At 38.9% G+C, this 144,179-nt stretch overlaps 5 protein-coding genes across 7 annotated transcripts; 1 reads left to right on the top strand and 4 right to left on the bottom strand.

Moving 5' to 3' along the window:
- Positions 1–5,418: 5,418 nt before the first annotated feature.
- LOC306862786 (uncharacterized protein) lies at positions 5,419–18,706 on the bottom strand. Its single transcript, XM_079405778.1, has 9 exons — positions 18,270–18,706; positions 9,261–9,593; positions 8,543–8,863; positions 8,228–8,350; positions 7,662–7,688; positions 6,969–7,160; positions 6,575–6,877; positions 6,357–6,467; positions 5,419–5,905 (listed from the first exon to the last, which is right to left on the bottom strand). Exons 1-9 carry the CDS (start codon positions 18,313–18,315, stop codon positions 5,805–5,807), a joined length of 1,557 nt encoding a protein of 518 aa, XP_079261904.1. The 5' UTR covers positions 18,316–18,706; the 3' UTR covers positions 5,419–5,804.
- Positions 18,707–42,418: 23,712 nt separating this feature from the next.
- On the top strand, positions 42,419–90,224 carry LOC306863330 (uncharacterized protein). Of its 3 annotated transcripts, none has more exons than XM_079406591.1 (17): positions 42,419–43,098; positions 45,886–46,236; positions 46,343–46,696; positions 50,129–50,257; positions 69,194–69,280; positions 69,382–69,474; positions 69,658–69,732; positions 70,043–70,156; positions 73,787–73,921; positions 83,299–83,382; positions 83,698–83,796; positions 83,945–84,028; positions 85,831–85,926; positions 86,183–86,281; positions 87,180–87,208; positions 87,741–87,797; positions 89,328–90,224. In XM_079406591.1, the coding sequence occupies exons 1-17, from the start codon at positions 43,047–43,049 to the stop codon at positions 89,508–89,510; spliced, it is 2,121 nt and encodes a 706-aa protein (XP_079262717.1). In that variant the 5' UTR covers positions 42,419–43,046; the 3' UTR covers positions 89,511–90,224. The 3 variants fall into 3 exon arrangements, with proteins under 3 accessions (XP_079262717.1, XP_079262718.1, XP_079262719.1); XM_079406592.1 differs by having other exon boundaries at positions 87,741–87,801; positions 89,338–90,216; XM_079406593.1 differs by lacking the exon at positions 50,129–50,257.
- Positions 90,225–98,366: 8,142 nt separating this feature from the next.
- LOC306869161 (uncharacterized protein) lies at positions 98,367–102,053 on the bottom strand. Its single transcript, XM_079415790.1, has 9 exons — positions 102,009–102,053; positions 101,822–101,887; positions 100,944–101,580; positions 100,076–100,207; positions 99,868–99,999; positions 99,750–99,780; positions 99,290–99,634; positions 99,099–99,152; positions 98,367–98,965 (listed from the first exon to the last, which is right to left on the bottom strand). The coding sequence occupies exons 4-7, from the start codon at positions 100,196–100,198 to the stop codon at positions 99,576–99,578; spliced, it is 345 nt and encodes a 114-aa protein (XP_079271916.1). The 5' UTR covers positions 100,199–100,207; positions 100,944–101,580; positions 101,822–101,887; positions 102,009–102,053; the 3' UTR covers positions 98,367–98,965; positions 99,099–99,152; positions 99,290–99,575.
- A 13,777-nt stretch (positions 102,054–115,830) lies between these two features.
- Positions 115,831–119,196, bottom strand: LOC306861788 (uncharacterized protein). The gene is made up of 7 exons (XM_079404268.1): positions 119,071–119,196; positions 118,619–118,753; positions 118,506–118,536; positions 118,366–118,398; positions 118,092–118,127; positions 116,645–116,732; positions 115,831–116,449 (listed from the first exon to the last, which is right to left on the bottom strand). Exons 1-7 carry the CDS (start codon positions 119,191–119,193, stop codon positions 116,437–116,439), a joined length of 459 nt encoding a protein of 152 aa, XP_079260394.1. The 5' UTR covers positions 119,194–119,196; the 3' UTR covers positions 115,831–116,436.
- An 18,324-nt stretch (positions 119,197–137,520) lies between these two features.
- Positions 137,521–142,582, bottom strand: LOC306866462 (uncharacterized protein). The gene is made up of 4 exons (XM_079411690.1): positions 142,529–142,582; positions 142,374–142,401; positions 138,484–139,143; positions 137,521–138,358 (listed from the first exon to the last, which is right to left on the bottom strand). The coding sequence occupies exons 2-4, from the start codon at positions 142,399–142,401 to the stop codon at positions 138,210–138,212; spliced, it is 837 nt and encodes a 278-aa protein (XP_079267816.1). The 5' UTR covers positions 142,529–142,582; the 3' UTR covers positions 137,521–138,209.
- Positions 142,583–144,179: the final 1,597 nt, after the last annotated feature.

Raw genomic sequence — 144,179 nt, 5'->3', positions numbered from 1 at the left:
ATTTCATCTTTAAACTTTAATGGTTTAATAAAATGCGAGTGCTGTATGTTCAAAATCAAAATGAGAGACATGAGAGTGGAGTGGTTTAGACTTGATCTGAAAGAGGATCATGAAGACAAATACAGATCAGATTCAGTCCTACAGAGGGAGAACAAAACTGAATCATCAAGATCTACAGAGAGGAGATGCATCACTCAAACTCTCATCAGTCCGAGTCTCTGATGAAGGACTTTATAAGTGTTTTATTCTGTCCAAACCCAGGTCTGATAACACCACTGTTGATGTAAGGATTGAACGTGAGTAAACCAATGATAGCATTTCACTTTGCATTTATGTTGCTATATTATTATGTTTTATTGGTTTCTCTTGTCAATAAACAAGTTTATAGGAAGATAAAATATGTTCACTCCATGAATGTTCTTCATCTTCATCTCTAGCTGTTGTAGGGCGTCCTCCGGTGATCACTGTAGATGGGTTTGATCATTCAGGAGGGCTTCATCTACAGTGTGAATCTGAAGGTTGGTATCCTGAACCTGATCTTGAGTGGCTGAACAGTGAAGGAGTCAGTTTGAGTTCAGAAACTACAGAGAAACATAGAAACACAGACGGATTCAGTGTGAAACACACCATAACTGTACATGAGAGAGACAGCAAGATTCACTGCAGATTCAAACTGAAGCATCACATGCTGGAGAAACTGATGATCACCACAAGTAACTACTGACACTTGTTTCTGTAATTGTGTGTCATGTTCTCATGGTATTTTTGATGCAGTGTACATTTTACTCATTCACAGCTGAACATAACATATACTTTAATCAACTTACAGCTGTACTGTAAATCAACTGTACTTACGCAATGTGCTTAATTACTGATTTCATTTGTTGCTGTGCTCAGTAGTTTTGCGTTTCTAGATCTGAGCAGCACTTCTTCTTTAACACAGTTACATCTGTACACCACCTCTCATTGATGTAAAAGCACGTCCCGCTGCCGCATGATTTCCCCGTTGATTCTGTGTCCCGATCTGCTCTGATCAGCTGGTAATTAGGCAGATGAATCGCGCTGTCCAGTATGTCGCCATTCAGCCAGGTTTCCGTGAAACACAGAGCAGCAGAGTTAGAAAAGTCCATGTTTGTCCGGGAAAGCAGAAGGAGTTTGTCCGTTTTGTTGGGTAGAGAGCGGAGATTCGCCAGATGGATGCTAGGCAACGCCATTCGAAATCCACGCTGACGAAGTTTCACGAGCGCGCCGGCTCTCTTTCCCCGTCTGTGCCTCCTGAAGCGTTTGGCCAGAGCTACGGCTCCGCCAACTACAATGTCCAGCAAAACGTCAAAAACCGGTAGAAGATTTTGTGGTGTGTTCTGCCGAATGTTCAGCAGATCATCCCTGGTAAAGCTGACCTTATTTGAAAAACAAAAAACAGGAAAAACAAACAAAAACAATACGAACACTGAGGAGCAACGCACAATAGCTGCCATCAGCGGCACCATTTTATTTATATGAGATCTTTACCTGCTTTAAGTAAAGTGAAGTTAGACCACTTATTAATACTAAGACCACTTTACAAAACGTTACTGTCATTTTACAGTAAAATGTATTTAATGATGTCCTTTTACAGTAAAAGTTAGATGTACTAAATTGTTGTGCAGATTTTAAACAATGGCAAGATATGAGACTTATAATACATCACTACGGGAAATATAATCCACTGTAACTTAAGTGGATGTTACAGATGTTTAAGAGTGTGTTATAAATCATCATACTCTTAAAATCTATAACCACAAATAAGTATTATACATTAAAACGGTTCTTATGATTATTTATGAGATGATACAACATATAATAAGGTTTTTTATAGTGCATTATTCATTAATTAAAATCCCTTAAGAATAGCATTATAATGTATTATAAATACAGGCTTGATAGAAAGTGTTACCATAAATTCTAAGTACAGGTTTAGAGCTGTAATTACAACCACACAAATTCTTTGGAACTGTGCTTTTGGGAAACACCAAATCGTTGAACTGTTGGTAACGAAACGTACAACCATAGTTGACTAATGATGCTTTTGGGAAACAAACCTCTGAACTTTAGTGCCACCAATACAGAATAAAGGCATTAAGTGTACAATACTGTTTCGTTTGTTAACATTAGTTAACTACATTGGCTGACATAGACTAATACTTCTTTCAGTAGGTGTACATTGGAAGGCAAGTTATTGAAATAGTTTTTGTAATTGTAGTATGGACAAGGAAGAGCTGGACAGACATGGAAGAGAAAGAAGTGGGTCTTTGGCATGCTGGCCATAAAGGGACAAAGAAGATGGCCCGTTTTGCGGCTTGTAGAGTGGCGCTCCAGAAATCACCTGCTTCCCATAATTAGACGACATGTTCGCCAAGGGTCATCCATTTTAAGTGATGAGTGGAGATCCTACAGAGCTTTATCGATTCTTGGTTACTTTCACTACTCAGTAAACCACAGTAGATACTTTGTTGATCCAAACCATGGAGGACACACAAAATATTGAGAAATATTTTGTATGTGCCTGGTTAACATACAAAACCCAAATTTGGCGACTTATAGGACAGAGAAGCTTCTTAAAGAACATTTGTGTTTTATTGAGTGGACTTACTGGCTGGGATACAAGAACAAAGATGGTCCTCTAGGTCGTCTTCTGAAAGACATTAAAAGGCATTACAGAGATGAAATATGCTAGAATCCAAAAAAAAAAAATATTTTTCCCCACAGTTCAGGCATAACATGGTTTGATGTTTACGTGAAGCTGTTACAATAAAGACGAATGGGACCAGACACTTAATAAATAATTGTAAAGTGAATAAATGTTTATAAAAGTTGTTTGTTCCATGCCTAATGTTTGTCATGATAAAATAATAATATATATATATATATATATCATGTGCAACCAAACACTAAAGTAATTTCACGCTTTTGAGGTTTTTGGTGAAATTTTAAATAGTGTACTTTTAAATAATTCCTTCAGAAGGATGTAGTAACACTTGAGTAATTAATAGTGGGTTACCATGATTCTTATAGTAGTTATTAATGAAAAGGTAATTTTAGAATCTTATAACCATTCTCAAGATACACACACACATACACGCCATGGCCTAGTTGTTAGATTCGGTCTTGTAACCCAAAGGCTGCAGGTTTGAGTCTCGCTACCAGCAGGGATTGTTGGTGGGAGGGAGTGAATGACCAACGCTCTGTTCCACCCTCAATACCACGACTGAGGTGAGACCCTTGAGCAGGAAACTGACCCACCAACTGGTACACTCATATTATGTATGTGTATATATGCATATTTGCAGTATACGTTAAATTAATAAAATCATTGTATATGGAATTTGGATGACTGATGAATCGCACTGTCTTCGCATGATACACGTGTTTGCATATTATACGCATTTTGTCGTGCATATGATATGTGCACATTGCGTTTCATATGCATGCAAAATATATAGCGCGTCAATAGTAATAGCACATCGGGTACAAGTCTGCTATTAGGCTACGGATAATATAAACAGTCTTGCAAATTTGTTTATAGTAGGAGTTAAAATGTTAATGTACTGCTAGTCATTTGTCCTGCATTACTTATTGTTTAGTTTTGCATGAATAATGAAACTTTCTCATTAGTTCTCAGGGAAGAACGAAAAAAATTGTAGATATTTATTAGTTAATAGTAAACTACTAGTGTCATCTGTGTGCTATTACTTACTAATTTGTTAGAGTTTCTTGTTAGTTAACAGTAGTTACTAGATTGATAATATTGTGTTACTCATTTGTTCTTGTGTAGTTATTGATTAATGACGAAACAGTATTCTAAAGTGTTACCGAACATTTCACATGTCTCCAATGTATGGTCATTAGGAGAAAATAGACAGGCACTTTCCAATGCCATATCCTTTGGCTTCTGTTTGTATCTGAATTGTGCTTCACATTTAGGTTCTGACATTAAGGCAACTGTGGTAGCAATACTATTTCTGCCACTACTGCATTTGCCAGATGCTCTTTGTTGTTTTGGGTTTACGTTGGTTTCTGTTAAGTTCTGATTTTTTTTATCTTGAATTTTACAGACAATTGCTCTCCACTGATCTCTTAATTTGAAGGGAAGTATAGATACGATTATTTTTAGATTTGATGGCATTTCCAGCTCATTCAAAAAGTCAACATCTTGCATGGTATTATAACAGCTTCACCAAAAAAAAAAAAAAAGAGGCATACGAGCGCAAAGCAGAACCATCCTCAGCCTTGTCAATGTACGCTGCTGATATCTTAATGCTATTACCAAAGTTCTTATTCGGATCCATGTGCAGAAAACTATTGACAAGATTTCTGGGTTGCCCCCTTGTGTACTGCTGCAGGTAGTAAAGTCTATCATCCAGATTTTTTGTTTTGAAATCAAACTCCCGAACCTTGACATGATCTATGCTAGCCGTCTACAGAAGCGAGCTAGCAACATCATCAAGGACCCAACTCATCCAGGACACAGACTTTTTGTACCCCTCCCATCAGGGAAAAGATATAGGACAATCAGAACCCGCACAAACAGACTAAAGAACAGCTTTTTCCCCAGAGCTGTAGCCTGTGCCACCCCCCCAATATACAAATAGTTAACCCTTCCTCTCTTCTCCCTTCCTCATGTTTGCTGTTAATGCACAAAGACACTTATTGGACATTAATGTTTGCACTAAATTACCACATTGTAAATAGTGTTATATTTTATTATCTAGACACTCTATGGGACATTCATGTCTGCACTCAACTACTATACTGTAAATACTGTTACATTTCTATCCTTAAATTTATCTCGTCTATGTATTATACTAAGTGCCTTTTTATTTTATACATTAATTTTATACTTCTACTACATTTATTATGTTTTGTGTGCTGCTTTCTTGTTTTATTGCTGCTGGCCTCTGTGAGCTACCAAACAAATTTTGTTGTATAACTACAATGACAATAAATAAAGTCTCTCTCTTACTTTCTATGCCTCTTTCAGCCCTACTGTGCGCAATATATCCTTTCTCCCCTCGGCCTGTCTGCAGGTCTCAAGTTCAGCTCTAGGACGAGAGGGAGATTCACCCACCAGATGCAACAGTTCAGCCAATAGCTGTGAACTTGTTCAAAATATGACATCAAATTGAGGCAATCAGCATCCTCAAATCTAATCAGAGAAGTCTGATTATTTTATCACTCCTAATGAGCGGCTGTAAAAGACTAGTTTGTAGGAGCACAATCATCATGCTGACATTCTCCACCGTTCTCAGTAAATCTCTTTCTCACTCAGAATCTCTGTACTGCAAGAGAAGATTATCTCCGCTGAAGCAGAACGTGTTACCACGTTTCAGGATGCCACAGCTTTAAATGAAAGAAAATGTTTTTTTGTTTTTTTTATTTAAAAAAAAAAATAACTCTTTCACCTGGAGAAAACAAAAGATAACAGAGCTTGGACTGGACAGACTTCATTTACAGCAGCAGTCAGTTTACTACACCATAGCTAATAAAGCCCATTAGAATTAGCAATATTGTCTGCAAAAACTGTAAAACACCACCTGTCAGATGGCTGTGCAACAATTGTATTCAGTCCCACATTACTGACGGTGTGATTTTCAGTCACTGGTTAAACACACGAACCTGCTTTTAATAAATATGTCAGTAAACACTAGTGCAGTAGCTACAAATATAAAATGTCTGTTTACTCACTGCACAGCTCAACAGCACCTGGATAATGTTGGGTGGAAGTTAGGGTTTCATAAAAGAAAAATGGAAACAAGATTAAACTATCAAACGCTTGTGCCACTGTACGTCCGAAACAATGGTATCTTCTCTGAGTTTTCTCTCAGACAGGATCCCACAGCATCTTCTCTGTTTGTCTCTCCGTTATCTGTAAGAAAACAGAATAATTTAAAGGAGAGAAAAAGACTGTAATGACTGCTGATGTTACGACTACACAGTTAGTCTGCAACACACTGATTAAAGAGAGTAAAAATCTGGGATTTCTGCCTGTTTTAAGTCAAATATCAGTACTGTTTTTTACATGTATAGACTGTTTAAATGTTTTATTTGTAACGACTGAAGATTGATTTCATTTAGTGGAAAGTTGTGTGCATGTTACAGTTTACATGTTTAAGAGGCTGATTTATCAACTTGAAGATGATGTTTGCCAGTCATTTGACTTTCTCATCTCAGTACTCTTTAATTTAAATAAAGAAATCATTCTGAAAAATACAGTGTATTGTGCTCTCCTATAGTGAAAAACAAACATCTGCTTGCCCTAGCTGCAGTCTGTCTCTGAATGTCATTAACATCATTAATGTGATACCCTGAGCTCTTACTGCTGACTTGGCTGATTTCAGCAATGCCGGTGTCGTTATCTCCATCCTCTGGTTCAGTAACATCAGTGTTCAGAGTGACGGAGTCTCCCGCTCTCACGTTTACTGTGTCCACTTCATGTCACGGCACCACATGCAACAGAAAATATAGAAAAATATGATTGTGCAGGTGAACATCTCAGTTTAAAATTTTGAAAATAAAAGACTCAAGCTACACTCACAGCACACAGTAAACTTCTGATATAAGACTTTATTTCTGCTGCTGATTTGAAGGTGATAAACTCCAGAGTCTGTGGTTTTGGTGTTTGTGATGGTGAGAGATCCAGTTTGATCATCCATCTGCATCCTGTCTCTGAATCTACCATCATCAGCATCATTTAAAACCTGATTGGTGTCTCCATGTCTTTTAGCTATAATGGTATCTTCAGATCCAAAGCTCCAGAGAATCTGATCGCCCCTCTGTAATTCACTAACACCAGTGTCTAGAGTGATGTCTTCTCCCTCTGAGAATTGAAGTGAGTCCACTGCATGAGCACCCAAAACATGAGGAAAAGTGAAGATGAGAGCAAGGCTAGCATCACTATTAATGCTGTTTACATTGACAGATCTTCTCACCATGGAGAAGATGTATGGTGATTCTCTCGTCATCTTCAGGTAAGACGTCTCTGTTCCTTAAAGGAATCTGAGCGGTGAGAGAGCCTTGAGGTCCAAACCTCCAGAGTATTTGATCATATTGCTGTGGTTTGGAAATAGCAGTGTGCTGAGTGACAGAATCTATCTCTGTCACTTCTTTTATTTTCATTTCATCTGTTCACATCACCCAGAAATACAAAATCAGAAATTAAATACATAACGGTCAGTAAACAGTCACAAATTTAGGTTAACTTGCTTAATAAATCAAATGTGGATAATAATTGTAGTTATAACAACTTAAAATGTGTTGAGAACTTAAATATCTAAAACTAAATTAAAGTTAACTAAACTTATTTTTAAGTCAAGCACAAACACTTCTTTAAAGTTGAAACACATTATTACTAATGCTGATGTTGAATTTTAAATCACACACACACACACACACACACACACATACAATAAAAACGATATACAATCAAGAACTCCACAGATGTTAATCTGAAAATTAGTAGTTTAATAGCTCATAAAAGAACAATATCAAAATATATTTGTTCTCTGTTTGTGTGTTTTACATGGAAATTAAAATAAATGAAAGTGTAACCCAAAGGGGACAAACAGAAAGTTAATTTTGTTAATTTATGTAAACACTGTTTAAGGAAAGGTGATTACACTTGCCTTTTGAGTACATTTGAGTCTGGACATCTATTAGGAAACAAAAAGAGAACAGTGTTAAAAATATCACAATGAATTAACTTGGCGTTTAGAGATTTATCTTTTATTTGTTTGAGAATATTGTAATTTCTTTATTTTAATTTTCCCCCGTTATGTATTCCAGTCATTGAGTTAAAATCTTGAATTCAAACAGGATAACACATTCAGATAAACCTTATATGCTGTATGAGTGGTTGCAGGCAAATTTAGTCTTTGGGTTTAACTGGTCCCTACGGTGTCTGTACCCAACTGATTGAAGCGTTACAATTAACTACAACTTTTGCCTCAAACTCCTGATTTGCTCCTTATTAAAAGTTATTAAGGTAGTTGTTGCGATTAGGTATGAGATAGATTAAGGGATCTAAAATATGGTCATGCGGAATAAGACATTAATATGGGATTTGTAAGTACTAATAAACAGCCAATATGCTAGTAATATGCATGCTAATAAGCTACTACTTAATAGTGAGATTATTTCCTTTTAATCACTCAAGTAGATCAAATACGAGACTTGATTCTGTGATACTTACGCTTTAGTCTTGAGTACTTGTGGCGATAGTAACACACACCAATGATTATCACTGCAGCTGCACCGAGCGGCACACAAATACACAGTGCTACAACTCCTGAAGACAGACCTGGTTCAGGAACAGCTAGAGGAGACGGTCACCCATGTTAGTCTAGTTTAACATTGTTATGCAAAACATGACAACAGTTTCAAGTTATTTCCCACAAAAAAAAAATCATGAATACAAATATCATAAACATTAAAATCTCTTCACACCTTCTATAATAACATTATTATAGAATTGGGAAAAAAAAATGTATAACGTAAATGTACTCACCGACAAAAACATTGTATCTCTTGTAGGAGGTCTCTTTAGTGTTGGTGATCTGTAGTTGATAAACTCCTGTGTCTGTGGTTTTGCTGTTTGTGATGATCAGAGATCCAGTCTGATCATCCAGCTGTAGTCTGTCTCTCAATATCCCATCTTCACTATACGAGATCTTATGGAGTGCTATGTTGATTTCAGCTATGAAAGTGTCTGGCCTCAAAGGTCCAAACATCCACACAATCACATCATGTTTCTGAAGTTCATCAACACCAGTCTGTAGAGTGACAGATTCTCCCTCTTTCTTGTTTGTTATACCAGCAAAAAACACATCTGTAGAGCAAACAGTAACCGTTTTTCAGATTTCACTGCTTGATCAGGTTTAATGAAAGTCCGTCTTATTATGAGTGTGTGTATATGTGTGTGTATATATATATATATATATATATATATATATACACATACACATACATACATACATATTAATGAAACTGAGACTGTTGATTGAAATGGAATAAAATATAAATAAAGAACCATTCAAATATTAATTTTTGCTAATTCACATTAATATTGTCATATTAATCATAAAACTGTGAACATTTTTCCTTTAGTTAAGAAAATCACACATGTATGCAGTTTTAAGTTGTATGCAGTGAAGAAGTTGCTGCATCTGTAACTTGAGTTGTATGTGTACACTGAGCTCTGAGCTAATTAGATGTGAGCCGCTCACCGTGGATGGTCAGACTGAATGTCCTGTACGAGGTCTCGCTGCTGATGATCTTCAGCTGATAATCTCCAGAGTGTTTGGTCCTGATGTCACTGATGCTCAGAGATCCTGTCTGATTGTCCAGCTGCAGCCTGTCTCCGAATCTCCCATCATCAACATCATAAAGTGAAATCAGCTGACTTTTTCCATTGAGTTTAGCGATAATAGACCCCTGAGCTCCATACATCCACATCATCAGATCAACCTTGTGTGTTTCAGTAACATTAGCGTGTAAAGTAACAGAATCTCCCTCCAACGCGGACACATCCTTTTTTTCAGCTGTCTTACCAAACACACCTGTAAACAAGAACAGTTCCTCAAACATTCATCCCCAAAAAGGCTGATGTCAGTAAGCAGATCCAACATTTATTCTTTAACTGCAACTGTGCAAATTATTACAGGCCAAATACATATTTAGGGACAGTTGCAAATTCTTGGTACATGGAGACGGTTTAGAATAGAGGACGCCCTAAAAATGTCAAAGAGCTCTATAACCATCCTGAAAGTCTGCATGCACAGTCTCTTATAGAACATCTGCAATAAATAACCTTTCTACAAAGGAACACAATTACCTTTTTTTTTTAGCCTGACAGGTTGAAAACTAAAGCCTACGCTTGCAAGCAGAAGTGGAATATTTCCTGAATTTATAATTGCATCTTTCTTCCACTATACTTCCTAACAACTAATACTTAGTGAGTTTATGCTTAAAATAAGTACCAATGCAACAAGAAAATTAAAAGATACAATCTCTGAAAGCAAGTCAAATACCTTATAAATATTTACATTGCAAAGATTTAACCTCATAAGACAGAGAAACGTTTTAGGAAAAAAAATATTTTTTCCATGTCTTTACGTTGTTTAAAGCATTAAAAATAAATGTAAAAAAAAAAAAAAAAAAGATATAAGTTATGCTATGTAAAATACATTAATGAACATGCATTGGCAAAAACAATTGATTTTTGAAATCACAGATACATTTTTAGTTTAAGGTTCCTTTTTTTTTTTTTTTTACCAGACTTTGTATAAAGATGATTCTCAACTATGTTATAAAAGAATTATTCAATATACCATTTTCTTTCTGCAAAATGTGTGTAAAATGGTCATAGATGCATTGCATATAATGAGAAAACCCGTTTATGTAACTAAATCTAATTTGCATATTAATGTGTTTTTGGGGAAACATCTCCAGGATGCTACTCTCCATCTGACTAGTAAGCCAATTCTCAAATAACTGCTGTGATGACTTTTGTTCTACCCACTTAAAAGATAGAAGTACTTGCGTTGTCCCATCTATACAGACTGTGTCTGTTCCCCGAATAGCGAGGTCAAAATATAAATTTAATGCAGCATCTAGAAAAAATCTGATCGTAATTAAACCAGAAAAACGCAAAATAAATTAACAAAAACTATTTTTAAAGCTTGGGCTCCTAAACATTAGATCACTCGCACCCAAAGCAGTTATTGTAAATGAAATGATCACAGATAATAATTTTGATGTACTCTGCCTGACTGAAACCTGGCTTAAACCAAATGAATATTTTGGTCTAAATGAGTCTACTCCACCAAGCTACTGTTATAAACATGAGCCCCGTCAGACTGGCCGTGGCGGCGGTGTTGCAACAATATATAGTGATATTCTCAATGTTACTCAGAAAACAGGATACAGGAGGTTTAACTCATTCAAAATACTTCTGCTTAATGTTACACTGTTAGATATGCAAAAAAAATCTCTCTTATCTCTTGCTCTGGCTACTGTGTATAGACCGCCAGGGCCATATACAGATTTTCTCTCAGATCTATTGGTTAATGTTGATAAAGTGCTAATTGTCAGAGATTTTAACATTCACGTTGATAATACAAATGATGCGTTAGGACTTGCGTTTACTGACCTAATAAACTCTTTTGGAGTCAAGCAAAACGTCACCACTCATCGTTTTAATCATATGCTAGATTTAATTATATCGCATGGAATTGATCTTACCGATATACAGGTGCTGGTCATAAAATTAGAATATCATGAAAAAGTTGATTTCAGTAATACCATTCAAAAAGTGAAACTTGTATATTAGATTCATTCATTACACACAGACTGATATATTTCAAATGTTTATTTCCTTTCATTTTGATGATTATAACTGACAACTAATGAAAGTCCCAAATTCAGTATCTCAGAAAATTAGAATATTGTGAAAATGTTCAATTTTGAAGGCACCTGGTGCCACACTCTAATCAGCTAATTAACTCAAAACACCTGCAAAAGCCTTTAAATGGTCTCTCAGTCTAGTTCTGTAGGCTACACAATCATAGGGAAGACTGCTGACTTGACAGTTGTCCAAAAGACGACCATTGACACCTTGCACAAGGAGGGCAAGACACAAAAGGTCATTGCTAAAGAGGCTGGCTGTTCACAGAGCTCTGTGTCCAAGCACATTAATAGAGGCGAAGGGAAGGACAAGATGTGGTAGAAAAAAGTGTACAAGCAATAGGGATAACCGCACCCTGGAGAGGATTGTGTAACAAAACCCATTCAAAAATGTGGGGGAGATTCACAAAGAGTGGACTGCAGCTGGAGTCAGTGCTTCAAGAACCACCACGCACAGACGTATGCAAGACATGGGTTTCAGCTGTCGCATTCCTTGTGTCAAGCCACTCTTGAACAAGAGACAGCATCAGAAGCGTCTTAACTGGACTGCTGCTGAGTGGTCCAAAGTTATGTTCTCTGATGAAAGTAAATTTTGCATTTCCTTTGGAAATCAAGGTCCCAGAGTCTGGAGGAAGAGAGGAGAGGCACATAATCCACGTTGCTTGAGGTCCAGTGTAAAGTTTCCACAGTCATTGATGGTTTGGGGTGCCATGTCATCTGCTGGTGTTGGTCCATTGTGTTTTCTGAGGTCCAAGGTCAACGCAGCCATCTACCAGGAAGTTTTAGAGCACTTCATGCTTCCTGCTGCTGACCAACTTTATGGAGATGCAGATTTCATTTTCCAACAGCACTTGGCACCTGCACACACTGCCAAAGCTACCAGTACCTGGTTTAAGGACCATGGTATCCCTGTTCTTGATTGGCCAGCAAACTCGCCTGACCTTAACCCCATAGAAAACCTATGGGGTATTGTGAAGAGGAATACGCCAGACCCAACAATTCAGAAGAGCTGAAGGCCACTGTCTGAGCAACATGGGCTCTCATAACACCTGAGCAGTGCCACAGACTGATCGACTCCATGCCACGCCGCATTGCTGCAGTAATCCAGGCCAAAGGAGCCCCAACTAAATATTGAGTGCTGTACATGCTCATACTCAAACCTTGCGCGTTCGTTCATATTCTACATTTGCTTAACTGTCGATATAGTTTGCATAATCATCAGTAAAGTGTATTCTGAGATATGAAGTCGTGGCCTAATGGTTAGAGAGTCGGACTTGTAATCCGAAGGTTGCGGGTTCGAGTCTCCGGCCGGCAGGAATTGTAGGTGGGGGGAGTGAATGTACAGCGCTCTCTCCACCCTCAATACCACGACTGAGGTGCCCTTGAGCAAGACACCGAACCCCCAACTGCTCCCCGGGTGCTGCAGCATAAAATGGCTGCCCACTGCTCCGGGTGTATGTTCACGGTGTGTGTGTGTTCACTGCTGTGTGTGTGTGTTCACTGCTATGTGTGTTCACTGCACGTTGGATGGGTTAAATGCAGAGCACGAATTCCGAGTATGGGTCACCATACTTGGCTGAATGTCACTTATTTCACTGAGGCGCATTATGCATTGTTGGGGAATCCTGGAGTGTGACGTATGAGGGGAACCCCAGTATTACAGCACAGTGTCACACAGGCCATGATACAAAGTTGCAGAAACTAAGCAACCGAAAGCAGATGTAATAGTTCTGTACTTCAGCGTTGGGTAAAAGAGCATTATAATCTCCTTTGTGGTAGAGAAAGCTGCAGGAAACAGCAAAGATGTTGAATTAAACATACACACAATCAGCGTTTCCACGGTTATACTGGCTCCGATAATCAAAACTTATACTTAGCGTTTGCTCCATTTCTGCAAATCAGTTTTTGTGAATGATTGACTTGATCCACATATGGCCTTCATCAACAGCCGCGTGCGCCACCTGCGCCACCTGCTGGTGAGCGGCTGACATCAGCTGGAGATCATGCATCGGTGCTCTACTGCTATTCCTGCGGTTCCCGGATGTGCACCGCTGAATTTTCTGCTGAATTTTAACCACTTAATTTGTGGCAGCGAATTTGGAAAGTGAAATAAAATGACTGAAATTTGCCTGTCGAATATTATACATCGTATTTTTAAACAGACTGAATATTCTGGAAGTCAATTCTGTAAGGTGAATATGAATTATTGAATTTTTAATTATGAAAATGTGTGTGAAATATTTTGAATTGAAATATTCACAGCTTAAATAAACAAGTATGTTAAATTTCAGGACCTAAAAATGCAAGCTCTGGAAATACAAGGCATTAAAATGCAAGCACTGTTAATTGCAATGCATCTTTTTTTTCGATATGTGGAATTCGGCATGCTTTCCCATGCTGGGAAAGCCGATTAGTCACCAGAAGAGACGGACTACAGCTGCGTAAGTGTTTTGAATAACTTGGTTGCAGTTCTGTTGTTTAAATAATTTACTTGCTACTAGGAAGGAATAGTTTGTTTCCTACCTATTTCTACTCTGCATTTTCGTTGTTTTCTCTGTTAATTGCACTTACTGGAAATTAGAATAATTTGCGCCTCAGCTGAGAACGAGCCTTTGTGATTGTGCAAAGTGTTAGTTTCGTCTTGAGCTATTTAGCAGTCCTTTAACCTTATTGGCTGGGCTGATCAGAAGCCGGCAACAGCGACTGTGAAAGTATTTAAACTGCTCGTCGCTGCTCTAAGGTTGGGAAAGCCAATTAGTCACCAGAAGAGACGGACTACAGCTGCGTAAGTGTTTTGAATAACTTGGTTGCAGTTCTGTTGTTTAAATAATTTACTTGCTACTAGGAAGGAATAGTTCGTTTCCTACCTATTTCTACTCTGCATTTTCGTTGTTTTCTCTGTTAATTGCACTTACTGGAAATTAGAATAATTTGCGCCTCAGCTGAGAACGAGCCTTTGTGATTGTGCAAAGTGTTAGTTTCGTCTTGAGCTATTTAGCAGTCCTTTAACCTTATTGGCTGGGCTGATCAGAAGCCGGCAACAGCTGTTTTCACTCTAGTTTCTTAGACTGTATTTATTTGATGTCAGAGCGGAAGCGTTCAGCCTCCTTGTGTGAAGACCAACGAGTGTAAAGACAGACGACTTTTTCCTGCGCGACTTTGACCGAGCAACGACACCGAGCGCACACTTAAGTATCCTTTATATCTGTCCTCACGCTTTCCTATCCACTATCATGCGTTTCCAAACCATTCCGGTTCTCTCTCTACCTCGCTCTAAAAATACATGCAGAAGGTCACGTAACCCTGCCAACCTGCGCACTATCTCTACATCTTCCACTGCACCTCTTTCTTTCTCTGTAGGTCTTTGGAATTGCCAGTCAGCTGTCAACAAAGCCGACTTCATTTCTGCATTTTCCTTGCATTCCACACTCAGCATCCTGGGCTTGACTGAGACCTGGATCCGTCCAGAAGACACGGCAACCCCAGCTGCTCTCTCTCACAATTTCTCTTTCTCTCACACCCCTAGGCAAGTTGGCCGGGGTGGGGGCACTGGCTTGCTCATTTCTAACAATTGGAAATACTCTACCCACTCTCCCCTAGGCAATCTCAACTCATTTGAATCGCATGCTGTTACTGTGACAGCTCCTATAAGACTCCAGATTGTGGTAATCTATCGTCCGCCGGGCCAAATACCACCAACCTTCCTAGACGAGCTGGACGGACTGCTGTCGTCTTTCATGGAGGATGGCACTCCACTCTTAGTCTTCTGCGATTTCAACATTCACCTAGACAGGCCTTATGCTACAGACTTCCAGTCACTCCTAGCTTCATTTGATCTCAAACGCCTCACCACTACTAGCACGCACAAATCTGGTAACCAACTCGACTTAATTTATACACGCAATTGTTCTACAGATAACATTCTGGTACAACCACTCCATATCTCTGACCATTCCTTCATTACATTTACGTTACATTTTGCTACTCAGGTGCCACCATCTCCCTTACCGGTTACTTTCAGACGCAACCTACGCTCCCTTTCCCCCTCCCTTCTTTCCTCTGTAGTATCCTCCTCTCTTCCCTCGCCTACCCATTTCTCTTCTCTGGATCTAAATGCAGCCACTGACACTTTATGCTCTACCTTAACCTCTTGTCTAGACGACATCTGTCCTCTCTCCTCTAGGCCAGCACGGGCTGCTCCTTCTAACCCCTGGTTATCCGATGTTCTTCGAGAGAATCAGACCAAACTCAGAGCGGCAGAGAGAAAATGGCGCAAATCAAATGATCCGTCGGACCTGGTTTGATAACCGCTGATGACTTTGCCTCTTTTTTCACAGACAAAACTAGAACAATCAGCAACCAGTTCTCAACTCCGCAGGACCTCTGATCAACCACATCCACCGCTCTAGCTCCCATCTTCTCCTTCTGTCCCCTCACCGAGGCAGAAGTATCCAAACTTCTCCTCTCCAGCCATCCTACAACATGTCCTCTCGACCCGATCCCCTCACATCTTCTCCAAACAATCTCTCCCACACTCTTACCGGCACTCACACACATTATCAACACATCTCTCCTCACAGGCATCTTCCCCACAGCATTCAAGCAGGCTCGGGTAACCCCACTGATCAAAAAACCTACATTAAATGCTTCTCTTTTAGATAACTACAGACCTGTCTCTCTCCTTCCATTCATAGGGAAAACACTCGAACGAGCTGTCTTCAACCAGCTCTCGCGGTTTCTTTCACAGTACAACAAGCTGGATGCTAAACAGTCAGGTTTCAGGAGTGGCCATTCAACAGAGACTGCGCTACTCTCAGTCACTGAAGCCCTGCGAACTGCAAAGGCTGATTCCAAATCGTCAGTCCTCATTCTGCTGGATCTCTCTGCTGCTTTTGACACTGTCAATCATCAGATTCTCCTGTCTACACTCTCATCACTGGGCATCACTGGAATTCCACTTCGCTGGTTTGAATCCTATCTCATCGGTAGATCCTTCAGGGTGACCTGGGGAGGGGAGGTATCCAAACCACATCAACTGGTCACTGGAGTTCCTCAGGGATCGGTTCTTGGACCCCTCCTCTTCTCCACGTACACTACATCGCTGGGTCCCATCATACATGCACATGGCTTCTCCTATCACTGCTACGCCGATGACACACAGCTCTATCTCTCTTTTCAACAGATGACCCAACGGTAGCTGCACGGATCTCAGGCTGCCTGGCGGACATCTCGGCATGGATGAAAGAACATCACCTACAGCTCAACCTGGCAAAGACGGAACTTCTGGTCTTCCCTGCCACTCCGACTCTACGGCATGACTTCACGATTCAGTTTGGCTCATCAATGATTACCCCATCAACTTCGGTCAGAAATCTTGGTGTAATCTTTGATGACCAGCTGACCTTCAAAGAGCACATTGCAAAGACTGCTCGTTCCTGCAGGTTTGCACTACACAACATCAGAAAGATCAGGCCCTTTCTGACAGAGCATGCTGCGCAACTTCTTGTCCAGGCCCTGGTTGTTTCTAGACTGGACTACTGCAATGCTCTTCTGGCTGGTCTGCCATCAAACGCAATCAAACCTCTACAAATGATTCAGAATGCAGCGGCACGACTGATCTTCAACGAGCCCAAAAGAGCGCATGTTACACCTCTCTTCATCTCCTTGCACTGGCTACCAGTGGCAGCTCGCATCCAGTTCAAGTCACTGATGTTTGCGTACAGATCTACCACAGGCTCTGCACCCTCCTACTTCCACTCACTATTATGAACCTACATCCCCTCCAGAAGTTTGAGATCTGCTAGTGAGCGACGCCTTGTGGTACCATCACAGAGAGGCTCAAAATCACTCTCCAGAACATTCTCGTTCACCATTCCTGGCTGGTGGAATAATCTTCCCACCCCTATCCGGAACGCCGGATCCCTGGCAACCTTCAAGCAACAACTGAAAACTCATCTCTTTCGGCAGTACTTGACTTCATCCTAAAATCAAAAAAAAAAAAAAACTTTCCCTCTATCTTTCTCTCCACCTACTAGCTTGTACTTATTTGAACAATGACTGAGACTTGGTGTTACGAGCACTTCCTCTGTCTGACTGCCTCTTCAAGATGAATCGCTTTTTGTATTCCCCAATTGTAAGTCGCTTTGGATAAAAGCGTCTGCCAAATGACTAAATGTAAATGTATTTTTTCAAAAACTATTGTCATTATTCTGCTTCCATATGTTGATTACTTGTTGTCAAAACACCATTCAGATTTGCATTTAGTTAGCAATAGGATGAAGGAAAAAAGAGCACTAGCAAGGGGAACATAGCATTAGCACTAGTCAGTCTTGATAGTTTTTTGGGGGTTTTTTTGGTCAGATTTTGTTTTTATCAACAGCTAGTAAATGTGTTCATTAAACTTTAAGCATTACTACTTGCTATAGCGATATGACAATATAAATGTTCGGCGATGATATAAAGCCATAAAGTATGTATGTTGTGTATTTTCAAAATACAAAATACTGTATTTTTATTTAAATACATTTTCTCACTCAGTATTTTTATTTTAAATACATTTTGATGTATTTGTGCCCATCTCTGGCTACATGTAACCTATTTTTCTGCTCTAACTCCACCCCCTCAAGTTTCAATATATTTGAAATCAGTGCACAGACTGAACCAAAATGCATATTGAGTGAACACATTGCGTCTAAAAGCTGTTGAAATAAAAAAAGAAAGAAAAAAATAATAGTCCGAATGTGAAACCATCCGTCAGCGTTCATTAATTTGGTTTGCAGCTTCACAGAATGGGCAGCCTGTGAAATTGTTTAAGATTAAGTGCCACTCACCGTCCAAAAACACCAGGAACACCGAGAGTAAAAGAGTGGTCTTCATTTCGATGCAGAGGACTGTGAAACCTGCTTTAACATGATCTTACAACCCGGAAGAATCTGCTCAGTTGCTGAATGTTTCTCGTTCCTGAGCCGAACAATAGAGCTGTTCACACCCGTCACGACAGCAGTCATGCACGCTTATAGAGCGGGGTTAAGTTGGTTTTGTTTTCGATATTCGTGACACATTCAGCGATAAACGGCAATAACTCCAAATCGACTTGCCATAAAAAAATCTAAACGGTGTGACCACCAAAACGGCAAAGCTGATCATGTTTCACAGCCTTCTTTTTCATAATTTTCGGTCGATGTAATAAGCACTGCCCCGCACAAGCCGTCGCAATGTACATTAAGCCGGGAGAGCTCACTCTCCGCGGAGCTTTCAGTAAGGGACCGAAGGGAAAGTGCAAGTTTTCTTCGTTTTTTGCTATAGCTCAGTGGGCGGTGTTTTTGTAATAGCTTTTTAGTTAAAGGGCATAGAGACATGAGACCAGTGTCCATCAATAGAGGGGGGCAGTGGACATTTTTCACAACCTTTCTTCTTACCCCTACTGGCTGATTAGAGAATTGCATGTCCAAAATTAACATTCTTTTTGTAATAACTTTCGTCAGCAGGAAGATAGAGACATGAGACCAGTGTCCATCAATAGAGGGGGCAGTGGACATATTTCACAGTCTTCCATTTTACCCCTACTGGTAGAAAAGGGAATTGCATGTCCAAAATTAACATTATTTTTGTAATAACTTTCATCAGCAGGAAGATAGAGACATGAGACCAGTGTCCATCAATAGAGGGGGGCAGTGGACATCTTTCACAGCCTTCCATTTTACCCCTACTGGTAGAAAAGGGAATTGCATGTCCAAAATTGACCTTTTTGTAATAACTTTCGTCAATCATATGCTTGTTTACTCATGGGAACAAAAAAAATTCCCAACCAAGTCAAAGTTGTAATACCGGTGTGGACATTTGGACCCCATGACTTAGGGAATACCAGTATAATACATAACACACACACACACACACAAAATGATTGTAATAATAATAATAATAATAATACAATAAATAAAAACATGAGTTGACTTGACCCGAGGGCACTTGAATAAAAATTATTTAAAAAGAAAACTTAAGGTAGGCCCTATTGTCAAAAACTGCCTCCCTCCAAATCATGTCATTTTTAACCCTGCCACACGTTAACCTTGTTGAATTACAGGATTTATTTTTTTTTTTCTGGTAAAGATTTAAGACCCTTCATGCTTGTAAGCAAATTTACCACAGAATATGGCAGCACAGCCCAGTACTCCACACTTCTTTAAAATATTGTAATACATTTCCTGTTAAGCTGCTTTGAAATAATATGTATTGTCAAAAGAGCTATGAAAATAGATGTGAATTAATCCACACAGAGCCGGGAGTGGTAACGTTTCTATTTAGAACCTAAGCATCCCAAGAAACACTTTTATGTTGAAATCGTTCTTTGTGTAACTGTCAAAACACCTCATTACTGATTTTCTTGCGCTCAGCAATCCAACTACACAGAGTGTCAACACACTCCCAACAGGTAAATGATTTTAAATTTAAGAATGAAATAATTTAAAAATTATATTTTTAGTTTTTTGATCACATTTACAGTTGGGCAAAAAAGTATTTAGTCAGCCACCAATTGTGCAAGTTCTGCCACTTAAAAAGATGAGAGAGGCCTGTAATTTTCATCATAGGTACACTTCAACTATGAGAGACAGAATGGGGGAAAAGAATCTATGAAATCACATTGTATGATTTTTAATGAATTAATTGGTAAATTCCTCGGTAAAATAAGTATTTGGTCACCTACAAACAAGCAAGATTTCTGGCTCTCACAGACCTGTAACTTCTTCTTTAAGAGGCTCCTCTGTCCTCCACTCGTTACCTGTATTAATGGCACCTGTTTGAACTCGTTATCAGTATAAAAGACACCTGTCCACAACCTCAAACAGTCACACTCCAAACTCCACTACGGCCAAGACCAAAGAGCTGTCGAAGGACACCAGAAACAAAATTGTAGACCTGCACCAGGCTGGGAAGACTGAATCTGCAATAGGCAATCAGCTTGGTGTGAAGAAATCAACTGTGGGAGCAATTATTAGAAAATGGAAGACATACAAGACCACTGATAACCTCCCTCGATATGGGGCTCCACGCAAGATCTCACCCCGTGGGGTCAAAATGATCACAAGAACGGTGAGCAAGAACTGCTTGTACATGTCCGGGCCCATCTGAAGTTTGCTAGAGAGCATTTGGATGACCCAGAAGAGGATTGGGAGAATGTCATATGGTCAGATGAAACCAAAATATAACTTTTTGGTAAAAACTCAACTCGTCGTGTTTGGAGGAGAAAGAATGCTGAGTTGCATCCAAAGAACACCATACCTACTGTGAAGCATGGGGGTGGAAACATCATGCTTTGGGGCTGTTTTTCTGCAAAGGGACCAGGACGACTGATCCGTGTAAAGGAAAGAATGAATGGGGCCATGTATCGTGAGATTTTGAGTGAAACCTCCTTCCATCAGCAAGGGCCTTGAAGATGAAACGTGGCTGGGTCTTTCAGCATGACAATGATCCCAAACACACCGCCTGGGCAACGAAGGAGTGGCTTCGTAAGAAGCATTTCAAGGTCCTGGAGTGGACTAGTTTATTGTTGTTGTACATATTTATACATGGTGTAGGAACAATTCTTTCAACACACACACACAATTTCCAGACCGCTTGACGCCTCCTGGACGGCCCTCCCTTAAAGCTCCTGAGACCAGAAAAACATATATTTTGGGTTTTTGAGAGCCCTTGTCATTGGGAGAAACTCCACAGAAAAACCCGCCCTAACTGCTCTCCATTAAGTTTGCAGTAATTCATGAAAAATGTCTGGAAGAAGAAGGTTTTACAGCCGACTCGGAGCTAAGACGAGCTCCAGAGCTCCCCAAGAAGTGACATTATGACCTCGCGTTTCGCCCAAGAAAGGAATGTGTAGCGCATGGCTCGGTTTCTAGCTCTTACAATTTCAGATTTTTGGAACGACTCACAGAAGCAATTATTAGCAAAGATGATAGTAAGAATTAATAAAATGAATGAACCACTCAAAGTATTGGTATGCAGCTAGTTTATGAAAAGGTAAGTGTATTTTTTTCTTTGTTTGATGTTTTGCATATGTTGTATTTTCTTTTCGAAAATTGGCAGAAATGAAATAAAATAAAAACAAATGGATACCAGTAACACACAGTATTTGAAATGGATGATAAACACAGAAACAGTTCCCACACACAATTCCCAATGTCAGTTTCTGAAATTTGACCTCAGTGTCTGAATTTCAAGTTCTCAATCTCAAATGTCCCAAAAAAATATTAATGTTCATCAAAAATGAACTAATGAGCTCAGTCCATGAAGAAGGAAAAAACTTGAATTCTTGACTTCAGGAAAATCCAGGTAAATTGGAAAAAATATGCAATGTGTGTAGTTTTGTCCTACCCACTCAGAACTTTGTTTCTCACAACACTTTTTACAGGTTTCCAGGGACGAAATGATGGGATGGCTCGCCAGTCCAACCAGGGATAGGAAATCCACAGCAGGACAGAAATCTCGGAATCGGAATGGAACGGAACGGAATCTCAGCAGCAATCCAGGAACTCTCAACAGAGAATTAAATCAAAGGAAAGAAAAAATATACCAAAACAAAAAAACCCAGCCTTGAAAAACAAAGCCAAACACAATTATTAGCATCTCATTCAAATAAACCTTTTTAAACAATCAATATGACTCTCTTCAATCATTTAAATACATATACATGCTAATCACCATGTGCTCGATTAACACATTAATCTATATACAGAGATAGCAAGCTAGCACCGCATGGCACACACTTCCCAACAGAGAAAAAAAACACAATCTCAACAAATAATACATCTCTGCATTATTTAACGTAAGTACATACAATCACATAGTATATTATAAAACATTTTCACATTTTTTTCATATTATTACCCACTTTACCAATGCGTTGTTCACATTACTATTACAAAACAATATTCTCATTAGTCAAACACACTTCTCATAAAGAAAATAGTACTCACCAAGGAGAAATATGGATCAAGGAACAAAAGAAAAACTATTTTCCAAAGGAAAGATTTGAAAATTTCTCCTATCTGTTCAGTTCACAGCGCGCTCAGTTTTCACGAGGCACTTCTCACACGCGAGCTCTCTAAGAACTAATAACTCACAAATCTACTGTGCTTGTTAATAATTTATTGATAAATTATCACTGCTCATTCTTTACTCACTCAATTGATTTAATATCACTCGTGTCGTTCACAATCTCTCTCATCTAGTCTCAGCTTGATACCGATCTTTTTCTGGAAGCTTCTCAACTGAGGGCGGAGCTAACCTTTCACCTCACCAATCAAATTAATTCAGAAACGTTTTTATATTCTTTGAATTATTTATAATAAAATAAATACAATTTATGTCTTATTCTTCACTTACTATTAGTTTCATAACGATATGAATAAACTAATACCAATTAATTAATACTAGTGATCCAAACTAATGTACTGGGTTACACTCTCCCCTCCTGAATGTATGCAGGTCCCTCTGCATGCTCAAGGTTAAAGGGTTTTAATAGGGGAGTAATTTCTAAGGGCCTTCCAAATTGGTAGTAATCGCAGTACTCAGACTTGACAGCAGGGATTGGATAACTAAACTAAGGGGGTTACCCAGTTGCGGGTACTGAAGTCTTTTGGGGGGTTCACATTGTCTCCTTGAACGTCTAAGACCTCCACCAGTTTCAGTTAATTCACCCTGGTTATGTAGAGAGTCACAAGGAGTGGCACTTTCTGTTTGAGGGGAAAGGATACTTCCTTCTCGGTGTACATTTCCAGATGATTGTTCACCATCAGCATCCAATTTCTCACAATTCCTCATCGGTTCATTTTCATTTCCAGATCTATCAACCGAACTTTCATCAAGAATTTCAACTTCAGGCAGATCTGATGGGTTCCCTTCTACCAATTCCTCTGAAGTAGGATGATCAGCCTTCTGAACATTGGAGAATTCCATATCAGGTAAGTTTCCATTTTCAGCAGGTTCTTTCGGGCTAGGACATTCTTTATCCTTTTCCATCACAGGTTCAGCACCAGGTAAGTGGACGGTCCTTCTACTTCCAGTGGAAGAAACAGGTTTTGGGTTTGACAGAACTCGGGTTTCAATCTCGAAGGACCTTTCAGGAGCATAATGGTCAACTGGATCATAGTCTGACTCTGAACACTCGCTCACACTCTCAAACTCCTCAGGTTCCTCAGCACATCTGGCTCTGGTTCTGGGTTTACGAATCACTTTTCTTTCAACAGACTCATCAGATATCCACAGGAATCCACAGGGCAACAGCAGATCCCTGTGCAGAGTCCTCAGAGGTCCATTCTTTCTTTCTGGAGTCACCGTGTAAACAGGTAAATCTCCTGCCTTCTTGATTACAATGTAAACGTCAGGCTCCCACTTGTCTGCTAACTTGTGTTTTCCTCTCAGGCGTATGTGTTTCACCAATACACGATCACCAACTTCAAGGGTGGAGGCAACAACATGTTTGTCATACCTCTTCTTGTTTCGCTCCGCTACCTTTGAAGCATTTCCCGTTGCAACCTTGTAGCTTTCTTCAAGTCGCTTCTTGAGATCTTGTACATACTTGGAATGGGATCCAGACTTATTATTGACAGGTAACCCAAATGCCAGGTCGACCGGTAGTCGTGGTTGTCTCCCAAACATTAGTTCGTATGGAGAGAATCCAGTCACATCACTCTTAGTGCAATTGTATGCGTGCACAAGTGGTGTGACATAATCTTTCCATCTTGATTTTTCCTTGTTGTTCAGGGTTCCCAACATCTGCAGCAGCGTTCGATTGAAGCGTTCAACTGGATTGCCTCTCGGATGGTATGGAGTGGTTCTGGTCTTGGATATTCCAGCACATTTGCACAGTTCTTTAATGGTGCGAGACTCAAAGTCAGTACCTTGGTCACTATGGAGTTTTTCTGGGAATCCGTAGTGCACCAGAAAATTGTCCCATAGACATTTGGCTACTGTCTGAGCTTTCTGATTCCGTGTCGGTACAGCAACAGCGTACTTGGTGAAATGGTCTGTTATTACCAGTATATCCTTGGTGTTACTTTGGTCAGGCTCTAATGACAGGAAATCCATACAAACTAGCTCTAGCGGTCTGCTAGTTCTAATGTTCACCAATGGAGCGGCTTTCTCTGGTAGGGTCTTTCGTCGAACACAACGTTCGCAGGTTTTGACCTTCTTTTCCACTGCTGAGGCCATTTTAGGCCAGAAGAATCTTGATCGAACAAGGTCGAGAGTCCGTTCGATGCCCATGTGACCCATTTCATCATGGAGCTCCCTTAAGACTGCAGAACGAAGATAAACAGGTAATGCCAGCTGGTATGACGAGTTTCCTTCCTTTTGGCTTCTCCTGAATAGCACACCATTTTTCAGTTCCAGCCGATTCCATTCTTTGAACCATAGAATTAATTCAGGTGGAATGGTCTTGAAACAGGGCTTGTCATTTAACTCCAGCTGTCGGATAACTACTCCAATTTCTGGATCCATTCTCTGTCTTTCCCGCAGGTCCTCCTCAGACAACTGGGGAATCTCCGTGAAATTATAAGTATCCTCTTGTTGGAAGGCTTGTGGTAAAGCTTCCACATCAATAGCAAGGGATTCCACCAAGGTCACTGGAAGATGTGAAGAACCAGGGTTACCACACAACTGACCGAGATGGTGACGTTCACAGATAGCTTCAACGGCTTCTGCAGAAACAACCATTGAAGGGTCTTCTGTCAGATGATGGTGAGTGAACTGTTTAATTCTCTCCATCTCTTTTTGTGTCTCCAGGTCATCTAGAACTTCCTCTTGTGGCCTTCTAGATAGTCCATCCGCATCTTGATTTCTACTCCCAGCTCGGTATTGTATCTTGAAAGTGAATGTTGACAAACTTGACAGCCACCTATAGCTGGTGGCGTCTAGTTTTGCGGAGGACAGGATGTAGGTCAACGGATTACTGTCAGTTATCACAGTGAAATCAGTCCCGTACAAATAATCGTTGAATTTGGTGGTCACGGCCCATTTCAATGCCAGAAATTCTAACTTGTGGGCGGGGTAATTTGCTTCACTCCTGGTAAGTCCTCGGCTTGCAAAGGCGATGACTCTCATCTGTCCGTCTTGCTCTTGGTATAATGCTGCACCAAGCCCGGTGGTACTGGCATCTGTGTGCAACACATATGGGAGTTTGGGGTTAGCAAATCCTAATACTGGAGCAGAAGTGAGTTTCACAATGACAGTATCAAATGCCCTTTGACTTTCTGGCGTCCATCTTTCACCAAACTGTTCCTTCGAACTGAAATACTGTTTTGCTTCGTTTGTCTTTTTCTTGCGAACTTTCTGTAATGGAGGATACCCAGCAGTGAGATCATTAAGAGGCTTCACTATTTTCGAATAATCTTGCACAAACCTTCGGTAATAACCAGAGAATCCGAGAAAAGCTCTGAGCTCCTTAAGCGTTTTCGGCCTTGGCCAGGTTTTGAGGGCTTCCACTTTCGCTGGATCAGTTTCAACTCCACTCTGCGAAACTATATGGCCTAAGTACTTGACAGAGGTTTGGCAGAACTTGCACTTCTCAGGTGAAAGCTTTAGCTTGAACTCACGCAACCTTTTGAGCACTTCTTTCAGACGAGCTTCATGTTCTTCCAGAGTTCTTGAGAAGACTATCAGATCGTCAATGAACACAAGCACTTCCTTCCGATTGAGATCTCCCATACAACGTTCCATCAACCGTTGAAACGTGCTAGGTGCGTTCGTGATTCCTTGTGGCATCCTATTAAATTCCCAGAAACCTAATGGGCATACGAAAGCGGTCTTCTGCTTATCAGACTCTTCCATTTCAATTTGATAGTAGCCCGACTTTAGGTCGAGGACTGAAAACCATCTTGATCCGGTCAAGACTGAAAAGGCTTCTTCCAAGTTAGGAAGGGCGTATGCGTCTTTGATTGTCTGGGAGTTTAATTTCCTGAAATCAATGCACAATCGCACAGAATTGTTCTTCTTTCGCACCACAACTATAGGAGATGAGAATGGAGACTCTGACTCTCTGATAACTCCAGCTTCAAGAAGCTCTTGGAGATGCTGCCTGACTGCATCCACGTCTTGAGGGTGAATTGGTCTGGCTCTGTGCTTGAATGGTGTCTCATCACTAAGCTTTATCCGATGCTTCACTTGGTCAGTGTGTCCGTAGTCCAGATCGTGTAATGCAAAGACATCAGGCATCGAATTCAACAGTGATGTTATTCTCGCTTTCCACTCTGGCGTTAATGGAGACTCTCCAAAGTCAATTGGAATCTTTGACAGAGGTGGCTCTGTCTTCTCACTTCCAGTATCCACTTTAGAAGAATCTTTTTCCATCACTCGCTGGACTGCATGGATTTCAGCTATCACAGCCTTTGATGGAATTACTAGATCAGTTTGGGTGTCATTCTTCACTACTACTGGCAACTGAGCAAAGCGATGCCTTGAAGGTAGGCTGTGCAGACAACTTGCCACCATAAGACCACCGGGTAAGGAAACTGTGGTGGGCGGCTCCACTACGACCCATTTTTCAAAAAGAGGACTTCTCACTTGGACTAGTCCATCCAGAACTACAGTGCACCCTGCCGGTACAACTTCTTGTTGATTCCCTTTCAACTTCACACATCCCACAGTTCCACTGGAAGCGTGCAATTTCCTCTTCTGCAGCACATTTATCACAGCTTGATAGCCATAATAAAGTGACTTGATAACACCCGTGCCCCTTTGAGTGCAATCGGCATACAACACATCAAGCGAGTTGGTACCAATTAGAATCTGTGGTATGTTTGCCAGGTCTGGGACTATCAGAGCTAGCGTCGGGACCTCGGCTTGCACCCCCAGGAAACTTTCGGGAAACTTTAAGTTGAGCTCGACATAACCCAAATAGGGTACGGCTTGTCCGTTGGCTCCTTCTACTTCAAGGAGATGCTCCAAGGATTTCATGGGGTGCTTGCACAGGTATTTATCATAGTAGGACTTGGGAATGGTTGTCACCTGCGATCCAGTGTCTAGAAGGCAGTTCACTTCTCTTTCTTCAATTTGGATTCTGGCGGTGCACCTGGTCCCTACTAATCCAGTAGGTAATTCACAATGTGGAGATTCATGAGCATGCTGGTGCAACAGATATTCATTCTTATTAGGGCATTGTTCTCTTCTTCCCGTCTCTGTCCGCCCCGCAACTGAGACGGATTTCAGTTTAAATGGTTAGTGTTGGAGACGTTCTGCAGATCCCATCTGGCCTGTCGCTCTCTTAACTCACGGCGCTTCTCTTCAACCTTGCGAGGGTTTGGTTCATTTTCACAGTTAACAGCAAGATGTCTATCCTCTCCACAATGGAAGCAATAGCCAGGACGGGGTCTGCTGTGCGATTGCCAGGTGGGTCTTGAATTTCTATCCATCTCAGGTCCCATCGGTGTGGGTCGGTACTTTTCAGGAAAAGTGCTCAAAACCGGAGACTCTTGATATTCCCTCTGCGCTCTTGGGACAAGATGAGCTTGAAGTTCAGCTATCTGCTGCCTCAATTCAGAGAATTCCTCAACAGTAGGACTGATCTTTCCTTTACGAACTGGCTCTGGTTTCATCGCGGAGATCTGGGCTTGGAGTTTTGCAACCTCCTTCTTCAGGGTTTCGACTTCAGACTTTTCAGCTTTACTTTTGGACTTGGTTGACTTCGGCTTTTCACTTGACTGGCCTGACACCTCGTAAGTGGAATCTTCAGATGCATCACTGTAGCACACAACCTGTTGATGGGTCGCTGTTCGTAATTTAATTGGAACAGTAGAATGTCTGGTTATTCCGAGATGCTTCCTCATCCTTTCTTCTTTTAAAGTCTGTTTGTCCTCTGCAGTACGAATGAGAACTACCAGCTCAGCGAATGAAGGGGATGTGACTCTCTTTCCTTCCAGCTGCAACTCAGTGATTAGGCTGTTGTCCCAGCAACCTCTGCAAAATTGCTTGAGAAGGCAACGGTTCCGTTCAGCTTCAGCAACACCACCTCGTCTAATTGCCACACTCAGCATTACATGAAGACGGTGAAGGTAGGTGGAGGATTTTTCCCCTTGATTTTGCAAGGTGCTAATGAACTTCGCAAACAATTCATCTCCATCTTCCACTGAGCCATATACTGACTCCAACAGTTCCAAACACTCTAGTGGCAGGGCATACGGACCGATGTGTTTGACAACATCCGAGGCTGGAGGCAGTAGGCTGTCGAGAATCTTCCCAGTCTTGTGTAGATCAGAGAGAGACTTGTCATTCAGTAGGAAATCCACACTCGCACGCCAGGTGTCGAAGTCTGGTTCATGGCTTGGGCGAGGGATTCTTCCTGAAAAGGATTTCAGTCGGAAAGTAGCATGCGAAGAGGACAAGGATTCACTGGTCTTTACTACATGCTCCATCACTACTCGTTGGATTCCTGGTGGACTCAAAGCACTAACAGGTAGGTTCAAGGAAATGGTCTCTGCGACACTGGCGTCAGAACTCTGTATGTTATGAGGGGACTGTGCCAGGGTGCTCCCCTTGGCTGGGTTTTCAGGTCCTTGGGTTGGAACACTCAATAATGGAAAGATCTCTGGTGAGGGTATTGCAGCTGTTTCTGCTTGTCCCTGTTGCGCATTAACAGATAGTCGACATTCCGGATTCAAATTTGTGGGGGTACTCACTCGCACACAACTGTCATCTGCAGGCTGTTCACTTTCTGGAAACATCAACGCAGATATCTTCTGCAGCTCGCACTGGAGCACTTCCTGCACAGTTCTTCCACTGCCTCTGGCGATGGCCTTCAATTCTTCCAGGTACTCTTCAGTGATGTTTCCACCCGTTTCAGAAGTGTATACACTACTCAGGCTGCGTACCTGGAACACAACATTAGCATCTAGTGTGCTTCTGATAGTCAAAGGCAGTGAGGCTTCTAAATTGTGCATGGCAGACTCGTGTGAGAATTCCACAATAGCACTGTGGTGATACTCTGACTTGGGATCGTCAATGATTACGTTGCGTTTGATGGACCCATATTTTAGCAAGCAGTCTTCTATTTCTAAATCTGGGTCAGAAAGTGTTAAGCCACTTACAATGACTGCTTTCTGGACGTTAATATTCTCACGTTTCACTATTTCCATATCTGCCTGTTTAACTGATTTCCTATAGAGCAAGGGAACGTATTTTTCTTACTTTTCACTTAAGCTCTTTGTCTATTTGTGATTATCAAGTTTTAACTTTTACACTTTGCTGCAATTTTGCTCCTGGCTGGCTCTCGCCAAGTTTTACATGTAGCGCATGGCTCGGTTTCTAGCTCTTACAATTTCAGATTTTTGGAACGACTCACAGAAGCAATTATTAGCAAAGATGATAGTAAGAATTAATAAAATGAATGAACCACTCAAAGTATTGGTATGCAGCTAGTTTATGAAAAGGTAAGTGTATTTTTTTCTTTGTTTGATGTTTTGCATATGTTGTATTTTCTTTTCGAAAATTGGCAGAAATGAAATAAAATAAAAACAAATGGATAACAGTAACACACAGTATTTGAAATGGATGATAAACACAGAAACAGTTCCCACACACAATTCCCAATGTCAGTTTCTGAAATTTGACTTCAGTGTCTGAATTTCAAGTTCTCAATCTCAAATGTCCCAAAAAAATATTAATGTTCATCAAAAATGAACTAATGAGCTCAGTCCATGAAGAAGGAAAAAACTTGAATTCTTGACTTCAGGAAAATCCAGGTAAATTGGAAAAAATATGCAATGTGTGTAGTTTTGTCCTACCCACTCAGAACTTTGTTTCTCACAACACTTTTTACAGGTTTCCAGGGACGAAATGATGGGATGGCTCGCCAGTCCAACCAGGGATAGGAAATCCACAGCAGGACAGAAATCTCGGAATCGGAATGGAACGGAACGGAATCTCAGCAGCAATCCAGGAACTCTCAACAGAGAATTAAATCAAAGGAAAGAAAAAATATACCAAAACAAAAAAACCCGGCCTTGAAAAACAAAGCCAAACACAATTATTAGCATCTCATTCAAATAAACCTTTTTAAACAATCAATATGACTCTCTTCAATCATTTAAATACATATACATGCTAATCACCATGTGCTCGATTAACACATTAATCTATATACAGAGATAGCAAGCTAGCACCGCATGGCACACACTTCCCAACAGAGAAAAAAAACACAATCTCAACAAATAATACATCTCTGCATTATTTAACGTAAGTACATACAATCACATAGTATATTATAAAACATTTTCACATTTTTTTCATATTATTACCCACTTTACCAATGCGTTGTTCACATTACTATTACAAAACAATATTCTCATTAGTCAAACACACTTCTCATAAAGAAAATAGTACTCACCAAGGAGAAATATGGATCAAGGAACAAAAGAAAAACTATTTTCCAAAGGAAAGATTTGAAAATTTCTCCTATCTGTTCAGTTCACAGCGCGCTCAGTTTTCACGAGGCACTTCTCACACGCGAGCTCTCTAAGAACTAATAACTCACAAATCTACTGTGCTTGTTAATAATTTATTGATAAATTATCACTGCTCATTCTTTACTCACTCAATTGATTTAATATCACTCGTGTCGTTCACAATCTCTCTCATCTAGTCTCAGCTTGATACCGATCTTTTTCTGGAAGCTTCTCAACTGAGGGCGGAGCTAACCTTTCACCTCACCAATCAAATTAATTCAGAAACGTTTTTATATTCTTTGAATTATTTATAATAAAATAAATACAATTTATGTCTTATTCTTCACTTACTATTAGTTTCATAACGATATGAATAAACTAATACCAATTAATTAATACTAGTGATCCAAACTAATGTACTGGGTTACAAATGCGTTTTTCCTGTTGCGTTCTCTAAACCAACAGAAACGGACAAAGGGAGCCACAGCTTGGCTTAAGAATATTGTGTGTTTTAAAAGGGAACGAGTTATAATAAGTTCTTGTGACTGAAAATATACTCAAAAAAAGAAACACTATATACAATATATCTATACATGTATTAAGAAGTGTGTGTTTGTGACATTTATAAGCTGTTGCATTATTTTAAATCTATGGTAAATCTGTTTCCAGAATGTATAAGTTTACCTGATCACTAGATGTTCAGTTCACCTGCTATTTGTGTCGTTTAGAATTTGGGATGGTTTAATCAATGTATTTAACCCAGTAATATCCTCTGTGGTCACGTGTATTTTTGTATCAAAATATAAGTGTTTGGTTTCTTTAGAAAGCTAACCTTATGAAGAATATTATGGTTGAATGAAAATGATCCGTTTTATCAACCCATGATTACAATAACGGATAGAAACTTGCTTGCAATAATTTTTTGTTATGTGATGAATAACTGCAAAAGATAATGTATGCAGGACACACAGCTACGCAGGGCGGGGCTCCGCCCACAGAAACACTTGCGATTGGACCACGCGCCCAAAAGGCGGATCCCAAATCGGCCCGTTAAAACCAGATGCACAACCGAAAGTTTTGGTTGGAGTTGAAAACTACAGGAGGCCATACACGCCTCGCGAGTCTCTCGTTCTGCTCACGCTGCAAAGCGCTTCTGGCCTCTAACATCACGGCGAAGGCATTGCACAGCGAACAAAGTTAAACTTCTAAGACCTGAATAGACTTCCTGAAAGCTTTATCACGTCAGAACGAGATCCTCCAATCACTGAAGAGTAACCGCGTCACACGACCTACCGAGCAGCCAATCCACACGCGGTCCGCCTCGACCAGAGCAAAGGACGGAAGTCACCTGAGAAAAGCCTGAATTTGAACTGAAGGAAAGACTGAGTTCGATCGTAAACAACTGAAGGCACAGTAAGGCAAAATCTCTTTATTGACTGAAACCGGGATACCTCTCGGTTGAGAGTAAAGATAGAATGATTCTCTGTCTATGATTTTCCCTCAGGCTAAAACGAGCATTAAGTTAAAAACTAAGTCTCTCTCTCTTCAGATATAAACAACTCGCTCACATCTGTGTGTATGTTAAATCGTCTGTTTGTGTTGTCTAGTCAGTAGTGTATTAGAGTTAGTGAATAAAACTTTGACTTTATTAAGAAATCTCTTGTCTGTGCTATGGATTTTACATGTCGTAATTAGTTGCCAAAAAGATTGCGTTTTACCTACGCTCATGAGTCTGAGAACTGAATTAACTATTTGGTTATTTTAATCGTTGGCCACGAATTAAATAAACAAAGTGTTAATAGAGAACTTGCTGATATCAATGCTTGCTGGACAAGTCGTTGATAAGGTATAAGTTGGACATTCTGATTAATGTCAATTAATCATATGAAGATCAACTCTTAAGAGTGATTCCCTAAAAGCTAAATAATAATAATAAATATTTGTGAAAGGATTAATTTCCTACAATGGATTAATTAATTGATTGATTTCAACATGCCAACATTTTAAATCAACATTCCTCATCTCACTCTAAAACAATTCTGTCTTGTAAAACTTTGAGAAAAAATAAATAAATAGTTTTTTTACTTTTTCATTAAAAACAGAAACACTTCAGTATGGAACACATATTCACGATTACCATTGACTTTTTATGCTTATTAATAGTAAGACAGTTGTTGTGGCGTTTAAGTTTAGGTATTTGATAGCATTAAGGGATGCAGAATTGGATCACGCTGAAGGCAGCATTAATATGTTATTTATTAGTACCAATAAACAGCCAATAATCTTGTAATATGCAAAGCTAATCAGCAACTAGTTAACAATGACTTCTACAAATCCTAGTTCTACAAATTTTACTGTACTATTTTACAGTAAAATTATGTTTTCATCTCCCTCTGGCCCTCTTCGGTCATTCTTGACCGAAAAATTTTATATTTTGACATTTTAAAAATCTTAGCGTCATCAGAATGAGATGACACTTGGTGACTTCTGTCACATTAGCAATATGAACACACAAAAAAATCATGGACATGAGGCGAGGCACCAGAGCCTGCAGACCATCCCTCACCTGTGGTGCTGACAGACAGTGATGGAGAGCGCGGCGTGGCACAGAGCCTTCAGACCATCCCTCACCTGTGGTGCTGACAGACAGTGATGGAGAGCGCGGCGTGGCACCAGAGCCTGCGGACCATCCCTCACCTGTGGTGCTGACAGACAGTGATGGAGAGCGCGGCGTGGCACAGAGCCTTCAGACCATCCCTCACCTGTGGACCAGACAGACAGTGATGGAGAGTGCGGCGTGGCACCAGAGCCTGCGGACCATCCCTCACCTGTGGACCAGACAGACAGTGATGGAGAGTGCGGCGTGGCACCAGAGCCTGCGGACCATCCCTCACCTGTGGTGCTGACAGACAGTGATGGAGAGCGCGGCGTGGCACCAGAGCCTGCGGACCATCCCTCACCTGTGGTGCTGACAGACAGTGATGGAGAGCGCGGCGTGGCACCAGAGCCTGCGGACCATCCCTCACCTGTGGTGCTGACAGACAGTGATGGAGAGCGCGGCGTGGCACCAGAGCCTGCGGACCATCCCTCACCTGTGGTGCTGACAGACAGTGATGGAGAGCGCGGCGTGGCACAGAGCCTTCAGACCATCCCTCACCTGTGGACCAGACAGACAGTGATGGAGAGCGCGGCGTGGCACCAGAGCCTTCGGACCATCCCTCACCTGTGGACCAGACAGACAGTGATGGAGAGCGCGGCGTGGCACCAGAGCCTTCGGACCATCCCTCACCTGTGGACCAGACAGACAGTGATGGAGAGTGCGGCGTGGCACCAGAGCCTGCGGACCATCCCTCACCTGTGGGGCTGACAGACAGTGATGGAGAGCGCGGCGTGGCACCAGAGCCTTCGGACCATTCCTCACCTGTGGTGCTGACAGACAGTGATGGAGAGTGCGGCATGGCATCAAAGTCTAAGGACCAACAGCAACATCAAAAGAAGCCATACAGAAAGCACAAGGCCAGGACCCAAGTGTTTTACACTTTACATTTCTACATGGAAATGGAAAAAGATAAGGCCTTTACCAGGTAGCAGAAAACTGAAGACATCATGGACACATGTCATTTATGAAAAATTCAGGAAACAAAATCCTTGCTGCACACTTGTTTTCACATACCAGCATTTAAAGGTTGCTCGCAGTAGAAAGTATCGGTGTCCATTTATGACAGTTAAGGCATCATGTTCCTTTAAATCTTGCAATGCGCATTATATTTTCCAGATTAGACAAAAACCATTGAGCAGTGACAAACAAATTCCAATTCAGGTGACAAGAATTGGTAAGGTAACTCACTTGAAAGGGGAGGTAGGGTCCCGCCCTGCAAGTTATCAGAAGAGAGGCAAGATTGCCAAAGAAGTGTTAAAAGGAGTAAGTAATGTCTACTACAAAAATCTCAGAAAAACACCCATTCCTGAGTTGATGGCTGGAAACATCACTATGAGTTTAAGTAAAAACATACTCAAAGTAATTTCCAGTGAAGTTCAGAAAAGCTTAAGACTGCATGATGACGTGATCCTGGAGCTGATGTTGACACAGAAAATCATGAAAGACATGAAAGACACAGATCAGTCATACAGATTTTGCCCAGGATATGTCCAGCATCTGCAGGTGGATCCATTTGGAGTTCATCTATACACTGAGACAGGATTGGTCATTCTTGTACAACACCTCAGAAAAGGACATCCTGTTACCTTGCATTTAGATGCAACTGGAGGGGTTGTGAGTCGAATTCCAAGTCAGACAAAGAGGGTGTTGTACTACAGCATCATTCTACCAGGGCATGGAAAAGACAAGCCTCCTCTTCCTGTCTCTGAAATGATAACAAATGACCACACCATCCCGAATGTGTCTTTCTGGTTGCATCAGACTGTAACCAAGATACAGAAACTCACTGTCTACAACATACACCAGGTTAAAACCGACCAGTTGGGCACTCATCCAGAGTGTCCTGTTGTCATTCAACAAGCAAGACATACATGTGTATCTGATGAAAAGCTACAAATTAGTCAAAGGAAATGACACCATGACAGACTTCAGTAGACAAACTGTTCTTCACCTATGTTCTGCCCATATAATTAAGGCAGTCCAAGGAGCTATTGGCAGAAGAACAACTGACAAGGGCTTGAAAGAATTTGCTACTCACTGTGTGGCACAACTAATAAACACCACAAGTCTTAAGAGGGCAGTAGACATTTTCAAGTGCATGTGCCATGTCTTTTACACCAAAGCAAACACACAGTGTGTAAATCAGTGTCTTCAACAACTTCATGACCACATTCGTGGAATAAAAATTCCAGAAGACACACTGGATGAGAAGCAGGCAGTGGGTGACTACATCCCTCCAGAGGCTAAAACAATACTGGCCAGGTCACCATTTACCAAAGAATTTGCTGGTGTACTTGACGCTGTCACGTCTTTTGAAGATCCAGAAGACAAAACAGAAATGGGCAACAACAAATACTATTGTCCAGGGATACTGGATATTCTCATGAAAGAATATATGCCAATTTTTCCACTCTTGTCAGGGATAATGCTTGGTGATTTAAAAAGATACAATGACAGGGAGTCTATCAGAGATAGAGATATCAGCGATGACCTACAGAAAACCCATGACACGAATTGTCATGCTGAAAACTGGTTCTGTATTGTCAAAGACAAAATCTTACAGAAGAAAGTGCACCATCGGCCAGCAACATTCATACAAAAAATGTATGCATGATTGCAAGGCCGGTACAGGGAGCATAGTTTGCAACACGACCTTCCAGAAAGAATGTTACAGAAGTGTTTAAATGTGAAAAAAGGAAGATTGGAGGACTCTGAAGAAAAATGGGCCAAGAAGAGCATGTGTGACCGAAAAGGAAAGAAAACAAAATACTTTCATACCCCAGACGTTATACCTTCTCCAAAAGCAAAAGTGAGTATTATGGCCATTAATAAAATCTTAAAACCCAATATATTTTTTATAATTACATAGATGACCATAGAAAGGTGACATTATATAATAAGTATTTCTAAGATTAACACAAAAGATAATTGTTACACACTGCATCATGTCCTTCATTTCGCAGTCCAGAAAGACAAAAACTGACCAAGTCAAAGTAGCATCTACAACTTTACAGGTAAGACTAATTCAAGGGCATGATGACATGTTTCAATGCACATACATCCTTTAACTATATATTTTTTTTGGTTTCACAACTACACATAAATGGTGATTCTCTTCTGTTTGATCTCATAGGCATCAAAAGCACAGTCCAAATCCAAAAACAAAGAAACGGAGCTAAGTCAACTTTTGGCATTTTCAAGGGCATGACGACATGTTATATTACACATAGTCTATAATATTATCAGTGTATTTCACAACAACATGCAAATGTTAATTCTCTTCTGTTTGTTTTCATAGGCATACAAAGCTTCTGTCGCAAAGCACAAAGGCAAAAACAAAGAAACGGACAGTGTCACTGAGGCCTCAACTCATGTCCGTAATGATGATATTGTACAGGTAAAAAAAATTATAATACAAAATGTACGTGTTATATTGTGTGTGTATCTGTGATAATGTGCCTCTGTTAAGGGTTAATTCCACTAACTTTAAAATGTAGTTGATTTTAAGTTGGGTTGTCACAGACAATCCTGCCCTAGGGTCCCTGTAACTATGTTGTACCGCTACCTCCGTCCAACACCTGTAATGTGTTGCTTAAAACATTCAAACATCCTGCTCGGGAAAACAAAACAACTTGACTACATATAAAAATATGTAATAAAAATACCAAATATGGATACATTTTCATGCATTTAATATATACAAAGATATTTTATTTAGCATTGTACTTGTAGACAACAATAAATAAATAATTTGACCTTGTGGAACTTATCAGAAAGAAAAACTAAAAGTCTTTATGGAAGTGTACTGCCTATAAATTATGTTCATGAAAATGTACACAAAGTGTCAACGCTATGGTCAAATATATGCTAGGTCTTTAGTCATTTCTTGTTGTGCAGTGATTGTGTAATATGTATTAAAATGATTGATTATTTTTCTCTCCAATCTAATGTTTTTTTTAGGCTTTTTGGAATTCAAAGGACAGTGAAGTAGTAGTTGCAGTGATTCAGTCACTTCACATGGATGTGACATATACATTGCGCCTAACAGATTTCAAAAGCCTCAAGCCACACAACTGGTTGAATGGGGAAGTAATCATGTCTACATTTGTTTAGCAAGCATTGATGTACAGTTATAAAAGTAAAGATTTAAATTAGCCACTACTGTAAATGCTTCATGAGATTTCAAACCTACATTTTCAGGATGTATTGTCGTATTTGTAGCGCTAGAGTTTTATGTGAAAGCATTTTTGGACTTGAAAGGTAAATATATACACAAAATGTACATTGTCTTTTTATAACAACAACGACAAATGATCATTGTATACAATTTATTTATACATACAAGTTTACAAAATGTTAAACAGTCCTTACTGTGCACGGAGGTTCACTGTCACTACTGGTAGTCTAATAAGTAAATATACATTTTAGAAATACTTACATATTTATTGTAATGCATTTTAAGGGCATTAATGTAATTTTCTTTGTTGTTTTCAGATTGAATACTTCCAAACACTGTTGAATTCAACCACTACTCTGCCGGTGTTGTTGTATTTGGGGAGAGGTCTGCATTGTCAAATCACAGTTTCAAAAAGGTTAGACTTTACAGGTATTATTTAATGCAAAATAAAAAGGTCAGAAGGTCAAGTACAATTAATATGTTATATTTCATCTTCTTTGCAGGTCGACAGTAACCACTGGAAATTTCTGGTGTGTAAAACCATTGTCAAACCACAGTTTTTTACTTATGGAAAATTGGAAAAACACAATTCCCTAGGATAAAAAAATGATACTGTATGTTTTAACATTAACGTTTGTACTACATTTGAACATAAACATGTTCATTAGAATACTTTTGTCCAAATAGTGTATCAAATTCTTCTGAAGACCATTTAAATTACGTACATTTCTTTTTTGTTGCGTAACAAAAAAATCCAAAAGATGACAGTTTAGTTTGATTATTCACATTAAATATTATACACTGTTAATATATTAAGAAGAGCATTTATACAAATAGTCATCATTCCATGTCACTGTAATTATAAAAATTATTTTAATTACCTTTATTTAATTAGCGCATTTCGAGAGTTCAATAATGTTTTTTATGCTTTGTAACTACTTATTAGTCATAGAGTGTTTTCACTTTCAAATTTGGTGATGATAGGTCTTAAAATCTGAAATATTTAAAGAACATTGTCGACACTACTCGACTTCATCCTAAACTTAAAAAAAAAAAATTTAAAAACACTATATCTTTCTTTTATTTACTCCTCCCTTGCGAGCTGTGTTCAATGTGTTCAATAAAATTGAAAATGAAATAAAGTTTAATTGTGACAATTTTCTTCTGCCAGATTCAGTGCACCAACTGTGAAAGATGGTACCACTCTGTCTGTGTCAACATGACGAAAAAAGAGATACACAAATGTAAGAGAAGAATGTGGTTGTGTGTTTTCTGTAAGTAAAAAGTCCTTTAAAATTATAGCTGTAAAAATATATGGTTTACTCTTGTATGTTTTTTTATGTTGCTTTTGTAGGAATTTTTGTTTTATTGTTTTGATCAGTTTGATCAATTTCCTCCTATGTCTTTGTATAAATACCAGTTCTGTCAAAATGGCTGTTGTACTGTTGCCTGTTGTTATTTCAAATTAGTTTGCAGTATTAATAGGAAAATTCAGCATTATATAAATTTTGTCATTGTAAGGATGTAAATAAGGTACGAATTGTAAATGCAACTACCTTGTGCACCAGAAAGGATTAAATGTGAGGTTGTATAAGTTGACCACTGCCCCCCTCTATTAACTGACACAGGTTTCATATCTCTGTCTCCCTGGTGGAAAAAGACATTAGAAGGAAAAAGTTACAAATAGCTTCAAGCTCCAATGACGAGCTGTCACCAGTGCAACAGCTACCCTGGTGGCATCGGGAAAAAGGTGCACAGAGGGCACATGCATTAATATTAACCCTCTGGCAGTCTGGTTTTAAGGGTTACAGTAATTAAATGGTTAAACTACACACACACACAGAACAAAATATAAAACTTTGGTAACTTTACAATAAGGTTGTATTTGTTAACAGTACTTAACTGTGCTTGTTAACATGAACAATAATTACATTTTATAAAAATAATTCTATAATGACACTACAAATACATTAATATAAATAAAAAATGTTGTATCCGTTAACATCAGTTAATGTACTGTGAATTAACATGAAAAAACATTAATCAAATAACATTAAAAAAGATTAATAAATGCTGGAAAAAAATATATATATTGTTCATTTTTAGTTAGTGTTTTTTAATGCATAAAAGTATTGTTAACAAATTAAACCTATTGTAAAGTATTACTAAAACTTTTAATAACCTATAAGCATTTTTTTAATAATTTTGATCATCTAGTGGTAGTAATTACTTGTGAAATAATCATATAAAATTATATTTCCAGTACAGTACATATTAACTTATTTGATGTAGCTGTTGGTCATTGTATCTTCTTGAACTTAGCAGGACCATGCTTAAAAGATGTCTTATCCTATGAACCGCAGCATCACAGCCTTCATCTGTGTATACAGTTGTGGTCAGAATTATTGGAACCCTTGGTAAATATGATCAAAGAAGACTGTGAAAATTAACCTGCTTTGTTAATCTTTTTGATCTTTTATTTAAAAAATTCACAAAAAGCTAACCTTTCATTGGATAATAAGAATTTAAAATGGGGGGAAATATCATTATGAAATAAATATTTTTTCTCAAACACACGTTGGACACAATTATTGGCACCCCTAGAAATTCTTAAGAGTAAAATATCTCTGAAGTATACTCCCATTCATATTCACAATTTTGAGCACTCCAGGGTGATTATGAACATGAAATTATCCAGCCATGGCTTCATGTTTCACAGAAATATAAATAGGAGGGAAAACAAAGCCCAAATTCCCTTAATCATCCATCACAATGAGAAAAACCAAAGAATATATTTCTGATGTGCAGCAAAAGATAATTGAGCTTCACAAATTAGTGAAGTGGCTTTAAGAAAAGAGCTAGAGCTGTGAAAATCCCCGTTTCCACCATCAGGGCAATAATTAAGAATTTCCAATCAACAGAAAATGTAATGAAACTGCCTGGAAGAGGACGTGTGTCTATATCGTCCTAATGCACCGTGAGGAGGAGAGTTTGAGTGGCTAAAGACTCTCCAAGGACCACAGCTGGAGAATTGCAGAAAATAGTTGAGTCTCGGGGTCAGAAAACCTTAAAAAAAAAATAGTCAAACAGCCCCTACATCACCACATGTTGTTTGGGAGGATTTCAAGAAAAATTCTCCTAGCTCATCCAAAAACAAACTCCAGCATATTCAGTTATCAGACACGACTGGCACTTCAAATGGGACTGGCTTCTATGGTCAGATGAAACTAAAAATGAGCTTTTTAGCAGCAAACACTCAAGATGGGTTTGGTGAACACAGGGATAAAAAGTAGCCCATGTGTACAATGAAATATACTGCTGTATTTGTGATGTTGTGGGCCTATATTTCTGCTGGAGGTCCTGGACATCTTGTTTAGACACATGGCATCATGGATTCTATCAAATACCAACAGATATAAAATCAACAAGTGACTGACTCTGTTAGAAATCTTATAATGGGCCATGTTTGGATCTTCCAACCGTACAATAATCCAAACACAAACCTCAAAAACAACACAAAAATGGGTCACTGAGCACAAAACCAAGCTTCTGCTGGCCATTCCAGTCCTCTGACCTGAACCCTGTAGAAAATGAGTGAGGTGACCTGAAGAGAAGAAGCACCAACATGGAGCTGTGAATCTAAAGGATCTGGAGTGATTCTGGATGAAGGAATGGTCTCTGATCTCTTGTCAGGTGTTCTCTAACCTCATCAGGCATTATAGGAGAACATTTAGAGCTGTTAAACTGGCAAATGGAGGTTTCAAAAAGTATTGAATAAAAGGGTGCCGTTAATTGTGTCCAACGTGTGTTTGAGAAAAAAACATTTATTTCATGATGATATTTCCCCCCATTTTAAATTCTTATTATCCAATGAAAGGTTAGCTTTTTGTGAATTTTTTAAATAAAAGATCAAAAGGATTAACAAAGCAGGTTAATTTTGACAGTCTTCTTTGATCATATTTACCAAGGGTTCCAATAATTCTGACCACAACTGTATATATATGTATGTACACACATGTATATTATACAAAATAAAATAGAACCTATTTTAATCAGTGATGCTGTCTACACTGGATGAGGCACTACGCAATATGACAAATCCCTTACAGTAAACTGCTGCCTCGTTCTATTTATGATGTACAAAAACAAAGTTCAAATGATTTGGAAAAGTCAAACTTTTTGGAGGATGTTAAGGGCCCAAAAAGCCCCCAAAAACTTAGCAAATAAAAATAAACATAATAGTAATCGTTGGAACAATCTTTCTGCTAAAAAAAAAAAAAGTTATTACAAAAAGAAATTTAAATTTGGACATGCTATTCTCTAATCAGCCAGTAGGGGTAAAATGGAAGGCTGTGAAAGATGTCTACTGTCCCCCTCTATTGATGGACACTGGTCTCATGTCTCTGTCTTCCTGCTGACGAAAGTTATTACAAAAAGAAAGTTAATTTTGGACATGCAATTCTCTTTTCTACCAGTAGTGGTAAAATGGAAGGTTGTGAAAGATGTCCACTGCCCCCTCTATTGATGGACACTGGTCTCATGTCTCTAGGCCCTTTAACTAAAAAGCTATTACAAAAACACCGCCCACTGAGCTATAGCAAAAAAACGAAGAAAACTTGCACTTTCCCCTCGGTCCCTTACTGAAAGCACCGCGGAGAGTGAGCTCTCCCGGCTTAATGTACATTGCGACGGCTTGTGCGGGGCAGTGCTTATTACATCGACCGAAAATTATGAAAAAGAAGGCTGTGAAACATGATCAGCTTTGCCCTTTTGGTGGTCACACTGTTTAGATTTTTATGGCAAGTCGATTTGGAGTTATTGCCGTTTATGGCTGAATGTGTCACGAATATCGTAAACAAAAGCAAATTAACCCCGCTAGTGAATTAGGGTCAGGGGAGGGGTCTTGGAGGGTGTCCCCCTCGGTAGACCGAAAGGGTAATTTAGCGTCTGCGATGACGGCTGTCCCACGAAAAGCGCTCTGAAGCGTTCTTTCTGCTGTTCCTAAAAATCACCATTATAGCCGCACACAATTATTTATTTTATTTTTTAAATCGCGGGTGGCTTGACCACAGTGGGAAACTTTTAATTTGGCGATGCTCTGTTATGGAGACATGATTATTTTCTCTGGGACTGATCATATGAGTATGTTTATTGCAATATGTCAGTAAGTTGATGATCACCTGACTCGACGATAATTTGAAATCGAAAGTAAAGTAAAAGCGAAAGTAAAATTGCTCTGCGGACATTTCAGGAACACGAGCTTCCGACAGCTAGTCATCTGTGTTTGTGGTAATCTATAGCTAAAGGACATTATCGTTTGGGTTTAATTTATCATTTGAAGATGCACCGAATGAACTGTGTTTTGATGTCAGTTCTGCTGATGATCGCTGATGGTACGTAGACTATTATATTATATTATCCGTTTACCCCTCTCTCTCTCTCTCTCTCTCTCTCTCTCCAACTAAAGTATTTTAACGGTCAATTCTTACTTTATTTTCATTTCTAAACTATATTTTGGCTTCAAGGCCCCTGTTCCTTGCTGCTTTATAAGACTTCGTATGATCTGAGGCGTCAAAATGGCCTCTTACAGTCTCTGAGGAAATGGCTGATTGGAAACATTGTAAAATACTATGAACATATTAGGATCAGAACAGGACCCTGTCAAATTAGGAAAAATGTATCTTCATAATGCGATGTATTTGAAAAGAGTAAAAATTAAAGATAATAAAGTAAGTAGTCTTCCGTATACTGAAGTGAAAAAGTTTTGATTGGCACAGATCAGCTTCTACAACCAAATCTCTTCCCTACAATATTAATTTAGAGAGAAACTCATCCTCAGTTCTTCATCTTCTAAGAATGATGTAGGCTAGCCTACAGTTTCAGATTACTTCATTTTTTTATAGTGATGTTTTCCAGCTTAATCAGAACTGGTTTATCTGAATTAACTTCAGTTCAGCAGAACTCCACTGTAAAGTAGAACTGGTTTCAGCAAGACTACAAATAAAATTTACAAATAAAAAGTATTTTTAATGAATATTTTTTTATGGATGAGCTGCACCACATGAAGTTGAATGTCCAGAGAGAGCAGAACTAATACAAGCCTGTTTACATTCGATTTACATTGTTTGGTATCATTCATGTCAGCTATTGTCATGTTGAGCTGTGTCGTACTTTGATATATATACACTCACCTAAAGGATTATTAGGAACACCATACTAATACTGTGTTTGACCCCCTTTCGCCTTCGGAACTGCCTTAATTCTACGTGGCATTGATTCAAGGTGCTGAAAGCATTCTTTAGAAATGTTGGCCCATATTGATAGGATAGCATCTTGCAGTTGATGGAGATTTGTGGGATGCACATCCAGGGCACGAAGCTCCCGTTCCACCACATCCCAAAGATGCTCTATTGGGTTGAGATCTGGTGACTGTGGGGGCCATTTTAGTACAGTGAACTCATTGTCATGTTCAAGAAACCAATTTGAAATGATTCGAGCTTTGTGACATGGTGCATTATCCTGCTGGAAGTAGCCATCAGAGGATGGGTACATGGTGGTCATAAAGGCATGACATGGTCAGAAACAATGCTCAGGTAGGCCGTGGCATTTAAACGATGCCCAATTGGCACTAAGGGGCCTAAAGTGTGCCAAGAAAACATCCCCCACACCATTACACCACCATCACCACCAGCCTGCACAGTGGTAACAAGGCACGATGGATCCATGTTCTCATTCTGTTTACGCCAAATTCTGACTCTACCATCTGAATGTCTCAACAGAAATCGAGACTCATCAGACCAGGCAACATTTTTCCAGTCTTCAACCGTCCAATTTTGGTGAGCTCGTGCAAATTGTAGCCTCTTTTTCCTATTTGTAGTGGAGATGAGTGGTACCCGGTGGGGTCTTCTGCTGTTGTAGCCCATCCGCCTCAAGGTTGTGCGTGTTGTGGCTTCACAAATGCTTTGCTGCATACCTCGGTTGTAACGAGTGGTTATTTCAGTCAAAGTAGCTCTTCTATCAGCTTGAATCAGTTGGCCCATTCTCCTCTGACCTCTAGCATCAACAAGGCATTTTCGCCCACAGGACTGCCGCATACTGGATGTTTTTCCCTTTTCACACCGTTCTTTGTAAACCCTAGAAATGGTTGTGCGTGAAAATCCCAGTAACTGAGCAGATTGTGAAATACTCAGACCGGCCCGTCTGGCACCAACAACCATGCCACGCTCAAAATTGCTTAAATCACCTTTCTTTCCCATTCTGACATTCAGTTTGGAGTTCAGGAGATTGTCTCGACCAGGACCACACCCCTAAATGCATTGAAGCAACTGCCATGTGATTGGTTGATTAGATAATTGCATTAATGAGAAATTGAACAGGTGTTCCTAATAATCCTTTAGGTGAGTGTATATATATATATATATATATATATATATATATATATATATATATATATATAATCAGGTCGTATTTCCTGTTAACCTGATTTGACCCAGTGTTTACAACCGTTTTTTTTTTTTTTTTTTTTTTTTTATATGTGAAAGTGAAAGAATTTCTGTCAGTGATTCATAAACACCATTTGCTTGTAAAGTGCAAACGCAAAAAAAAAAAAAAAACTTAATTTGACAGATAATCAAAGGGATTTGTATCTTTGAAGACACACCCATGGATCATTTTATATCTAAAAGAACAATGTTTGAGGTAGTGGATGAGATGAACACAAAGAGACTCTCTCTCTCTCTCTTTCACACCACACACACACACACACACACACACACACACACACACACACACACTATGCAAAACTACACATAACATGAGTTTCTTACCTCTCCTCTATCATCACAGTATGATTATTGTAAAACAAACAGTCAAATACTGAGGCTTGAGTCTAAAACCCCTGTTGATTTACATGGTTACCAAGATTAAATATTGTGATGCTATAAGTGTGCAGTAAATGTAAACACCAAAATCATGAGGCTGTCACTGACCATGTGTGAGTAAACGGTCTAAATAACTAGAAAACAAAAACAACATTTGAGGTCGTGCCCTAGCAACATCCCTCAATGCACCTACTGTACAGAAACACTTGTTCATGTCAGTAATGATGCTCTGTGTTAGTATGTATCTATGTATGCTTGGAGAAACTACTAAACAAGCTTTATTTGATTTCTCTGTCTCAGGTTTGATTGTAAAAGGTCCCTCTGGTCCTCTGGTTGCTCCTCTGGGATCTTCAGTGGTTTTGCCCTGTTCTGTTGATGAACTTTTATCAGTGGAGGGTCTGGAGGTGGAGTGGAAGAGAACAGACTCAGAGACTTTAATTCATCTGTATCAAGATGGTGAGAGTCGACCAGAAGCCCAGCAGCAGGATTATCAGGATAGAGCTCATTTCTTTACTGAAGAGATTCAACATGGAAACTTCTCCCTCCGTCTGGACGACCTGAGAGCTGAAGATGAGGGACAATACACATGTACAGTTGACAGTCAGCAGGAGTCTAGTGAGACTGTGGTTGAAATTAAAGTTGATAATGTTGGTGAGTATTGACCACATGAGTCCCATCCTAAATTCTCACTATGATTTTACAGAAACTAATTACTGTATGTTTCCTGCTGTGATATTTACACTGTTTCATATTTCAGAGCGTTTGAGAGTATCAGGATTGAGTCGCTCCATATCTGCTTCTGTCGGTGAAGACGTCACTCTGAGCTGCTCTGTAGACTCTCACATCCCACCTAAAGACCTGGAAGTTTCATGGATGAAAACAGACGAAGATAGAGATATTATGGTTCTGCTCTACCAAAACAACAAGGCTTTACCAGAGGCAACAGATGAGCGATACAGAGACAGAGTTGAGTTCTTCAGTGCTGAAACCCCCAAAGGAAACTTCTCTCTCAGACTGAAGGGCATCAGAACTGAGGATAAAGGAGTTTACATGTGTGAGGTGTTTGCTGGAGGACTTTCAGCCAATACAACTGTAGAACTGGAGCAACTGGGTGAGTCATCAAAATAAAAATCATTCGACCTATACTTTAAATTTATTTGTGTTATTGCGAATAGTCTTACATAGTCAATTAATTTCCAGTTTTTACAATGAAGTATGTTTGATTTATTCCAGCAGTTATAATGGTCAGATTTATGATTGCTTCATTTTGAAAATGTCTCTGACATCTAGTTAATTAACAAAACAGATGATTATTGTTGAAGAAGAGCTCCTCAGACTTTATCCAGTGTAAAGATGAGCTCATCAAAAATGGATGCAGCATTAGTAGATTCAGTAATAAGGCCCTACACTCTAAAAAAATCCATAATAGTAGGACACAATGTACTGTACTAATTTGAAGGAATTTTATTTATTTTTTACAGATGATCTACCCATTTTCTTTTTATTTCACACTGTATTGCATTGTGTTCTCAGAGAAATGTCCATACAATTAATGGATGATGTCCTGTGTAATGAGCTGGCAGTACTTTTTCTGTTATTGTATGGATTTTTTATAGTGTAAATGGTTCAATCCCAGACATACTGTATGTGTCACATACTGTATAAATTCCAATGAAGACGAAGGTAGGTAAAGTTGTTCAAATTAGTAGCACTTTTCCTTAAACGGAGCAAATTCAGGTAATCCAATAAGATCAAAAAGACTTAACAGTGTGCACTTAACACAAACAAAACCGGACGATGAACTGAAGAAACTGAAGACCTAAATAATTAGTTCACTTCCAGAATAAACATTTCCTAAATAGTTTACTTATCCTCATGTCATCCAAGATGTTCATGTCTTTCTTTCCTCAGTAAAAAAGAAATTAAGGTTTTTGAGGGGGAAAAAAATCCAGGATTTTTCTCTATATAGTGGACTTCAATGGGGATCAACAGGTTGAAGGTCCAAATTGCCGTTTCAATGCTGCTTGAAATGGCTATACATTTTAAACACAATTGCTCATCTTGCTCTAGCCCAACCTTACGCATTACATAATCACGTTGGAAAGTTGACGATACTGTGCAAGCCTGAGGCACGTACTGGAAATGCTTAAGATGACTACTGTTATTAAATAACATTTTAGTAAAACCTGCAAAAACCTCTCTGTTGAGAAATGTAGATTAATTTTACTATAGTTTATTCTGCATGCAGATTATATTTTAAGTTGTTTAAGCAAAATCAAGGAGTTTATAAGACTGGTTTATCCTTTTTTATATATTTTAGACATGTAGAACATATTCATGTTTGTGCATCAATGTCTGTAATGTGAGCTGTGGGTGCAAAACTTATTCAAGTAGTAGGAACTCAATATTGGTCAGTTGTATCTGACATAAAGGATCCGCGAATGAAACAGTGACCACAAACACCATTGACTTAAGTGAATGAAAGGCAATAATCAGCAATATGCATTCACACAAATAACTTTTTTATTTGAATATTTCAATATGTGTTGACATAAATGGCTTTTTTTTTATGTTTCACTGATGCAACATGGCACTGAGTTGTTAGAAAAGAAATGTGTAGTGGCATCATTGCTTGATGACGTCAGGAAAACCAAATAATCGGCTTTTTGAACCTGTTCAATGTGCCGGACTGTCCAAAAAGAACCAGTTTGCGTAAATGGATCAGACTTTACATCACTAATTGAAACTGCAATTTGGACCTTCAACTTGTTCATCCCCCTTTTTTTTCGACTGAAGAAAGAAAGACATGAACATCTTGGATGACATGGGGGTGAATAAATTATCAGGGAATTTTTACACTGGGAGTAAACTAATCCTTTAAATACATTATGTAATGAACTAAAATACAAACAGATGTGCACTAATTAGTAACATAATGAGTAACAATTACTAATGAAAAGCAAGAACATAGGAACAAATGAAACAGGAAAGAAAGAGAACCATATTAAAACACCTTGAAAACAGACTAATTGTGACAATATGGGGATCTCAGTGTGGCTCCATGTACAAATTGTTGCATTTTATCCATTTTCAGTGATCAAAATCCAAATGGGAGTCACTTTGCATGCAGCTGATACTGATACTTGCATTTAAAGAGGAATGTCTGAAGAACAAATAATGTTGAAATGTACCGGTATCTTGTATTCCTCTATCAAATCAATAGCATAGAACAGATTTACTGCCTTTGAAGCAGCCAAGGGTTCAAATACAGTGTATCGTAGCTACAGGAAAACACGTTTCTTGAGTTAGAGGCACACACATTTGCGAAAAATAATATTTTTGGCACTCAGACAGTAAGTTCAGTGCCATACTTTTCTAGTTTTAATGGGGTCATCGGATGTCCATTTTCCACAAGTTTGTATGATTTTTTAGGGTCTTCATGAAATGTCTGTAACATACTTTGGTTCAATTTCCTTAATGGTCATGTAAAACAACAACCTTTTTACCTTATCAAAGAGAGCTCCGTTCACAGCAAGCTGTTTCAGTGCATGTCTCTTTAAATGCTAATTATCTCTGCTGACCCCGCCTCTCTCTTCTGTAGACATACAGTTGTAGGCTCTTAACACCCCTCGCCTTTTCATAAAGTATTGTCTTTTGGATAAAATAACTATTTCACAGAAGTGAAGAAATGCTCTTTAAAAGAAAATGTATCAGCTGTGTGCAAAGTGACCCACATTTGGTTTTTGAGCACTGAAAGCGTGTACAACTTAACATTTTACTCCTGGAGCCGCATACAGTATCCCCGGGAATGAACCATATAGGACAGGGGTGGCGAACTTCAGTCCTGGAGAGCCACAGTCCTGCAGACTTCAGCTTCATCCCTTGTAAAACCTCACCTGCCTGTAGCTTTCTAGTAACCCTTTAGACCTTGATTAGCTTGTTCAGGTGTGTTTGATTAGGGTTGAAGCAAAGCTCTGCAGGACTGCTGCTCTCCAGGACCGATGTTCGTCACCCCTGATACAGGGCCTTAAAATGAAGATACTAAAAAAAAGTTTGATAAGAGTCAAACTGTAGTCATGAATGACTGGCATTGTGAAACAATTGTGGACAATTGTTTCACGATGCCAATCTTTCGTCTGGGACAGCTGAAAATTGTGCACTGTGTCTCGGGCTTTAAAGCATATTGAGATATTTTTAATACTTCTTGAGTTACAGGCATGCAAACTTTTTTTTTTTAATTATGAAGGTCGTTTTGTGTGTGTGTGTGTGTGTGTTTAGAGTGATTTAGAGTGTTTATACAGGTTTGTGCATGCAGAAAATCTGCCTTTTGAGTATACACAGAGCATGCAATTTTTTTATGATGAAATCCACAGCAAGTTTTATATTTGACCTGCTCACAGTGTAAACACTTTTGTGAATGTGTGTTACTTGCCACTTATACACTTGACAAACCCATTAGAAATGAGCTTTGGAGGTCACTATACAGGGACTGTTACACAATAATATACCTCTTTGTTCAGTGACTGATGTCTGTGTCTTACAGGTTTCTCTGTTTTACACATATTGATGTTGATTCTATGTATTGCTGCATTTGTATCTGCTCTTCTGCCCTGCTGTTTAATCTACTGCAGATGTTGTTGTTCAAAAACTCAAGTCATTCAGAACAACTGTGGTGAGTAGTTACTACAATTCACAATTAAGTTAGAAGAAAGTAAATGAGAGAAAAGCTTTTATTATATTATTTTATAAAAAATGGGTCCTTAAGAGTCATGAGAACCACTGCTCCCAAATAAACTATTTAAAAATGTCTTTAAATAACCCGATAAAATAATACAGCATTGAATTTGAACCTTTAGCTATCCTTTGGACTGATTGACATTTTTTTGAAAGAGCAGGGGTATTTTGCATAATCACAACTACTAAAAAAGTAATACAAAAGTAACTCCAGTTTAACAAGCAAGATAATTAATACACTTGCAAGACAAAAGATGACGACAAAAAGGGTTCCTTTGAGTTATCATAACACATTAATAATTCAAGAAAAACAACACCAGGTCAAGAAATAACTATTAAAATATGGCATGTCTATTTACTTTAAGTGCAAATCTTGTTAGCAGAAGCTAACTCTGAGACAGGTCTAGCTGAGACAGAAAAAAAAGTCAAATGAAACCATTGGGGTTGCTGAAGTACCGTATTGTTGTAGAGAGTAAAGAGAGTAGATCTAGCTTTTTTCTGATCTCATTCTTCTCGCTTTTCCCATCACATATTAGCTTGAAGGAGTGTTTCTATTTTAAATAAAAATTAAAAGAAAAAAAAAAAATCGAAAAGTTGAAATAATGTGCCCGGTTGGTATTTAATAGGCCTATAACTGAAATTGGATGTAGTGTCCTTGCATTGATTGGACAGGGTGCTATGTCAGCCGTGGTTTAATATGGTTGTGGTTAGGGGTAGATGTAGGGGTGGGCTTTAGGGATAGGGACAAGTAAGGCCCCGTTATGAAAACATTTCAGTAAGGCACATTGGATGTCATTTCATCCAGTTGATAAATGATTAATGGGGTAAATGGGGTTTTTCAATTTATCAGTGAAATAAGGTCTATAGTAAACATAACTTGATGAAACTTGGACATGCTCTACAGTGTATACACACCAATATCGAAAATTTGAATTTTTAAGTTATGTTTACTTAAAAAAAAAAACTACATTACTACTTTAACTACATAAGAACATTTTGGTGTAAGTGTGTGTAATTTACATTGTAGAGCGAAAACACACAAAGAAACAAAAACAACTACAACAACAAAAAACCTATCAAATAATAAAACTAACTGAGAACTGGCTGACTAAAATAAGCTTGAAAATGTTATCTCATGAAGTTTGTACATGGAATTTTTAGACATACAATAATGAATACTTAATTTCTTTACAATTTATAGGTGTTATTTCATCAGTCGATCGTGGAAATCTTTTAATATTGACAACAATATTAATTCCAGGATAGAAGACAATTATACAGCAAGAGTAGTTTCATGAGGACAAAGTTTGAAACTTGACTTTTTAGTAATTAAAATGTATATGTATTTTAATAAGTATTAAATATACTGATTGATGAATGTTTATTTTGTAATTTTAATTTATGTACTTTTTTATTTGATAATTTTTATATAATCCTACTGCTCAAAATACCTGGGGCAGAGGGGCTTGTCATACACTATCAACATATTAAATATTAATCCAAATATCAAGTTTCTGATACCTCATGTGTGCAAACAAGTTAAAAAAAAAGTATTTATTTTGGGAAAAATTATGATTGGGTTGAGATCACAGAGCAAAATGTGTAAAACGCTATGCTAATAAGTTTGAAACGGTTTTGGAATCGGGGAATCACAGCACAGGCTACGCACAACATGAGAAATAATTAAACCAATACGTTTGAAAACAGCCGGTGCATTCATCAGTGTATCATGTAAATGAGGGGGTCTAGGACCCCCAGGCCCCCTTGTGGCTATGCCACTGGTTCATACATGCTGTTTATGGTAGGGTCAACCAAATATGTGCTGTCAGTCTGAGGCTCAAGACTATAGTTCTCAGATGTGTAATGCCTGATCAGGATACCACACATCTAGTTTCAACACATTCCTGATCCAAGGATGGATCAAAGCTCGCATTCCAGCGGAACCCATCGCTCCGAACTCCCCTTTTCTTCCTGGGATCATAAACCAGGGTCCAGCTCAGGAAATTCACGTTTTGGCATTTTGAAAGAAAACAGAACTCATATTCCCGGAGCCTAACTTTACTGGCGCCAGAGACTCCCCTGAAACTGCCGTAATTCAAAAGAAAATAAATGTCGGGAAGAAGACTTTTTACGAGTAACTCTGACAACGGACAAATTCCAGAGCTCCCCAAGAAGTGACATTATGACCTCGCGTTTCGCCCAAGAAAGGAATGCGTTTTTCCTGTTGCGTTCTCTAAACCAACAGAAACGGACAAAGGGAGCCACAGCTTGGCTGAAGGACTAATATGTTTTAAAAGGGAACATAAGTTATACTAAGTTTCTGTGACTGAAATTCTACTAGAAAAGAAACACTATATACAATATATCTATACAAATATTAAAGGACGTTTCTGTTTGTGACATTTATAAGCTGTTGCATTATTTTAAATCTATGGTAAATCTGTTTCCAGAATGTATAAGTTTACCTGATCACTAGATGTTCAGTTCACCTGCTATTTGTGTCGTTTAGAATTCGGGATGGTTTAATCAATGTATTTAACCAAGTAATATCCTTCGTATTCACATGTATTTTTGGCTATGCAAAGTTACGTGGTGTTTGGTGTCAAACGAACGCTAATTTTATGAATAGTATTATGGTGAATGGAAATGATTTGTTTACATATATTATGATTACAATAACGGATAGAAACTTGCTTTCAATAAGTTGTCTCAGGTGACGAATGACTGAACAAGATAATGTATGCAAAACACGCAACTGTGCAGGGCGGGGCTCCGCCCACAGAAACACTTGCGATTGGATCAAACGCCCCACAGGAACATTTTGCGATTGGACCACGCGCCCAAAAGGCGGACCCCAAATCGGCCCGTTAAAACGGATGCACAACCATGAAGTTGTGAGAGTTGAAAACTACAGGAGGCCACACACACGCCTCGCCCGTCTCTCGTTCTGCTCACGCTGCAAAGCGCTTCTCGCCTCTTAACACCACGGCTGAGTACTGCAAACAACCAAAGACTAACACCAAAAGTCAAGAACCAAACGACTTCCTGAAAGCTTCCTCACATCAGAACGACGACGACCCACCACTGAAGAGGGCTCTAGTCACACGACCAACCGAGAAGCCAATCCACACACAGTCCGTCTCGACCAAAGCAAAGGAGGAAAAAGCCTGACTTTGAACCGAAGAAAGCCTGAACTCTTTGAACCGAAAGCAAAAGACAAAGTAAGGCAAAATCTCTTTATTGACTGAAACCGGGATACCTCTCGTTTGAGAGTAAAGATAGAATGATTCTCTGTCTATGAGTTTCCTCAGGTTGGAAAGCTAGCATTAAAACCTAAGTCTCTCTCTCTTCAGATATAAACAACTCGCTCCCATCTGTGTGTATGTTAAATCGTCTGTTTTGGGTTGTCTAGTCAGTAGTGTATTAGAGTTAGTGAATAAAACTTTGACTTTATTAAGAAATATTTTGTCTGTGCTATGTGATTTTACATGTCGTAATTATTTGCCAAAAAGATCGCGTTTTACCTACGCTCAGGAGCTAGATAACTAAATTTAACTATTTGATTTATTCCAATCGTTGGCCACGAATGAAATAAACAACGTGTTAAGAGATAACTTGCTGCTATTAATGCTTGCTGGACAAGTCGTTAACAAGGCATAAGTTGGACATTCTGATTAATAACAATTAATCATATGAAGATCAACTCTTAAGAGTGATTCCCTAAAAGCTAAATAATAAAATAAATATTAGTAGGATTAATTTTCTACAGATTAATGGTGGAGGAATTTCAAGTTTGATTTGAAAATTCATGGCATATTAATCATTTGTGTATTTTTTCTATTTTTAACCGGAAAGAAATAGTTCATACACAGAGAGTCAAAGTTGGTTTCACTATTCTGTACACGCAAGTTACTTGTGGCAATGTGTTTCTGTATGAAAGTGCAATGTGTTGTTGTTGTTTAAAGATATAGCTTAAAACTGCAGTAAGATTAAAAGGTGTCCGTGAGACATTGTAAGTCGCTCATAGCGCAGGAAAAGGAGAGAATATAAGTGTGTTCCTTTGCTCTCCCTCATAAGGCCTTCATAGTGTTGTGATAGTAGTGCGTGTCCCACTTTCTATTCCACCTATGGTTACAATGAAATCTCCCTGGCGAAAACATTAACTTAGCTACGTAATGCATTTTCTGCCATTTTGTAATTCACTAAAGAAGTGAAATCAGCGCGCGGCACTCAGAAGGAGTGGCCAGATCGCGTCTGTGAGGGAGTATTGTATGTGATTTTGTTAAGTGTGATAAAAGAATCCACTGTGCTTTTCTGTGAAGTCACGTGAAGTGACAGAAATACGGCCCGCCGCGGTCAAAGTGTAGATTGAAAATTAATCTGTGGGTTAATTTAATTCGGTCTAAATAAGTTGAGATGGTTGTGCTATAAAGAAAAGAATCTGAATAGCGCTTGTGTGACCATTTTGTGTAAGCCTGAGACGCACCCACAGAACTGGGCGTCACCACGGCAACAGCCTGACCGGAGGTCATCAGAAGACTCTCCCGGAAATGTTGTAGTGCGCACGCGCAGCCGCGAGCGCCATTTTGAAGCTGTTGTAAACAAATAGCATAGCATTTGAAGCTAGTAGGTAGCATTAAAGCTTAGCCGAGCTGGTAGCATTGAAGGCTAGCGAGTAGCACATAGAATTTGGTAGCCTGGGTTTGAATGCAGTGTGCTATGCAGTGTGTGTGTGTGTGTGTGTGTTACAGTTAACCCTCTGTCTGCTCTAACTGAACTCTAACTCACACTCTAACTATCCTCCCTCTCTGGTGCATTATTAATGCTTTCTCTCCTCCCTTTTGAAAAGATTTTAACAAATACAGACGTCGATAAACTATTGTTAAGCAAGTCAGTTAATTTTATAGGAATAAAGGCATTTTATTCAGGATTGGTTTCCTCCCTTTGAAGTTAGACAGTTAATATCAGACCTTAACTTCATTCACCTTGATAAAAGATAATTAATTCAATTATAAGTGCGCTCATGATTTTAGGATATCAGTGGGTGAATCGCTATGAAATATTTGAAACTGATAATTTGATTTCATCCCAGATTTGAAATTAAACTCATTTGAAAATAATTTCAGCTCCGGATTCCATATAGACTGATTGAGATAATTATGTGTGCTCTGATAATTTAACAATAACATTAAGATCGTAGTTATTAACTATCAATGTGTTTGATTTTCAGGCCCTGAAAATTTTAAATTTCCTTTTATAAATTGAGATTAATTTGTTCTGAAGGTTCTGATGACACAAGGAATTAGTAACCTGTCAGATTTAGGGATGTGGAAGTTGTAAATTAATTTCATAATTAATTACGAATTTGAAAATTCTAATTTAATTTAATAATTAATTACAGTTCCTGTTTCATATTGGTTTCAGTTGCAATTGTGCTTGTAATTTTAATGACAAACCTCATTAAGATCTTGATACTTAACTGCAACTAGGAAGACCATTATAATATTAGAATATTATAATCAAATATATACATCCCTCTGAAAAGTTAATCTGAATCGATACTATGAATTTTAATGATGACATCATGAAAAATTTAATTAGGAATCTCTATTTATAATTTGAAATTCTAAATTCAAATTGCAATTAAGTTTGTTCTGTCTACCTTATTCTCAATCCTTTAGTTACTTAATTAACACGGGAGTTAATTTAAATATACTTTTGCTTAGGTCTAATAGTCAATAGGGCATAAGAACTTAAACTTCTAATTAGCCAAACCCTTAGGTGTATCGACTCAACAGCACCACCGTGCGGCCATACTTGTTATTAATCTTGATATTGGGAGTAAATTCTAAAGCTCATTTTTCTCTTTTCTCCCTGCCACTATCTTCTGATTTGACTACTGCTACTGGTTGCTGGGATTTTGCCTGAGGGAAATCATAAACAGAACTATAGCTATCAAGCAGGTTTTTGGAAACTTGAGAACGGCCTTCCTCTTTGTGAAATCCTACCCCACTAGGTTGAAGCAGGTCAACGAAAAGGTAGGCGTCAGCGAGATTTCCAACACACACGAGGAACACGCTAACAGGCGTTGCGGTGTCAATCTTGCCATTACGGGACCAGTGCTGTCATTGTTATTATTTTCCTTCACCCCGGAGAAAAATATTAGCAATCACAGACTTACAAAAAAACATTTTCCTTTCACAATCCTCTGACTAAGAAGCAACCTTCTGATATCAGACTTAACAAAAAAAAAAAAAAAGGAAATCTAATATCAGAAAGATATATTTTGTTTGTGTCCCTCTCCCTCATTTTGGCTTAGCTTAACCTTCGCCCTTAAAAAAAAAAAAAAAGAAGGGCTTTACTTTACAGGAAATAGGTGAAGCATCCAATTATTACCCTGTTCCTTGCTCTGTTGGTGTTTTTCCTGTCTTTATCTGTTCTCTAGCTGTTCTACCTGTGTGTGTGTGCTCAATTTCTCCCCACAGAGGCCACGAATTAGAAGCACACACCCCCCCAGAGGATCACAGTCACAGAGAACCACACTCACCTGTTCTAGTACACACTCAACACTAGTACACACTCAACACATACCTACACCCCGTTGTTTGTTGATTTGTTTTGTTTGGTTTATTTTGTCTTGGTTTGTTTTGTTTTCCTCTTCAAGGTCTGTGTCAGTTGCGGTTGGAAAACTTCCCTCACCCGTCAGAACATGTCTCGCGCAACGGAACATGTCGGTCACTGGGAGGATCTGGAAACATGGCTAAGTGCTGCAACCGACAGCCTCCTGCCTAAAGCCGCTGAAGCACTGAAACACCAGACACAGGACCAGCTGGATGAAAACATCACAAGTCTCATGGCACAAGACCCAAGTCAAAGCTACAGTCACAAATAATTAGCCAAGATTACCGGCTCCTTAAGCCACACACTCATCGCGACCCTCAAGTTGAGCGACAAGAACGCTGCACAGCTCCAGCAGGAGTTGACACGCGCACAACGGCGCATCGAGCAGCTACAACTGGAAGCTCAGGAACGACGGGAAAAACCTGATGAGGTGAACCAAGGCGCTGAGGAGGAAATCAAAAGGCTAAAAGAAACCCTAGCAGCTACTAACAAAGAAATGCAACAAGTCAAGGCAGACTACGCTGATCGGTCCGAAAAGCTACAGTACGCGGAACAGCTGCTGGAAAAAGCAAAGGCCGACTTCAGGGACAAGAACGGCAGAATCAAAGCCCTTGAAGCTCACCTGGATGAGTCAAGAAACGAGGTTAGCCGTCTAACATATCAGCTAGACTATGTCAAAGAAGAAGCTGATAGTTTCCAAGAGGAACTCAAGCATGCTTATGAACTGCGCCGTGAGCCATCAAGGACACGAGACGCACCGACCTCACCCCTGCCAAGCGGGACTGGGTCACCTGTTCCTGGACTGACACGTGAGAAAGAGATGGAGGGCGTGGAACGGAAACCTTCACCACCTGCCTCTAGAGAACTTTACCTCACTCTACCTCAGCCAAAAGCATCTGCGGCAGCCAGCCACAGATCATCGCACGGCTTGGACCTAAAAGACCTCGACAAGCTCGCCAGGAACATTGGCAAATTCACTCCGAGTGTGCCAAATAGCCAAAATGTCCAAGCGTATCTCCAAGACATCGATTTCCATCTGGAAATGCGACCTAACGTTACGGACAAAGATAGACTCTATTTGCTCCGAACAACATCCAGTTCTGAAGTTCGCAGCTTCCTGGACAGGCAGCCTGCTTACACAAAGACTGATTACCAACTGCTCCGAGAAGCCCTCTTTAAAGAGTTCTCCGACCCTGAGTCCGAACAAGGCCTAGTGGCTGCCCTGGAGACAAGACAAGGACGTCACGAACCTCCTCAAGCTTACTACAGCCGACTCAGACGAGCATACTTCGGAACTCGTAACGAACCTGACATGGAAGATGAACTAAACTTCAAAACTATCTTCCTAAGGAACCTTCACCCCGGCGTAAGCCACCATCTTGGCGTTCTCGCATGTCCACGAACAATGACTGCTCAGCAGTTGCGAGATTTGGCGCAGAAAGCCTACGGCAAACAGAAGATGGCCTCGGAAAAGAGCGGCAAAAGCCCAGCAGTTCTTGACTTCAACACTAACAGTCAAGGCCTGGCTCTAGAGGGCGCCCAACGCCAAGACAGTGCCAAGCCGCCACCCAGAGAGTGGAATGCACCCTCGTCCAACAAAGAACGAGACTCCCAAGCCGGTACCAGATCTAAACAGAGGTATGAACGCTGGGATGGACCGCGTGGTCGTCAACGCTCACCTGGACGGCATTGGGAAAAGACATGGGACCAGCCAAGGCCTCATGAGAGTCAATGGGAAAGATCGTGGAACCAGCCAAGCTCGTTTGGAAACTCAAGAGGAAAAAACTCATGGGAATCCAACGGAAACGCCAAGGGAAAACGACAAAGTCACCCTGGAGCGACTAGCCCAAGGAATCGACGAAAGAATTCACAACGATTCCAAGCTGACCGAGCTCAAACTGAATCCACGCAAGAACAAAAGTCACCACCGTGTTCCGACTCACAAAAACTGATGGAAATGATGATGAAAGAATTCTTCCAACGGAAAGAGGAAGATCGGACATGGGAAAAGAAAGAGAAATCAGATTCAGCCTGACTAGCGGCCGGACGAGAAGGCAGCGACCAGCTGGCCCAACCAGCCATGGAGAACAGGACTCCTTCATCTCACCCTCAGAGAACCGCAGTCACAATAACTTCAGATGGACACGAAACCCCATCTGAAAACCCAGCAACAGAGTTAGACACTAACTCAACACTCAAACCTCTAGATCACAGCAGCGTCCAACAAACACCTGCTGATGAAACCACTCAAGTTCCTGAAAGTGCTGTCTTGGTCGTCTGCCACTCCTCCGAAGAACACCACATCAGCCCTGATATCCTAACCGTTTCCTCCCAAAATCCAGTCCCTCAACTCCTAGGCGATCTCATTGAGAAAGGTATAGCGAAAAAGTTTTACCTCTCCATCATCATTGAACGACACATCAGAGTCGAAGCCCTTCTTGACACGGGAGTCGACATCACTCTAATGTCCACCGAGCTCCTCGAAAAGGTCCAAGAAAGAACAAAGGGGACTAACAGAACTCTCAGACTCCAGAGATGTGAGCTGGACCTCCAAGCATATTCCCACACGGGCCTCCAACTGAAACATGTGGCCCCAATCCACCTAACGGTTGGATCAATGGATCTCGTCCATCCAGTATACGTCTCACCACTCAAGACGTATCCACTTCTCATTGGGAAAGATCTGCTTAATCGCTACGAACCGCTGATAGACTTCAAGCACCTAAAGATGTGGACACAAGTCCGCGAGCCTCTGCCCTGCCAGTCATTAGACTCCAACGAGTCGCAGTGTCAAGTCACAGACACCATCCTCAATCCAGCGACTGATGATGCAGTAGCAAAGCCTGTACCTGGATCAAGCACAAGCAGCAAAGACCAGGACCCTCTACTATGCTCACTGCAGGAGCCTGAATCAAACACAGGCCCCCTTCGAGTAATGACTGCAATAGATGTTCAAGGCACATCAGTGTCCGACGCGGCACTAGCCCTGTGGGCAGAGAACTCAGCCATCAGCCTGAAGCTATTCAGCACAGTGAAGCAAAGACATCAGAGCCTACCACATGTCGCTAAGCACAGCCGCTTCCCTCTCAGTCCCTGGACGATGGAACAACAGACATCTGAGTCACTACTTCCTCGTCATCCCAGATCTACCACATGACATCTATATTGGAGCGGATATCATGGTCCGGCTCAATGCTTACATTGACACTGTGAACGACATCATATGGGCTCCTCTGTCACACCAACTGACAACTGCAGTCAACCTCAAGAACCTCCAATCTGGTCAAACCATGCCCGATGCATGCGCTATGATCACGGATCAAGAAGCCATAATACCTGCGTACAGCAAGAGTGTCAGCGTCCGCCTCAACATGCGACCTGGCCAAACTCTCAACAGTAAGCTAAGCTTCTTCCAACCTTCCAGGACCTGCCTGAAACTAGGACTGACCCTGGAAGCCACACCTCTCATCGAAGTGTCATCTCGTGCTGTGTATGTGTTATTCAACAACTGTACGGCCCAAGACATCCACGTTCCCAAAGCCAATCACCTGGGATGGCTCATCAGCCAGACATTCCACGACTTTGAACTGATGGTACCTGTCATAGGCCCTATACGAGCACATCTAATGCCAGACGAATACGACGACACCGTAACGTTCACAAAACCTCATGGAATCATTGCCATCACTTTCATTCTGCCGGTGTCCAGAGAAAGCGTCTGTCGATCAGAACTAACAGATGACACTCATCTCGCTGTCTATGCTGTCTCAACACAGCCTGCGACAGAATCACCTCCACAGGTGAACACCGGGGTCCAACGCCCCTCACATGACTTAACTGTAGAAGAACCCTACACCGGGTTCAACACACAAATTCAGCAGATCCTGAGTGAGGCGGATGCCCTTCACAACGAAGTGGATCGCCAAGGACTCAAAGACATTCTGCACAAATACCGAGACTCTTTCGCAAAGGATTCTCTGGATTGTGGACTGACCAACATCCACACGGTGCGCATCCCGACAAACCCGAATGCGCCACCCACATTTGTGCGACAATACAAGATTCCAATAGCGTCATATGAGCCAGTGCAAGAAATTGTTGACTCCATGCTGGAAAAGGGGGTCATCCGGCCCTGCAACAGCACATACTCTGCCCCGATATGGCCAGTCCTAAAACCTAACGGCAAATGGCGGCCCACCATCGACTATCGCAAGTTGAATCAACAAGTACCACTGTCACGATGGCCTATGACCCAATTGGATCAAGAAATCCCAAAGATCAAAGGCGGGACGATCCTGTCAACACTGGACGTCGCCTCCGGGTTCTGGACGATCCCTGTCCACCCCGATGACCAACACAAGTTAGCATTCACCTTTGGCAATCGACAGTACACCTTCACACGGTGTCCCTTCGGCTATGCCAACTCACCAGCTGAATTCAACATCTTTCTAAACAAAGCATGCCCTGACGCCAGAGTTAGAGGCAACCTTGTTTATGTCGATGATATTTTGATGAAAAGTTCAAATATTCAAGATCACCTCAAGGAAATTGATCACGTCCTAAACCAGCTGACAACGGCAGGAGCCAAAATCGCTCTTCACAAAGGACAGTGGTGCAAAACCAAGGTGAACTATTTCGGACTGCTTGTCGGAAGAAACGGCATCGAGCCACAGTCTAACCGCACTCAAGCAATCCAAAGCATAAAAGCGCCGACTAACATCTCTGAACTGCGGAGCTTTCTGGGAGTGTGCAATTACTCACGACAGTTCATCGAAGACTACGCTGACATTGCCCGACCACTAACCTCCCTCCTGAAAAAGGATGAAACCTTCGTCTGGACGGAAGCCCAGGACACCGTGATGAGCCAGCTCAAACAGCGCCTGTGCTCTGCCCCGTGTCTAGCTTACCCAGACCCCGGAAAATAATTTTACTTGGATGCTGGATTCTCCAATCATTGCCTCAGCGAGGCCTATACCAGCTCCATGACAAAGACAAGCGAGTGGTCGCTTATGCCAGCAAAACGCTGCTTTCCCCAGAATGCAAGTACTCAGACTGCGAAAAAGCTTTACTTTGCACTGTGTGGGCTATCCAGCGTTTCTCGAATTATATCGGTGCACAGAAAGTCATCATCGAGACTTGTCACCAACCTGTCACCTTCCTCAACAGTCAACGCATCAGAGATGGCGTGGTGACCAACGCACGCATAGCTACCTGGCTAATGACACTCCAAGGACGGGACGTTGAGGCACGATACGCCCAAAACTACAAATCATCATTGGGCAACGGGCTAGCAGCCTGCCAAAACTGTTCAACGGACACGCTGCACACACCAGCGGAACCCAAAGAACCACCACAACCTCAAATGACGAATCACAGGTACTTCGAGGAGAATGTGTGTGAAGGAATGCCCACAGCATATGTCGATGGATGCTCCTACAACCACAAGGGCAACTTACAAGCTGGAGCGGGAGTGGTCTGGCTCAACAACGACCCTTGCCCACCGCAACAATTCAACTTAGGCCCTCGCTCATCACAATATGCTGAAATAGCAGCCATCCTCATTACACTGCAAATGGCCGCATCCCACAACATCAAAGAACTCCTCATCTGTACCGACTCAAACTACGCCCGTCTCAGCTTCACCTGCCATTTAGCTGGATGGAAACAGAATGGATTCAAGACAGCTAACAACAAATCTGTCAAGCACCAGGAACTCTTCCAAGCAAGCGATGCCATTGTCACTGAACACGACATTATCGTTTATTGGAAAAAGGTTCGAGGTCATTCACGTCAACCAGGACAAGACAAAGACTTCAATGACCAAGCCGATGCCCTCGCCAAAGCAGGAGCATTACACGGAGAGTCCTGGACATTTCAATCCCTCCCACCCAACCCAACGGTGGCAGCCATAACCCGCCGCCAGCACGCCACTGGCGTTCATACCCCCACCTCCTCCCTCGTTACCCTATCACCTCAGTTCGCTACTGACGTTCTGCTCACCCTCCAAACTGCGGATCCCACTCTGCGAACTATTGCGGCTCACATAGCCGATCCATTATCTCATCCTATTTCCACTTCCGACCTAACTGCGTCCTCTGAGCTCCGCACGCTCCACTCAATCAAGCACATGCTGCATCTGAGAGACGGTGTTCTCACATATGTCCCTGAGCCTCTCACTGCGCCAAAGCTCGTAGTGCCTCACGGCCAAAGGGGGATTTTGCTGACACACGCACACGATGCACCATGCGCTGGACACCACGGTGCCAAGGCCACATACGAAACCCTCAAGCAAGTAGCATACTGGCCCGGCATGCAGCAGGACGTAGCGGAATACGTAAAAGGATGCCTGGTGTGTTGCCAGTTCCAACCGGCAAACCCAAACCACCGAGCCCCACTGCAAAGAAAGGGAATGACTTTCCCATGGTCGGACCTCCAAATAGACTGGGTAGGACCCCTGCCACGGTCAACACGGGGTAACAAATACTTCCTCACCGTGGTCTGCGAATTCACAAAGTGGATAGAATGTCTCCCAGCTCCCAACGATACAGCAGAAACAACAGCCTGCCTGTTAATGAACCACATCTTCTCAAGATTTGGACTGCCTTTAAGGGTCAACTCTGACCGTGGAACCCACTTCACCGCTGCAATCGTGCAGAAAGTGTGGAAACTCCTGGGCATACAGGCCAAGCTCCACATAAGTTTCCAACCAATGTCCTCAGGGCAGGTTGAACGTGGTAACCGAACAGTGGTCAGCATGTTAAAGAAGTATGTGTCCGCTAATCAAAAGGATTGGGATATCAAAGTTCCACTGGTATTGATGGCCGCTCGAGCCACCCCTCACCGGTCCACCGGAGTACCCCCGTTCACATTGATGACAGGGAGAAACATGACGCTACCGCTGCATCTGCTGTACCAACCCGGTGACCTGAACCTTGTCACCGCCTACACCACTCACCAGTACCTGGAAGAGTTGCATCAGCACCTGAGAGCGACTTTCGCCTTCGCGCAACAGCAACTGCAGCGAAGCGCAGAAGGTCGTAAAGCCTACTACGACCAAAAGGCCTCTCACCATGAGCTCAGTGTCGGAGACAAAGTGTGGTACTACCGCTTTGCCCAACCAAAGCAGAACACTTCCCATCGCCTGGCAAAAAAGTTCTTACCTCGCTGGACAGGACCCCATGAGATAGTAGACAAGCTCTCACCTGTCGCCTACCGAATCAAAATCAGCCAAGGGCGCAGCGAGCCAATACTTCGATGGGTCCATCGAACCCAGATAAAGAGGCACCAGAGCTCCAGCCGACTGGCAAAGGGGGAAGATCAAACCCACTGACACAGACCGACACCCATACGCTCTACATCACACTAACATAGCTTCTGTTGTTTAGGAAACATATAGCGACCTCGCTTAAGCACAACACATACACTCTCTCCTCAGCTGCACTACTAGGGCCAACCTCTAGTAGAGAGGAGTTACTCCACACATGTGACACTCGTTTGCGGCCTCACCTCATTCGGTGTCCTTGTGTCTCTTTGTGTATCTCTTTTGTTTGTCGTGTCTCTTTTATGTTTTCCCGTTTTCCTTTTCTCAATCCAATTTCCCTTCTCCTCTAGTCCCCTCATCAGGAAACTCCCTTTACAAATTCCTTAAATCCAGGTCCCGAAATTGAGATTGACTCCCTTTAATAAAGTCGTTGTAACTCGTTGTGAGAACCGTGGTCAACCAATCCAGGCGACTGGGCCATTCTCCTCAGTTTAACCATTATCGACGCTAATAACATTTACCGGCTCAAAGATGTTGCGAGTACGGGATTTTGGCAGGGAACACCTATGTCAAAATACACACTCCTGAAGTCATTGCGTATCACGATAACAACGAACAGTTGTATCTGGCCCCAAACCTAAAGATGTGTACGCTCACGAAAGACATTCACTTCCTTTGCCTGAGTAAACCCTTTGTCTGCGATAATACTGAGGGCATCTGCGGCCTAGAATCCATTATGCCCGACACTAGCTGCCCCGCCGAAGCGACACCACGTTCTCAAGTTGAGGTAACGCAAGCCGAAATTGTCGGAAACCGATGGCTGGTCAACACCCCAGCGCGAACGGCTACCCTCACATACGATCAACACGACACCGCCACACGCATTATCCTACCTAACCAAACTCTATGGATCACGGTCCCTAAGGGCTCGATCCTCCATATTGACGATTTGGCGTTGTACCACCTTACCGACGACGAGTATCAGGCTGAAATCGAAATCTCACCTTTCTTCAAACAGCACTCCTTCACCCTTGATCCAGAATTGGAAGAAAGGATCAGGGAGGAAGGAACACAGCTGATTGATTTAACCCCCGTTGATACAGCTTTAGAAGCTATCGCTCGCCTTCCGCCCGCTGGCGCGCCAATTATTCGGTCTTGGTCTGCCGCTGACACAGCGCTTTGCATCTCTACTATTGTAGGATATGTTGTGACTTTGACCCTGGCCTTCCTCCTACACAAACGAGTGAACGCCGTTCAAGAGTCTTGCAACAAATGCACGTCAGGCGTCCCCGCGCATTTTCCGACGTGATAAAACTGACCAAGAACCCGAACCGGAGAACTCAACTAACCTGATTGAGATCACGCCCATACCGCCTCGTCGAACCCCGGACAACTAAACTAATCAAAAATAACTCCACTTCCAGTAACCCAGTTGTCTTCTCAAGTTTCTAACCTGTACATTCCAAAATTACCCTGCACCAGGATTCAGTCAGTGATGGAGATGTTGTTTGTGCCTTGTGTGTGCCTGTTCTCCCTGATTCTTGTTCCAGTGCTCGCCGACGTTCACAAACGGGAACCTCACCGAGCAAAGGGGGAATATGTAATGCCTGATCAGGATACCACACATCTAGTTTCAACACATTCCTGATCCAAGGATGGATCAAAGCTCGCATTCCAGCGGAACCCATCGCTCCGAACTCCCCTTTTCTTCCTGGGATCATAAACCAGGGTCCAGCTCAGGAAATTCACGTTTTGGCAATTACTGCCGTAATTCAAAAGAAAATAAATGTCGGGAAGAAGACTTTTTACGAGTAACTCTGACAACGGACAAATTCCAGAGCTCCCCAAGAAGTGACATTATGACCTCGCGTTTCGCCCAAGAAAGGAATGCGTTTTTCCTGTTGCGTTCTCTAAACCAACAGAAACGGACAAAGGGAGCCACAGCTTGGCTGAAGGACTAATATGTTTTAAAAGGGAACATAAGTTATACTAAGTTTCTGTGACTGAAATTCTACTAGAAAAGAAACACTATATACAATATATCTATACAAATATTAAAGGACGTTTCTGTTTGTGACATTTATAAGCTGTTGCATTATTTTAAATCTATGGTAAATCTGTTTCCAGAATGTATAAGTTTACCTGATCACTAGATGTTCAGTTCACCTGCTATTTGTGTCGTTTAGAATTCGGGATGGTTTAATCAATGTATTTAACCCAGTGATATCCTTCGTATTCACATGTATTTTTGGCTATGCAAAGTTACGTGGTGTTTGGTGTCAAACGAACGCTAATTTTATGAATAGTATTATGGTGAATGGAAATGATTTGTTTACATATATTATGATTACAATAACGGATAGAAACTTGCTTTCAATAAGTTGTCTCAGGTGACGAATGACTGAACAAGATAATGTATGCAAAACACGCAACTGTGCAGGGCGGGGCTCCGCCCACAGAAACACTTGCGATTGGATCAAACGCCCCACAGGAACATTTTGCGATTGGACCACGCGCCCAAAAGGCGGACCCCAAATCGGCCCGTTAAAACGGATGCACAACCATGAAGTTGTGAGAGTTGAAAACTACAGGAGGCCACACACACGCCTCGCCCGTCTCTCGTTCTGCTCACGCTGCAAAGCGCTTCTCGCCTCTTAACACCACGGCTGAGTACTGCAAACAACCAAAGACTAACACCAAAAGTCAAGAACCAAACGACTTCCTGAAAGCTTCCTCACATCAGAACGACGACGACCCACCACTGAAGAGGGCTCTAGTCACACGACCAACCGAGAAGCCAATCCACACGCAGTCCATCTTGACCAAAGCAAAGGAGGAAAAAGCCTGACTTTGAACCGAAGAAAGCCTGAACTCTTTGAACCGAAAGCAAAAGACAAAGTAAGGCAAAATCTCTTTATTGACTGAAACCGGGATACCTCTCGTTTGAGAGCAGAGATGCTCACAAGTCTCTGAGCTAGAGTCCAAGTCAAGTCTCAAGTCTTTGAGCTAGAGTCCAAGTCAAGTCTCAAGTCTCTGAGCTAGAGTCCAAGTCAAGTCTCAAGTCTCTTCATTATATTAAGTCTCTGGTTATAATAAGTGTTGTATCACGTACAGCGACCCATCCAACACTGCATAGCTATATATAAGGAATTGAAAGCATGTAATATGTTATTATGACTCCTTTATCTATTAGCATACAGTATCAGCTTTGATTTTTATATATAATCAGTGTAAACAGGCTATTGCAACATGACAAAAACACCAAGAATGCTTTACTTTTAAGTTAATATTATCTGTATTTTAACTTGTAGCATGAACACAAAGTACAGTACAGACTAAAAATTAAGAAAGACTTAATATGGTCAAACATCACATCGTAGCTAAATGCAAAACACTATTGCAACAAACCAAACGATGTGAAATATATGAAGAGTTCAGATGCAAAAGCCATCTGAAATTTTCTTTAGAATGATCATTTTTATCAAGCTTGTATATTTAAGTTCAATAATTTCACTTAAATGGCAATGAAAATGCAACTAATCATAGTTTATAAACTACTGTAAGTCAACACATCCCAAACTCTCAAACCAGTGTAATGTTACATGATCAACAATAATCCTGTAACCTGTTTGCAGACAACGTTAATTAACGTGATGGAAGCCAGCGGCACGTAAATGATTACGTTAATCGACCACCACAAGTTTGGCAATTAACCCTTGTATGGTGTTCGGATCTGTAGGACCCGTTTTCATTTTTTATCAAGAGAAAAATTATACGATTAATTATTTTTTCAAACTCAGACTCATTGGCCTTGGCTCATTTTCTGTGAAGAATATATATCTGAACAAATTTTCAATGACCACACTGGTCACACACTCTCTCACACGCAAGCGCAAGCACACGCACACGCACTCACTTGGATAAGTGGTTTACGGGACTCTCCATAGGCGTAATGGTTTTACTAATGTACCAACTGTATAATCTATCCTTAAATCCAAAGCTAACGATGAATGGCACAGCAGTCGACATGTTTGTTCGTTGTCCTCTAATGTATGGCGGCCGCGCCTAAAATAAAAAAAAAATTAAAAAGTGTGGCCGCGCCGCGCGCAGCAGATACGTAGTACGTCACGTGTTACATGGGCAGGTTATAGGTAACGGAGGGAGGGGAATAACAGCGAGCTCATCAGTTGTTTCCTAAAAATAAACATTGTTCACGAGTCCCGCAGCTCGAGTCCGAGTCGAGTCTGAAGTCTTTCAAGGTCGAGTCTCAAGTCGAGTCTGAAGTCACTGTGTGTGCGACTTAAGTCGCACTCGAGTCCGAGTCTCAAACTCGAGTCCCCATCACTGTTTGAGAGTAAAGATAGAATGATTCTCTGTCTATGAGTTTCCTCAGGTTGGAAAGCTAGCATTAAAACCTAAGTCTCTCTCTCTTCAGATATAAACAACTCGCTCCCATCTGTGTGTATGTTAAATCGTCTGTTTTGTGTTGTCTAGTCAGTAGTGTATTAGAGTTAGTGAATAAAACTTTGACTTTATTAAGAAATATTTTGTCTGTGCTATGTGATTTTACATGTCGTAATTATTTGCCAAAAAGATCGCGTTTTACCTACGCTCAGGAGCTAGATAACTAAATTTAACTATTTGATTTATTCCAATCGTTGGCCACGAATGAAATAAACAACATGTTAAGAGATAACTTGCTGCTATTAATGCTTGCTGGACAAGTCGTTAACAAGGCATAAGTTGGACATTCTGATTAATAACAATTAATCATATGAAGATCAACTCTTAAGAGTGATTCCCTAAAAGCTAAATAATAAAATAAATATTTGTAGGATTAATTTTCTACAGATGTCACTGAGACCAGAGCTAAATAATACCCATGATGCATCAGGGTTTGTACTTCTACTCTGCTAAGTGGGATCAATATTTCTGTTAGAAAATAATTTGTTAATTAGTCTAAATGTAAGTTATTTTGTGTTTTATCTCCAGACACAGTCTTCCGTCTTCATATGTTTCTCGTCTACTGTCCAAATTTGATCATGTTTCTTGCATTTGTCCTCTGGGGTGTTTCTGAAGGTCAGTGTTTCACTGATTGATTAATTATCAATGCATTATAACGGTTCATTCCAATAGTTGTTTATGAATACAGTAACTATTATTATCTGGTTTTGTTTCAGGGTCTCTGTTTGAGACGGTCTCTTGTTGTGCTCTTTATTTTCTGAGGCCGCTCATGTTGCTCTGGACAGCTCCGTATGCTAATGAGTTCACAGGTGATTTATCATTGACAGTTTATTACAGAAAATATACTTCATGAATTATAATACCCAGATTGTTTTCACATGAACTAAATAATCTGTCAATACCTGAATTAATTTTACATTAAAAAGGATTCAGTGTTTTATTGTCTGTGTTTCATTGTGTTGGTGTTGTAAGTGATCTTTTCTGTTTTGCAGGCAAGATTAAAACATGGGTTCGACGGTTCAGTTATGAGGCAGAATATATTGTTTTCTCAGGTGTTTTTTATTCAGGTAAATAAATCCAAATGTAAATCAACAATCATTATCATAAACACATTAAAATGCACATTTACATAGTTCAACAGTAATTACATATAAATGATGTAATATTCTCAATATCCTGCAGGAAATCTTAAAAACAAAACAAAACATCAGTACTTGGAAGTGTCGTTTTGTTGTATTGCTGTCAGTATAAGATATTTTACATGTGTTCAGTGCTGAACTGTGTGACTGAACACATTTTCGCAATTCCTTTGATCTGTATTTATATTTTATTCTTCTATTTTAGTAATTGTTGATTTTTATCTCATCTTTATTCCAGTCCTGTTTAAATCTGCCTGGGACAAAAGTCTGAATTACGGTGGATTTGAAGGCATCATGATTATAGTCCTCTTTGTGTTTATGATTCTGTTCAACCTCATCTATATTATTTACTGTAAGTATTTCCCTCCATCAAGAGTCAGTGACATGTGCTGTGAAATCATGTTTTACCAGATTAATGGTGTTTGTTAAAGGCACAACATATAAAAACCATAACATCAGACCTGATTTATCAGTTAACTGAAGCATTTCCATTAGACGAGGTGAGTTTATAGAGCAAATGTTATATACATAATCAGAGTGTATACAGGGACTGAGTCTTAAAGGGACAAACACCCAGATCATTACAAGACACCTTGTAGAATCAGCTATAAATTATGTTTTTTATTTATTAAGAGGGATCATAATTAGTGTATGTATTTATTACTGCCCTGAATAAGATATTTCACACAACAATGTTTATATATAGTCCATAAGACAAAATTATCTGTATTTGCACAAATGAAGTATTTTGTTGGTTGCTTGTCTTGAGCAGTTAAACGCTGTTATTCAGAAAAATCCTCCAGCTCCTGCACATTCTTTGCTTTTCCAGCATCGTCTGCATATCTGAACCCTTTCCAGCAGTGACAGCTTTACACAAAGAGAACTGAAGGACTCAAGCATTCACTGACGCTCAATGAGGCTCATTTAGAGTCGGGGGTGTAAACTTTTGCACATGATGACTGGGATAAATTATTCTTATCCCATCTTCTGGGAAACATGTAAATATAATCTGTAGCTTCTGAAGGACAGTAGTAAAGGGAAAATATGATACGTAAAGAAAACCAGAACAATTTCCACCAATCCTCCTGTTCAAAGTTTACACCCCGGCTCTTAATGTGCTGTGTTTCCTTGAGCATCAGTCAATCTCTGCAGCTTTTGATCATCCAGGCAACACCACACAAATCAAGAGTATGGAAACATTTCAACTGGGTCTTCTGTGTAAATTCAGTTATTATTTTGTCTTGTTGAATATATGTAAACATCTGTATAAAATAGCAGTACTAATTAAAATGCAATTGCTTTATGATCCCTCTTTTTTATATTAATAATTTAGCATATTCTGCCCCACAGAATCCTAGAACCAGAGTTGGTTTTGAATCTTTATGAGAAATATGAGTCTTGGTGCTGTGATGTGATCAGGATCCAGTATTAGTGAAAACACAGCTCCACAAATCTCTCAAATTAATCTCTTTTATTTGCCTTTTCTTTTTAAAGTATGCATGCATTTATTTGAATATCGTCTCTGACCTCTGATCAAACACCTGATATCAGCAGTTCAGTCAGAGAAAATCACAACTTTACCTGAAATATTTGAGTAGAGACACATTAAATGTTTGTATAAAGCTACTGATGCTGATACTGATGATATTTAATTAAATTTTGTTGCTGATACTTTTAATGTATTTACTCATGATTGTCATATTCATCTAAAGAATTACACACTTTACATGAAATAGAATAAAAAATAGTGGTCAGATCCACTTATCGTACTTATCACATATTAAAATTCAACATTATAATAATAATAATGTGTTGTTTCAGATTAGTAAATGTAAGTGTTTGTGCTTGACTTAAATTAAGTAAACTTGAATATTTTCATTATCTCAATATATGTCAAGTTTTGATAAGTAATTGCAACAATCGTTTATTACAGAGATATTTATCACTAGTCTTTATTACAGTATTTTTCAATTGAATTTGCATTAAACAGTGACTGAATCAACACACCGAGACATCAGACACATTCATCATGATCTGCTGTCGCACATTTATTACTGAACATCTGTTTCTAACATCAGGAGAGTCACCTGAAATAATCTCAATGAGTGAATACAGAAAACACCAGAACAAGCTAAATCAAGCTCAGTTTGCTTCATTGTCTTATATAAAAGTCACAGAACAGCTCACTGAATGATCAGATACAGCACAAGCTTCAGCAAAGAGAGGACGAGTCAGAGAAATACACAGAAATATATGTTCAGTCCACTGAAATATGAAAAACTGAAGTTTGCTTAATCCGTTCATGTTGAGTCTTTTTTGCTTCATTAACTGAAACAGGCAGTGGATTTTTTTTATTTCCCAGCATGCTTTGTATTGGGCTGGATCAGAAGAATAAATGTTGAAATTAACATTATTTTATGTGTTTTTGAGTGAAGGGAAAGATATGTTAATGTTATTTTTTTCTGATAATGTTAAAAATGGTTAATTGCCTGTTTGTTCTTCATGTGGGGAAAAAGTGTTGTGCAAACGAGTTATTTCTGTGGCGTACTTGCATCATGACATCATCGCACGCTTCTGTAGGTGGTGCACGCTGCAGAGATGTGCTTCATTAAAGAAGTGCTCCTGTTTAATTCTCCTTTAATCTTCTTTATTATTCCTCTTTCCAGGTCTCTGCAAAACAAAACGCACTTCCGTATGAGTATAATATGTTCAATGCGATAGTAATAATGAGTTATATGTGCTAAAAGCAGTCATGAGTTTAGTGTGCTGAAGCACATGATTAGTGATAAATGCTCAATATATTGATGTTAGTTGAGAGTTTATGATGTTGTTTCAAAGTTATAAGTTTAACCCCTTCCCCTCTCTTATGTCTGTTAACTGAAGGCGTTTCTCAATGTCAAGGAAGGATCCTCGGAAGCCAGAATTTCGAGGATGCTACGTCATCGACATCCATCGAAGGACTGTTCCAATGTCGAGGATCCTAGGAATTTCAACCAAGGACTGAGTCCTTCGTTCGAAAAATATCCCATACACAGGAAAGGATGCATAAGTGTAGCCTTCGCGCTCTTCGCGCGCTAAAATCACCCACAATCCTATGCGCGCAGCTTTGCTATCTTGCTCAAAAATTCAAAATGTCGGACGTTAGCGGAGTCGGAGCGCCAACGGGGCAATATGCGTTCAAATGTAAGTATATTTACAAATTACAAATTACTTAAAAAACATTTTTGTATTAAAAAGTATTACTACCGTATTGATATTATAAATTCTAGAAATTACGTTATTGATAGCTAACTGAACCATATCTGAAAAAATGCTGTACAGCAACCAAACCAGTAATGTTTGCACTTCCATTTTTCAGCGCCAAAAGTGGACCGTTTCACTGACGTAATGACGCAATAACGTGCACTTGCTAGCCTGTTCCATTTACGTGTTCTCCGAATGCTTAAGAGGAGCCTCGCCTAGCCTCTGAAGGAAGTGACTTGGAAGGACCAGTCCTGCCAAGGACGTATCCTTGACATTGAGAAACACCTTGAGAGTTATGGTCTTTATTGTGTGGACACGATTGATTGAGCGGAGTTTAGATGTTTTTCTCCCAGTGTTTATGTACTTTTGTGAATTATTACTCTGAGGTTTGAGTGTCAGTTGTGTGTTTTTGATGCTGGAGGATGTGAACTGTGTGGAGGGACGTTGTTAAAGTGGCCTCAGGAACATATTTTCTGGTTCTTTCTAGAGTGAATTAAAGTGTTAAAGTCTCTCATGTTAATAATCATATGCTTTTCTTATATATAAGTGTTTAATACAGAGGCCATCACTGCAGAGTTCAATTCTTCATTAATCTTCTTTATTATGAATGATTGTGTGAAAATTAAAACATGAAATAATGAAGTTAGTTTACTAATGTACTTCTGTAAAAATAACATTAAATCAAAATCAGATCACACATTTGGATGGATGTATTAATGGTTGTTGTTTTCTTCTACAGTGTTGGCTGAGTTCACTGGTAAATTAAGTGAACGGATCAGTAATATATTCGGTGTTCTGGCTAGAATAACCTTTGATGTTCTGCCTTCACTACAATTCATCCTCCTGTTCTTCGCCTTTGGATCGACCAAAGGAGGTGAGTTTACATTCATTTATGAGTAACAATGCAAGAAAACATTCACTATTCAACAGTATTAAAATCAAATCAAGAACAATCTGTGGAAAGTTTGCAGTTATTTTCCAGACACAGTCTGAGATGTTGCTGCTTCATTCACACACATTAATTAAAATATACTGATCTGATTGATTAATTACAGTTTATCCCCAGTAGGGAGGAAGAAGAAAAAGAGAAGGGCTTTTTCATAACATACCTTTTAAATATTAAAGTATCTTTGAAAAGCATTGCATCTATTTCAAACGGCCACGCATTAGTCCAAAGATGAAGGAAACAGTTTAATATTAGAATAAAGTTGATATTTATTAGAATAAAGGAGACAGCGTGAACAATACTGGACTGAAACAGAGGAACTTAATAAATACACAGAGATAATGAACTAAATGAAGACAGCTGTGCTCCTTAAATTAATCACCATGACAACAGATAATGGCGGGAAAATAGAACACAGGAAACAGGTAACTGAGGAATACAAAATAAAAGTCCATGAAAATGAAACTAAGACAGACTAAACTGAGACCTGTTTCTAGGGCTGTCGTGATTCGTCGATTTTAGTTGACCAGTCGATTTTAAAAAATCGTCGACTTCATTTTGCTCGCGTCGGCAAAATACCGGAACTGGCGCATTTCACAGCCGAGACTCCATAAAACACATTTGTAGACTATTTTCCAAGGCTGCATGATATAATGAACCCATTTAAAAATCATAAATAAGCAGAATTGTGAATTCACAAACGCCATGATTTAATTAAATAATTATATGCGATGCCGTTCTAACACAGTATATGTGCTTTAATTATTTACATGCGTGTAGGTTAAGCTCGTGCAAAGCGGCTAGCTCCACAGAAACTGTTATCATTACATGTGGAGCGTCTCAAACTCATCTCTGCATGCTGTTGTGAGTTTGTGTTTATTATAACCTTCATCTGGGAACGCAACGTGCGCCATTTAATCAGATTTGTGAGGTAAATCATTTATAAATCTACACAAACACAGGAGAATACATCGCGATTTCAAAATAAAAGCTCAACTCCTCACTCTGAGTTTATACAGTTTGATATCCACATATTCATTTAATTACAGGGGCTGTAGTATTTCTGTCCTAAAGAAATGGCCCAATATTAAAGATTAAGTGGACATTTGAATTAAATGGTGTTTGGTCAATATTAAACAAGGATTAGCACAGCAATGTGTAAAAACAGTCGTCAGGCCGTCGGCGTTGTTGTAATAATGCAGGCTGTTGTTGTGATGCGTAATCTACATTACCTCTATTGTTTGTAATACATTATGTATTTTAAGAGTTTTGTTCAATAAAACCATATGATTTCTTGCTTTTGATAATTTATTTGAACTAATTATTATTGCATCATTGCTATTTTATATGTATTATATATTATAATTATAGGGCCCTATGAAATCTGTTTTATTTCCAAATTGTTTTTTTGTTTTTTTCATTTTAATTTTTCTATACTCTTGTTTTAATGGTTAAATTACATTTTATTAATCAAAAAGTCTGTCTAATTAATTGAGTTTTACAGTTTTATCTGTACCAAATTCTGTTTTCCATTATTTTCTAGATTCCATTTGAATGGTTCCATTACATTTTAATAACCAAAAGCATCTCCAATTAATTGATATATATAATATATCAATATATAAATATATATATTTTTTTTAAGTTTTTTTTTTTTTTTACTGCACATTTACATTTTTGAGCTAAATAAATTCTGGTAAATAATATTTCTGGTAAATACTCCTTTAAAAATTGTTTTTTTTTATTATAATTGTATTATTATTAGACTAGAACACGTGGATATGTTGTCTTTCTTCCACTATAATACTGAACTTTGATTTCAGTGATTTGGACTGAGATGGACACTTGTTTCTTGCACTCTATACTGCACTTTACTTTTGCTTTAAAAAAAAGATTTCATAGAAATTTGGATTTCATTTGGTTTAATAAAATATTAAGTAAAATTGTTGATTTTTTTTTTGTGGGAAATAAATCATTTAGATTAATTGTTTAATCGATAAATTAGTCGATAGATTAATCGAAATGAAAATAGTAGTCATGTAGTCGTTAGTGGCAGTCCTACCTGTTTCATAAAACAAGTTTTTCAGATAAGCCAGGCTTACTTCAGTGAGTCTAACTCAGATGATTTGGTTTCATGTTTAGCAAATTCACCATCGCTCAAGTTCAGCCACTGTGGCGACTGATGCTGGGAAACTAACCTGGTCCAGAGCAGGCTGACTGTCAGGCTATTGAGATATATTTGCATGACTTTCTGACATTTACAGATGAAAAATATACCTGTGACGTGTCAGTTACGCACTGAGGAAAACACCACGTCTCAGATGCATTAAACAGCACAGATATATTCATGCTGGATCGATCTGAGCCATAATTAACATTAAGGGCTGCTTAAGAATAAGTTTGCAAATCAAATTATTTCGACTCGTTGAACCCAGATCAAATTAGTGAGAGAGCATGAACCTAAAAGTTTGTTTTTGAAACTGATTTAGTCCCGATTGGTTAGTTCAGTTATTTCAAGTCAGGTTTTGGACTTTAATCACAGCTTTTCTTTGCACACTTTATGAATCAGGCCTCTGAATGTGACACAAACAAGTTCATTTGACTACCACAATAAAACCACAAATGTGCAAAATTCACACTGATGTCCATGTTGTCTATTAATGTTAAAACTCACATTGTGAATTTGACATTAATTAATACAGTTTATGAATATGTAGTACATTTCTAAACGACACATAACACAAAAATAGTAAATTACAGATGTTAAAACAATATGTGATCATTCCTAGAGTCAAAGATGCTGCATAACACAACTACAGCACAAACATCAGTAAAGATTGGAATAAATTTGCAAGTAAGAGTACAGTTGTGGTCAGAATTATTGGAACCCTTAGTAAATATGATCAAAGAAGACTGTGAAAATTAACCTGCTTTGTTAATCCTTTTGATCTTTTATTTAAAAAATTCACAAAAAGCTAACCTTTCATTGGATGATAAGAATTTAAAATGGGGGGAAATATCATTATGAAATAAATGTTTTTCTCAAACACACGTTGGACACAATTATTGGCACCCCTAGAAATTCTTATGAGTAAAATATCTCTGAAGTATATTCCCATTCATATTCACAATTTTGAGCACTCTAGGGTGATTATGAACATGAAATTATCCAGCCATGGCTTCCTGTTTCACAGAAATATAAATAGGAGGGAAAACAAAGCCCAAATTCCCTTAATCATCCATCACAATGAGAAAAAACAAAGAATATTGTCACGTATCCTGTGGGTGTGCCCTGGTTGGCCACCAGATGTCACTGTCTTGTCTGAGCACATGGGTTTGTGTTGTGATTGTTCCATGTGTTCCCTGGTTGATTGTTTGACCCCGCCCTCCTTGTTATTCCCTAATTGTCTCAGCATGTACACCTGGTTCCCCCTCGTTTGTCTCCTTTAAATGATCCTGGTGTTTGCAGTCCTGTTCGGCCACGTTGTCATATGTTCTTGGTGCAGTAAGTCTTGTGTGTTCTAGTCCTCGTTTTTGCATTGCTCTGTTGGTCTGTTTTTCCCCTCGGGGTAATTTATGTTTCGGTTTTGTTTCTTTTATAATTAAACTACCATTTCCCTGCACTTGAGTTCTCGCTTCATTTGCACTGCACGTATCATGACAGAACGTGGCCGACATCAGAGAACTCAGCGGGGAATGGATTCTTCCCATCCTCCAGCCCCTAACGTAAGGAACCCTTCTTTTTTACGGATCCTCCAGGTCAGGACGCTGCACTCTCTCCGTCAGAGGGGCACTGACGTCAGGATGTTTGCCTGGACGTTTTGTGAGGCAGCAGAGGGTTTGGGATACAACGAGGTGGCTCTCAAGGACTTCTTTAACCTTGCCCTTGATGAACCCCTCGATGAGGAGTGGATGAGGGAGCTAGACCACTTGACTTTTGGGGAATTGGTGGAGTTTTTGACGCTTCTCCAAGCGGCGGTGCCCGCTCACAGCGCTCCCGAGGCGGCGGTGCCCGCTCACAGCGCTCCCGAGGCGGCGGTGCCCGCTCACAGCGCTCCCGAGGCGGCGGTGCCCGCTCACAGCGCTCCCGAGGCGGCGGTGCCCGCTCACAGCGCTCCCGAGGCGGCGGTGCCCGCTCACAGCGCTCCCGAGGCGGCGGTGCCCGCTCTCAATTCCCTAGAGGTGGCCGAGGATGCCACAGCGGCGCCCCGCTCCCGGAGACGGAGGAAGAGGCGGAGGAAGGCCTTCTCCGTCCCACAAGGCCAGGAGGCTACCCAGGAGCTCACCGCTGGCCAGGAGGCCGTGTCAGAGCCACCCGTGCTCCTCGCCCTGCCGGCGCCACCCGTGCTCCTCGCCCTGCCGGCGCCACCCGTGCTCCTCGCCCTGCCGGCGCCACCCGAGCGCCTCGCCCTGCCGGCGCCACCCGAGCGCCTCGCCCTGCCGGCGCCACCCGAGCGCCTCGCCCTCCCGGCGCCACCCGAGCGCCTCGCCCTCCCGGCGCCACCCGAGCGCCTCGCCCTCCCGGCGCCACCCGAGCGCCTCGCCCTGCCGGCGCCACCCAGACTCCTTTCCCTGCCGGCGCCACCCGAGCTCCTCGCCTTGCCGGCTCTACCCGAACTTCTCGCCCTGCAGGCTCCACTCGAGCTCCTTACCCTGCCAGAGGCCGTTCCTGAACTCACTGTCTGCCCTGTCACGGCCACAGAGACCGTTCCTGAACTCACTGTCTGCCCTGTCACGGCCACAGAGACCGTTCCTGAGCTCACTGTCTGCCCTGTCACGGCCACAGAGACCGTTCCTGAGCTCACTGTCTGCCCTGTCACGGCCACAGAGGCCGTTTCTGAACTGACTGTCTGCCCTGTCACGGCCACAGAGGCCGTTCTTAGACTCACTGCCTGGCTTGTCCCTCCGGCCCCACCCTGGCCGTGCGCTGGGGTTCCTGTTGGGCCGGAAACCCCCTGGTCCGTCCCTCCGGATCCGTCCTGGTCTCCTGCTCGGCCTTGGTCTGCGGGCCCCCTGCCTCTGCACGGGCCTGGCCCACCATCCCTCCCCTGATCTGTCTCTTGCCCACCTCCCTTCTTGACATTTTGTATTTTCATTTTTCATGTTTTTGTGTTTTCTTAGTGTTGCAGGTGGAGCATCTGGGAGCTGCTCCTTTGTTGGGGGGTAGTGTCACGTATCCTGTGGGTGTGCCCTGGTTGGCCACCAGATGTCACTGTCTTGTCTGAGCACATGGGTTTGTGTTGTGATTGTTCCATGTGTTCCCTGGTTGATTGTTTGACCCCGCCCTCCTTGTTATTCCCTAATTGTCTCAGCATGTACACCTGGTTCCCCCTCGTTTGTCTCCTTTAAATGATCCTGGTGTTTGCAGTCCTGTTCGGCCACGTTGTCATATGTTCTTGGTGCAGTAAGTCTTGTGTGTTCTAGTCCTCGTTTTTGCATTGCTCTGTTGGTCTGTTTTTCCCCTCGGGGTAATTTATGTTTCGGTTTTGTTTCTTTTATAATTAAACTACCATTTCCCTGCACTTGAGTTCTCGCTTCATTTGCACTGCACGTATCATGACAAATATATTTCTGATGTGCAGCAAAAGATAATTGAGCTTCACAAATTAGTGAAGTGGCTTTAAGAAAAGAGCTAGAGCAGTGAAAATCCCCATTTCCACCATCAGGGCAATAATTAAGAATTTCCAATCAACAGAAAATGTAATGAAACTGCCTGGAAGAGGACGTGTGTCTATATCGTCCTAATGCACGGTGAGAAGGAGCGTTTGAGTGGCTAAAGACTCTTCAAGGATCACAGCTGGAGAATTGCAGAAAATAGTTGAGTCTCGGGGTCAGAAAACCTTAAAAAAAATTGTCAAACAGCCCCTACATCTCCACATGTTGTTTGGGAGGATTTCAAGAAAAATTCTCCTCACTCATCCAAAAACAAACTCCAGCATATTCAGTTATCAGACAGGACTGGCACTTCAAATGGGACTGGCTTCTATGGTCAGATGAAACTAAAAAATGAGCTTTTTAGCAGCAAACACTCAAGATGGGTTTGGTGAACACAGGGATAAAAAGTACCCCATGTGTACAATGAAATATACTGCTGTATTTGTGATGTTGTGGGCCTATATTTCTGCTGGAGGTCCTGGACATCTTGTTCAGACACATGGCATCATGGATTCTATCAAATACCAACAGATAAAAAATCAATAAGTGACTGACTCTATTAGAAATCTTATAATGGGCCATGTTTGGATCTTCCAACCGTACAATAATCCAAACACAAACCTCAAAAACAACACAAAAATGGGTCACTGAGCACAAAACCAAGCTTCTGCTGGCCATTCCAGTCCTCTGACCTGAACCCTGTAGAAAATGAGTGAGGTGAACTGAAGAGAAGAAGCACCAACATGGAGCTGTGAATCTAAAGGATCTGGAGTGATTCTGGATGAAGGAATGGTCTCTGATCTCTTGTCAGGTGTTCTCTAACCTCTTCAGGCATTATAGGAGAAGATTTAGAGCTGTTAAACTGACAAATGGAGGTTTCAAAAAGTATTGAATAAAAAGGTGTCGTTAATTGTGACCAATGTGTGTTTGAGAAAAACATTTATTTCATAATGATATTTCCCCCCATTTTAAATTCTTATTATCCACTGAAAGGTTAGCTTTTTGTGAATTTTTTAAATAAAAGATCAAAAGGATTAACAAAGCAGGTTAATTTTCACAGTCTTCTTTGATCATATTTACCAAGGGTTCCAATAATTCTGACCACAACTGTAAATAAAAGCATCATGCTGTGACAGGAGCACATGCACTGTGCTGCTCATTCCTCTAGTAAGATGAGCGGTTTCTCATCGCTTGACAGAGGCTCAAAGTTGTGATGTATGTTTCATTTTATGATAACACCGTTCCTGAATTTGTGAGTGTTTTTTGCAGAAAGTACTGGGGTGTATTCCAGAAAGCAGGGTTAACTTACCTTCAGCTAAACCCTGAACTTTGGGTTGATTAACCCCAAACCTTGATTACTCGAGGTATGTGGTTCCAGAAACGCGTCCAGGAGTAAGTTCATTCAACTCAGAGTATGTTCCTGGTTAAGACTCAAGACATTCTCAACAGAGCGACGAGTCACGATGGAAAACCATGCTAAGGCTGATGATGCACGGGCAATGTTTTTGAGCAATGATGCATTGAGGATGGGTAACAAATATCGGTCGTGGGCCCCGTGTCTCACCTGGGGGCCCGCTGATGGCAACATTGCTCAAAACGTTGCTCTGTGTATCATCAGCCTCAGAAAAACACACCATACTGCTTCTTTCTTCTTCTGTTCAAAGGACATTTACACATCTAGTGCATATCGCCACCTAACTGATGGTCGTTCATCTTTATCTTTATTCCTTGAGAATAATAATTATATTTTTGATGCTAATTATATAAGTCATATCACATATGTAGTTTTGTTATAGAAATACATTATAGAAAATGCAGATCCATGATGTGTGAGATGACAATAAAAATATAATAAATATATTAGAATAAAATAAACCTTACCTTGTTATAATAGTGTTTGGTAATTTATACAAATAACTGTTATATATGACTGTGTGTTGTGGTCAGACAGTGGGGTCAGTTCTCTGAATGCTCTGAGAGATGAAGCATCTCTGTCTGTTATTATATAATCACTGTTGACGATACAGACACAGACTCCGACAGAGCTGCAGGAGATATTACCCACTCTTTCTGACAATATGGCCATAATTGTTTCTGTGGAGGTGTTATTTCTACAGTGCTCTTTACTGTAATATTACGCACTCTCTTGTGTGTCGGTGAAGTCTTGTGTTCATGTCTCCACAGACGAGCACATTTCCCAGCATCAAGCGTCTCTTTCTCTGATGTGTAACACGTCTTCACCGTGTTGGACTCTGATCTTGGGATGTATATGAAAAGATTACAGAATACTCAAGACCTGTCACTCCTGCAGTTTACATTTAGTCATTTAGCAGATGCTTTTATCCAAAGTGAGTTATAAATTAGGACAATAGAAGCAATCAAAACCAACAAAAGAGCAATGATATGAAAGTGCTGTGATAAGTCTCAGTTAGCCTAACACAGGAGACTTAGTATATACAGTAGAATAGAAAAATAATAAGGAAAGCTAGTGTTAGAAGTTTTTTTTTTTTTATAAAAATAAAATAAATCAAAAGAGTAGAAAAAGAATAGAGAACATTAGTGTTGGAGGGTCACATTTTTTATTTTTATTTTTAGAAAGAAAAAGAAAAGTCAAAAGAATAGAAAAAGAATTGAGAAGGTTAGTGTTGGAGGACATTTTTAAAATAAAAAGTACATAGAATAGAATAAGAATAGAGGATACTAGTTTTAGAGGCTCTAATTAATTTTTTTAATGAAAAGAAAGCAAGTTTTGTAAAGAGTGCAAGTGTTAAAGGACCAAGTGTTTTTTTATAAATAGATAAAAAATAAAACGAGTAGACCGAATAGAAATAGAATAGAGTGTGCTCGTGTTAGAGGGTCAAGTATAGATGAAAATAAATACAATGCTCAACATGGCCGCTCTGTTGAACGAAGCCCCGCCTTCTGAGCAAAACAGCCAATCAGTAATCACTAACATCATCGCATCACTGTTAGAAGCTCTGGTTGCTATAGAAACAAACTCAGCTCATGGCTGATCTAAGCTTTTTATAACACTATTTCAGCAAAATAAACATTTATAACACAGTTGTTGTCAGATTTCATTGGTGATTTCAAATATGAAAATGAATCGTGAGCTCAGTGAACAGTTTTGGAGAATTTGATGTTCCCCATTCAAAGAGATAGAGGTGTTTCAAAGATGGTCGCCGAGTGACTGACTGGTCTTAAACGGATTTGGTTTATGTCTCACAGGATTGTGTTGTTTTGGGACAGAAGCAGTTTCTTGGCTTCTCCTGAATTATTTACACACTTGTTCAGTGGATCTGTTGTTTAAATGTGACGTGATCAGGAGTGTGATGTGACTGGATATCTGGGAGCTAATATCTGCTGCACACGTGATATTAATATGATTAATGATATTGCTCATATGTATTATTGTGTTGTGCTCCTAATCCTCCTTAAGTTTAGTGGTCTACAATACAATTTCCCTCGTGCTCTAAAATGCTGAAAATAAAGCAGTTTCATCTCACAGACAGAAGTGGATCTGTAAATATGATGAGTGATGGATATAATAAATAAATGACTGAGTGATTTATTGCTCTAATCTAATGTGAATGTGTTTCTGTGTCTCTCAGTGAATCTCAGTATTAATATAATCACTCTTCTGTCTCCAGGATTCATCATTGTTGCAGTTTTACCAGTGTTTCTCACAGTCACCAGATACGATTGGGATTCAGTATGTGGTCATCAGATGGGCTGTAAGTGTTTGAATTATGATCTGATCCCTGATACAAACAGTAATAACATCATAATCTGATCAGTATATAACTCATAACTGCTCTCTGTTAGTCTTTATTAATTTCTCATCTTCGCAGATGTTGAGAGGAGGGTTAAATGAGAGTAAAATACTTCCAGTGATTTCAGAAATAATAATCTGTGTTCAGTTGTGTTGAGCATTTATGAGATGGTTATATATTGTGTTTAATGTACGGTCATGAAGAGTGGTTTAGTTTATTCAGTCAGTGTCAGACACAGATATGCAGTGTTTTAATAATAATAAATGTGTTTTCCAGGTTCACCTGCGGTCAGGAGATCAGTGTATTTAACTGTCATGATACTGATCAGTGCTGTACTGGTCTATTTCTACATCATAGCTCTGGAAAATGAAAAGGGTATGATACTATCAGCATGACATATAACTCAGGAACTGAAACATCTTTCTAGTATATTAATGCTATAGTGAACTGTTTGAGTTAATGATCACTTGTAAGAAACTGTTGCTGTGATGAAGATGATGAAGCTGATGTGTTTGGTGTTCAGATCGTGTTGGATGGGCCTGTATGATTGTGTTTCTTCAGTTACTCTGGGCAGTGAACAACTTCACATACTCATTTCAGTCATTCGGTACAGTATTAATCATCTGCTCTGATCTTCTTCTCACTGATGACTTTCTCTCTCAGCTATAGATTATTCTCTTCTCTCTGAACAGATTCAGTCTCTACACTGTACAATATTAGCATAACTTTAACAGTAAACTATCATAGTCCAGACAATAAAAGACTGTAATAATGCTCCAGTAAAACCTGTTAACTGATTAATCGTAATTTCCCCCACTATATACACTGACAAACTGTTTGATTTTGTTGTTTTTTCTTAAGCATTAGGACTTTGTTACTTACATTTTTAATGCTGATTGCATTATTTTAGTGTTGTGTATGTTATCAGGATGGTGTTTAGTGTTTGTGTGAATGACTGTGAACCGTCTATATATTAATATTTTTCTCATCAGTTTGTGCAAAAGCTGCTTGTGATGAGCTTTGATTCATTAATAACTTTCTCATCACTTCTGAGTGTGTTATAAAGATACAAAACAGGTTTTAGTACTTCATTCACATTTAGTTATTTAGCAGATTCTTTTATCCAGAGTGACATACAAATGAATAAAAGCAATCAAAACCAACAAAAGATAAATGATATATAAGTGCTATAACAAGTCTCAGTTAGCTTAACACAAGTGTTTTTAAATAAATAAAAAATAAATAAATAAATATAAAACATGCAAAAATAGAGAGTGCATGTGTTAAAGAGACAGGTGTTTTTAAATGAATAAATATAATACATGAAAATAATACAAAAATAAAATAGAGAGTGCAAGTTTTTTTCAACATAAAAAGTAAACTAGTAGATAAAATAGAATTAGAATATTTTTAACGTAAAAAAAATAAATAAATAAAATAAAACAGTTATGTTATTAACAGTTATTAAACTATTATTAAATGAGTTGCATCTTCCATATCTTACCTCGCTGTCTAGTTTCACGCTTTGCTCTGCTTCTGTGAACGCTAAACCTACTTTGATCTGATTGGCCAGCTCAGTTATTTAGAGATTGAGTCAGAGCAGGCTGAAAATATAACTTTTAAAGGTTTTTGCCATCCTGGCAAGAGCGCTGCATAATGGAGGACAGACATCAGTGCAAGAATTTCAAATATTGGGACAGTTTGGCCACTTTTAATTATTGGGAGGGGACTTGTCCCCCTCAGTGTCTATGGTAGTTACGGCCCTGAGTTAATGTAAAGTCAGGGAAAGTGATTGTGACTGTTCGGGATGAACAATAAAGCATCGTTCATTTGCAGAACACAAGCTTCTAGAGGCACGTATAGGTCTGGAGTAATGAATTCAGGTAAAGAGGTGTATTATATACTTCAGTAGGCTGGTATATTAACATTATATGACATACAGGTTTTTACTGTAAATTTAAGTTAAATTCATAAATCCTGAAACCACATGTTTTACAGTGAGGTTCTGGCAGCCACAGCTGCTGTTTTTATTTTGACTTTTACTTGTAAAAGTTCAGGATCAGAAAGAGCTTTATTGCAGGGTATGTTTACACATTCGAGGACTTTGACTTGATGACAGAAGCTCCAGTGCAACAGAATGACAGCGACAGGACAAAAACAGATTATAAAAGAATAGAAGTAGGATCAATAAATGAATGAAAAACCTTATTGTTCTACAAAATATTATTTTTATTATGTCTTGTTCTATCCTGATGACATTCATGGCCTGAAATCAAACTCCAAACAGACTCAGATTCAGAAAGATGTGGAGATCTGTATTCATTTGTAGTGTTTTTTCTCTGTAGTGGATGTTAATGTGGCTTTATTTGATCTAAAGCTGATGATATTAAACTGTATTTGATCTTTCAGATCTTCCCCGTGTTACTGCGGTGTATGTGTTTGGATCAGTTGGTGTTGTGTTACTGAACTCTGTTGCTCTGATGATTGAACTGATCCTGAAAACAGGTGACTGAACACTTCAGCATCACACACCATACAGTTACAGTCATATATCTGCAGATCAATGCTTATTATAAACTAATACAGCATTTGAGAGAGTGCTAATATCTCAGTGTGAGGCAGAGTGTTCAGATTTTCTCATTTCCATTCAGAGATATTAATTTGGAGCAGTAATATGAGTTTATAATCAGTGCTTCATGCTGTTTGTGGTGGATATGAGTGTCTGTTGTAATAAAACTCTCTTGTTGATCTTCATCCTCAGTTAATGGTGAAGGAGCGATGGGAGACATGAGGATCGTCGTCTTCTCGTCTGAAGCTCTCTTCACTTTATTTCTGCTGGTGTTAATGGTATTTGAACCCTGTGAGTATAACCTGAACATTTATTACATTCACTCCAGGGATTTTCATTTTCATGTAAAAAATATGATCTTTAGGATGCATCACTTTCAGGAAATAAATGATCAGATTTACCGCTGTTTAGTATTTACTGCATTATTTCTGAGAGATATTTCTGCTGTTTGTATAATGATTGTAACTCATTACCCATGATGCTGTTTGTTCAGTCATTTCTAAACTAAACTGAAGCGCTTCATCTTCAGCTCTGAACACACCAGTTAATTCATTCACAGACTAGACTGCACATTTGAAGCTTTATTTTCATTTTTCTTTGTTAAAACCAGGACTCATCTGTTAAAGAGTCTGTGTTTGAATCTGATCTGCATCTAAATACTCTAGTAAATAATAGATTAAAAATACATTTATTTTACACAAGTATAGTTCAGGTCATATATTAACATATTTACTGATATATCACTCAAAACTTATATAAAATAATAATTAAACTTTGTTTGGAGTACTACTTGCATACAATGCACATTTCTTTATTAATCCTAAAATGTGTTTTAATGTCACTATTGATGAGGATTGTATGATCTTTGAATAATATCAGTCTTTAAATGCAAGAGATTTAAAGCGTTTCTGAAGTATTTTTGCAATAGTGTCTCTTGAGCTCAATCACACTTCAGTATATCTTTAGTTGGACTTCTGCACAATTAAAGTGCATTAAGCACACAATTAACTTTTCCAATTTAGCAGATTTTAATTATACCAGTTTAATATAACAAAAGTACAATTGCAGCATGTTTTATACATAAATGTAAATGTATTTGCAGTAAACTTAGCACAAAATAATGTATTTCAAATAGGTTTGAGTATATTTATTTTCCACTATAATCATGTAAATGTCCTTTCCTCCTCAGGGATCACACCATGTCTGCAGTCATGTCAGGTTAGTATCATGAACTAGATTTGATTCATTCACCTGTGGTGTGTTAGAGCTGCTCTTGGGCATTTTATCTTTCTCTGACGCGTATGACTGAAGTCTTTATACATGTCACTGTGGAAATAGACCTGCTCTGTTCACATTACTATTTGTCACCTGATGAACTGATTCCACAGACCAAAGTCTGTAATAATAAAGGGACAGATGTGTACATTAATTACACTTCATTACTTTGTACTTCACTTTTATAAAAAAAAAAAACTTTTAATTTTACTCAATTACATGTGCAAGGAAACAGTTAGACACTTGGACATTTAACTGAGTAAAATTAAATAGTTTATATAATAAAACATGCTTTGTTCAGCTCTGTTGAGGGGTTTCTATGAGATAAAGCGAGTAGAAGAGTGCTATTCTTTTCTTAAAAAAAAAAAAGTGGACAAAATTACCGACTGCAACTTTACATAACTGTCAGAAAAGCAGAAATATGATTAGTGAAGATGTGTGTAAATGAACTTTTCTTGTCTTGTCGTGAACACAGGAGGCAATGAAGTCTTGTCGAACCACAGCCGCTGGATCAGAGACTCAGGAATCTCAGGTTAGTCTCAGAATCACTGATGCTCTCCAGAAGCACAGAGATGTTTGTAGATCAGTGCTCCTCAGACCAGCAGATTCTGCCTTTATCTGACACAAACCAGTTCAGATGAAGTGAATCTATAATACCTGTGTAATATCTGTAACAGCACGTCCTGATCATCTGCTCTGGCACAAACACTCCCAGCAGTACTCTACTGTATACTGGTTCTCACGAGTCCTTGAAATCCTTGAACGTTTGTGAATCTGGAAACAATCATTTCAAGGCCCTGGAAAGGTTTTGATAATAAACATGCATAGATACAGGTCCGTGAAAGTGCTCGAATTTATTTTGTTCAAGAAATCATCTGGAAAAAGTTCCATATTATTCCCTCCGGTCTGTTAATGTGTTATTTCACCAACACTTTGTGGCCTGTGCATACTAGTGTGCTTGATTTACGTCAGTTATGTGCATTTACGCGTTACGTTAAGTGTTTCCCGCGTGAGGTGCTTTGTGTTGTACGTTGCCATGACGATCACGCACACACGAAACTACTACGACAGTACCTCAGCGTTTCACAGGCACCGTGTTCAATAAACATAAACATAAAGCATTTGTGATAATCTGTTGCCCAAATATTTAATTTAATGTAATGTTGAATTGCTTTGCTTGTTAAGATAATGTAAATCCATGAGGCAAGAAAAATCTAAAAGCATATTCATATATCGTAAAACTTCTGCTTACATGAGTCTAAGCTCTTTTCAATAAAATCCATGAAAAAGTTAATATCAGGTCATGTTAGAATACAGTATAGGATGTACTGAATATTCTTCAGCTTTATGCAAAACAGAAATACAATTCAATTTCAGATCTCTGTCATATGGCCAAAAATAAAAGCAAGAATATTTTTTTTGTTTTTTTTGCATACTCAAGTCAAGTCAGCTTTATTTATATAGCGCTTTTAACAATACAGATTATGTCAAAGCACTTTACAGTATCAAATAGTAAAATACTGTCAATAATGTAAAATGACTAGATTAAACACTACATTTTCAGTTAAAGGCATTTCATTATTGAATTCAGTGATTTATCGTCCAGCTCAGTTCAGTTTAAATAGTATCTGTGCAATCAGGTTGACGATATCGCTGGAAATGAAGTGTCCCCAACTAAGAAAGCCAGAGGCGACAGCGGCAAGGAACCCAAACTCCATCAGAGACAGAATGGAGATAAAAACCTTGGGAGAAACCAGGCTCAGTCGGGGGTCAGACGAACCAGCTGTTCAATCCAACTGCAGCACAGACAGATTGCATAGCTGTGTTTAACACATGAAAACTGTAACAATGTATCTTACAAGATACAATGTAACCTTGCTCTTACTTGAAATGTGTCCTCACATTAAGTCCTTGAATCCGAGGGTATTGGACCTGGAAAGTCCTTGAAAGGCCCTTGAATGTGAAGTTAACCAAGGTGTAGGAACCCTGGGAGACTCCATGAGCAGGTCTGAGAAACACTGTTGATGAAAACAAGTTAAAATATGTCTTTTTCTGAACCCAGAACACAGAAGCAGCAGCAGCAGCAGCAGGTTCTGATGAAGCTCCAGCCGGTGGATCAAACCAGAACCAGACCCCAGCAGAATCACTTGAGATGAATCCTCTACTGAACAAACAAAACCAGGAGAACGGCAGGAGCGACGCGACGGAGGAAACCCAGCCGGATTCAGTGGTTACACAAACTTAACCTACAGTCAGAGAAAACACTCTTGAGGAGCTTGTGATTGTGATTTAGGAGAAGAGGAATATGAAGAATATGAAGAATTGGAAGACATTGTTATTGAGGACGTTATTTAAAGTATGTTTGCTTGGTTTTGTAAATAGCTGTAAATATATGCAGGGTGTTTAACTGTCATTGCTCTTGTTCTTTGTGTTCATGTAATAGCTTTTATAACTAACTCTATCTGTAAACCAGCTTCAGCCGTACAAATGAAACTGAGACTCCTTCTAGATCAACAGAGATAAATCAGTATTATAATATTAACGTCTGTGGATTGATGTTCGAGTCTCCAGCTCACAGTGATCACAGCTCAGGATCCAAACTGAGACTGAATCTAAACCTTCATATAGCAGCTCAGATCCTTCATTACGACACTGTCATGTAGATAAAGCATTGTACACTGTTATTTGCATTCAGTTTAATTCAGAAGAGTTAGAGAAAAATAACATTTTCATCATGTTTGCAGCACTTGAGTTTGAAGAGTTTGTATTTCTACAATGTTTGAATTATTAAATATTCCTTTAAGACCAACAGCTGCTGATTCTGTCATATTATCAGTCCCTATTTAGACTCTCAACAGCCACAAACAGAAGTGAATTCAGTAAAGCTCAACGCTTGGAAACTCTATTGTGTTTTTCTCTCTGCACAAGAAAAATAACAATAAAACTTTGACTACTCTTACTATTGCTGCAGTGTGTGTAATGTGCACAGTATGCTAATATGCTGTATGCACAGAACATGATCTGGAAGACCTGCTATATTCACCAGAAAGAGCAGTATACTGTGTGGAAATATTATATCTCAATGCAATGCGTTTCACTTGATTTCCATTTCCAGCATAATGAAAGAAGAAGTACTTCTCTTCACTAGATGGCAGCATCGCGTCTCAGATGGACTCTTACCAGCTGAAATAGCAAGACCAACCTGCAGAAACAAACACGAAACATAGTCACCTTTACAAAACTCTTCACCTAACTATCTTTCAACTTGACAGCAGTTCATTTCACATTCAAGATTCACTAAAACTACCAAAATACTTCATTAATGTCTCAAATCAACTCATTCTTCCATAACACAAGAAAAGGTTTTCACCAAACAAACACACTTTATCACTCATAACACAACATCCTAAAAAACACCAACATGTAGCATTATATGTTCTCTTTTTCTTTTATTGCTGCTTTGATAGTATTTGATTTCTTACATTCAGAATATTTTTCCTATATGATATTCTGCCTATATAATATAAAATTAAAATAGATAAGTTCAGAATCTAGCACAGTATTCAGTATATTTTTTTCATTGTGTGTTTGGTGTTATTTTTTTTAGGATTACTGATAAACCAATGTAGTTTGATTTTTATTTAAATTTAACAGTTTTGAAAACAGTATGTAAACATGCAAATTGGCTTGCATAGGTAAAGTTTTGGTGGTGTTTGTGTCGAAGTGACAAAAATAATTTTGACAGATGTGGTCAATGAATGCATTTTGTGTCAAAGCAATGATAAATGATTCACAGTTTAGCCACAGAGACTGATGTTGTGCTCGCTGTGTGAAGAGTATTGAAAAAGTGGCCTAACTGAGAAATGTGTCCTAGCGATTGTAAAACACTGCAAGCTAAAGAGACACTTTTCTGTTCATGGGTCACCTCAAACCCTCATCACAGACAATAGGAGACAATTTGTAAACAACAAGTTCAAAGATTTCACTATGGCCTGGGACTTCATTCATAAAACCAGTATAGTCCAAACTACCCTCAATACAACGGCCTAGCTGAGCTAAACAACTCATGGAAAAGTCCAAACGAGACATCTATCTCAAACTACTGAATCTGTGAACTGTTTCATGAGATCCTAAGCTCGGCTCTCCAGCTCGGAGACTAATGTCCAGATAAACCTGCACCACCCTGCCGCTCCACAGCTCTGTGCTGGAACCTTCTCCTCTGGCCTCCAAAGAGATTCATGCACAGCTGACGAAGAAAAGACTGTCAAAAGAACCGTTACGACAAAATATGAAAACAACTGAGCAGTGCACACTCTCAAAAGAGCAAGTAGTGAGGATGAAAACCCCTCGAGGTTATGACAGCAACGATCTTACATTGTCCTGTCTGGAGGAAAGAAACAGGAGAAACTGCAGACGACATCTATCTGTGAAAGAGCCAAGGCCAAGTCAGTATGATGATGATGATGATGGTCACCAGGTAATCCAGGCTCCAACCAAAGTGAATGATCCAATAACTGATACCTGATCAACAGATCAAAGATACCTGATGTGCTCGCTCAAACAACCACAGCTCAAGCAACCTCTCAGACACACAAACTTTACTTTACTTTACTTTTACTTTACTTTTAGTCATTTAGCAGATGCTTTTATCCAAAGTGACTTACAAAGTCAAAACTCTGTAAATACTATATACATATATTTATATAGCGTCTGCGTAAGCTCACTGATGGTTGATTACACGTGGCTGTATTTTAACCTTTGACATCGGCATACAAATTACTGATCTGGCCTCATCGTTTACATTTATATGGGTGCTAAATTGCCAATGGTCTTTCCCCACTATCAAAAGACACTAAGCAGGTCACATCTCTGGACACTTTATCAAACTTGAAACACATTACGAAAAGGAGTGAATGACCCCCCTGTGCCAGGCACCAACGGCCTGACTAGACCAGTGGGCTCCACAATTTCAAATACACATCACACACACACACATAAAGACATTTGCTTTATTTAGGCCATAATTAAGCAGTTATAAATGTATCTGGTATATGTATTATATGTATATTCCCCTATTATATTAACCTAGTTACAACCCTTTACTTGTATTAGTTAGACTCTAAACGCCTATATTCAAGTGTATGAGTGTATCTCTGTTTTAGTATCTTCTATAGGTTACTTTCTTAGTATCAAAATTATCTTCTTTTTATTCCTCGAACAATGAGGTACACTATGTGGTCGTGAAATACATCATACAATTGTTACTATGTTTTGAAGTAAAACTGCACCAACTCTCCAGACCGGCAATAAAATGCAAATGGACCATTAATGGAGACAAAAAGAGTTTCTCCTGCTGAAAATTCACGCCTCTGATTGGCCACTCCACCCAAAAAGTGGGTGTGGCTACAAACTATCAAAAGTTCTGAACTCAAGACTAATCTGTGCTCAAAACTCTTCTTCTTGAGACGGAAACACTCCCAAATTTTCCTCTTGAGTTAACCTTCTGGCAGTTTTAGCTTCAAGTAACTTTGTGGACTTGCCGTGGAATTTCTTATTCTTTTTTTTTTCTTTGCACACAAAAAGTATTCTTGTAGCTTTGCAAAACTGAAGTTGAGCCACTGACGTCTTATGGACTGTTTTACCGATGTCCTTACTGCGTTTCTGTACCTTGATCTTGTAAGGGTTCTTGCTGTCTATGAAGCGTCAGAAAGCTCTTGGATCTCATCAAAAATATCTTAATTTGTGTTCTGAAGATGAACGAAGGTCTTACAGGTTTGGAATGACATGAGGGTGAGTAATTAATGACAGAATTTTCAATTTTGGGTGAACTACTCCTTTAAGCAGACTGTTGAAAATAATAAGCGATGGGAGACGAGAGCTGAATGAAACCCCTCCTGGAGCTGCTGCTGGATTTCCACAGCTTTTATGAGAGCACCATGTAACCCGGGTAACCCAGGCTACTAATCAAATAAAAGAAGTAAAAACTAATAATATGCAAGTTAAGGAAGAATCAGTAAGAAATCACTGATTAAATGTGCTACTAGCTCTCTTTAAGAGCTAGTAGCAGCAGTGAACCAAGCCCCGCCCATCTGCTACTTGCTGAGCGCGTGAGAGAAAGTTCTCTGTTTTGCTAGAGAGAGAGCAGCTACACGGAGCGATCTTCAAAACCCCTCCATGTAAGTGATCAATTCAGAGAAAAGTGATCGGATACAACAGAAAAACAGGATTTCTGATCTGATGCTATAATATGAAGGAGCTGTTGCCGGAGTAAGAAGCAGATGAGGCGGAGGCTTGTGAAACCGATCGGTGCAGACCCACGGAGCATCAATGTGCCACAAATGAACTTCCTTGTTTGAAAATATATCAATTCATTGCCTTGACATTTATGCAAAAAAAGTGCTGCGAATCTGATATAGAATCGAAACGAGGTGTATTTTATATAGGCAGTGCGAGCCGAAGTGAATAGCACATGGGCTAAAGCTAACGCACATGTGAAAATGCTAATGAGCTAATGAAGTATCATAAAGTATGGTATTCCAAGTTCCTGGGTGTGCACATCACAGAAGACCTCTCCTGGACTAACAACACTGTAGCACTGGCCAAGAAAGCACAGCAGCGTCTCTACTTCCTCCGCAAACTCAGAAGAGCCAGAGCCCCGACCCCCATCATGTGCACCTTCTACAGAGGCACCATCGAGAGCATCCTAACCAGCTGCATCACTGTGTGGTATGGCGCTTGCAACGCATCCTGCCGCAAGTCACTTCAGCGCATAGTGAGAGCAGCTGGGAAGATCGTTGGTGTGGAAAAGGCATCAGGCTGTCAGGAAGCTGAACACCCCCCCCCCCCTCCCCTATAAACTGTGACCGGCACCTGTCACTTGTGCAGCATTGGCTGATCACTACCCATCCAACATTGCAAACTACCTCTTCGGATAGGCTGATAAAACTATCCAAACAGTCACTTCAACTTGTCACTTTAACAGACTGATAAGCTCTTCTTGCACTACACACATATCTGCACAGTTTTGTTTTGTTTCATTTAACTGGTTTGCACTCCATCTGCCAGGCGCCTTATGCCACTTTATCGATCTAATTCTTTATTTTTTTTCTACAATATCCTCATTTGTATATTTTTATAGTTGTATGTACATATGTCTAAACTGTATTTATCAGTATCTGAACCATAGACTGTAAAAAAGATGGACGACGCGTCTCTGCTTCCTTCCATTATAGAAAAGTGAAGCGAATACATCTCAGTATTGCCGCTGCCATTGTGAGTAAATGACGTCATTTGGAGCCCGAGTCTGCGCAGTAGAGCTTAGTTTGGAGCCTGAGTCTGCGCAGTAGAGCTTAGTTTGGAGCCTGAGTCTGCGCAGTAGAGCTTAGTTTGGAGCCTGAGTCTGCGCAGTAGAGCTTAGTTTGGAGCCAGAGTCTGCGCAGTAGAGTCGTGGGGCGGAGCCGCGGAACTAAACTCCTGCCCAAACTCCTGCAGACCCAATCAACCATAACGACACGCCCCGTTTTTATAGCATTAAATTACTAGCTAAAATCAAACTTACCACAAAAACGAACAATTGAACATATATCAGCGTGATAATAACTACCTTAAATGATCAAAATCATATTTTGGAAAATTGTATTGTAAGTGTAATACATTTTTTTGTTATGACTCAAGTCCCATTCGTGTACATGGAGAGGGCGGGGTTTATGACCTGTACTGCAGCCAGCCACGAGGGGGCGATCAAAGAGCCCGCAGCTTCATTTTTAAGCACGAGTCAGACACTTGATCTGAACGTGTTTAATGTTGTATGCACCAAGGGTCTGAGAGTAACGCAATTTCAATTCTCTGTATGTATGTGCTGTACATGTGGAAGAATTGACAATAAAGCAGATTTGACTTGATTAACCAGTGGGCGGAGTGAACTGCACAACCTTGAGATGTGGGCGGGGCCACTCATGTGACGCATAGATACAAGTTTTCTGAATGTTTTTGCTCCTGTATTTCCTCTCCAACTAAAAATTTTAAGGTTGTGGAGAAGCTCATATATAAACCACCTGTGATTCACAACTACTGGCTAAGAAGCTCACATTCACGTAAAGTAACCTTGTTGACAAGTTTGGGTGAGAAAGGGCAAAATGCACAAGATATAGTACATTCAGTGCCCTGTAGTTGGCAATATCACATCTTTTGTAGCAGAAATAAACTGGTGCAGAAAGCTAGGTGCCATGCAGAATGTAATATGTAACTGCAACACTCATTTCAAATGTAGTTTGGAGTAAAGAGTACAGATTTCATTCAAAAATGTAGAAGAGTAAAAGTTGCTAATGTCTTTGATACTCAGTAAAACTACAAAGTACCCGAAAAGATACTCAAGTACAGTAATTAGTTACATTTACTCAAGTACTTTACATCTCTGCCCCGTAGTTGTCTTTTACAGATGTCATCATCTTCAGAAGATCTAGGTTCATAAAATACAGCAGGTATACACATGGCGTTAACTCCGTGTTACCCCTTTTCCTTATCAAAAACACTGGAATGAAACACTGTTGGCAGAAAATTAATAATTGTGACCATACTTGAGTGTCACACCTCAGTCCAGCTCATATTAAAGCTGTTTCAGAGTCATTCAGCAGCAACTGTTTGATTCTCACATTGAGAACTGAACCTAATTCGTTTAGAAACCAGTTTGATTCCTATTCATCATTAAGAGTTTAATAACAGGTCAGACCATCAATGCTCATCCATCTCTCATTCTCACACAAATATAAAACAAATACAAAATATAATCAAACTCAGTGAAGGATGAAGTTCACAAATCAAATATTCAAGTAAATGTACAGACACTCCCCTAATATTGTCGGTCCTTTGTCCCTGTGTCTTTTGTTTCCCTCCCTCTCGTGCCCATATTGGAATGAGCCCCAGCATCCTCAGATCATTCTACACCTGCACTGTGGAGAGCATCCTGACCGGCTGCATCACCGCCTGGTTTGGAAACAGCACTGCTGGCAACCGCAAAGCTCTGCAAAGGGTCATGCGAACTGCCCGTCACATTGTTGGAGGTGAGCTTCCCTCCTTCCAGGACATCTACACCAGGCGGTGTATAAAGAAAGCCCGGAGGATCATCAGTGACTCCAGCCACCCGTCCCACAGACTGCTCTCTCTGCTGCCCTCAGGAAGACGTCTCCGCAGCATCCGATCCCGCACTAGCCGACTGAGGGATAGCTTTTTTCCTCAGGCTATCAGGCTAATGAACAGTCAGAACTAATACACCCTACAGCACACTCCCACTTTACAATATACCACGCACTGCACTTTAATTCCATACAGTTCAAACTGGACTACCAGTACACTACTGCACAAATACAACAATCTTTTTGCCAGCACTGGATACCATCCAATGCACATCCATGACATTTGCACATCCGATTTATATATAATCTGCTGCATAATACTGTGTGTATATAACGTAGAATGTGTACTACATACTGTGTATAATGTGTATCGGTAACTGTATGTCTGTCTAATAGTACACTGTGTGTACTGAGTATATGTATGTGTATATTACACATTGTCATCTGTATAAGTCTGTACGTATGTATGGTAATGTCTATATGTAAATTGTTTCTGCACTGTCTGGAGCACGCTCTCAAGAATTTCACTCACGAAGGCACACGTGCTGTGGTGATGTGACAATAAAAGTGATTTGATTTGATTTGATATTTGGTTTTCCTGTTCCTATTTAGTTTCCCTGATTAGTTTCCAGCTGTGTTTGATTAATTATCTAGTTTTCTCCCTGTTTACAAGCCCTGTGTTTCCCTGTCTTCATGTCTGCTGTTATGTGTCATTCAGATGTGTTTACCTGTGTTGTTCCTTGCCTTGAGTCATTAAAGACAGTATTATTTGAGTTGATCTCCGTGTCTCCTCGTTCCATGCACTGTAAGGTCCACACATTTGGCCCAAAGAAGGTATCCGATGGTGGATGAAGGTTTCCTGTGTGTTTGGTCTTTTCAATGCGCAAAGTTCTTTAATTTAAATTAAACTCTAATCTGACTCCATTTTATTATGACCTCGTATTTAGGTTAAAATGCAAATTGATTGCTTGTCTATTTCTAATTGGTATTCTTCTGATATTTGATTATTCTAGTTAACTCTTGACTTTATATTTACTCGTTCATTCGGTTGCTCATGTCTTTAACAAAGATGCAACGTAATCTACTAGAGTCAATAATTACAGAGTAAAACAGAATCAAATGTTACAATTTATTATCAGTCAGGTAAATACTGTATGTATATGTCAATTACATAGCCAATTCAAAGAGATCAAATCATATCAATACAAAACATTGAATTCTCAAAGATAAATCTATGAGTAAAGGATGCATACCTGACTTTATAGAAATACATAGTGTGAAGTATAGAGATACACCACACTACGGGCTTCTGGCTACTGAATCGCCCCGATCCTTTTGCCACATTTCCTTAAGTACTTCAGACCAAGACCAACACCCCCCGAGATGGAGACAGGAACTAACAATTGGAATTAGTGAGTTAACACCTTTTGTGACAAAAGGTAATTTTGCATGAAAAGCACTAGGAGCTGACTCACCCTCTACAGTATGCAAAATATCTCTGAACTCTTAGGATCTGTATTACCTTTTAATTTACTAATAAGAATGAGACCATTGTACCAGTCGCCCTGAGACAATTCAAATGATACCAAACATGACTGTAAATAACACTTGACTAACACTATTGACCATTCTGAGTGAGCTGAGTGAAGGGAAGGATGGGGGAAGGAAGTGGATGAAAAGGAACCGATGCATATGTGAGAGAGGCATTTTCCCACATTTTCTCTCAGTGGGATGTGGAGACAGATGTCTGTATGTTAATGCACTGTGTGTGTGTTGTCCATCTCAGGAGTTCAAAGTATCTGAGGTCCTGTAATTCTTACAGCACCGTCACAAATATCAGTTCTCTTTAAAAATTGTACTTGATTAAAAGCACAAAAGTACAATATACAAACTTAATATAGGCTACTTTATATTTCAACCTTCTGCTCAAAATATCTGGGAGAATATAATACACTAGACACTCAGATATACTGGAGTTTAAATAGTTTAGTTTATTAACTGGCCAGCATTTATAAGGAAGATTATCAATAATCAGTATTTAAGAGAGAAAAATAAAATAAAACATTTAAAATAAGCATTTCTGGAAGCCTAATTCTTATTTATTATGCTAATTTTTAATTTACTTTTCATTTTTAGACGCATACATTACACAAAAACAGAGAACCAGTAACAGCAGACTAGTGAAAGACTGTTTAGACAAATTAAAAACTTAATCATGTCACTCTGAATGAATTAATTCTTTAAAACTGTTAGAATGTGAAGAAATAAGGAGACATGAATTTGCATTAATTTCACAATACATATGGCTTCAAAACAGCTTTACAGAAATGATGTTTTAATGACAGCAGAAACAGGGTTTCATATCACATCTGTAAGATTCAAATGCATTGACAAGAGAGACAGATGCAGGAATGAGAGTTGAGAAGTTCAGAATGAAGAAAAACAACAAAAAAGGAGGAGTCCTGAGTTTGAGTAAATCAGCTGTGATTGTGATGATCATCCTCTGGACACAGAGATGTTGAACATGAATGAGGATGCTCAGATCTGACCTTCATCAGATTCAGGATCCCTGAGAGAAACAACAATTTCAAGCTTCATTCATAGAGTCTGAGCTGAAGAGTTTCACAAATGACTGATCAAAAAACTGATCATTCACAAAAGATCAGTCAAACTCACTTCAGGACTGACTTTGATTCGCTCACCTGTTTTCTGAATCCTCACGCTGACAGACAGATGGCACGGACTTCAAAAAACATCTGAAAACAGATTATTATTAATATCAATTTTAGATGGTTGAGATCCTGCAATCTGAGACCTGGAGCTGAAATGATGGTAAATGTGATTAATGACACAAGCTCCTGAGATTTACTGACTGAACTGAGATCAGTCTCACCTGTAGATCCTTTTACGCAGCAAGAAACACATCAAGACCAGAAGAACAAAGAAGAAAACAGCCAAAAACCACCACGACTGATCTATACAAGTGATGCAAGATAAAATCAGAAAAAATGATCATTCGATATTATAAAGAGGTTTAAAGCTCTGAATGTTGTACCTGAGAGCTGGAGAGACGCTTCATTCATGAGATTTTTAAAAACACACAGTGATGATAAATATGAGTCAATATGAGAGAAAGAATTGAAAGTGTATTAAACGTGAATCAGATCTGCAGTGTTTTATCAGATGTTTATCAGTTGAAACTCACCTGGGTTTGGAGTCGCTGTAGTTTGATTCCTCGCTGAAAAACACATTCACAATCATCATGATTCACTTGAAGATTCACAGAAGATTCAGTTCAACACAGAGTTTGATCTCAATCAGGACACACTGATGAGTTTTACTGTTTCTCTCACCTCTGAATGCGGTCACACGACTGAAATGAGACTGGAATTAAAGAAAGAAGCATTAGAGCAACATTTATAATAATAAATTAATAAAACATAAATAATGCGAGAGTCTGAGATTATTTACTCCTGGAGCATCACAGATGATCTCATGATTCAGATTCACACAGAGAGACGTGACGAGACGATCAGAGTTTACAGTCATCGCAGGATCTATCAGTGTTTGAGGATCTGATGGATCTGCTATCATAACTCCGTCCTGATCAAATGAAACAGGCTAGAATCATATAATGTGAGTGAATAATGGTGTAGTTTGAGGACAGAATCACACTCACCTGTAGATACCAGCTCTGCTCACAGTCTCCTCTGAGTGTTTGATTCAGTGAATCAGAGGGAAGTTTGAACTCAAACCCTCCGTCAGTCTGAATCTCTCCACACTTCACACTTATATTATACATCCTTCAAGGCTGACAACAAATAAGCATATTTTAAACCACACAACTGCATTATATTATGTTCAGATTCTCATCTTCTTTATGGTTAAAGGTTAGTCACGAAATCTTGTTGTAACAACAGCAAACCCATAGACTCATAGTGAGAAGTGAAACTCATAGATAGAGAGAACCACACCACAATCAGACGGAGAGTCATTTTTGGGTGAACCACCCATTCTGCCTAGAGAGGGGGAAACTCACAGCACTTCACTCAGTGATCATTTAGCAGTTCAGTGATCAAACATCAAGAATGACAAACACAACTTACTGCATAACATCAGATTGATCACATATTATTAGTTTATTACTCTTCCTATAAAGATCTAATAAACTATTTAACCACAATTTGCCACATTAATACATCAGTAATGTTTTGTTATAGTAATGTAAATTGTAATACAGTTGATTTACAAATTAAATGAAAACAGATGTTCTCTAATAGTGTTAGAAACCAAAATAACAGAATTCCAGATGTTAAAGCAAATACATTCATCCCAGTCTCTTCTAAGCCTACATTACTGCATTATACAAGAACCCAACAATTCCAGTGAAAGATGTTGTTTATTCACTAAACAAAAAAATTGTTTAATAACATCTCCTTCTCTTCTGCAAATACTGCAGAACTGCTTCACAGTATATTTTAATAAACCTGCTAATCAAACCTATAATAGCTGTGCATTTCATAGAGCACATAACACTTATTTCATACCTGTTAGCAGATCTAAAGTGAAGAGTTCGGTCGCTGAGAGCAGAACGATGCTCCTCCTGAAGATCTGATTGAATCGCTTCTGACAGCACATTCAAAGAGAGAAAAATTCAGGGGATAACAGTAGCTGTGTGGGTTTGACACGGTCTTGTATTTGTGTGAGCCAATCATAATGGCACTGAAACTGACAAACCGCAGCTTCACCAGATAACAATGTGCTGCATGTGTCAGAAGAGCAAGAACTTCCCAAAACCAGTGATTTCAGCAGCATTGATAGAGGCGTCAAGATCCACATATAGTTCACAATTTAATTTAATAAAACACTGTTCATATCCATCGGGAGTGTGGAAAGAAGTTTGTTCACTGAAGTTTAGATTGAACAGTTTGTCCATACAGTCTTGCTCTGAACATCAAGAGACCAGCTGCTCTTTCATCATCTCCAGCTGCTCTTTATTCAGATCTGGATCCAGTAGATCTGGACAAATCACATACATCTGCTTACCACGATCTGTATTACTGCTTCACAAACTTAAGCTTTGTTTCTTTTTCTGCTTAAATGTCATTCCCCCAGAAGTGTTTCTGACCATCAGAAGAATCCGGATCACTGGATCCTCTAGACTGGAGCTGATCACTGACATCTCTGAAAGAGACAGAAAATATGGAGAATGAAATAAGGCAAAGTCGACTGTATTGTAATTCCTCAGGTGAAGAGAAAAGCGACAGCAGCAATTAACTCAAATGTCATTTACAGTAAAAGCATCTATAAATCAATATATTCGCCCGCTCAGTGTTAAAGTGGATTTCATGGATTTAATACAAACTCACACTAACAGAATGTATTTGTCGCGCATCATTTAAACCACGTGAACAGAATTTCTTACCAGGAAGTGTTTCAGCTCCGGTCTCCATCTTCACTGCATCTGAACACCAGCTCATGAAGACGGTTTCTAGAAAACAAATACAATTCAGAACATTTAAAAACAATCTCAATGTTGGAAAGGATTCTTGCTGTCACTAAATCAACATATATGTGCATAAAACAGAGCGTTACGTGAAATATAATCTCACCAGGAGTCGAGATGCTGCTCGATATAGTTTACTTTCACTTTCGGTGATCTGATCCTCTCGGTAGGGTTGCCAGGTTTTCGCAACATGACCCTCCCAATTGTCCCTCAAAACTAGCCCAATCGTGTCCATTGGTAAAAATCGCGTTACGGGGGTAAAATACAAGAATGCAAGAAAATAACCTTGAAAGAAGTCTTAACCTTAGCTCATTTTGACACGGGATAGTTGCGCTCACAAGCCCTGCAGTAAAGTGGCAGTGTTGCCAGATCTTCATAAAAACAAACAACCAAATAAACAAACAAACAACGAGGACAAGCACAAAAACAATATGGGCCCCACTTTATATTCGGTGGCCTTAACTACTATGTACTTACATTTAAATGAATAATTTGATACAATGCACTTGTGTACATACATGTTTTACATTGTACTTATATTTTATAAATACCTGTATGTAATTATATCTGTAATTAAATTCATAATGACACTGTTGACCCACCCCTTACACCTTAACCCACCCTTAAACCTACTCATACAACCAAACCTATCCCTAGCCTTACCCATATCCCACCTCAATAGCAGCAAACGTATTTTGCTATACAATATTGTAACACCTCTGCCTTTATCTTTTGTGCAAGTGTCACATGAAATGAGGGACCAAACAGACCAATTGTACTCATGAGTCAAGTGTATTAAATATAATTACTCAGAGCATGCAAATTCAATATGGCGCAAACAATTGAAAGTTCAACAGTTAGGACCAGAGCATAAAAACCAAACAAGTATTCCAAAACAGTCCTTGGCTTGTAATCACTTAGACCCATATCCGTTGCTCAGTCTGTTGAAACATGAAGTGCAAAAAAACAGTACTTGAATGCCAAGATGATTCCCCAGCAAAAGTTCAACCAGAAAAGAGATGTTTGAAGTCCAGCGTTGCTTTTAAGCAGTAAATGCAAGTCAGTTCTCCTAGTTTCAGACCTCTCAGATGATTAAGCCACCAAATAATCCATACTTGCTCAGAAGACAAACCCTCTGTAGACAAACATTTAAACAAACCATAACCAAGTGCTACAAACACATATTGTTACCAAAGCAAAATATCAGGAACAATTACTTACGGATGAGCTTAGAACTATAAAGTTCCTCAAACAGGGTACAAAGGCCCAAACCACCATGAGGTAAGCTTCTCCAAAGGAGATAGAGAATTAACTTCCTGACATTTCTCCTTCTTTGCTACCTTAAATAGGTAAATTCCATGCATTACTTTAACAGAGCGCCCTCTAAATGCTCAGATGAGTAATGAGCATACTGCTCTAAGAGGACTTCTGGTACCTAGGTAACAGAGAAACTGTTACAATATGACCACAATAAGTATATTGTACTTATTTTTTTTATTTAAGTACATAGTAGTTAAGGCCACCTAATATAAAGTGTGATCAAAAATGCTTTATGTTTTATAACACACACACAAATAAATAAATAAACCCATATATCTCATATCCACAACAGATAACTTTTCTCCATAACGTGCCTAGCTTTGTGAGATAAGACCAAACAACATGCCTAAAAGTGCTTAAATATGAAGACATGGCAACACTGCAAGACAGTGCTCTCTAGCCTCCAGAGCATTAACACAATGCTGCACGGCTATCAGCAGTAGTTTAGTTATAGGTGGGGTGTGTAATTTTTCAGGGCCGAACTTGGAGCCAATCAGCAGTAAGGGGCGTGTCTACTCATGATATGGAGGAGAGAGTGTTCACTGAACAGCCGAGCCGAGCGACAGAAAGATAGAGATAGCGGATAAAATACAAAAGTGGAGAACGTCTGCGGATAGAACTCGAGGAACGGAAGGCCTACGATCGGATGCTGAGGTTGCTTTGTTTCTTACTGATAGGTGAGTAACTGCTATGTTGCTTGTTTGCTACCACATAATACCACATTTTTCCATAGGTGCTACACACTTATCATGTACAGATCATTATACAGTAATGTGTCTTATTAGTAACCATATATGAATACTGTAAGAACGTGCCTATTTGTAGTGATCGACCGATATTGATTTTTTATAACCGATACCAATTATTTGCATGTCTATGTGCCCGATAACCGATATGCAGAACCGATATTTATTTACTGTTATAAAGTAAATAAATGACTGCGTGAAGTAAGTCCATACTTCACTTTGGTTTTTCCTCCTTTCAGTCATCTTAACAAAATTTTTTTTGAGAATTAGCAGTCTTTCATGCAGGGCTCTAGACTCATTCTTCCCACTGATCTCACTTTTGCGCACGAGCACATAATTTGGTTGCAATTTGTTTTTGCTACAACATTTGATTAATCAATGCATGCAGATGAACTTTTATCATAGTTTATAGTTATATGGTAACGAAAGTTTTCAACATTCAACTCGTTCTTTTTCATCTGTATTATTTGTGATTTAAATTTTGTGAACAGGAATTCCTTTTTTCGTGCGCTTTTTACTTTCAAATTTGCGATCTTGGTGTCAAATTTTACAAGAAAAGATCATTATCTGTTTTGCTTATATCTATACACCTTTAACTTTTTAAGACTATAACAAAAGATGGATTCATTGTTATTCTTAATTAAAAAGCGCAACAACAATAAAACAGTACGTTGACAATGACAAACTCTTACATAACATTTATCAACAAAAACGAATAAGACGAGGCATGGCATAGGACACACCACATGCTGTACTATATACCTAGTATATTACAGAATGTTTAGCAAACTCTGAGGAAGCAAATAAATATTAATATATATTTTTTTTTAATTAAGGAAAGCCTCCATAGCATAATCTGAGGTAAACAGCAAAGATAACAAGCTTCTCAAAACGAAAACAAAAAGAAAAGTAAAACTAAACTGGCTGTAGCTGACAGGACTTTCTACAAGAATACCACCACGTTCACCTTCTCTGGTTTAAGAAGCGGTCTTTTACTTTAGTTTGAAAACAAATCCATCCGCGCACCTTCACGCTCGTGCTGACGCGGCGAGTATAAACCAGACTCTACTGAAGCGCTCGCGCTGAAAGCACCTCTCTTCACGTGATCAGTGAAATCTGACTCCTGCTATAATGTGCTGCGGCTGGCAGCGCGCGCTGTATGAAGCAGACGCTTTGGAGTAGCGCAGACCTGGCACTCGTACAAATGCGACCACGTCAAATTTTAACTCGCAAACAATTACCATTTTGGTCGCAGTCTAGAGCCCTGTCATGTTCAATTTAATCTTCGTATTACAACAATAAAAAACATTTTATTTATAAAAAGCTTTAGCAGCAACACTAATATTAGCAGTAAGCAAAATGAACATAGAAAGTCTAATGTTTTCAAATGGAGAAAATAAAGGAAAGGAGTCATATCAACTTCATTTTTAACTACAGTTTTAGTAGGTTTATAAGCTGTTTAATAGGATGAAGACTGAAGAATAATTCACTGGATAATGTTAATTCACGGAATAATATTCTCTGGAATATTGGAATATAACAAGCATTGTATTTTATTGCATTTCTCAACTGGCATGCTCTAAATTATGCTGCTGACAGCGCGGTTTATCTGCCTTTACACAGAACTATAGGCTACTCAAACTGCGATCGCGAAGATAATAAATAATTAATTTCCATAGAGTTGTATTAATTTAGATGTTTATAAACGAAATAATGGTTATATAGTAAGTGTTAATACAATTTAGGGTGCTTCAAAAAAGTGAATCTTGTTAAAAGTTGCATGCGGTGTCCGAGCTGGAGCATTTCTTGAGCATCAACCCGCTGAGTGAACTGCAATATGAAAGCGGCTTCACGAGACTAATGATGAGCATATAGACCACAGAGAGAGAATTACATTCAATGCTTTTCTTTCCAACATGCAATCATTCATGGCTGTATTATTTAATTCATGCAAAGTTACGTCTTTATTGGGAGAGGACTTGACGGATTATCTATGTGACTCCGACTTCACGAGACTAATAGACCACAGAGAGAATTAAATTCAGCATGTGCTAATTCATGGCTGTGTTATTTCAGGCAAAGTTATAGCCTATCTTTACAGGGACAGGGCTTGACAGAGTATCTTATTTATCATATTTCTTAGAGCCAAGTTGCATATATTTAACTATATATCAGGCATTTATGTAATACATCTAATTTGTGCATTAATGCCTGTAATATTAAATAGTTTACTAACTACAGCAAATCAAGTACCTGCAGCCGTTGCTGTCTCGTCTCCCCTCAGATGCGCTGCAATTGCGATCCTGCGCGCAATTCTGAAAACGTCCACAAGATGGCGGTGTTTATCGGGGAATCCGATATTACAAAACCGATATTCGATTATGGAAAAATGCTTAAATATCGGGAAAAATATTGGTAAATCGATATATCGGTCGATCTCTACCTATTTGTACCCACTTGTCCGTAGTACTACATATTCACCATGTATATACATTAGTAAGTACAGTAAAGTATTTAATTAGTTACCATGTATGGGCATGGGACCATTCTTACCCACACTTATCTGTATGTACAAACTAATTACCATGCATGTATGACTGTTAAGTACAGCCGTGTTTCTTATTTGTTACCATGTGCATACACCTCAGGTAAGTACCTTGTGTTACCACTTACTTCACCTCGTCTGTAGGTACACGATATTTACCATGTATGTACCAGGGAAGTACACGTACTGCAAAATAAAGTGCTACCAAATTTCCTATGTAGGCTACCCAATTATTTACTTATTTTTTCATAGGCGTGCTGGTGTGAACTGCTGCACACTTGTATAAATGCACAAATGCAAATGTAGCCAGGTAAGGTATAGTCAAGTCACTACATTTACATTTACATTTAGTCATTTGGCAGACACTTTTATCCAAAGCGACTTACAATTGGGGAATACAAAAAGCAATCCATCTTGAAGAGGCAATCAGACAGAGGAAGTGCTCATAACACCAAGTCTCAGTCATTGTTCAAATAAGTACAAGCTAGCAAGGGAAGGAGAGAAAGATAGAGGGAAAGATTATGCCGAAAGAGATGAGTTTTCAGTTGTTGCATGAAGATTGACAGGGAACCAGCATTCCGGATAGGGGTGGGAAGATTATTCCACCAGCCAGGAATGGTGAACGAGAATGTTCTGGAGAGTGATTTTGAGCCTCTCTGTGATGGTACCACAAGGCGTCGCTCACTAGCAGATCTCAGACTTCTGGAGGGGATGTAGATTCGTAATAATGAGTGGAAGTAGGAGGGTGCTGAGCCTGTGGTAGTTCTGTACGCAAGCATCAGTGTCTTGATGTGAGCTGCCAATGGTAGCCAGTGCAAGGAGATGAAGAGAGGTGTAACATGGGCTCTTTTGGGCTCGCTGAGGACCGGTCGTGCCGCTGCATTCTGAATCATTTGTAAAGGTTTGATTGTGTTTGATGGCAGTCCAGCCAGAAGAGCATTGCAGTAGTCCAGCCTAGAAACGACAAGGGCCTGGACAAGAAGTTGCGCAGCATGCTCTGTCAGAAAGGGCCTGATCTTTCTGATGTTGTGTAGTGCAAACCTGCAGGATCGAGCAGTTTTTGCAATGTGCTCTTCGAAGGTCAGCTGGTCATCAAAGATTACACCAAGATTTCTGACCGAAGTTGATGGGGTAATCATTGATGAGCCTAACTGAATCGTGAAGTCATGCTGTAGAGTCGGAGTGGCAGGGAAGACAAGAAAGTTCCGTCTTTGCCAGGTTGAGCTGTAGGTGATGTTCTTTCATCCATGCCAAGATGTCCGCCAGGCAGCCTGAGATCCGTGCAGCTACCGTTTGGTCATCTGGTTGAAAGGAGAGATAGAGCTGTGCGTCATCGGCGTAGCAGTGATAGGAGAAGCCATGTGCATGAATGATGGGACCCAGTGACGTAGTATAAGTGGCGAAGAGGAGGGGTCCAAGAACCGATCCCTGAGGAACTCCAGTGACCAGTTGATGTGGTTTGGATACCTCCCCTCCCCAGGCCACCCTGAAGGATCTACCGGTGAGATAGGATTCAAACCAGCGAAGTGGAATCCCAGTGAAGAGAGGGTAGACAGGAGGATCTGATGATTGACAGTGTCAAAAGCAGCAGAAAGATCCAGCAGAATGAGGACTGATGATTTGGACTCAGCCTTTGCAATCCGCAGGGCTTCAGTGACTGAGGGTAGCGCAATCTCTGTATGGCCACTCCTGAAACCTGACTGTTTAGCATCCAGCTTGTTGTACTGTGAAAGAAACCGCGAGAGCTGGTTGAAGACAACTCGTTCGAGTGTTTTCGCTACGAATGGAAGGAGAGAGACAGGTCTGTAGTTTTCTAAAAGAGAAGTGTTTAATGTAGTAATGTAGTAATGTAATACCTGTGAGGAGAGATGTGTTGATAATGTGTGTGAGTGCCGGTAAGAGTGAGGGAGATATTGTTTGGAGAAGGTGTGAGGGGATCGGGTCAAGAGGACATGTTGTAGGATGGCTGGAGAGGAGAAGTTTTGATACTTCTGCCTCGGTGAGGGGACAGAAGGAGAAGATGGGAGCTTGAGTAGTGGATGAGGATGATTGCAGGTCCTGTGTATTTGGAGTTGAGAACTGAATACTGATTGTTCTAGTTTTGTAAGAAAAAAAAGAGGCAAAGTCGTCAGCGGTTATCAAAGTGGTGGGAGGTGGAGGAGGGGGACAGAGGAGATAATTAAATGTTCTGAAGAGATTACGCATTTCTGGAGCGCTGCTGATCTTGTTGTGGAAATGTGAGGTTTTGGCAGTGTGGACTTCAGAAGGATGAAAGCAAAGACTGATACCTACTCAGGTCCGACGGGATCATTTGATTTGCGCCATTTTCTCTCTGCCGCTTTGAGTTTGGTCTGATGCTCACGAAGAACATCGGATAACCAGGGGTTAGAAGGGGCAGCCCGTACTGGCCTGGAGGAGAGAGGACAGATGTCGTCTAGACAAAAGCTTAAGGTAGAGCATAAGGTGTCAGTAGCTGCATTCACATCCAGAGAAGAGAAATGGGTGGACGAGGGAAGAGAGGAGGATACTACAGAGGAAAGAAGGGAAGGGGAAAGGGAGCGTAGGTTACGTCTGAAGGTAACCGGCAAGGGGGTTGGTGGCACAATGTAAAGTAAATTTAATGAAGAAGTATAAGCCAAAATATAAAATATAAGCTAACTATAGTTGTAAGTTCCACTGAACTCTATTGGTAACTTGCGACTATAGTTGCTCTTGGGAAACACATCCCTGATCTGCAGTGTTTTATTAGTGAATAATCAGACGTTTATCAGCTGAAACTCACCTGGGTTTGGAGTCGCTGCAGTTTGATTCCTCGCTGAAAAACACATTCACAATCATCATGATTCACTTGAAGATTCACAGAAGATTCAGTTCAACACAGAGTTTGATCTCAATCAGGACACACTGATGAGTTTCACTGTTTCTCTCACCTCTGAATGCGGTCACATGACTGAAATGAGACTGGAATGAAAGAAAGAAGCATTAGAGCAGCATTTCTAACGTTCATGAAGGGTTAATATTAAACAGATGAATGTTGAGAGAGATTGAGTTGATTTACTCAATCAGCAGAATCACAGATGATCTCATGATTCAGATTCACACAGAGAGACGTGACGAGATGATCAGATGAGACAGAAATAACAAGAGCAATCAGTGTTTGAGGATCTGATGGATCTGCTATCAGACGCCGTCCTGAACAAATGAAACAGATAATAATCATATAATGTGTGTGTATAATGGTGTAGTGTGAGGACAGAAACACACTCAACTCTGAGAGCCAACTCTGTTCACAGTCTGGATTATTAGTGTGATTTGTATTACAGGCAGAATCATTAGTGTGGCTATATGGCTTTATTAGACACTTGCACTAAACATTTGATGAAAATAAAGCTCAAATGTAGCTTTTTGAGCAGCAAATGACGGAGATCTGTGTTTTGTCTGTCAACAGCCGCATATGAGGCAGCAAATACATCGCATTACAGGCTAACGTTACACTTTCATCAACATACTGGTTATAACTTTTATTGTAGCTATATGGGCGCTTAGTTTTTCTTGTCGTTTAATACACTTGCCCAAAATCTCATGATATAAACGATGAAGCACAGCATATTTAATTATTAATATTATTTATATATTAATGACACAAGCTCCTGAGATTTACTGACTGAACTGAGATCAGTCTCACCTGTAGATCCTTTTACGCAGCAAGAAACACATCAAGACCAGAAGAACAAAGAAGAAAACAGCCGAAAACCACCACGACTGATCTATACAAGTGATGCAAGATAAAAATCAGAAAAAAATGATCATTTGATATTATAAAGAGGTTTAAAGCTCTGAATGTTGTACCTGAGAGCTGGAGAGACGCTTCATTCATGAGATTTTTAAAAACACACAGTGATGATAAATATGAGTCAATATGAGAGAAAGAATTGAAAGTGTATTAAATGTGAATCAGATCTGCAGTGTTTTATCAGATGTTTATCAGCTGAAACTCACCTGGGTTTGGAGTCGCTGCAGTTTGATTCCTCGCTGAAAAACACATTCACAATCATCATGATTCACTTGAAGATTCACAGAAGATTCAGTTCAACACAGAGTTTGATCTCAATCAGGACACACTGATGAGTTTTACTGTTTCTCTCACCTCTGAATGCGGTCACACGACTGAAATGAGACTGGAATTAAAGAAAGAAGCATTAGAGCAACATTTATAATAATAAATTAATAAAACATAAATAATGCGAGAGTCTGAGATTATTTACTCCTGGAGCATCACAGATGATCTCATGATTCAGATTCACACAGTAAGATGTGACGAGACGATCAGAGTTTACAGTCATCGCAGGATCTATCAGTGTTTGAGGATCTGATGGATCTGCTATCATAACTCCGTCCTGATCAAATGAAACAGACTAGAGTCATATAATGTGAGTGAATAATGGTGTAGTTTGAGGACAGAAACACACTCACCTGTAGATACCAGCTCTGCTCACAGTCTCCTCTGAGTGTTTGATTCAGTGAATCAGAGGGAAGTTTGAACTCAAACCCTCCGTCAGTCTGAATCTCTCCACACTTCACTGAGATGGCATAATTCAGTGCTGACAACAAATAAGCTTATTTTAAACCACACAACTGCATTATATTATTATTATTATTATTATTATTGCATGACAAGTGATTTTGATATATTACAATAACGCCAAAAGCATTAAATAAATTTATTGTCTTGTGCAAAATAAACAAATTACGCTATTAGTGAAAATATGTCCCTCTCCTTTGTGCAGACATTTATTCTAAATATAGCCTATACTTGGAACTGGTACCATAGAAAACATGCACATTGTGGCTTATAGCTTCCTTTTTTGTTTCCTGTTCTTGTGATAAAGTTATGAATGCCAAAGACCATGTTCTTTATTTGAACTGATTATTTTCTAGACATCTGTTGGAAAAATGAAACAACATGAAACAATTGGGTGAGTGTGAGGGAAGTAAAATAAATTGGTAAGAGTTGTGTTAATATATTTAATGTTTTGTTTAGAAAATAAATACAGTATGAGAAGTGCTCTTTTTACCACTTGAGCCCCTGCCCTGTGCAAATCCCCAATCTGAAGCACATGCGCGTATGTTGTGAAACCACAATAGGAAGCACTGAAAGCGAGCGATGCACACTACTTGTGCTATTGCGTGTCTGTGATCTGATAAGCGATTTTGTGCTTGTCCACCTGTAAATTCACATGCACATGTTTTTTTCCGCTCCATGCCAATGTCGAACCTAATTCGTAAATCAAATGAAACTAAGAGTAGGCTACAAAAATGTTCATTCAATGTATAAGCTATAGTCAGACGTCAGAAGTAAAAAACGGCCCTGGATTTTCTCCCAAATAGGCCCACCACAACTACAGTACAAACAGTCGCTACATCTCACAATATTACAGCAATCCTGTCGCATTTATGGCAAATAACATCACAAAACCCATGGTGACCCTGCTGACAAAAACAATAGAAACCATCACAGAAATTCTAATGATTTCCGCTACAAATACCATTACAAACTTTGAACCATCAAAACAATTAAATAATGGCTTCCTGTAGTGTGTTTTGGGACATATTACATTAGGATTTAGTGTTTTTGTTTTTAAACGACCAATTACCAGTAGAGACCAACAGGCACCATTACAGTTTCCATTAAAACCAATACAATTCTCATTATAAATCAGTAAAACTATACAAATTACGTGCTGGTTTTTATTTATTTATTTATTTCAGAATGGGATTGAAATAAATATATATTGTTATATGAACTTGAAAACTACATAAAAAGGGCAGAACACAAAATGTATATTATGACAATGATAAACATAAACCTAGAATCTAGAAACCTGAAAAACCAGAATTCTTCAATTTGAGTATATGTCTCTTTGTGTGTGTCATGTTAATCAGAATAATCACCTTATAGGTGACTTTATTTACTGTATTTTCTAACTCAATATCTCTCATGTAACCCGTTGTAGAATCACTTAAGGCAGCGGCTATTAGCACTAAGTGAGAATAACACTTAGCTATAGATGCTATTTACACTGTGTTAAAATTGCAGGATTGTCTACTATTTATACTAGCCTACTTGCAAATAGTGGCAATTATCTGCACCTCAGAAGTGCAATAGGCCTACATTATAAAACATTATGCAATAATAACTTATTGAGTGAGTAATTTTAATTAAAATGGATGCCACCTTATTGGGACAATAAAACCCCTCCCTACAACTACCCCAACCCTACCAAAATAACCTTTATTTTCAACTTTTTGATGAATCCTTCATTTGTATTAAAAAATAAATGCTTTTCTAAAGTGATTTGAAATTTGAAAAGGGAGGGAAAAGGCATATTCGCAGACACACTCTACCATCTGCACCACTGGAGCTGAAGACTATTAGCCATCCTTTGTAATATTGACTAGCCCAATCACACAGTTCATGTAAATAGACACTCTGCGTCACTTAATTTAACACTTTTTCTTTGATGATGAACCAGCCAGGCCGACAGCCGTCCTGGACTTCTCCAAAACATCCAGATAGTCAGTCCGCCCCTGGACACCAAAGACATTTGACGGTTGAAATAGCTACTTTAGACTCAGATTCCAATAAAAAAGACTATATTTCCTCATAGCATGCTGAGTTAAATGATGAGTGTCAGTCAAGTCAGATGCCAGTTAGATTTTTTAACTGAACTTTTCGTGCAAGACGTTTAAAGTTTATAAACATACTAATGATAAAAAACTGCAATGCATCACACACAGGGGTGGAGCAGACACTGAAACCGACAGAGACCACACAGGAGTTTCCATGCACTTCACAACTCCTTTAAAAGCATTCTTAATGTTCATTATACGGCGTGTAAGAAACATGTTTGTACGTGGTTTTGTGTGTGAAACATCGAGAAAATTGAGTTGAAACTTGATTTGTATCTCTGGCTGTAAAAATGAATGTGCTTGCATGCACGTTGCTTGATTGCTGATAGAGACATGTTTGGTACCCTGAGCAGGTAAATGTGTGGAGCGTGCCAAGCACCTTTGCTCCTCTGAACAGGCAAGATATTTAGGAGTTTTGTTTTTTTGACCACTTCCTCCCTCCCCTTCAGCGACTCATTTCCAGCTAAAGAGGATCAAAAACTTACAAAGCCTGATATAAACTACATTACAAGCCAAACAATCTGTTAAAAGTCTAAATATTAAAGTTAAACATTCAAACTGTGGATTTTTTTCCCGACAAAAGGCAAACAAACAAAAACAGATTGAATATTTTAAACTGTGCACAGCTTACACAAACATCAAAACAGCAACAACAACAACAAAAAATAACAGGAGCAATCTAACAGACTGAGAGTGATGATACTCTTATGCACTTTGATTGTTTCCATGGTTATTGAGGCCCATAATATGTTCTGTCCATGTAAAGAATCTGGTGGTCTATCCTGTTTTTGGGACTGTTACATAAACAGCATTCAAAGTCCATAAAGCTTGTCAAAACAAGTAAGACATTTATTTTATATAATATTAATATATATATATATATATATATATATATATATATATATATATATATATATATATATATATATATATATATACACATATATAATAAAACAAAGGCAGAGAGCAGCATGCAGGTTGGTATGGCCATAACGTACATGCAGGTCAGCTGGAAAGGTGCATCTCAATAAATTAGAATGTCATGGAAAAGTTAATTTATTTCAGTAATTCAACTCAAATTGTGAAACTCGTCTATTAAATAAATTCAATGCACACAGACTGAAGTAGTTTAAGTCTTTGGTTCTATTAATTGTGATGATTTAGGCTCACATTTAACAAAAACCCACCAATTCGCAACAATCTCAACAAATTAGAATACTTCATAAGACCAATAATAATAAAAAAAATGTTAGTGAATTGTTGGCCTTCTGGGAAGTATGTTCATTTACTGTATATGTACTCAATACTTGGTATAGGGGCTCCTTTTGCTTTAATTGCTGCCTGAATTCAGTGTAGCATGGAGGTGATCAGTTTGTGGCACTGCTGAGGTGGTATGGAAGCCCAGGTTGCTTTGATAGCAGCCTTCAGGTCATCTGCATTGTTGGGTCTGGTGTCTCTCATCTTCCTCATAGATTCTCTCTGGGGTTCAGGTCCGGCGAGTTTGCTGGCCAATCAAGCACAGTAACACCATGGTCATTGAACCAGCTTTTGGTACCTTTGGCAGTGTGGGCAGGAGCCAAGTCCTGCTGGAAAATGAAATCAGCATCTCCATAAAGCTTTTCAGCAGAAGGAAGCATGAAGTGCTCTAAAATTTCCTGGTAGATGGCTGCGTTGACTGTGGATTTCAGAAAACACAGTGGACCAACACCAGCAGATGACATGGCAGCCCAAATCATCACTGACTGTGGAAACTTCACACTGGACTTCAAGCAACATGGATTCTGTGCCTCTCCAGTTTTCCTCCAGACTCTGGGACCTTGATTTAAAAATGAAATGCAAAATTTACTTTCATCTGAAAAGAGGACTTTGGACCACTGAGCAACAGTCCAGTTCTTTTTCTCCACAGCCCAGGTAAGATGCTTCTGACGTCGTCTCTGGTTCAGAAGTGGCTTGGTAGCCCTTTTCCTGAAGACGTCTGAGCGTGGAGACTCTTGATGCACTGACTCCAGCTTCAGTCCACTCCTTGTGAAGCTCTCACAAGTGTTTGAATCAGCTTTGCTTGACAGTATTCTCAAGCTTGCTTGTGATTTTGTCAGTAATGACCCTCTGTGATTACCCTCTTTGTGGAGGGCATCAGTGATCGTCTTCTGGATCATTGCCAAGTCAGCAGTCTTCTCCATTATTGTGATTTCAAAGAATAAGAGATACCCGGAATTTATACTGTAGGGATGGTCATTAATTGAAACGCAAATGTAAATATTCTAATATTTTGAGATACTGATTTTTGACTTTCATGAGCTATAAGCTCTAATCATCAAAATTAAAACAAAAAACTTTTTGAAATGTTTTACTTTACATGCAATGAATCTAAAATATATGAACGTTTCACTTTTTGAAATAACTTACAAGAAAAAATGAACTTTTTCACGACATTCTCATTAATTGAGATGCCTCTGTATTTAATTATTGAACACCGAATGAATGAAACATTGAATGACAGTCAATATATTCAACACAGGGTTTCAAGAATACATTAGTGTGTGTGTGTGTGTATAAACTGCACCAACAAACATCTGTCAGTCTTAGAGCTGACATGAGAAGCAGAGATGATGTGAAAAGCAGGTGATGAAGTGATGATGAAAATTAGTTTATTCAATAACATTGTTTACAGTTATTGTTATAATAAAACTCCATATGAGTACAGATGAGATATGAAACAACAAAATCAGCATGTTAAACAACTTACAAGCATTGCAAGAGCAAGAAAAATAATAACCTGAAATATAATACAAACAATATAAATGAATAAATGATTGAATGAATAAACGAGTAAATGATCAAATGATAATGAATGAATAAATGAGTAAATGTGACTGATTATAAATGATGAACAAAAGAAATAAAACACAGTTTGGTCACTTGCCAATCTGGTTGAATTGATCTTTCAGTGTTTTCTACGGTGGCCGAGAGAGCTCAATGTTATAGTTTTCCATCTCATGTATTTCTTTGCGTTACAAATGCAGATGAATGACAATAAATGTGTCGAGAAGCCCCTGAGAGAAACACATTAATTTTCAGCAGATGAAGATTCACAGAGCTAAAGATTCATTCTCATCAGATCTGTGTGAAGGTTAAAACATCATCCACCTGTTGTTTCACCTCTTCATTGTTCAAGTGATTCACTCCATTACATTTATCTGAATGACTCGCTGCATTCAAAGAGCTCATTTTATTCATTCATTCATTCTGTGGGAATCAAACCCATGAAATTAGTGTTGTTTATCTACAGGAATCATTCTTAATCATCATCACGCTGACAGATGAACCTCTGAAAACATCTTACAACAGAATACATCTCATTTTTACATATCATATCCAGCACAGAATTTATTCAGACTGATAGATTCAGCATGTGATACTTTAAGATTGATCAGGACTCACCTGAAGATCCTTTTACGCTTCATCAAACAGATCAGGAAGACGATGAGAAGAACAACGATGAAAACAGCTAAAAGCCACCAGAACTGATCTATTAAAGTGATAAAAAAAAATAAAAAATCACAAACATATAGAGTTACAAAATACACCAGTACCAGTGTAGTACTAACCCTTATATTTGATAAACCCACAATAATTTCATTTTTAGAAGCATAAAGTCGACAGATAAATCTATACATAAGATTTCGTAACAGTGCTTTAAAGATGATTGCTCTTGCACTCACAAACATTTCACTTGCACTACGCCATCTAGGTCTCCTTAGTAAGATTCTCATTGCATCGTTATAAGCTACTTGCAGCTTCTGTAAACTAGATCTTCTGTAGTTACACCACAGATGAGCAGTATACAACGTTGTACAATATGCTTTAAAAAGTGACACCTTCACCTCATCTGAACAGAAACTAAACTTAAAAAGCAAAAGTATATTTGCCTGCATATACATCATGTGGCGTTGCCTTTCAATATCCTCATCATCTGTCATCCGTTCAGTGATAATGTGTCCAAGGTATTTTACTTTCGCACACATAGTGAGACTCTTGTTAGACAACTTAAAAAATGGAAGATTTACACTTTTATCCTCCTTAGTTCTGCAAATCATAACCACACTCTTATCAGGATTATAAAAAATATCATGTTCAAGACCATAATCAGAACACAAGTTTAAAAGCTGCTGAAGACCAGCACCGCTAGGACTAAACAGCACGAGATCATCTGCATACATAATATTATTCACTAAAGTATTCCCAATCATACAACCAGATTTACAGACAGCTCATCCATGTAAAGATTAAACAAAATTGGGGACAAAATCCCTCCTTGTCTCACACCGTTACTGACCCCAAAAGGGGCAGAGACCTTATTGCCCCATTTTACTCGTATCAACTGACGGCATACCAATAGGCCAGGATTCTCACAATGTATTCTGGTACCCCTCTTTGTCTCATTTTAAAAAATAGCTTAGCATGGTTAACCCGATCAAAAGCTTTAGATGCATCTAAGAAAAACATAAAAACTGATGAATTTTTATCTCTGTACTTATTTACAATTTCCTTTAATGGATAGATGCAAAGATCAGTACCATGTTTAACCTTAAATCCAAACTGGTTGTATGTAGAGTTAATAAACACATTTAACCTATCCAACAAATTTTTTTCCAGCACTTTAGACAAAATACTAGGTTTATAATTATCTAGGTTACCCACCATTCCAGCTTTGTTTTTAATAACTGGTACTAACAAAACAGACAACATTGAATCTGGTAACACACTGTGAATCAAAAAAGCCAGTAAGACAAACAGCTAATAAGAACTGAACCAATGAAACCCAGCTGATATATGAACACAATGAAAAGAATATCAGGAAGCACAGCCACAGATGTTAATGTTTTACCTGAGCGCTGGAGATCTGGAGTCACTTCATTCAGATCTTTAAAAAACACAGTGATCACAAATATGAGCCATTATGAGAGAAAAGGTTCAAACTGGATTGAGTGTGAATCAGGGGTGCTTTTCCCAAAAACATTGTTAGCTAACCATAGTTGTAAGTTCCACTGAACTGATTTTCTAACAATAGAACTTGTGACCAAAGTTGCTTTTGGGAAACACACCCCTGATCTGCTGTGCTTTATTAGTGAATAATCAGACGTTTATCAGCTGAAACTCACCTGGGTTTGGAGTCGCTGCAGTTTGATTCCTGGCTGAAAAACACATTCACAATCATCATGATTCACTTGAAGATTCACAGAAGATTCAGTTCAACACAGAGTTTGATCTCAATCAGGACACACTGATGTGTTTCTCTCACCTCTGAATGCGGTCTCCTGTCTGAAATGAGTCTGAAATTAAAGAAAGCAGCATTACAGCCTCATTTATATTGTTCAAGGATTAAATATAGATATAGAGATTGAGTTGATTTACTCCATCAGCAGAATCACAGATGATCTCATGATTCAGATTCACACAGAGAGACGTGACGAGACGATCAGATGAGACAGACTTTGCAGGATAAATCAGTTTGTGTGGTTTTGATGGATCTGCTATCAGACACCTGTCCTGCTCAAATTTAAGCAAAAGATGATCAGTTAATGTGTGTGTGGATGTGTGTGTGTGTGTTTTACACTATGAGGACCAAATGTCCCCACAAGTATAGAAATACCAGTAAATTTTGACCTTTTGGGGACATTTTTTTGGTCCCCATGAGGAAACAAGCTTACAAATCACACAGAATTAAGTTTTCTGTAAGAGGTCCGGGTAAGGGGATAGAAAATACAGTTTGTACAGTAGAAAAACCATTATGCCTATGAAATGGGTCCATAATGATAGGGATACCAGTCTGTGTGTGAGTGAATAATGGACAGAAACACACTCACCTCTGAATACCAGCTCTGCTCACAGTCACTGAGTGTTTGATTCATTATAACAGACTGAATCACATACAGAAAACCCACAGCACTCTCAATCTCTGCACATGTCACATTGATGACGTTATGCATGATTCAGTGCTGAAAAAAATGATGATTTAAATCAATTGTTGCATTATGTTATTATTGTTTACAAACAACAAACATTTAAACATTTTAAAAGAAGTGAAAATGCTAAGAACCTCGTATCTTTCAGTTCCAAATACTTTAAAAACAAAATAAAAATCCTGTTGTTTTTAACAAATCACGACTTATTAAATTAAAGCCTGTAACGAAAACAAATATGCCGTGTTATTCTGAAGAAAGTAGGTTATACATTATAAAATGCGACAATTACATAGAAATATTACGTTATTAGTTAAGAGGCAGCAGAGGGCGCCACTGTCACAACTAAAGATGTCTCACAACATTTTAACCATGTTTCTTACCAATATAACATTTCTCAGATTCTGATTGTTTAGAAGCAGAAGTGTCATTAAAAGCAAATGTCTCCTCCAGACAACATAACAGATTATTACTGTGATTGTGTTACAAGAGAGTCAACGTCCTTAAACTCATGTGATCAAAGGAAAGGGAAAGGAAAGTGGTGTGTGGTTAAGTATGGTGACCCATACTCGGAATTTGTGCTCTGTACAGTAGTGAACACACACCCGGAGCAGTGGGCAGCTAATGCTGCGGAGCCCGGGGAGCAGTTGGGGGTCCGGTGCCTTGCTCAAGGGTCTCACCTCAGTCGTGGTATTGAGGATGGAGAGAGTGCTGGTTATTCACTCCCCCCACCTACAATCCCTGCCGGACCCGAGACTCAAACCCACGACCTTCGGGTTACAAGTCTCTATCCATTAGGCCACGACTGCCCCGTATCAACACATTCATAATAAGTAATTCCGACATAAACAACATATAGGCCTAGGCTAAGCTACCATAAAACCATAAAACATTTATCTGCAGGTTATTTTTAACTGGGCAACTGATGTAATATATACTGCCTGCAGAGCAAATAAATAGACCAAATAGTCCTGTTGCATTTCCATATTTTAAAACTAAATCAAACACTATTAAATGATTATCTTATTTCGCAAAACAGTGTTAAATGAAAAAACAGACGCAGGTGGATTCCGCTACAAAAGGGGTGGGACGGAATATGCAAATGATTACAAATATCAAACCAGCCATTGGTAGAACAAGCCGCCACTCTGACTGCCCCGCCCCCTTTAAAGAGTTTCTCACTTTTTAGCGCTGGCGCGAGAGATCCGCGCTCTGTTCTCAACATGATATGACATATAGCCTATTGTGTTTGTGCAACACGGCACATTGCATTCATCCAATATTTCGGTTCTTTACCGTACTCCCCTGTCAAAACCATATGCGAGCGCTGTTTGAATGGATGGACAGTTTTACATTAGTATATTGGCATGATTTTATCACAGGCGAATTAAAAATCCAGCATCTCCGAGTCGCACGTGTAGTTTTTCGTAAACTATGTAGCCTATTAACATCCACCTTCCCTGCGCTAAATATAAATACATATTTGTTTCACAATCAGTTTATAAATCCGCTAATCACAGAAACGGCTCTCGGTCTAAGTGTCTTTAAACGTAAAGCATACCTTAAGCGAACCCTAGGCCAAAAACAGCGGCAGAGAGCAGACTGATTCTTCTCTGGGAGACTTCTGAATGAATTGTAGCGCTTGTCCTCGCTATTTATAAAGCCGAGGGAGAAGCGATAGAGGCGTGTTGCACCTGAACCACTACATCCGGAGAGAGAGAGATACTCACGCTGATACTGCTTTCAGAGCCACATCTCGATTTTAATGGAGCTTAATAGGAATGCATGTACTCATTTCTTTGTCTCCTTACTTTAAAACGATAACTTATACAGTCATAAAGACTAGTGCCGTTACGTTCAACACAGAAGCTCTTGTATCAAATAAACAACACATTTCTCACTAAAGCACTGAATCGGAGCTTGGTTTGTTTTGCCAAAAGCAGATCTATTACGTCTGAAGCGCCTGAAAACCACATGAATGCTTTAAGCTATCTGGTTCAAACGAAGTGAACCTCGGAGACGTTGCCTTGTATTATAACGCGATAGCATTGTTTCTTTCCTTTTTTTCAATATTGTAATTTATATATTATGCACAAATTAACTTTGCCCATGAAATAACAGTCTAAGGACTGAGGCAGAATTAAAATAGATAGATCGCAGATTTAATTTATGAATTTGTGTTTCATTTGACTTATTGTAGTGCCAGTAGGCTTACACCGACACAAATGAATGATTCTGACAATGGCCATTATTTAGATATACAATGGAATAAAACAGAGTCAATTGTAGAGCCAGATGTGAAACCAGCAGCTGTAATGGGACTCCCAACATTTAATAATGTATAAAATCACATGAACACTCTTTAGATGTTAAAGTGTTATTTATTACTGGCTTTTGAAACAGAAATAACACAGTAACCAACAATACAGCACAAAATAATAATAAACAAACAACAAACAAAAGTCCATCTCTCCCATTAGAATTAAAAAAGGTGACCGCTGCTCTGTAAACATCCATGACAGTATTCCTCTTTTGAAAATAAGAAATGGAAATAGATCACAAAAGTATTTAATGTTTTCAGTTTGTACATTCTTTACATTTCTTTTGGACCTGGGGTAGAGAATTTGGAAACATGGTGAAAAAAAAAATCTTGTTTGTTTTTACTTATGAATAATAGGCTACTACAACAGGAATAGTAAATAAATTTAATGAAGTATTATTAATATACAACTAATATTAACTTTATTTATCCCACAGGGGAAACTGTTACTAATGATGGAAATAAAGTGAAATATTATTGTAATCAACTGTCATCCATACGTATTCATTTTAATAATCTTTATAATAATTCATATGATTTTACATGTAGCCTGAGAAAATCATGTCTATTGTTTTGGTTTGTGAGATCGGAGATTCATTCAGGAGGACACAAACGTCTTGAGAACGCTGCCCGTGACTTTTATTAATTAAATAAATGAAATCGCCTACTGGAGAGACACAGACACAGGTAGGCTAATTCACACAGGCAACTGCCACTTCTCTCTCGAATAATTAATTCAAGTAGCTAAATATTATAATTAATTCAAATAAATACGATCTTACCGCACTATTTAATCTCTTTCTGATCTGAAGCGGGCAGAATGCTGAGCTAACCAGCCGTAGCTTCGCGTCAGGTGGTTCTTGCCTTCATGTCGTGCATTAAAATCATTCAATGTACAGCTAGCCGTGCATTCGCTCTTTAGCATTAGTTTTTTTACGGCAATATTTAAATGACACCCTGGTCATTCTATACCCAAAATGGTCCCACACTATCGACAGGTAATTCTCTGGTGGAAATAAAGCTTTGCTGTTTAGTCCCTTTGTCACTAATCTAATGTGTGTTGTAGCCTTCGAGTCTCTGATAAGCACGTAATTTTAAGCTGGTGCACCACTAGTGTGACTTTGTTTTCATTTTGCACAAGCTGCAACAGTTCAGCTCCGTGCAACAGAAACACTCGGTTTTGCGGAACCTTTACGATTAATTAACCGTGACGTTTTAAAGCGCGGTTAAATTACGAACCGGGCCAATTTGCAACGCTTATCAACAATGTATTTTCGTTTGTCTATTTTAGAGGGCCTACATTCTTTGATCCTCTGCCTACAAGGGCCCCTGACCCTATAGGGAGGGCGTTTGGCTGCCAAGGGCCCTTGAATTGTGGTGGTTGTGGTGGTGGTGCTGGTGGGGGGGTCGGTGCTTTCAGGGGGCCCCCGGCCCTGCTATAGGAACTTTAAATGGAAATGGGTGCATGGGTCAATGTACACTATTATGGTCCTGGCTTCTGGCTACCAGGGGGTCCTAGGGAGGATGGGGGCTTTGGGGGCTTTTAGAGGGCCTTCTGATTATGAGGGCCCTACTAGGAGGCCCTAGGGAGGAGGGTGTAGTGTACCTTTAGAGGGCCATCTGATTACAAGGGCCCCTACCATGGGGCCCCTGGCTTCTGGGGGGAGGGGAGGGGAGGGGGGCGTGTTAACAGCCTTACAGAAGGCCCTCTGACTAGTCGCATTAAAAATGAACTCAGGATTAGGATGTGCCAAAACCGCCTGAATTCACTGTCACTTCTGGCCATCGAATCAGAGTTGGTTAGACAGCTTAACTTTGATGAATTAGTGGATGACTTTGCAAGAAGGAAGAGTAGAAAGAAAGTTATGTAAGGTAGGCTATTGACAGATGGGTTAGGGTTAGTATTTGACAGGTGGTTTAAGATTTTCAATTTTTTTTTTTTTTTTTTACTTGTTCACAAAATATCTATAATTAGACCTAAATGTTATCCATATAAAATGGTAACTTGGAGTAGGAACAGTCAAATTAAATGTTATTTCTCCCTTTAGCTGCATAAAAAGTCCCCAAAGTTTCACAACTGGTTCATGGTGAATTAGTTTCCAAATGTATCAAAATCTCCCTCCCTCCCCCTTAAGAACTTGACGCATGCTGGCTGCCAGTGTAGAGCCCAGCCCACCGGCTGCTGCCAATACACAGTCTATGGCTGCTTCGCACAGGTTATGGAATGTTGCTAATATTCGGATCAAAGATTCTAGGGTGTTATTCTACTCTAGGAAGAAGTTCTGCATACAATACATTGTTTTAATGCTATTTTAATCCACGTTATTGTACCAAATACATTGGCGATTTTAGCAGCAAAATAAGCTAGATCATATTGCTTAGTTGATTTTGTTTACCCATGCCAACGGTTGCTAAGGGAAGAAAAGCCATGCTTTTAAACAAGGGTATCGTTAATTTCAGCCCAGTTGGTCAGTAATAGCAAATGCACACGGATTTGACAGAAAATTAAGCAATTTAAATGAAGAAAAGAAAAGAATTATATTGGCGTGCGGTAGACGTTTCTAGTGGGCATTCCCAACTTGAAATCATGGATATGTTTTTCTTGTCGTGGCGCAACGTGTTTTTTTTTTTTTTGTTTCAATCTGTATTATAGTATGCTTGCCCTCCTAAATCTATATGGCATAAAGTAAAAGAACGAAAAGTAATGTAATAAAAGTAGATCTACAATCGCAAATTTAAACTGATAAAGACTTCCATGAGCCGGCAAGAAGACAAAAGGATCACACAGCTAACGACAACATTAACAGCTACGAAGTTTTAAGGTAGGACAATAGGTTTCATTTATCATTTGCCAGCCGTGGCTCTAGTTGGCAAGAAATTCACAGCACATATTATTTTGAGCGCATCATATTTCTTGTTGGGTCTATTTGTTGCACCTTATACCATCGTCAGATTTATACATGTCAATTTGCATCTGGCAAGCTAATGCCTGGTGTTGTGCCTATTTTCGACTCCCTGCCAAATTATTACCCCCCTCGTTGAAATCGCTACCTGATTGCCTAATCCTAACCCCACCCCTAATCTTAACCCCTCCCCCACACCTAACACTAAACCTACCAATACTAGGGGGGTAATAATCTGGCGGGGGTCAGAATTCGGCACTACACCGGCAACCTCTCAGCTACATGAGCGCACTTCTCCACAACATTCTGACAACCCACGTGTAAACCTGCTGTTTATCTAAGTTATTGGTTTATTAAATATGACACGGGTGGGTAGTATTTGTGATTTCGCTTACTTTACCATTTCATTCTGTTGGTGTCCTTGAATTTATTTGTTCCTGGCCCTGCGCATGATATGACTGCCCCCTAGCTACGTAATTATCTTCTTTGGGAAAGCTGCAAAGCAACAATTGCAGATTATAACAGGTACCGTACATGGCATTTTGGTTCACTTTTATAGACATTTCCATTTCTATTTCGAACTAGCACATTCTGGATAATTCAAACAAATAATGTTTGTTATGGTACGATCTGGTTGTGCTACGTTGCTACCTGTCTCTATAAACAGAGATGGGTAACCTGGTGCTAACATTAACGTGAGGTAATGGCATTAGGCTGTACTGATTATAATTTGAGATCCAACTTACTGTATCAACTTAAGCCACCTTCTTTTCACTTTTTCCGAGGTAAAAAGCGGCAAAAGATAGTTCTGTCAACATCATTCTGCTTTTACAACACGGTACGCGTACGCCGCACTAGTTTGGACCCACAAGTGGCATGATGACGTAACAACTAGCCATCCCAGACAATGCTGGCGTTTTTTTGTTTTTTTTTTAAGGGGGGGGGCCTCGCGAATGTTTTGCCCAGGGGCCCACACAACCCATAATCCGTCCCTGGGTTAATCACGGAACCGGTTAATCGCTGCATCCCTAAATGGGACACGTTGGAAGGTGCTGATCTTTATGACAACAGATGGCCACATCATAAACCGTACTGAAAAGCTTCGAGTAATAGACCTTTTCCCAAAACAATTGTGTTGAAAGCTTCGCTGGTTCAGAACGCTTGACATCGCCATCACTAATAATAATAACGAAACTGCTGCTGTAGGGGGAGACCGGGGAGGAAAGTAACACGGGGTAAGTTGTAACACTCATTTTGACAAGTCAGAAAAGAGCTGTGCGGGATCAATATCATACACTCCATTCACATTTTTAATGTTACAGTAGAAGTGGCATGTGAGCAACATTGTAGATTTTATGACCAAAAAAAAAAAAAGATTTTCAGGAAAGAAAATAATAATATTATTATTATTATTTTTTTATACTAGCAATCATTGTGTTTTATATACAATCTTTTGACTTACATAACCTAAAGTAACTGTTTCTCTAGTTTAATTTGATACTTTGCATACAAGCTAACTAAAACCGACGGTATGGCTGCTTGGGGTGGGGATAGTTTGTAACACTTCATTAAAAATGTTACAACCAACTCTTATGATGATTTCAATGTGTCAGTTATCAAAGCACATCCTCTACTGAGGCAAAGTCATGTGAGGTTTTTGTTACTCATTAAGGGATTTATGTAAAATGTGTTTCCATCATAGTTTATGCACATATCTTCTTATTGGATAAAAACACCACCCGCCTCAAATGAGCACATAAGGCTTTTTTTTTTTTTTTTAAAGAATTTATGCACATCTTGACATTTCTATCCAGCATTCCACAATTCGCATAAAAACCGGTAGATGACAACACAGCTAGTACTGAACCCTTATGTGACATGAACACAGTACACACACACATCAATTGTTTGTGTGCTAGATTTAAAGTCCTAAAAGGAATACAATATAACGTTTTTGTCACTTTAAATGGTTCACTTTAATTTTTGTTCTTCAATAAAGTTGCATAAATAGGAAGTGTGGGTCTTATTTCAGCAAATTACCTCACACTGTTACATCTATCCCCAGCCTGTGTTAAAGCCAGAGGTTGCGTTAGACTTTAATTTTGACGGACAGGGTCTTAAAAATTCAGTCATAATCTATTATTACCCGTTATTTTAATTTTCATATTTTAATTATGAAAAAAGCATATAGGCATTTATTTATGAAGAGAACAGATGAACAGAGACTGTGTCAGTTTTCATGTTCAACACACACACAGCAGTGACAACTAAAATCAACAAAATATGCTCGTGCTATGTAAAAAAAACGGATTTCTCTATTTTAATAGATTCTTATTTTTATGAACCAATATAGTTTCTTAACTCCCAATCGATGCTATTTTCATTTGATAAATGTACAGTATGCAATAGGCTAAGCTTTGTGCGTTGTTACTTTTGCTATGAAATACAGTCTCAGATTTCAAATTCCGTCCATTTTATTAGGAAATTCAAGCAACAAATGCCGTTTTGGCGCTTTTTAATGTGGCGTGATAGATCGCTGTAGACACCTCAGATCAAGCGGATACTGTGCGAAATCAAAGGCATAGCAACATATTTTTTATTTTTGTTCTGGAGACGATCTCGGCTCTCTGCTGTCTCACTGGAGCACCACCAACCGGACAGGCCTAGAGGAATTACAGTATAATCTACAATAGATCACCCTCAGTGTAATCTGACAAAGTGACGGACGGCCTTCAGATTTTTCCATCACTGATAAAAAATTCCATCAATGACGGTGAATTTTCGGTTAACGCGACCTCTGCTTACAGCCCAGATAGCACACGTACGTCTGCAAGATGTCTGTTAGAGATCTTTTGATCTGGAAAGCATCTGCTGTCTACAAACATCAGGCAGACGTCTTTCAGATGTCAGTTTTACATACATTCTAAATCATAAACATCTTAAATACATCTAATAGAGGTCTATTTTACATCTAAAAGGAAACGTCCTATAGAGGTATTGCAGATGAGCAAACACCCTAAAAAATACGTCTTGCAGATGTAAATCAAATCAAATCAAATAGACATCTCCGAGATGGCAACGGAGTAGCAGTACACGTCCAATAAAGTTTTATTTGTAGTAGCCAAATATAGCTATGGCAGATCAAAGTTTGAGAGATCTAGCAAAAACAACCACCGAGTTACTGATTCTCAAGCAAAGTGTTACTTTCATCCCCGGTCTCCTCACACTATTATACTCTGAATATACTCTAGAATAAGTTTGAACGTTTATGAAAATTAACCATTGTTTTATTATAGCGTTTGTATAACCACAGTAAACAGGGCTGCAGCTATGGCTGTTCACATTGTGCATAGCCAATCATTTGTGATTTAATGAATCTATTGAGTCAGTTCTCTGTTTTTGGTGAATTGGCTGAACGCGTTTGGAGCGCTCAGCTGTCTCTGTGAAGCGCGGTCCCGACAGACTCTGCTGTGATTGGTGGAATGAGACAGAGAGGGAGGAGACAATGAATGAGAAGCGATTTATGTGAGGGCTTGTTGTTCAGGTATGACTTAACCAGCTTAAAATAGAGGATCAAAGAACACATTTGTTGAAACTTCACTACAAGCCATACAATCTAAATGTGACCAAATTAGAGCGGCCTAATTACTTGCCACGAACTATAGTTAAAGTATTATTGCTTGAACAGTTTTGATTACAATTCACAGATACTAAATTTAACATTAAATAATTAATATCCAAAACACGAATGATGTCTTAATGTGCTATCGGAATTAAGCCGGGCATAGGGTACACTGTGCGATTTAATCAAAGTACCACCAACTCACACTGTAAGAGCAGATCGCATGTAAAGTCAAAGCTAATTATTATTATTATGGCACTTTTATTATTAAATGTATATAGGTCTACTACAATTCATTTTCCCCGCAATAATTGTATAGCTCATTACAGCACAACTGGCGCGGATAATAATGATTAATTTAGCTTAATCCTCATTTGAAACATTTAGATATATTACAATGAATAGGCCTATAGTTAAAATTCCGTCTAGAGTAGCCCATGTCCGAGCACTGTAATGATCAGTCATCAATGAAAATTGAAATGAAGATGAGATGAAGACAATGAAAATAAAAACCTTTATTAGCCTACAGACGAAAAAAAAAACTTGTTTAACACTAAGTACTTCAATTATGTTGTTCTTGTTGTATTTTCACTTGTATATCAGCCATAAGAAAATAAATTAAGACAATAATATGTCTCTCGTTTCCTCTGAGATATATATGCCGTCAATGCAGTGTCAGATGCCGAAAGCTCGGCCAGTTTTTACTTTTACTTTCTGTAGTTTAAATTGACTGGAGTTTAAAACTTCTTCACGGGCATATAACTCATGCAGTTTTAAAACTGTTTTTGTGGCATGCAATGGCTCGAAACTGAAATATTTATAATTTTGCGACGTGTTTGTCTTTATCACTAATTGCAAAATGATGGATGATGATTCACATTTCTCGTGATAATAACATTATTTTATCAAAATATCTCCCGCTTTTCGTTTTCTTTCTTGCTGCATTAAAGATTAAATGGTTAAAGTTTTATTTTCACGCAGGCGCAGTGAGGGGAAAAGCACTGATTTTAGGACTCTGCGTCAACTGTGGATTCCCTCACGAGGGGCGACCAACATTTTTCAATTAAGTAGGCTACACGATGTAACTACAGAAGAGTTAAGGTTTAAATAGGAAAATTATCGAAACTCTATATGGTCATTTTTGAGCGAGATGCTAATGAAAAAAATAATGTTTAGAAAAGCGTTTGAAGCATTTTTTGTTCGTTAAATGTAAGGTTTTATTTATTTATTTATTGTTTACATTAACGACAAGCGGCAGACAGTGAGCTGATCAATTTAGCCTTCTCACATCACGACTAGCCTAAAATATAATCTATAAAACGGTTTATCACAATGTTAGTTGTTTAAAGTTGTTTAAACGTTTAACCTATATAAATGTGGGCAGTTTGTGCGGAGAGTGGAAGCTGAAGCGCGCTCTGCAGGACATGGAGGCGCCAGCTGATCACTTGCATTTGTATTCTTACAATAGAAACAGCTTAAAATATAACCCACTTTTTGCTCATAAGAGTTACACATCATTCAGAACTGTCTACTTTTATTTGTGTGCATTCACAATATCAACTAAATGTTTTGGTTTTATAAAATAATTAGAAAAACAGAGGATGCACTTTCTGCCAGAGTGTTTTACAATGGGCTTCAGCTTCCACTCTCCGCACAAACTGTTGGATCTGCGTCTAACCCCATCCATGGAGACCCCTGAGCTAAACCACCAATCCATTCATTTTGTCAAATACGAACATTTTGTTTAGAATTTCATGTATGTTTTTTTTTAACATGTGTGTAGTGAAGGACAGCACATAATGCGTTAAATTATACATTACACATCTTTGTGATAACCTTTCTGAAACATTTACTGTGTTAAAATCAACACCACAATGAATGAGTAAAAAATAACCCAAAAAACGTTGTCTCAGAACTCAATGTGTTAAAGTTTAACACAGGTCGTGTCATTTTTAACACATCTTTTCTAAGAGATAAATATCTCTTGATCTGGAAAGCATCTGCTGTCTGTAAGAGTAGAAACATGCACATTGTGGCTTAGTTTCCTTTGTTATTTCCTGTCCTTGTGAAATTACTGGTAAATGAAATGAAAGAGTAGGCTATATATATATATATATAATAAGTATACCAAGGACATTTGACAGTTGAAATAGCTACTTTAGACTCAGATTCCAATAAAAAAGACTATATTTCCTCATAGCATGCTGAGTTAAATGATGAGTGTCAGTCAAGTCAGATGCCAGTTAGATTTTTTTACTGACCTTTTCCTGCAAGACGTTTAAAGTTTATAAACATACTAATGATAAAAAACTGTAATGCATCACACACAGGGGTGGAGCAGACACTGAAACCGACAGAGACCACACAGGAGTTTCCATGCACTTCACAACTCCTTTAAAGGCATTACTATTCTTTTCATTATGTACTCGTGTGTGTCTGCTCACCATCACACCGTTTCGTGTGTGAAACTTGAAACTTGTGAAAGTTGAAACTTTCCAAAGCACAATGCAGTCTTGATTTGCATATCTCTCTGTAAAAATTAATGAGCTTGCGTGCAGTTGCTTGATCAAGTGTTTCAGGAAAAATAAAAAATAAAGAAAAACCACATGGCTCCACTTAAAATGTAAATCTTTTCTGTATAAAATCACTAACTGTGTAAATCCTAAACATAATTCTGTAATGTTTCTCCTTAACCTTTGGAGCAACTATAAGATAAAAGGTCAAAATATTTATCCCTTACTGAGGGTTCAGCATCTCTCAGAAAATAGCACTGATAATCTCCTGTAGCTACGTTTAAATTCTTTATAAATAAGTTTGTTAATATACACTTATTATGGAAGAGATCTTAGTCTCTATTTCCCCTTCTCCCAAAACAGCTGTTATTAAAATAGTTCAGATTGGTATGTTATGAAAAATAATTATGTTTAGAAAAACGTTTGGATCATTTTTTTGTTCGTTAAATGTAAAGTTTTATTTGTATTATTATTATTTTTATTTACATTAAGGACTAAGCGGCCAGCAGGACATGGAGGCGCCAGCTGATCACTTGCATTTGTTTTCTTACAGTAGAAACAACTTAAAATATAACCCACTTTTTGCTCATAAAGGTAATACATCATTCAGAACTGTCTACTTTTATTTGTGTGCATTCACAATATCAACAAAATGTTTTGGTTTTATAAAATAATTAGAAAAACACAGGATGCGCTTTCTGCCAGAGTGTTTTACAATGATGAACCGAAACTCAGCGAATTGACTCACAGAAAGCTTTAAATTACTATTTTAAAACGAAATAATTCAAATCGAAAGCAAAAACTCTTTCATTATGTAATCCTTAAAGATGCATTTTTCTCTAATGGCGCATCTAATGAAGAGATGGCTAATCATTTCATCACCGTCTAAAATAGGATATAAAAAGGAAGGAAAAGCCTAAAACAGGCCCGATTATAATTTGAGTTTTATTGTATAGGCTAAATGTATACAATTAAAAGATAAAACTGTAAACGTTGTCCTACTATAGCTGCTTATATTCTCTGATTGTTTTATGTTGCTCTGTCCCGAATACCTTACAATTTAAAGGATTTGAATTTTGTTTCTAATGATTTTATTGGTTTGGTAACAGCCCCAAATGTCTTATTCTAAAAAAATATAATGCACACTTCTCGGAAAGAAAAAAAAAAGGCTTTATAAATGTAAAAATGCCCATAAAAGGTAAAAATAACTTTTGTTGGAAAATATTACTTTCTATCACTGCTGTGAACTGACCACGCAGAACATGAAGAATATCAAAAACGTTTTTAATTGCTTGTTTGGTACACAATTCCCTGATCATCGTAAAATAAGCTTTTATCTTAAAAATAGGTTCTCAACGACAACATGACAAAAAATAGGTGAATCATATTTATATAAGGTTTGATTTATTTAGGCTATTTATTTATTGAAGGGGCGGGGTCTGGTTAATATTGTGAAATATAATTGCAATTTAAAATAAAATAATGGCTTTCTATTTTAATACACTTAATATATTTATTTCTGTGATGCAGAGCTACATTTTCAGCATCATTGCTCCAGTCTTCAGGGTCACATGATCCTTCAACATACTGTCAACATCGGAAACAATTCATTAAAAGTGTGCTTTGAATGCCTTAAAAATTAGTTCAACCTCAGTAGACTTTCACTGGTATTTAGTCCTTTAGTCTGTATTCTGAGAAATCCAAAGCATTTTGCTTCATTATTTTCATTCTCAAGTTGTCAACACCTCTAATTGGTCAAGAACAGAACATCTTATTAACCTCTCATCAAGTGAAAGTATGTCACCACATCAGCTCTGTGTTGTTGAACAATTCTGCACCTAAAAAACACCTTGCCATCATGAAAACTTTCTCAGACTTCAGTTACTTCCTGTAAGAAACAAAACCAAACAACAGCTTGCCTTCTTTCTGTGCTTTTCAGTCTTGATTAATTTCTAATCATTGTAAGCACTTCGTAATTGAGATCAAGTTGATGCTCATCTAAAAATGTACACCTGATTATTTAACAGCATTTAAATGAGCACAATTTATTTATTAGCTTTTACTTTAAATCTCTTGACATTTTCATGAAGTGTCATGAAGAGTTAGTGATTCTCAGAAAACATGGGCATATGCTTTTTTTTAGTTTCTGTCCCCCCTCCCCCTGCTTGCAGAAGTGCAGTCTGTGTCAATCCAAAATGAAGGATTGTTTAAAAGCAATTGTTAATTGTTACCATTCAGAAAAATTGAGACAATTTAGTAGTACTTTAGCTAAATCACAACATCTCATGGAAGAGAAAGCTGTTGTTATCTATAGAGATGTTATCTATTTCCAGTGTTCTGTGAATTTTGGAAATATAATCTGAAGGTTTAAAGTGCTCTGCTTTCTCAAATATTAAAAAATTAAAAGGATCAAGCCCTGCCACAGCAAAACATCCCAGAAAATAATGAAAATGTTTGAAATCCAAAACACGTCTAAAAAGGTTACTGAAACTCCTAGATTGCATGCTAACAGTGTTTATGCTAGCAGGCTGAGCCCCGTCACATCAGACCCTGTCACACAGCCTTACAAATAAATGCATTGTTCTTTTTTATTACCTTTATAATATGCATTTAACGCATGACATTGTAAAACATTATTTGAAGACATTACACTATAAATTTGAAGCTTTTTATGCTCATCGACAAATGTTTTGAATGTTGTAGCTCTTTTAGGCCTATATAGGTATAATTGTCATCTATATTAGCTTTGAGTAATGATGACTGTAATTATTCCAGTTCATACAGGCAGCAGTTAGTGCAGCTGAGAGCAATGTCATGAACGACTAAATGCAGACCCTGACAGAAAGGAGAAACCTCTTCAGAAAGAAAGAGAGAGATGGAGGCAGAAAAAGGAAAGAAGGAAAAATATTAATGAGTTTAATGAGCGAGTCCAAAGATATAGGTGCAAATTATGGAGAGAGCAACAGAAAAAATCTGGTCTTAAGAGAAAGGCCACAGCTCCAGGGCCTAGCGTCACAGTATCACTTCATATTACAGCTTGGTAATACCGTGGTAATATCTACATTATTACCCAGGAAATTACATGCAATTTCTGCTGTTACCATGTAATTTCCTAAGTAATAATGTAGATATTACTATAGTATAACCCTGTTGTTACTGAGCTGTAATATGACGTGGCACCACAGTTACTTTGTGCTATTCAGTTATTGTATATTAATTACATTTGCTGTATCATAGTAAAATGTGCTTTAAATATATTATTAAGTTATATTTCCATAGAACTACACAGTAATTAAGAGTAACCTTTTAATGACTGTTAATTGATTGTGTGACAGTAACTTTACCAGTCTAATATTACATTAATATTAAGATTATAATAATAATTTAAAATAGGAAAGCTTATAAAAACTTAACACAAAACATAACTTTTTCTGCTTTAAAGAAATCCATAAAGTCAGTCCTGTCACGCTGGAGATTATGATATAAACATGTACTATTTGAGGAAATATTGATGAATGAATCTCTTTAGCTGTGTAGATGAAGGTGGGGGTAAATATACACTGCTATGTTTTTGTGAAAATCTATGTAAAGGTGTTTTTTCACATATATATGAGTGTCTGGCAGGTATTCTGTGATTTTTGTGTACTACAGTTGTGTAAATATTTCTAGGAATTACAAAACCATGTTAAATACAATCAGGGACGTGACCGATAAGAACATGCTATTTGTATCAAAGGTGACCATTCTAACATATACACATTTGTCTGTGACAGGGCCTGACATTTTAGGGGTGAAATGGTATAAAATGTATTTTATTCGATCATAAAAACATGCTGAGATTGCACGATATAGGTTTCTCATAGTTTACCATGTCCTCCATATGACTTAATGTTCAGATTTAATAAGATACTGTTTTCCCCAAGATTTGTACAGGTGGAAATGTAAGTGTCTGGTATTATGTCCCAGGCTAATACAATATGCGCCAATTTAACATTAAATAAAGTACAAATTAAAATAATCACATGCACACAAAATAAATAATTTTACATTTACATTCATGGTCATGAATGAAGAAATCAGCCCCTCGTTTTACTAAACATGACTACATTTTTGTTAAATTAATCATTTTGAATTAAGTTACATTAAAATTATTTACTTAAAATAAGCGAACGAATTATAATATTGTGGCACAATTTAGTAAAACGAGAGAGATTATATCGTGCAATTTAGTTAAAGTAAAGCTAGTTTAATTATAAATTAAACTAAATTATAAAATTGATTATTTTATCATTAAAAATGAGGGAAGGAATTATTATACCGAGCACTATTTAACAAAGAGAGGAAACGGATGATTATTGAGCGAATGATTTAATAAACCGAGGAAACTAATTATTATACCGAGCACTATAGGCTATTTAGTAAAAGCAGGAAACTAATTATTATTGTGCACACGATTTACTTAAAAATAGGGAACGGATTATTATACTGGGAGCATGACTTAATAAAACGAGGTACACTGAAACAAATGATACATTGAATTTACTATTTTTCAAGGTAAGTGGTTGCAATCAATTTATTTTAGCACATTTAAATAGCTAATCAAATTTAGTTGACTAACTTTCAGTAAAATGTGTTTATTTAAATGTAGCTAAAATAGATTGCAACCACTTACCTTAAAAAATAGTAAATTCAATGTATAATTTTTTTAAGTGTAACGAATTATTATTGTGCTACAATTTCCTTTTTTTCTCCTGCATGACAGGCTACCGGGTTTCAATACTACCAAGAACTGATAGCGATTAATTTATAACTAAGTAAATGTAATATAAAATTATGAAAGTTAAACATGACATGTTTTTAATTAGCCTAATACAATGCATATGTCATCTTATCCTCGCCTCCTATAGGCTAGGTGTTGCTTTAGTTTAGATGATACCTGCATTATTATAGCTGATGTTGCAAACAATGTGGATATTTAACTGGTAAACGGTTTATTTACCAAAAAAAGCGACTCTTTTTAGAAAACGTATAATGGAATAAATATTTTTCTCGAGAAATAACTGTTTTTATTGGAAATCTCGTCTCTGTGTCTCATTCTAAAAGCAACTTCAGACCGTGTTTTTCCTTTTCCAATTGTATTGTGCTTATTTTATTGTTTTTATTTATTTTCTGGGAGGTAATATCCCTTATTCGGCGTAGACTGGCTCTTTTAATTAGCAACAGGATGCTAGCTTGTGATGTGCATCTATAGGAGCGACAGCGTCCTCTCGCGATATGAAGAGTTTCAGCATCGAAACACGGCATTATTATTATTATTATTACTGTGAAGCTGCTTTAAAGCAATCTGCGTTAGGACTACATATATCTCGCTATAATTAAAGGAGATGTACGCATGTTTTAGCGTAATACAATGATGAACTGCAGGCAGTTTTAACGACTTCTACATTTATTTTTTTCTTGTGAAACAAGCAGTTTGGCTTTGAAGCAGTTTATATTAAAACAACAATGTTTATTTAGGACAAGAAAACTGATCATTTGTCAAATTTAAGTTACATTTGAAAGATTTTACAGAATTTAACTGTTCTAACAAGAGCCTAATTTATAACTGCAAATATTAATTATTTTAAAACTAATTATGCTACTAGTCATATATATCACTATCATTTGCTTTATATTTCATTGTCCAGACCTGCAGTCTAACATTGGCCACACTATGTTAGATCAAATAAACACTATCGATGTGACCGAGACTATAGCGAACAAACGGACAAAAACAAAACCATTACAATCGACTCGAGTGCCCTGCTGTCGCTCCATGATAAATCCCCACTGTTTCATCTTCTGCAGTAGATCTTGTACTCTACCTTTCACTGAAACAATGCAGTTTTCCAGATTTATTCATCCAGATCAGCTCCACGAACAATCCCATGATGCACCTGCATCTCATCAATCCGTCTGATTTCATCGTTTCCCCTTCCTCTGTTGTAGGCGATATGGACTTTAAACTAGTGTTTCCAGATGAGCTCTGTCTCTGGTCATGTGCAGTAATTCTGTGTGAAGTTCAGAGTAGAATGTTTCGCTGAAAGTCACTCCGTAAAGTCGCGCTCGTTATTCAAACACAGGAAACAGATCATGTCTCAGTCGATGAGGAAGCACTCGAGAGCCAATGAGCATTGTTCAACTGTCAAGATGCTTCCTGACGCGCCAATTTTTGAATATGTTTGACGAGTGCTAGATCTGACCAATCAGCAAAACAAGCAACTGAACTTCCTGAAGCTGACATTCATGAACCACTAAACAAGGCAGAGTTTAAAGAGAATCACAGTAGCTACTGACACATAAGGCAAAAATAAAACAAAGACAAGACAATTTTACAGCATCCAAAAACGTAAGCACTAGAATAGATTATAACAACAGGAAAAATGATAAGACACAATAATAACTGGGTTTAGAACAGCGCTGTTTTTCTTCTTGTAGGATTTAAAGGCGGTTGACAAGCCAATTTATGATGTATTACCGCCATCTGGACTGGATTGTGACGCATTAACCGGAAGAACAGCGCTGTTAAACCCTCCCCCTCAATCTTATTGGCTGTATTTATTAAAGGAGCAGTTGCACCAGAAATATGAGCCTGTGATTGGGCTGCAGTTATCCATGGAATAGTATCTTAAATACATATTAATGTAAAAATAATGTTGTAAAATTATCTGTTCAAGCATGCATGTGCAATACTGTCTCAATAACATATAGAACAATTTCGATTATGATCAATAATATACTTATAAAATACAATATCACTACAATGTACTTCAATACCGAGGTGTAAATATCGACCACATAACTACTATTTACATTTAAATAACATCTATTGAATTATATTTGCTATGATAAAACTAGCTATGGGATATATTTAAAAAAAAAAATAAAAATAAACAAATACTGGGATATATATCCAAAGAAATTGAGGGAAAGAAATTGAAATTGAAGACACTGACAAAGACATTACAGCATTTATTTAAGAATGTTTACCATAGTAGACCACAAAGTCTACAATAACAGGCCACTTTTTTAATCTAGTAAAATTGACAATTAATTAGTGTTGAGTGCAAAAAAAGGAAACGCTAGCCAAGAGATAATCACTCTTACTTTATAGTCTTAAATTATACCGAACTAAAGCTTCTGAATGACTTTAACAGTAAATACCATCTAAAGAAGCCATTTTTAACTACTTTCCCATGAAATACTGTACATGAACTAATGTGTTGCTGTAGTACATTCATGACTGTGTTCAGAAATAAGCAATCAGCAAATATTGACACAAAAACAAGCATTTAGATATGTTTTTGGTATACACAGCATGCAGCGCTGCAAACTGAGATTTGTGGAGTCATTTATTCTCATAATGTTCTTGCTCTTTGTAAACGAGTGTAAATGTCAAACATCCTCATATCTGTCTAAAGATTGAAGTCTCTCAGATAAAACATGAGCTGATGTCATTCAATCAGTCTGCTCCGTTCTTCCTGATCGCAGACTTCTGTGAATATTTAGCTTATATGTAGACTTAAATTCAACTTAGTTCAATACTGAAATGGTCCAATAGTTAGTAATGTGTACTAAGTTAGTGATTTGTTTTACATAACTGCGTTTGGTTTGAACTCACAAACAGCTGTGATGTTGTGTGTTGATCACTGAGATATCTCTGTTGATTCTCTCACTAGTTTCTGAATGACACTGTGTTTATGATTTAAACATGTTTCTGCCGACGATGGTGTTTGCAGTGACTCTTTTGCCAGATCCAACAGAACCAGCCTGACCTGGTCTTTCCGCTCTGAAACTACAACAAAAATATCAAATCATTGTTCAGTGCAACATACGAGTGACTTAGACTTGAACAGTCAGTCTGTCATGTTTTTATTATTAATGTCATTTATAATGTCAAAAATATACAAGAGAACTTACAATCGACACGAGGAGCATCTTTGCTTCTCCTCTTCATTTGTTCCATCATAAATATCCCACCGCTTTCCATCATCATTTCTTCAATCTTCTGCAGTAGTTCTTGTATCTGATCATCTGATTCTCTCTTGTTATTGAAACAGTGAATCTTTCCTCCGCATTCAGTCACCAGTTGCTGGAGATCCTCATGATCTTTGTGTTTCAGATATTCATCAATCGTCTGATCCAGATCCTCCAGATCATCTCCACATGTGAACAGAACGATGATGTATTTCTGAACTTCAGGACCAAATAAACACTGAATATAACCCAGGATCTGTTCCTCATTTTGCACAGGTTTGTCTAGAGGAACGGTGAGCAGAACTGCACTGAGACCTGCTGAACATCGAGAGACCAGCTGCTCTTTCATCTTCTCCAGCTGCTCTTCATTCAGATCTGGATCCAGCAGATCTGGACAATCAATCACAGCAACCTGCTTCCCACTGATCTGTGTTGGACACTCACACACTTCAGACTCATTTTCAGCTTTATGTTTCTTCTTATTATTTTGGACTGTAAACTTTCTCTCTCTCAGTATGGTGTTTCCAGATGAGCTTTTCCCAGAAGCCTTCCTGCCCATCAGAAGAATCCGGATCACTGGATCATCTGAACTGAAGCTGATTGCTGACAAAATTAAATAAAAATATGATCTGAGACATCAGGTGGAGATGTTACTCTTCTTATTGGAGGTCAAGAGTATGAAAACATCAAATATAGTTTGTCTGTATTTCACAAACAAAGTGAAAATATGTTTTGCTAAGTTGTAAATGACAGCAAGACTATTTGACTATTTGAACTTGTCTCTGAGATAAAAGTGAATCGATTTGATTTGTGGTGCGTAGGTTTTCAGTTTGATTTAGGAATAAATGTTGTTCATTCAGAAAGATTCAAAGTGATTCACAATGAGACTCAATTTGAGTGCACAGGATTATTATTTAAATGATTATATAATGGGATTATGAACTTTAAAGCAAGGCTGTATACATGAATTAATGAATATATTTTTCATTCATTTGTTCATCTTGATTCATGTTCATTTACAAATATAGGCCTACCTTTGTCCAATGTTAGATCATGTTAGTTCTTAATGATGTTACATAGATTTATTTTGGTAGGCTACAAATGATGTGTAACATGTAGAAATTTGCAATAACCAGGATTTAATAAAAATGTTTAAAAGTGTTAACTATTGTGAAATGTTAATATGCAACTTTATTGCAGTATTCTACAAACATTAAATAAACAGTAAGCATAACATGCTTCCATGGATGGATACCCTAAAATATCATGCATAACCCTAAACTAACCCTAAACTAACTTTTCTTCACTCACTAGTAAACCAGACCTCTTTGTTCTCTTTTTTATCTTATTGAATTATTCTTAATAACTATTTTATTTACAGAACATTTAAAACACACATCTTAATAATGTAAGGGCTATTATCTTATTTTTATATCAAACAAAATGCTCAATTTTAACAATTTTCTTTCTGATAATTACACTTCTAAAAGTCTGGAGCTGATATTCAGCATGGTTGTATATTTAAAGAGGTCATATGATTTCCAGTTTTCCTTTCTCTTTGGAGTGTTACAAGCTGATTGTGCTTAGATAAGATCCCTGAAGTTGCAAAGACTAAAGTCTCAAAACCAAAGGGGCATAGAGGACCCACAATAATGTACAGTATTTGAAAATTAATGGGGTTTTTGAACATTAAAGCATATCAACATATTCTGTTACACCAAATAATGATCTTTAAAAAAGCATCATATGACCCCTTTAAAGGGTTATTCCACCCCAAAATGAAGATTTTGTCATTAATCACTTACCCCCATGTCGTTCCATCTTCGGAACACAATTTAAGATATTTTAGATGAAAACCAGGAGGCTTGTGACTGTCTCGTTGACTGCCAAGTAAATAACACTGTCAAGGCCCAGAAAAGTATGAAAGACATCGTCAAAATAGTCCATCTGCCATCAGTGGCTCAATCTGAATTTTATGAAGCGCCGTGTGGCGCGGCTGACACAGAACAGTGTACACAGTTTGCGTTCAGCGGATACTCTCCAAAATGATGCTTCACTGACACGGAGGACACAAATTGTTCAATAAAGTCATTGGGTCTCATTCACTAATAAGTGCATATGTTTTTCGTATTTATACGCACATTTGAACTTCTCACGAAAACTTTCCGCCTAATTCACAACAGGTGCGTACGCACATGTGCTTGTTCTTAAACTCGTTCTTCTGTTAGTGAATCTGGAGTCTTCTAAAAGAGCGCCCGCGTGCACGAGGTTAGTGATTAGCATAATACACGCCCACACCAGCTCCATATAAGGGCTTTCCGCAAAGCAGCACTAGTCCAAAGACAATTATGGCACTGAAACAAAAGACAAAGAAAAATAACTTTAACGATAATGAACGTGAGGTTTTGCTGTCGGAGGTGGAAGCCAGAAAAAATGTGTTATTTAAAAGCAACTGAACAGCCATCCGTCACTCTCAGCAAACATATCTGTGCGCAATGTCTTCAAGCAGTACCAAGTGTGCCATGCCTCCAAACACAAGGTGAGAAACAATAATCACCGTTTATATAAGGAAAGATCAGGTGATTTGTTGTTTGGACCTCTAATTTTATATATATATATATATATATATATATATTTATATAATTGGACCTCTATACTTTATTATCAATTTTAACGTCTAGTTACTTTTCACCCACCCTGTACATAACCTATCTAATTATATGTGGGGTTCTTTATACATGCTTATAAGGCCCCGGGCGTACATGATTATTGCGTATGTGTGGTATAAGTTGTTCTTGAATTTTTTAGTACATTTAGAATAAATTTTACTAAGAAAGTTTTTGATGAATCGGGATTTATTCGTGAAAACGTCCGTACGCAAATTTTCACGCAAAAATTTGTGCAATTGTCCCAATATTTTTTTTTATTTCCGTACAAAAAGTATTCTCATTGCTTCAAAACGTTACAATTAAACCGCTGATGGCAGATGGAGCATTTTGATTATGTTTATGTTTTTCATACTTTTCTGGGCCTTTTCTGTGTTATTTACTTGGCTGTCAGTGAGACAGTCACAAGCCTCCCGGTTTACATCCAAAATAACTTAAATTATGTTCCAAAGACGCCCGAAGCTTTTCCGGGTTTGGAACGACGTGGGGGTAAGTGTTTAATGACAATTTCATTTAGGGGTTGGAGTAAACATTTAAGCTGGGGATATTCCAAATTAAAATATTTCATATACAATTTCATTATTGAACCTTCAATAACTTATATTCACCTTCCAGTCTTCATTTTCAAAATTTCCAATATCCAAAATATTCTTAACTTGCAAAGAAAAAGTCTGAGCGTTCAAAAATTATCTTAAAGGTATAGTTCACCCAAAAATGAAAATTCTGTCATTAATTTCTCACCCTCATGTTGTTCCAAACCCATAAGACCTTTGTTCATCTTCGGAACACGAGTTAACATATTTTTGATGAAATTCGAGAGCTTTCTGACCCTCCATAGACAGCAAGGGAACTACTACTGAACTTTGACTTTGTGAATTTGCTTCTTCAGTCCAATGGATATTGGCTACTCGTGCTTTTAGTGTAAAATGATTATTCACATTTGATCTGTTTCTCTGTATTTCTAGTTATGTTCAGTGTGAAAGAGCTTTAAAACTAAGAATACGTAAAAGTTTGTTAGGCTGGACGACTCAGATAACAGAAACTTTTCCATAAAAATCTAGCCTAAACATAGAGCAAAGTAAATCATCTCAGACAATCATGGAATAAAATCAGTTTGGCAACAACAACAACATATATAATCTGAGTCTGAGTGAAGATATTTCATACCTGTAGCTGCAGAAAATCCTTCCACCATCTTTAACAAGAATAACAAGAATAACACTTCTTAGAAAAAACATACAGCACAAAACATTAACAAATCACGCTCTTTATATGAAGCATGTTGAGGATTTGTTCAAATGATAAAAGTAGCGTTTAACTACGTATAACTCCTCCTGCAGTTTGTTCTTCTGGTTAGCTGTTAGAGGAGGATCCACAGCACTGAACAAACATGTTCAGACACAGAGCTGACGATGAAACGCACACAAGAAACATACATCTACTGCACACACACATTGACAAACCGCCTGGGAGCTCCTCAGTGGTGAAACTCCTCCTCCTTCAATTAGTGGAGAACCAGGTGGAACAAATCTGAGGCAATCTGAGCGTGCCAGTACCTGGCTCTGTTGTTGTCTTTAGACCACAGTGAAAGGAGCATTTATAGCACCACTAGACCAAGGAAACTTCATCTTTGTCATCAAGGTGACTGTGCAAAACCAAGCCCTCCACAAAACAGTGAAGGACAGCCGGTAAGTGCCATATTGGCCATGTTTGGCTAGACTGAATTAAGCAGTGCAGTGCTAATGATACTCTGGAAAACACAGACTCTGAACTCCTTTTGACTTTGGGAGGACTTTTGCAGTGGTGTTTGTAACTTCAAATGTTGTTTGTAGGGTAAAAAGGGAAAGTAAGAAAAGCCAAATTTATTGTTTGACAAAGAATGTGTTTGAGATGGTTAAAAGTAATTTAAACTTTGTAGAAATCTCAATAAACCAAGTTCTTAACTCAGTTAAAATTGTAAGATCTACTAACTTGGCTAAAAAGTATGGAAACGCAGTTTGGCTAAAAATATAATGAGACCTATTAATTAACCTAAATATTAAACCAATGGAAGGTAAAACTATTGATTAGAATAAAAAATGGAACCCTTGTAATAGCAGTAATGTGTTTATCTGAGGTGAATGTGAATAATTTTGTTTATTTGATTTGGCTGTCAACTCAAATAATGATCTTGTATTTGTCATCTCTCTTTTGAGGTTTTTCACCTGTTTACTGCCCATCAAAGAATGGTAAATAAAAGACAAACAACTGGTCCCATGGCTGTTTATTGAGTGAAATCCAGTTAAGATCTTCATGTGGAGGGACTGTCCTTTTCAAGTGGGGAATTGCACAAGAAACAAGTCACAACTTGACAGTGAAAAACCGCCACTAAAGACTGGAGAAGGACCAGAAAAGTGACCACACGTGTCCATAGAGACAAATAAAGACTGTTCCTGCCCTGCTACTGTGATTGAAATGGCTGATTCATTACTGTTGGAGCAGCTAAAGACCGCAAGGACATCAGCGAAGCGTCAGTTTTCCCGTCTGGCCAATAATGTGCTACGAATGCATACAATGATGTCAGAAGAGGAGCTCAGAGACATTTTTAAGAAGCTCACTGCAGAAGCTGGCAAAGTTCTTGAAGCCAATGATGATGTACAGGGGCAATGTATTGAAGAAAACTCTGATGCAGAGGAGTTGAGCGAGCAGCAAAAGTCTGACTTGGTCAAAACAGCCAATGAGTGTGAGAGAAAACTGCAAGAGCTAAAGGACCTCATACAAAAGACATTGTGGGCCAATTTCGGGGAATATGAACTGATACAAGCAATTACAACAGCAGAGTCGCAAGCAGAAAACGTGGGAGCTGTGGACCCAAGTAAAAACCCAGATGCATATCTCTTCATGATCGGACAACTAGAGAAACTTGTGAAGGCTGCGAAGGAGGTGCATAAACATTGGAAGTGCTGGGCCCCCCCAGCAGAGCAACAACAGTTC

Source organism: Barbus barbus (assembly GCF_936440315.1).
Source record: "Barbus barbus genome assembly, chromosome: 4".
NCBI lineage: Eukaryota > Metazoa > Chordata > Actinopteri > Cypriniformes > Cyprinidae > Barbus > Barbus barbus.
The sequence above is the reverse complement of the archived record's forward strand: the minus strand, read 5'-3'. Positions and strand labels throughout refer to the sequence as shown.

What these genes read in the sequence shown, in the direction of transcription:
- LOC306862786 (XM_079405778.1), bottom strand. Translation starts at nt 18,315, where the DNA reads ATGAAGACCACTCTTTTACTCTCGGTGTTCCTGGTGTTTTTGGACG. An exon ending in CAAGTACTCAAGACTAAAGC is followed by an intron (nt 7,689 to 8,227) that starts GTAAGTATCACA and finishes GTTTCCTAATAG; the next exon opens with ATGTCCAGACTCAAATGTAC. An exon ending in TGAAATCAGCCAAGTCAGCA is followed by an intron (nt 5,906 to 6,356) that starts GTAAGAGCTCAG and finishes GTTTTCTTACAG; the next exon opens with ATAACGGAGAGACAAACAGA.
- LOC306863330 (XM_079406591.1), top strand. Translation starts at nt 43,047, where the DNA reads ATGCACCGAATGAACTGTGTTTTGATGTCAGTTCTGCTGATGATCGCT. An exon ending in AGTCATTCAGAACAACTGTG is followed by an intron (nt 50,258 to 69,193) that starts GTGAGTAGTTAC and finishes TTTTATCTCCAG; the next exon opens with ACACAGTCTTCCGTCTTCAT. An exon ending in CTCAGGTGTTTTTTATTCAG is followed by an intron (nt 69,733 to 70,042) that starts GTAAATAAATCC and finishes TCTTTATTCCAG; the next exon opens with TCCTGTTTAAATCTGCCTGG.
- LOC306869161 (XM_079415790.1), bottom strand. Translation starts at nt 100,198, where the DNA reads ATGTATAATATAAGTGTGAAGTGTGGAGAGATTCAGACTGACGGAGGG. An exon ending in TCATCTGTGATGCTCCAGGA is followed by an intron (nt 99,781 to 99,867) that starts GTAAATAATCTC and finishes CTTTAATTCCAG; the next exon opens with TCTCATTTCAGTCGTGTGAC. An exon ending in TCGTGTGACCGCATTCAGAG is followed by an intron (nt 99,635 to 99,749) that starts GTGAGAGAAACA and finishes TGTGTTTTTCAG; the next exon opens with CGAGGAATCAAACTACAGCG.
- LOC306861788 (XM_079404268.1), bottom strand. Translation starts at nt 119,193, where the DNA reads ATGCATAACGTCATCAATGTGACATGTGCAGAGATTGAGAGTGCTGTG. An exon ending in TCTGTGATTCTGCTGATGGA is followed by an intron (nt 118,537 to 118,618) that starts GTAAATCAACTC and finishes CTTTAATTTCAG; the next exon opens with ACTCATTTCAGACAGGAGAC. An exon ending in TCCAGATCTCCAGCGCTCAG is followed by an intron (nt 116,733 to 118,091) that starts GTAAAACATTAA and finishes TCACTTTAATAG; the next exon opens with ATCAGTTCTGGTGGCTTTTA.
- LOC306866462 (XM_079411690.1), bottom strand. Translation starts at nt 142,401, where the DNA reads ATGGTGGAAGGATTTTCTGCAGCTACAG. An exon ending in AGGATTTTCTGCAGCTACAG is followed by an intron (nt 139,144 to 142,373) that starts GTATGAAATATC and finishes TAATTTTGTCAG; the next exon opens with CAATCAGCTTCAGTTCAGAT. An exon ending in AGATGCTCCTCGTGTCGATT is followed by an intron (nt 138,359 to 138,483) that starts GTAAGTTCTCTT and finishes TTTTTGTTGTAG; the next exon opens with TTTCAGAGCGGAAAGACCAG.